We start from the raw sequence: 140782 nt of genomic DNA, 5'->3' as shown, positions 1-140782 counted from the left end.
CTGCTCGCTATGTCTACATTTCTTAAATTGCAAAGGTTCATTTTAACGCGCCATTCAAAGCGTTTGGCTTCTGCTACACTATCAATACTGGATCCTCACCGGGACTCCTCTCTGATGTCCTGTTGTTGCCCTGTGTCATGGAGATCCCGCAGCTTTGGATCTGCAGGGTTGGCCCCTTCACAAGCTCTAGCAGATCATAGATGGGGGTAGATGTTGGTGTGGGTCCACCCAAAGCCCTGAATCTGGGCCTGGGTTGTAGCTGAGCTGGTCAGCCTGCTCGCTCTCCAGCACCCACACCCAAGGGTGAGCTCACTAGCATTGCCCTGACTAGACCACCCAAAAGCTGAAGGTGACAAGGGGCAGGGCCAGCCCTCCTGCTCTCCGTGACCCCAGTACCGGCTCTTCCATGCGGCCCACACTAGGGGCGGGGCCAGCTCTTCTCTCTGTAACCCCAGTACCGGCCCTTCCCTGCAGCCCAGGCTAGGGGTGTGGCCATCTCTCCTGCCTGCCACAGGCATCATGGGGCTGAGGGGAAGGGGCATCTCTCCCTGAACCCTACACTACTCACATGACCACTGAGGAGCAGGCTCACTGAAACCCCCAACATGGCCCCAGGCAGCAACCCCGTATAGGAACACCCACATGGTCTTTGGTGGTATCACGTGGTAGCTCAGGCCAGGACCTCACCATGGCCTCAGATGGCATCGCATTACACTCACATCCCGCTGTCCCCCACTACCCACGTCTCCAGCTTCATCTCTCTTCGTTTGTGCACACACCACTCTGCTTCTTGTTCTTTCCCATCTCTCCACCACACACTTGCTCATCTTAGGGGTGCCGAGGTCTCTGGGTGTATGGAGTCCTTTCAGGCAAGCTCTGCCCACCCACGCTGTGTGGGTCATTTCAGGAATGCTCTGGGCCATGTAGCACTAGGAGATGATTTCTATTTATTTATTTATTTATTTTTAATTTTTTTTTTGTTTTTGTTTTTGTTTTTGTTTTTCGAGACAGAGTTTCTCTGTATAGCCCTGGCTGTCCTGGAACTCACTTTGTAGACCAGGCTGGCCTCGAACTCAGAAATCTGCCTGCCTCAGCCTCCCAAGTGCTGGGATTAAAGGCGTGTGCCACCACTGCCCAACAAATATATATTTTTTTTAATATTTAGAAGAGATTCTGCGACACGGAGATTAAGGTGGGAAGGCACAGAGTTCTATCTTATTGTAAGTTCCAGGGCTGGGACTGTAGTGCAGCTGGCTGGCTGCTTACTGGGTGTGGTGACTGATAATGTTGCCTTCCCAGGATCTAGCATCAGCGACGAAAAAACAAACAAACAAACAAAAAACCCTCTAGTTATGCCTGTGAGGGACTTTCTGGGTTGGGTTAACTGAAATGGGCAGACTTGTCCCAACTGTGTGCACCATTCTATGGGCTGGGTCAGGGGACTGGATGGAAAGGAGAACATGAGCCAGGCACCAGTGTTCATCTCTGCTTGCTGACGACTGATGCACTGTGACCAGCCACCTCCTGTTCCTGCTGCTGTGCCTCCCCCTCCCTGGCAGACTGTACTCCCAACTGTGAGCCACAATAGATCCTTCCATCCTTAAGTTGCCTTTATTGGGTATTTTGACACCAGAAGAGCCCCTGGGGATGACAAACTGTCATGGTGGTGCACACCTGTGGTCCCAGTACTCATGAGGTAGGGGCAGGAGGATCAGGTTTAAGGACATCCTTGGCTACATAGCAAACATGAAACTAGCCTGGGCTACCTACATGATACCTTGTCTCTAGCAGAGGAGAAAAAAGATGGCATTACAGAAAAATGGGAGGGTGGAGATATAGAAGTATAATTCTTGTTTATGTGTGTTTGTGTTCCTCTGTGTGTGTGCCCGTGTGTGTATGCATGTGTGTGGTGTTCCTGTGTATGGTGCCTGTGTATATGTGTGTATGTGGGTTATGCATGTATGTGTGCTTATGTGCATGTAGTATGTGTGTGTCTGAGTGGGTGCACATGTGTGCATGGTGTGTGCCCATGTGTGTGTGGTATGTGAGAGATGTGTGGTGTTTTCAGTATGTGTCTGTGTGTATGTATGTAAGAGAGAGATGTGTGATGTGGTATGGTATGCACAGTGTGTGTGTGTGTGTGTGTGGTGTATGTGCATGTGTGTGGTGCCGGTGTGTGGTATGTGGGTGGGGTATGCATGTATGTGTGTTCATGTGCATGTGGAGGTGTGTGTGCATGTGGTGTGTTTCTGAATGTGTGCACATGTGTGCATGGTGTGTGTATGTAATGAGTGTGTGTGTGTTGTGTGTGAGAGATGTGGTGTGTGTGTGTGTGAGTATGGACATGTGTGAGAATGGACCTAGCGTTCAGTGAATGCTAGGCTGCTAGGCAAGCCCTTTACCATCTCAAGCTACATCCCTACCCTGGGGTGAGAGTTTTTGATAGAAGAAACCCTCTAGAGAGAGACCATGCAATAGAAAAGACAGCCACAGAAACACCTAGAAAGAACAAGTCTGCCCCTACAGCTCAGTTGCTGACTGGAGCCTCCCCTGCAGCCCAAACCTCAGAGGGCAACAATGTTAACTTTAAAGAACCAAGAGAGCCCAGCTGTGGTGGTGCACTCCTTTAATCCCAGCACTTGAGAGGCAGAGGCAGGCAGATTTCTGAGTTCGAGGCCAGCCTGGTCTACAGAGTGAGTTCCAGGACAGCCAGGACTACACAGAGAAACCCTGTCTCGAAAAACCAAAAAAAAAAAAAAAAAAAAAAAAAGAACCGAGGGTAAACTGCTGCCAACAGCGTCCTGTGTTAACTAAGCTACTACTTTATTTTTTTCAGTTATTTTATTTTATTAAGTGTGTGGCTGTTTTGTCTGCATATACACTTCATATGTATTTGGTGCCCATGGAGGCCAGAAGAGTGTGTTGGATCCTCAGAAACTGGAATTACAGATAGCTGAGAGCTGCCATGTAGGTGCTGGAAATCAAACCCAAGTGCTGGGGGGGGGGGGGGAGTCAGTGTTCTTTACTGTTAAGCCTTCTCTCAGCCCTGAAAAGTCACTTCAAATGAAGCCTGAGGCAGGTCCACACACTCAGACCTGCATTAATTACTAATAGAGACTCCAGTACTTCAGGATGGAGAGGTGGCTCAGAGGGGAGGAGAGACTGGGAGCAGCCATGGTAAGGACCAGCCCAGCATGGAGGTTCATGCTGATAATTCCAGAACTGAGGAAGCTGAGGCAGGAGAATTGCCAAAAGTTCATGGCCAGCATAAAATTAATAGTGAGTTCAAGACCAACCTGGAATACATGGTAAACCCTGTCTCAAGAATAATAAATATACGAACAAACAAAAACAATGAGACCCATTTGCTTATTGAGGTTTTTTTTTCCAGTCCCCGCTCTGGCTCGCTCACCCCGGCCTATTTATTTATTATATATAAATACACTGTAGCTATCTTCAGACACTCAGAAGAGAGCATCAGATTCACTATAGATGGTTGCGAGCCACCATGTGGTTGCTGGGATTTGAACTCATGACCTCTGGAAGAGCAGTCAATGCTCTTAACCACTGAGCCATCTCTCCAGTCCTGAGTTATTGTTTAATACTTAATGTGCCAAACACTATTCTAAGGACCTTGCTTGAAAGAAAGAAAGAAAGAAAGAAAGAAAGAAAGAAAGAAAGAAAGAGAGAAGGAAGGGGGTGGAGAGAGAGAGAGAGAGAGAGAGAGAGAGAGAGAGAGAGAGAGAGAGAGAAACCAGCCAGGCAGTGGTGGTGCAAGCCTTTAATCCTAGCACTTTTTAGGCAGAGACAGGCAGATCTCTGTGAAAAGGCCAGTCTTTTCTATAAAGCAGGTTCCAGGATAGCCATGGCTACACAGAGTAACTCTGTCTTGAGAAACAGAAAGAAAGAAAGAAAGAAAGAAAGAAAGAAAGAAAGAAAGAAAGAAAGAAAGAAAGAAAGAAAGAAAGAAAGAAAGAAAGAAAGAGGGGTAAGGGGGACAGGGGAGGGGAGGGAGAGGGAGAGGGACAGGGACAGGGAGAGGGAGAGGGGGGACAGGGAGAGGGAGAGGGAGAAAGGAAAGGAAAGGAAAGGAAAGGAAAGGAAAGGAAAGGAAAGGAAAGGAAAGGAAAGGAAAGGAAAGGAAAGGAAAGGAAAGGAAAGGAAGAGATGGGGGAGATGGGCCAGTGGGTTTGCTTGTTCTGCAAACATGAGAATTTCAGTTCAAATCTCCATCCCATACACAAAAGCCAGGCACGGCTTCACGTGCCTATAACCTAAGCATTGTAGGAAGGCAACAGGCCAACTAAGAGCCCTGCTGGCTGCCAGCCTCGTCAAAATGGCAAGCTTCCAGGCCAGTGAGTGTACTAACCGGTTTCATGTTGTTACCCTGACACAAGCTAGCGTCAGTTTGAACAAGAGAACCTCAGTTGATGCCCCCACCAGACTGGCCTGGGGGCAAGCCTGTAGTGCATTTTCTTCACTATAGACTCAGAAGAGAGAACCAAATTCACTATGAGCACTGCCACCCCTGGGCTTCATGGTCCTGAGTGCTATACAAAAGCAGGCTAAGCAAGCTATGAAGAGCAAGCTAGTGAGCAGCATTCCTCCATGGCCTCTACATCTGTTCCTTCCTCCAAGCTCCTGTCTCGACTCCCCTCAACAACACAGTGTGAACTGAGAGTTGTAAACTGAAATAAACCCTGTCCTTCCGAGTTGTTTATGCTCATGGTGTTTTATCACAGCAATAGAAACTGAAACTAAGACAGTGAGAGACCCTGTCTGTGATGGCTTGTGTATGCTTGGCCCAGGGTGTGGCATTATTATTAGGGAGTGTGGCCTTGTTGGAATAGGTGTGTCACCGTGGGTGTGGGCTTTAATACCTGTCCTAGCTGCCTGGAAGCCAGTGTTCTGATAGCAGCCTCCAGATGAAGACGTAGAACTCTCAGCTTCTCCAGCCCTATGTTTGCCTAGACGCTGCCATGCTTCCTGCCTTGATGATAATGGACTGAACCTCTGAATCTGTAAGCCAGCTCCAATTAAATGTTGTCCTTGTAAGAGTTGCCTTGGTCATGGTGTCTGTTCACAGCAGTAAACCCCTGACTAAGATACTGTCTCAAGGCCAGAAGACAGAAACAAAGGTGAGAAGGAGGTCTTACTCTGGACTCAGCATGTATACACATGGACATGAGCACACATGGACTCATACACTCTTGCATGCATCCAGCACACAAGGAGTCTAAGGACCTTTTCTTATGCATTTGCTCTTCCTGACAACACTCAGAATCGGGTGTGATTATGATTGCTAGAATATCTTGTAGCTGGTCTTTGCTACTTTGTGAGTTCTTCTTTTGGGTCTTCTTTTTCCTACCCTTTAACTCTATCTCCCTGGTTTTCGCCTCTAACACTAGATAGGAGAAAAAGAAGGATAGGATAGGAGAGAGGAGAGAGAGAGAGAGAGAGAGAGAGAGAGAGAGAGAGAGAGAGAGAGAGAGAGAGAGATTGAGAGATTGAGATTCTTTGAGCACAACTACTAACAAACTGCAACCAGCCCTTCCCCCACCAAAGCCAACAACCACTCACTCCATTTCTCTGGGCTCTAGCATTTATATATCCTCTGAAAAGTTCCCAGAATTCCAAATGTCACACAATCACAGAAACTCTCCACAGCTGGCAAAACCACACCTCTGCTCGAGCACAAGGCAAATCATAGTCAGCTGCTGCGCAATACCCCACTCCTGGGATTAAAACCAAAGCACATTCTTATAATATTTCTGTGTTTTTTAAAGAAACCAAAATTCCAAAACTGTCATTACAATACCCCTGTACAGACGTGAAAACAGAGGCACGAGGGAAATTCAAAACCTGCCCAACATCACAGATCTAAAAGTAGAAGTTTCCAAAGTGTAGCAGCAAGCCCACGGCCACTCTTTAAAATGGCAGCAGCACTGGAGGGAGTCAAGGTGCCTTTTGGTAGAGACCTTACCAGCTATGAAGCTTAGTGTCACCTTGCCAAAGAAGAATCACCCAGGAGGTGGCCCTCTGTCTAGTTAGGGCTTTACTGCTGTGAAGAAACACCAAGACCACAGCAACTCTTAGAAAACATTTAATCAGGCCTGGCTTGTTTCAGAGGTTCCGTCCATTATCATGCAGGAAGCATGGTGGCATGCAGGCAGGCATGGTGCTAGAGAACTAGCTGAGAGTTCTACAACTAGTTCCACAGGCAGCTGGGGTAAGACTGAGCCACACTAGGCCTAGCTTGATCAGATATGAGACCACAAAGCCGGTCACCCCCACAGTGACACACTTCCTCCAGCAAGCCACACCTACTATAACAAGGCCATACCCCCTGATAGTGCCCCTTCCTATAGGCCAAGCGTTCACACCCATGGGGGCCATTTCTCTTCACACCACCACAGCCTCTGAGCATGCCATGAGGAGTTAGCCTGTGAGGACGTCTAGGGGAGGTTACCTTGACTATGGTAACTGGCATTAGAAGACCCATCTTAAGAGTAGGTGGAACCACCCCCTGAGCAGGGGATCCTGAACTGTTCAGAGTGTAAAAGCCAGCTGCACAGTAGCAAGTGTTCTTCCCTCTGCTTCTCGACTGAGGATACAATGTGAGCCCCTGCTTCAAAGTTCCTGCTGCCCCTCCCTTCCCCACCGCCATGAAGTGTACTCATGAACTGTAAGCTAAACTAAATCTTCTTCCCCTGAAACTGCCTTTGTCAGAGTACTTTATCACAACAGCTGGAAAAAAAACTAAGGTGCAGCTGGGCGTGGTGGCGCTCGCCTTTAATCCCAGCACTCGGGAGGCAGAGGCAGGTGGATTTCTGAGTTCGAGGCCAGCCTGGTCTACAAAGTGAGTTCCAGGACAGCCAGGGCTACACAGAGAAACCCTGTCTCAAAACAAAACAAAAACAAAAACAAAAACAAAACTAAGGTGCTGGCATACTTTGGATCAATTCCCAATAACACACACATACACAAAACACACACAACAGTAGTGAGCTTTGCACATAACTCAGGTAAGAAATTCTGCCTCAAATAAGCAAGAGAGGCTGGATGGGGTGGTGGACACCTTCAATCCTAGCACTTGGCAGAGGCAGAGGCAGAGGCAGAGGCAGAGGCAGAGGCAGAGGCAGAGGCAGAGGCAGAGGCAGAGGCAGAGGCAGAGGCAGAGGCAGAGGCAGAGGCAGAGGCAGAGGCAGAGGCAGAGGCAGAGGCAGAGGCAGAGGCAGAGGCAGAGGCAGAGGCAGGTCTCCATGGTTTAAGGTCAGCCTCATCTACAGAGTAAGGTTCCAGAACAGTATAAAGAAACCTTATACTGAAAAACCAAAGAAGAAGAGAAGGAGGAGGAAGAGGGAGAGGGAGGAGGAGGAGGAAGAGGAGGAGGAAGAAGAGGAGGAGGAGGAGGAAGAGGAGGAGGAAGAGGAAGAGGAAGAGGGAGGCTCTTAAATTTCCAAAAATGTTAAACTTTGGATCCAGAGATTAAAAAGTTATTATAATTTCTAAACATTCTTAGAAATTTTCCAAATTATAATTTATTATTAAAATATTTGCATATTGGGGCTGGAGAGGTGGCTCAGTGGTTAAGAACACTGATTGCTCTTCTGGGGTCCCAGCAACCACATGGTAGCTTACAACCATCTGTAATGGGATCTAATGCCCTCTTCTGGTGTGTCTGAAGACAGTTTCAGTGTATTTACACATAATAAATAAAATCTTTTTTAAAAAATTCACATATTAACAAATGAGAAAAAATAAAATTGTTACAATCTCCTGGGCTGGAGATATGACATAGTGGCTAAGAACACTTGTTGTTCACTTATGAGAGCAGAAGTTCAGATCCCAGCACCTGCTGCAGTTTTCTCACTTCAGTTCCATGAGATGCCCTCTTCCGGCCAATAGAGGTACTACTTTGTCTCTCTCTCACACCACACACACACACACACACACACACACACACAATTAAATCTTTTTTTTTTCTTCTTCTTCTTCTTCTTTTAAAGAAGGCTCTCGCTATATAGCCCTGCCTGGCTATATAGACCAGGCCAACTTTGAACTCTTTCTGCCTCTATCTCCCAGGTGCTGGAATTAAAGATGTCTACCATCATACCTGATCCAAAATAGCAACTTAAAGATTTATTTTGCATTTAAAAATTATATTTGTTCTTGGCACACAACTGATAAGATATATATAAAGTGTACTGTGAAGATAGAGTAATTGGCAGCTATCCATGATGTAAGAACAACTCACGGTAACAGGAAAAGCCACGGTCACACACTGACAGTGTGGCCATGATGACATTTCCAGGATATTAACCCTTTAACTCCACACACTGGAGTTTTCTGCCCTATTATTTATTTATTTTATGTCTATGAGCGTTCTCTCTGCATGTACACCTCCATCCTAGAAGAGGGCATCAGATCTCATTACAGATGGTTGAGAGCCACCATGTGGTTGCTGGGATTTGAACTCAGGACCTCTGGAAGAGCAGTCAGTGCTCTTAACCACTGAGCCATCTCTCCAACCCAGGTGTTTTATTTTTTTGAATCTTTTATTTATTTACAATTTCATACACTGTACCTTATGTGTGTGTGTATGTGAATGTCTATGTACAGGAGCCTCTGGCAGCCAGAAAAGGACATGCAATTTCCTGGACAGATGCTTGTGAGCCACATGACATAGGTGCTGGGGACCAATGTCAGTCCTCTGAAAGAGCAGCAAGTGCTCTTAACTGCTGAGCTAGCCCTCTGATCTAGATGTATTTTGACCACAGTCACCTCTGCCAACTTTTCTCACTCCCCTACCCCGCCCCTAAGCACAGCTCCTGTCTACCATCATTTCCACAGCAATGTTTACCCATCTTTTAGTCTTGGGTCACTAACTAAAGGTGCAGGGAGCCTGTGAGTACTACAGCCATGTTGGGTCCAGAAGGCTGCATACCACAGCATCCATGGCTGGTTCTCGGACTCTTGCCTTCAGTCCAGACCCTCTTCTGTGATGCTGCGCCTCCTCAATGTTCTCTGAGCCCTGCTCTAGGTCTTTCTTTTTTATTTGTTTCTGTGGTACTGTTAACCGAACTCGGGCCTTTGAGCACCAACCCAGGGCAAGACAGAAGTCTTCTCATCAGGTCCGACACAACATCAGTGCGCTCCCTTGAGCGAGCTGTGTTTCCATGATGAATGTTAAACTTCAATTCTCACAGGGAAATTGCAATGGCTCTCCCCAGTTTCTCAATTCGACTTTTCCTGGACTTCAGGATTTGAAAAAAAGATTAAGTTTGATCTAGGGTTATAGCTCAGTGGCAGAGCGTGTGTTTAGCATACATGAGGCCCTGTTCAATCCCTAGCACCGTGAAAGAAAGGGAGGGAGGGAGAGGGTGGGAGGAAAAGAGAAGAAAAGATGCAGATTTAAGAAGGAATGTTGGGGAAGGTTCTGGAATAGAGTAGAGCTATTCCACGCAGGAGGCTGTGGCAAGAAGAGTGCTTCAGGTTCAAAGCCAACCTAGGATGGAGAGAGTCACAGCCAACCTAGGCCACAGAGTGAGACCCTGTCTCAAAACAAACAGCTAACCAACCAGACAGATGATCATACCAAACAAACAGGGCACTTGTTATAAAGCCAAGGGCACTGGGCTGGAGAGGTAAAGAGCCCAGAGTCACACACACCACACACACACACACACAAACACACACACACACCACATTCACAGACTCACTCTTACACACATACACCACACACACCCCACATACACTATACCACCACCCCAAACACACACACACATACACTCATTCACTTACACATACACCACACACACACACACACACATACACACTACATACACCATATAAATTACACACACATGCACACACACACCATACACCACACACACACACACACACACACACACACACACACAAAGCATTCACTCACAAAATGCATGGCCTACAGCTCACTATGTAACTATGTAGACCAGGCTCACACTTAGAGATCTGCCTGCCTTTGCCTCCCAGGTGCTGGGACTAAAGGCACTTACCATCTTACCCGGCACAAGACGACACTATTTAATCAGTGGCATGAGGACATTTTTCCTTCTTTCATTCCTCTCCTAGCCTTTAAGACAAGGTTTTATAGCCCGGCCCAGCCCAGCCTGAACTCTTCATCCTCCTGCCTCTACTTCTCAAATTCTGGCATGGCAGGTACATATTCATTACCACAGCCAAGGCTCTGCTTTGCTTCTTGATTGCAGTGGTGGCGCACACCTTTAATCCCAGCACTTGGGAGGCAGAGGCAGGCAGGTTTAAGGCCAGCCTTGTCTACAGAGTAAGTTCCAGGAGAGCCAGGGCTGTTATGAAGACACCCTGCCTCAAAAACAAACAAACAAACAGCTAGACAAACAGACAGACAATAAATTATTTAATTAATCTAATTTAATTTGAAAACTACTCTGACCAAAAGCAACTTCTCCAGCTCTTCCACCTCAGCACACACAGCTGCTCTCATAGGCTCAGGCCAGCTCCACTCCACAACTGCTGCTATCGCTGCCAGGCATCCCATAGTCCAGGCATCCCCGGTATGCTGGTTTCCACAGCAACTGAGGCTACATCATCACCAATGGCTTCTCTTGGTCTTTTCAGAGTCCTCCACTCTGCCACTCTGCCTCATGGCATCAAGATTAAAGCAGAGACCACAGAGGAACACTGCTGACTGGCTTGCTCAGCTCCCCTTCTTATACATCCTTTTCCTGCCTAGGGATGGCACCGCCCACAGTGGACTGAACAATCTGACATCAACTAGCTACTAATAAAATGCTTCACTGGTGTGGCCACAGACCAATATGATCTGGGCAGTTCCCCCTCCCGGGTAACACTGGGCTGTATTGGGCTGACAATAAATCTAACCAGCCAGCCTCGATTTCTTTTCTATATGGAGAAAAAATAAAATTGGATCTCTCGAAACAGGCATGAAAGCACATCTTTACTCCTAGTACTTAGGAAGCTGAAGAAGGAAGACCAACTGAGCTCCATAGCAAGCAGGACTACAGCGAGTTCAAGGCCAGCTCATATCACATAATGAGAGAAACTGTATATTAAAACTTTTAGGTCTGAGAAGATGGCTCAGTTGGTAAAGTGCTTGCCATACAGGCATGAGGACCTGAGTTCAGTTTCCTAAAACCCACAAAAATCCAGGCACGGTAGCTTGTTTGTCATCCTAATACTTGGGATGCTGAGACAGGTAGATTCCAGGCCAGTGGCCAGCCATTCCAGCTGAACTGTGAGCTCCAGATTCAGCGAGGGACCCATTCTCAAAAACTAAGGAGTGAAGGGGCAGAGGAAGGTGCTGTGTATCTCTAGCATCTGCACACTCACCAATGCCTTAACTCAAGCTCTAGGGATCCAGCGCCCTCTTGTGGCCTCTATGGGCACTGCACACACACAGTACACATGCAGATACACAGAAAATTAAAATATATACATCAATCTTTACCAAAAAAGGGAGGATGCTCACCACAGCATTTTGTGTCATCAGAGAAACCTGGACCTTAGCTAAATGTCCCTCAGTGGCAGAGAAGACAGATTTATATTTTATCTGTAAACAGACTAATATGGAACAGTAGATGCAAATAAACAGCAGCTACATAAATAAATTTGTGTACCTATATAAATAAATCTCAGAAACATAAGACAGCTTACAGGGTAATACTTCAAAATGATGACTTTACTTAAGGTGTGTAAAAAGAGGCAACACACATGGAATGTTCTGGAACACTTTAGTAACTGTTAGAAGTAAAGACAAAACTGGCATGGTGGCACATGCATTTTTAAACCCAGCCCTCAGGAAGCAGAAGCAGGTGGATCTCTGAGTTCGAGGCCAGCCTGGTCTACAGAACAAGTTCCAGGACAGCCTGGGCTACACAGGGAAACCCTGTCTCAAAACAAACAAGCAAAAAGATAAAGAGGATTATTATGCAGGATAATAGGAATGATTCATCAACAGGATATCATAAGTGTGGAATTCTATGCACATAAAAATCATGTCAAGAACTGTTACAGAAAAGAAAATGGGAAGACAGAGAAAATCAGAACACAGGGGGCTGGAGAGATGGCTCAGCGGGTAAGAGCGCTGGCTGTTCTTCCAGAGGTCCTGAGTTCAAATCCCAGCACACAAGTGTGCATGCAGCTAGAGCACCCATATACATAAAATAAATAAATAGTATTTTTAAAAAGAAAAAGACACGCAGGATAGTCAGAGTTAGAGAAAACAGAAACAGGAATCTTTTGCTTGTTTAGATTCTCTCACAATTTGAAGGTAAAATGTCCCCTGTGGGCTCCTGTACTGAGCACTTGGCCCCCAGCTGTTGGGACTTTAGGAGGTGAGGTCTTGTGGAGGAAGCAGCTGGAATTAGCTTCCTTTCTTTCTTTCTGTCAGCAGTGAGATGAATAGCCTTCTCAACCTGCCCTGGCTGACATGATGTTCTGCCTCTCTGTGAGCCAAGAACCACGGCCTGGGCCATGGGAGCTAAAATCCACAGCTCTTCCCTTTCAGTGTCTTGCTGAGCCAGCAGATTGGCCAGCGGGAAAAGGCTTCTCCTGCAAACTGGATGTCCTGAGCTCAATCCCTGGGACTCAAATGGTAGAAGGACAGAACTGACTGACTATCACAAGGTGTTCTCTGACCCCCCGTGAGATGGCACATATACATGCATGGGGGCACACACACACACACACATACACACATAAATGCATGCATGCTTGCACATACAAACACACAGGTGCATTCACATACATACACACATACAGCAAGCACACACATGCACACATAATGCACACACTTGCACATACAAACATACACTTGAGCACACATGCACATACATGCACACATATATACACACATGCACCATTTTTTTAGAATGCTGATTATATTGAGTATTTTGTCTCAGTGGTAGGAGGTATGACTAACATTCTGTGAGAGCAAATAGCACGTCATTGGGTACTCTGATACTGGAGAGGGCTCTAAGCGCAGAGGGAAGAGGGTGTGGGGGAGACCATGGGAGTCTTAGACTCATCTGTGAAAAGACATAGAAGGAAAGAGGAAGAAAAACAGATCGCAGACTCCAGCAAGGCTCTAAGAAGACTATGCCCAGGCCAAGCAACAACTGCCAGTGTACAGGAGTTGGGTGCCAGTCAGAAATGGCCGGACTCCAGGACTCCCTGGTGGAGTCACTGGCTGGGAGCCACCAGGGCAGGAAGAACAGGAATGTGGTTTTGACCTGAATGCCAAAGTGGCCTAAGGTACAACAGTCGGAGGGTGCCAGCCAACAGTGCCTCCCTCAGCAGGAGCCTTTGAAGACAAGCCTGAGTGACATGATGCCTGTGACTGTCACACAGAGGACACACTAACCACCCAGTACATGGTTATGAAGCAGCAATTCAAAGCAGAGACCGTGGGATCAGTGGACAGCAACAGACTGTGTCAGGAGTGGGAGGACACACCTTTCCAAGTGCTTGGGAAGACTCAAACAGTTGTGTATACAGCAGGTCACAGCAGGGCTCTGAACACAGCAAATGATACTTGGCCACAGAGCTGTGCTATTAGACATAGATCACAAAACTGTTTTAAACCCATGTTTTGACATTGAAGTTCGTGAAGGAGCTACTATATGAGTTTAGGATAAACCAGTGTGGCAGCACAGGTCTGTATCCCCAGAACTTGGGGAGGTGGAGCCAGGAGGATCAGAGCTGGGCTGGGAGGGGGCTAGCAAGTAAATACACTGGCCATACAAGTGTGCAAAGCTGAATGCGGTGCCCAGACACATGTAAACACAGGTACACAAGTGTGCCTGTGATCTCAGTGCTCCTACGGTGAGATGAAAGACAGGAGAATCCCTGGAACTGGTGGGTCAGCTAAGCCTGGAACGTACCACAAACATCCCTGTCCCAAAAAGATGACGGTAAAAACTGTTACCCAAGGCTATCCTCTGCCCTCCACATGTGTGCTGTGGCACACACAACCACATACACACAAATGTATGCATATACATACAGACATCACACACACACACACACACACACACACACACAAAAGAGTTCAAAGACAGCCATGGCCACATTGTCAATTTTAGGCTAGCTGGTACTACATAAGAGCCTGTCTTTTTAAAAAAAAAGTGTTTTTAAAGGTAAGGAAAAACCTCAGAAAAAAACCAAGAAACTTAAGAATGCCTTTAATTGGGGCTGGAGAGATGGCTCAATGATCAAGAGCACTGATTGCTCTATCGAAGGTCCTCAGTTCAATTCCTAGCAACCACATGGTGGCTCACAACCATCTGTAATGAGATCTGATGCCCTCTTCTGGGTGCGTCTGAAGACGCCTATAGTGTTCTAACATATAATAAATAAATAAATATTTTTAAAACAGAATGCCTTTAATCCCAACATGGGGGTGTGTGTGGAGTGGGGCAGAGGGATGTCTGAGTTTGGGGCCAGTCTGGTCTAGTCTACAGAATGAGTTCCAGAACAGCCAGGGCTACACAGAGAAACCTTGTCTCAAAACAAAACAAAACATAAAAGACATAAAAGAAAGAAAGAAAAGAAAAAGGAGACAAGAAACTACTCAGAACTAAGACAGTGAGGTCATCAGGAGACGAACCTAGAAGGACATTCTAAAGCAGGGCTCCGGGGAGGCATAACCTTCACTGCCCTCCGCAGAACAGAAAACCCAATGCTGATAACTGGTAGCTGATAACAAAATAGGAAGGAGGGAAATCACAGAGGAAACAGATTCGTCAAGGATAAAACCAAGAGCAAATCAGTGGAGCCACAGCTGGATCCTCGCAGAGATGGGTATTGACAAGTCTCTGGCAAGAGCATCCTATACCTGTGAGAAATGAACAAAGAAAAACCGCATAACGCAGCTAGAGCCGATTCAAAACCAACAATCGCTCACATTTCTGAGCTGGCATCATGCCGTGTTCGATTGCGCAAAGTGTTTACAGGTGAGATTGACTCCCACGTCCTCTGTACAGGCCCCTCCGCCTGTGCCACAGGACTTCCTGCCAGCCCCTCTGCCCGTTAGACATTCTCTTCCACACCTGTGGTCAGGCTGTTTCCTGAGCTGGAAATGGCCTCCCCCTCCTATGCAGACAGTAAGATCCACTGCAGCCTCCTTAGGCTCTTCCTAACAACACCGTGCCTCCATCCGTCCTGCCTTCCCCATCACTAGGAGGACCATGGATAGCGACATGCTCACTTGAAGACGTCCACAAGTGGGTGGGGCTGGGGATGCGGCTCAGCTGGTAAAGTGCTTGCCTGATAAACATGATGAACTGGCTAGGTGTGTACATTCAGAGAGTTTTCTCTGCTCCCACCAAACACCTTTGCTCCTGCCCTCTTCCTGGCAGAGCGTCTCCTGGTGATGTCTGCAGCCCCCTAAGTTTGAGCACATTATGTCAACAATGCTCCGCACTGGGCACCTCCATTCCTGTCTTGACTAAGGAATTGGTCAATTGACGGCTAAGGAGCCTCAAGGCCCACCTGTGCCAGGCAAACCTCTGAGCCCTTGGCTGGTTTAAGCCTCACAGCCAATGACAGTGTGCACAGCCATTTACAGACGACAAGACAGAGGCACAGGATGGACTGGGTGGGTGGAGTCGGGCCTTGAAGCTACACTGGGGAAGGCCATTCTGTTCCTTTAAAGTCAGATTTTGCAATGCCCGAAAGTTGCTATGGAGACCAAGCCAGTCTCTAACTTTCAGCAGTCCTTCCGCCTCTACCTCTGCCTCTCAAGTGCTGGTATTCCAGGGACATGCGCCATCACACTTGGCAAAATCGTTTTTATTTTATTCTGAGACAGGGTTTCTCTGTGTAGCCCTGGCTGTCTAGGAACTTACTCTGTAGACCAGGCTAGCCTCAAACTCAGAGATTTGCCTGCCTCTACTCCTGAGTGCCAGCATGCCTGCAGAGGCCAGGGAAGGTGTGGATCTGCTGCAACCGGAGTTACAACCAGTTGTTGGTGGCCATGGCTGGAAACAGAACACCTATCTTCAAAAAGGACAGCCAGTGCTCTTGACTGCTGAGCCATCTCTCCAGCCCCACAACACTAAATCTTAAAAAAAAAAGAATGGCACACAGCCCCGGGCATGGTGGCTTACGCCTGTGATCTGAGATAGGAATTTCATGAACAGCCTGGGCTACATAGTGATTTCCAGGCCAGCTCGGGCTGTAATGTCAGACCTTCTGCGTAAACAACAATGACAACTTAAGAGAATGTCACACAGACCAAGCGGACCAGCTGGCATGGCTAGATGGTCTAAGCGGGTTGTCGTTACATTTGCAAGTCTGCATCCACCGCCCACCCACCCCAGCTCTAGTAGTCTGTAACAACGAAGTAAGGACATGTCCTCAGGTGACCCTCACAGCCACAGTCCCCATAGACTGTTCGCAAGGTGAAGTGGAAACTTAAGGATTCTTCAGAAAGTCAGTTGTGTTGGATGGTGTCTTGCTGGGGCAAACACTTGAAGGAACATTTGGCTGAAGCAGACACAGGAGAAAGGATGTTCTGCTAAAGCAAGCATGTGAAAGGACATGTGATGAAGGATTCGTCCCTAAAGATGGGCATGTATTGGTCCGCAACTACATTGCATAGTTGTCCATTTGTCAGGACTCCTTAGAGGGAAACACCACACACACACAAACTTCTGATGGTGTGCTGAAGTTTTCTTGCTGCTCCAGAGGACTCGGGCTGATTGGCAGAGTGATGTCAGCTGAGTCAGCCGCACATGGAAAGACCCATGGAGGACATGTGATGTTTGGAGGGAGGACGCAACAAACTGAGAAGAGCTTGGCTTGCTAGTAGAGCTAGCTATCTAGCTGTTCAACGCTTGTTGGTCTTGTTTCTTGGCTGAGAGAACTTCTCCTGATGTCCCCCCTGGTCCCTCCTGCTGACTCCTGCCTTTTTGGCTGAGACCTGGCTGTTCCTGCTAGGTAGTGCCACTTGCTGCTGTATTCTGGCTCTACCGAGCTGGACTGCTGGTGTACCTGTGAAGTGTTTGGGAGTGGATCGAGCTGCTGACCTGTGAGCTGAACTGCTGGTTTCCTGACAACAAAGGGATTTGCTCCAAAGAACAATTTCTAAACAAGTCCACTTCCCCTGTATCCTTTCTTTTCTGTGACCTCTGGTGCGTGGTCGGCTAGAAGGGAAGTTAATGTGTTTAAGAACCATCATTAAAAGTAGGTTTTGAAAAGCCGGGCATGGTGGCGCACGCCTTTAGTCCCAGCACTTGGGAGGTAGAGGCAGGTGGATTTCTGAGTTCAAGGCCAGCCTGGTCTACAGAGTGAGTTCCAGGACAGCCAGGGCTACACAGAGAAACTCTGTCTCAAAAAAAAAAAAAAAAAAGAGTAGGTTTTGAAAAAATTAAAGTTATAACAAGGTCAAAAGCAGAGAAGCACAGTATTGTACCATCTCATTTCTTTGGAAACCAGAGTCAGACTTTTGGGTTTTGGTTTGTTTGTTTTTTGGTGGGGGTTGTTGTTTTTATTTGGGGTTTTGTTGTTGTTATTTTGTTTATTTGGTATTTTGTTTTGTTTTGTTTTTTGAGACAGTTTCTCTGTGTAGCCCTGGCTGTCCTGGAACTCACTCTGTAGACCAGGCTGGCCTCTGCCTCTGCCTCCTGAGTGCTGTGGTTAGAGGAATGTACTGCCATGCCCAGCTAGACATTTAAATTATAATCAAAATATTATGTGCTTGGCCATAGCTGATGTCTGTGAAGCCTGCCTTAGTTTCTTTTGGTCTGTGGGCCCAGCTGGAATTTCCCAGCATGCCCTTTCTTCCTGATTCACAGCAGCCCTACCCCACAGAGCCCTGTCTTTCCTGCTCAGTCCCCAGAGCCCCTCTTGCCTACTGATGCCTGAAGCCACTGCAGTTCAGTCTCTTATTGACAGGCCCATCCTAAGATGAGATAAAGCTCTTTGCTGTCCATCATCTCCCACCCCTGGCCTGAAGCATGTTGGCAATCTGCTCAGTTTTCTAACTTAGCGCAAAAACTGGCTGCGTGTGGGTGCTGTCCTTTGGCTAGTGAGAAAGCAAGACTCTTTATTCTGGTTATCACTAATTATTAATTTCTTGCTATAGCAAGAATGTCACCATTACTGCCTTTTTTTTTTTTTTCTATTTTTGTAGTGGGAATTGAACCCAAGGGCTCAAACATGCTAGGATAGGCAAGCACTCTATACTGAATGGCACTTTTTTTTTGGGGGGGGGACAGAGAAGAAGGGTTTTATTTTGGCTCGGAGATTTCCATCCATCATGGCTTGGAGGACATGATAAAACAGTTCATTGTCACGCGGCCAGGAAACAGACAGGAAGAGGCTGTCTGTGTTCATCACTTGCTTTTTGGTAGGGATGAAGGCAGGCGGAAGTGATGGAATGTTCTGGAGCAGGAGGAAGGGAAAACTTCAGGTGTAGCCAGGTCCAGTTGTTGGTGGCTAATGAGAAGGGGCCATCTTGCATGATTGGTTTGGGTAGGGGAGGCATATTTAGCTCACTTGGATTGTCTAGGGACAGCGGGGAAGCAGCCGGTCAAGTCCTGGCCACTGGGGTAGATGTTTACAGAAGTTACTGGTCAGTTTCTCGAGTTCTCCCTAGAGATAGCAATCTGTCTCCCTGCACACTCACAATACTCTCTCTCTCTCTCTCTCTCTCTCTCTCTCTCTCTCTCTCACACACACACACACACACACTCACACAAACAAAACAACAAAAACCCCAAACTTGGCTAGAGAGCTAGCTCGGTGGGTAGGAGCGTTCATTCCACAAGCAGAGGGTCCTGAGTTCAAATTCCCAGTAACTATGTAAAAAGTCAGGTGTGGCCATGCACAGGCTCATAACCCCAGAGCTGGGGAGGGGAGGGTGGAGACAGGAAGACTGCAGAGGCTTGCTGGCTGCCAGCCTAACTCTGGGTTCAGTGAGAGACCACAAAAGAACATGATAGAAATAGAGTAGAATGCCAGGTGTCGTCCTCTGACTTCTGCATGTGCGCCTACACCACGCATATGCACATACAAGAAAACAGAGAAACAATGAAATGGAAACATAAACTCGATTATATACATCATTCTGCTCACCCCCCCCCAAAAAAAAAAATGCCAGGCAAAGGGACACACGCCTTTAATCCTCACACTCAGGAGGCAGAGTCAGGTGGATCTGAGTTCAAGGCCAACCTGGTCTACAGAGTGAGTTCCAGGATAGCCAAGGCTATTCAGAGAAACCCTGTCTCAAAACAATTGGACAGACAGACAAAAACCCTCTGAGTAAAAGCCAGTGCTCTTGTGTCCAGGTCACCCCCAAACGTGTCCCCTTTAAGCCCCCAGCACTAGTGATTAGCCTAGGTCACCCCAAACCTACCCCCTTGCATCCTCCAGCACTAGTGATCAGCTTCTGGTCCTCATTTCTCAGGAACCTGCTGTCGAGGGTTCTGCCCTCTGCCCAGGTTCATGACTCCTAGGTGCTGTTGTCTACAGCAGCTCCGCGTTTCCTCCCGACTAATGAGGGACGGGGAGCTTTGAGTGCTTCTCCAGCAGAATGGCTTTTTCTATCTTTTTTTTTCCTTGGAGGCAGGTTTCACGCAGCCCAGGCTGGCCTCAGAGTACTACAAGGAGCTTGGTGGGTCTGAGAAAAGAAGAGAGTTCAGAGCTCAGAGCGACTACTTTGACCAAAAAAAGAGGGATGGTCCCCTGAGACTGGGAGGGAGGGAGGCTGGAGGATCAGGACAGCCGAGTTCCTCTCTTTGGGTGTGTGTTCCCCACGCTCAGCTCTGTGCGAGGCAGCATTCTAACACCGTGGTTCTTGTACATTTGTCCTTCAGAGATATTTGAAATCTGACGATAGAACGCAGGCGATAGCAATTCATAAATAAGGTCACCTTTAACTATGCTAAATGAGCCAGTCCTCCTGGATTTGTTTTCAAAATACTGCGGAGTCAGATCAACGAAACCATCAGACTTGAGAAGATCGTGGAGTATTCCTAACTGGGTCAGGATGAAACTCGCCAGCCACGGGATCAACACAAACTGTCCAGGAGCCTGTGGCCTGGTCTCCAGTGCGGCCTGTTTCTGGCACGGAGGCTTCTTGTCAGACACTGGCCACAGGCGCTATGTCCTCCCAACCTTCCCAGTGAGCAAGTCCAACAGTAGCAGAGGCCCTGGAAGGAGTCAGCTGCCACCAGGGAAAGCCCCCATCCCAGGTGGAAGAGAGAAAAGAAACTTCTGCGGTGGCCAGGGATGAGAGTCTGGGGCTTTTCTGTGACAGCCTCCATAACCGGTGAGCACGCACCAGGAGGCAAAGAGCAGAGGCTACCTGCCTGCAGCTGGGGGGCAGACGTCAGGGTGGCAAATCAAGGACAGCCTCTCCCTTCTGCTTCCAGCTCTGACAGTTCCCCACGACTGCAGACTGAATGGGTCTTCTCCAAAATCCACTTATTTATGGACTGCTGGGATCGATTAGTGGCCTAATGACCTGAGTTTGATCCATGGCGCCCAGCTGCTGGGAAGAGAGACGGAACTCTTGAAAGTTGCCCTCTGACCCTTCCCCCACAGAGAGGGGGGGAGGGGGCGGGAGAAAGAGAGAGTAATTAACAAATATAAAAATAATTAGCTGGGCGGTCGTTGCACATGCCTTTAATCCCAGCACTCGGGAGGCAGAGGCAGGGGGATTTCTGAGTCCAAGGCCAGCCGGGTCTACAGAGTGAGTTCTAGGACAGCCAGGGCTACACAGAGAAACCCTGTCTCAATAAATAAATAAATAAATAAATAAATAAACAAACAAATAAATACGTGCTTATTTGTAGTGTGTGTGTGTGTGTGTGTGTAGATGGTAAAGCATCTCTCACATGGTAAGCAAATACTTTACCACTGAGCTATGTCCCTAGCCCCCCACAAAATTCATGTTAGAGCCCTAGCCCCTCTCGCATGATGGGATAAGGAGTAGCAGGAACTATGGAGGACTGAACTCAGAAGAGGTCATAAGGAGGAAGCATCAGTGATCCAGTCCATGTCCTAATATGAAGAGAAATGGGAGACTCCCTCCTGCCCATCCTCCCAGCCCCTCTCCTCCACCGATGATGGTCCAAAAAGCCACTTAGGAGGCAAAGGCAGGAGGATCTCTGAGTTAAGGCCAGCCTGGTCTACAGAGTGAGTTCCAGGACAGCCAGGGCTACACAGAGAAGCCCTATCTCAGGAAAACAAACAAGCAGCCACCCTAACACCCTAATTTGTGTGTTCTTACCACACACAAACTTGCCAGCACTTGATCTTCAACTTTCCCAACTCTGAGACCAGGAGAGTTAACTGCCCTGCTCTGTCCACAATACACCATTGCAGCAGCTGGGCAGAGCAGACCCCTGTGGCCCTCAGCATTCCTTGGCTTGTGGCAGCATCACTGATCCCTGCCTTCCTCTTTCAGTGGCCTCTCGGCCACCATGTCTGTATCAAAAGCTCCCTCGTGTGACAGAGTCAGACTTGTGACAGAGTCAGACTTAAGGACCACCGGCCAATCCACTGCAACATTGTCTGAGCCTTGCTACAGTTGCAGAGATCCTATTATTTCTAAATCAGGTTGCACTCTCGAGACAGATGAGGCAAGGGATGCTGACCAGCCCAGTACCTTCATTTCCAGATGCATGCTCGTGGGCAAGATTTCCCCAGACTACCTGAGCCCCAACCCCTACCTCCTCATCTGCCCTTACCTCCTCATCCTCTACCACCTCAGCTACCCATAGCCCCTCACCCACTCCTACCACCTCAGCTACCCATACCTTCTCACTCACCCACCCCTACCCCCTCATCCACCTCTACACCTTCACCTACCCATCATCCATCCCTACCTCCTCTCTCACCCCTCCTCCTCACCCACTCCTACCTCCTCATCCACTCCTGCCTGTCACCTACCCCTATCTCCCTACCCATTCCTACCTCCTTACCCACCCCTACCCCTTCACCCACCCCTACCCCTTCACCCACCCCTACCTTCTCACCTACCCTTACACCGTCACCCATTCCTACCATCTCACCCACCCCTACCTTTTCACCCATCCTTACACCCTCACCCATTCCTACCATCTCACCCAGCCCTACCTTCTCATCCACCCCTATCTTCTCATTCACCCTTACACCCTCACCCATCCCTTCCTTCTCAACCACCCCTACCTTCTCACCCACCCCTATCCCTCCATCCACCCCTTGCTTCTGAGCTTCCCTAGCAAACAAAGCTACTTGCTCAGAACTGCTTCTCTTAGCTGTGGCTCTGCACATAGGCAGCCCCTCCCCCCAGACTTTGATAGCACTAAATTATTTTTATCAATTCATCCTGCAGCCCAAGTTTCAGAGATGATCAAATGCAGTTACCATCCCGCAGATACGCCTCTTCAGCCTGCTTCTCACGGCAAAGTACTTATCTTAAGAAAATCTAGGGAGAATCTGCATTTATCCGGAGAATAATTGAAATACTCTGCCAGGGTCTCTCTCCCAAATGTCTCTGCTTGTCCCAGGGGGGCCTGCCTGACTTTCATTGCAACACAATGAAACGAGGCTTGGGGCAGAGGAAGGACACTGGCTCTGTGTGCAGCTTGTGCTGCCTGAGGTTGGAGGCTGCCCCAGTGGACACTCAGTGCTGTAGCCATTCATGCAGGCGCTCTCAGATTCCCCAGGAGGCACCAACCTCCTCCACACCTGTAGTCCCAGGCAGAGCGGACTGATCTCTGAGAGTTTACAGCCAGCCTGGTCTATATAGAGAGTTCCAGGTTACCAAGGCTACACAGAGAGAGAGACAGAGAGAGAGACAGAGAGAGAGACAGAGATAGAGAGACAGAACAAGAGTACTCGCGCATGTGTGCACGCCCGCGCGCACACACACACACACACACACACACACACACACACGCGCGCACAAGCGCGCGCGAACATATACACACACTGGCTCTTACTTGAAACCACACTGGGGACATTCTCTGTTCCAGAAAGACAATGGAATACATTAGCAATGTCTTGTTTCCTTTTGCTCTGCCAAGCAAAAGCGTGGAAACCTCTGGGGAATTCACTTGACAAACTAAGAACAGGAGGTCTGGGTCTGCATCATTACCACAAGTGTGCTGTTCCAGTGGCTCCTGTGCCTGGGGAGGCGTGGCTGTGTGGAACTGTGCGAGTGCGGTTCTCACGGGTGAGGGTGGGAGTGGGCGGTGTGGGAGATGGCACAGTGGTTCCAGGCAGTGACTTCCTCCCCTCTCCGTACTGGGGATGTGTCTGTTAGTCCCTTTGAAGCAGACACCCTCAGGAGGATGGTAAGACTGCAAGGCATGATGAGCCTGTCCCTTCTCCTAGCTGGCCTTGAGTCTCTCCTGCTTTTTTGTCACACAGCTCAGGTGTCTTCACTAGTGTGGAGGACTAGTGCAGCTTCCAGCACGGTGACCCTGAGGGAGCACCTAGCTCTCGTGCAAGGCCAACGAGATGGCTCAGGGGGTAAAAGTGCTTGCTGTGCAAACGTGACAGTCTGAGTTCGAAACCTGTAGTGGAAGGAGAAGACTGACACCCAGAGGTTATCATCTATTTCCACATGTGTTCTCTCCCTCGCCCCCTCACACATGCCCTTCTTCTTTTTTTAAAGAGGGTTTTTTTGTTTTGTTTTGTTTTTTTATTTATTATACATAAGCACACTGTAGCTGTCTTCAGACACTCCAGAAGAGGGCGCCAGATCTCGTTACGGATGTGAGCCACCATGTGGTTGCTGGGATTTGAACTCTGGACCTTTGGAAGAGCAGTCGGGTGCTCTTACCCACTGAGCCATCTCACCAGCCCTAAAAAGGGTTTAAAAAAAAAAAAGATTTATTTATTTTATGTATATGAGTACACTGCAGCTGTCAGACACACCAGAAGAGGGCATCAGATCCCATTACAGATGGTTGTGAGCCACCATGTGGGTGCTGGGAATTGAACTGGAGCCCTTTACAAGAGCAATAGACACTCTTAATTGCTGAGCCATCTGTCCCCAGCAGCTTTATACTCTAGTGATTATTTTTGTTATTTTTAAATTGTGTGTGTGTGTGTGTGTGTGTCTGTGTCTGTGTTGGTTAATATGCACACGCATCCAGATGCTGGAGAGAGGCATCAGGTCTCCTGGAGTTGGAATTACAGAGATTCTGATCCACCGTGCGGGTCCTGGGAACTAAACCCAAGCAAGAACAGGGAGTGCTCTTAAACATCTAACCATCTCTCCACCTGCTAATTTTAGAAAAAAAAAAATTTAAAGGAGGACAAGGGGTTTGGTTCCATTGCTTAGGGGACAGAACTGTCTTTTACTGACACAGGGAACCTGAGAGGTTGGCAGGCCTGGGGACAAACAGGTCTGTGGACTGGGGTGTGTCAAGTCTGAGGAGTGGTGTCAGTGAGAGTGTTGGAAGAGTTGCTGGATACATGGATGGGTTCAGGCTGAAGCCAGCAATGAAGCCACAGGAGTTACTGGGCATTGGTGCTGATCAAAAGCTATAAGAAAGCACTTCTTCTAAAGAAAGGGCAACATTCTAAAGTTAGTTCCAGTTAACTTAGAAATGTTAATATCACTCCCAAAACAAGGTGGCAAAGATCTCCACTAGGAGTTTACAGAAAATCCAGCCTCTTTCCTCTGCCTGACGCTGCCGAGGTCACACTTGTGAGGTCTGTCCTCAGCAAGCAGCTAACAAGCACTATGTCACTTCTTAGCTGCTGCTTGCTTTTGCCAGCATCTCCTCTCCCAAAGCCAAAGACAAGAAGAAGATATTAAACAGGGTGGTCATCGAGGCGGGTGATGACAAGCTCACCAAGGTCGGCAAGAACTGAATGGAAAAAGACACCGAGAATATCATCTCCCAGGGTGCTGGCAAGCTCACCAGTGTGCCGGTAGGTGGGGCTGTAGCTGTTTCTACTGCCCCTGGCTCTGCAGCGCCTCCCGCTGGCTCTGCCTGCCCCGCCCCCATCCCACAGGCCCCACCCCCAACCACTGCAGCAGAGAATGATGGCATGGGATACAGCTTGCTTGATTAAATTCCTGCTCCTCTGCAAATAAAGCTTGCTTGCTTGGTTTGTTTGTTTGTTTGTTTGTTTGTTTTTAAAGACAAGGTTTCTCTGTGTAGCCCCGACTATCCTGGAACTCATTCTGTAGACCAGACTGACCTTGGATTCAGAGATCCGCCTGCCTCTGCCTCCTGAGTTCTGGGATTAAAGGTGTGAGCCACCCCACTCCCCTCCTTCCCCTTCCCCCTCACCTAAATCAAGTATTTTATGCTTAAAAAAACAAACAAACAAACAAACAAAAAACTCCAAAAAAACAAAAAAACAAAACAAAACAAAAAAACCAGCTTTTATGCTTGCTGCCTCGTACAGCTTAGGATGGAACCTGGGGCCTCGTGCCTGCTGAGCAGTGGTTCTCCCTCTGCACCCCAAACCAGCCCCAGCTATTCTGGAGGAAAATGCCGTGCACAAGCTGTTATGAGCAGAAAGCTCTTTCAGCTCTTGATCCAGTTTCTTGCTCTTGAACCTATTCTTATCAGCGTTTCCCAAGTGTGGAAGACAGAGGCAGACAGGTCCCAGCCGCCCAGGCTACAGAGAGACAAGAAGAGCCCCAGAACCAAAAGAGCAGTCAATGGTTTAGTTACTTCTATGTGATAAAAAGACCCTGAGAAAAGTGACTTCAAGGAGAGTTATTTTCGCTCACAGCTCCAGAGGGATGCTGTTTGGCAGAGCGGGTAAGGCAAGGGGACTACAAGAAGAGGCTATATGGTTACATTGTATCTACTCAGAAAATAGCGAATGTATCAGCTGCCTTTCTCCAGCTATACTATCCAGCATCCCAGCCAGAGACTACTGCCACCCACGCTGGGCAGAGCTTCCTACCTCAATTAAAGCAATCACGATAATCTCTCCCCGGAATGCCCAGAGACCTGTCCCCCAAGAAGCTCCATGTTCTGTCAGGTTGTCAACTGGCACTCACCATACACTGGGCAGCCCCGAAACACTGTTGGGAGCAGGTGTATCTGTGATATAGATTCCACACAGAAAAGGAAGTGGTGTCAGGTCTTCTTAGCTTCAGTCTGCTTTCTTGAAACATGGTCTTGGGGCTGGAGAGATGGCTCAGTGGTTAAGAGCACTGAGTACTCTTTCAAAGGTCCTGAGTTCAAGTCCCAACAACCACATGGTGGCTCACAACCATCAGTAAGGAGATCTGACTTCTGGAGTGTCTGAAGACAGCTACAGTATACTTATATATAATAATTTTTTTTTTAAAGGAAAGAGGGGCTGTGGTGGCGCATGCCTTTAATCCTAGCACTTGGGAGGCAGAGGCAGGTGGATTTCTGAGTTCGAGGCCAGCCTGGTCTACAGAGTGAGTTCCAAGACAGCCAGGGCTACACAGAGAAACCCTGTCTCAAAAAAAAAAAAAAGAAAAGAAAAGAAAGAAATAAAAAAGGAAAGAAACAAAGCCTTGGCTAGCCTGGAGGTGACTATGTAGACCAGGCTGGTCTTGAACTCATAGAGATCCGCCTGTTTCTAGCTCTCCTGGTATCAAAGGTGTACACCACCACACCAGTTTTTTTTTTTTCCCCTGTCCTTTTTGTTGTTGTTGTTTTCAAGACAGGGTTTCTCTGTGTATCTCTGGCCATCCTGGAACTCACTCTGTAGACCAGGCTGGCCTTGAACTCAGAAATCCGCCTGTCTCTGCCTCCCAAATGCTGGGATTAAAGGCATGTACCTTCACTACCAAGCATACTTCTTTTTTCTAAGACAGGGTCTAGCTCAGGCTGGAATAAACACACACACACACACACACACACACACATACATGAATAAGATGCTGAAGGTAGTAATAACGTGATATTGGTGCTTATTGGGGGAGGCTAGTTTTGGGGGTTTGCTTGTTGAAGGTGTGGTTGGCATGTCTGAGGTTTTCCCGCAGTGGTAACTGACTGTTGCTGGGCTCCTCCACCCAGGATAGACTTTGCTCCTGGTTCCACTTCCCTTGTGCAGCTCTATCCATTCTGTGGACTGCCAGCCAGAACCCCTCTCCCCAGAGCCTAAGAGGTGGGCTGTCACTCTGGGAGAGGGTAATGCGACATTCATGCTTCTCCAGCCTCCTTTGCCAGTGGCGTGGAGAGGAACTCCACTCTGGGGCAGAGAAGATAGAAATCATGGGAGGCCCTGGTGGTCTGGGTTACCACCATGTGTCCACCCTCGGAAGCTCCAACTGTCTTCACTAACACCAAATACCATTGATAGGTAATTTATAATAAATAGTTTCTTTCCTTGTTGTAGGAGCTGGGACCAGTGAGCTGAAGGGCAGCCTGTGGGGAGGACGTCTTCCTGAGTTACAGAGGAGGCCAGAGCAGATGTGCCCAAAGTCCTTTGATCAGTAGCCACTTTCTCCGTAACCAGTCCAAACTCCTCCCACAACACAGATCCAGCTGGGTGCAGTGGTACACACACCTTTGATCACAGTGTTGGAAAAGTAGAGGGGTAGGAGGTAGGTGGAACTCTTGACTTCAAGGCCAGCCTGGTCTACAGAGAGGGTTCCAGAGTTACACGGTGAGACTGTCTCAGTCTCAGAGAGAGAGAGAGAGAGAAAGGAAGGAAGGGAGGGAGGGAGAGAAAGAGAGAAAGAAAGAAACAGAGAGCGAAAAGACAGACAGGCTGGAGAGATGGCTCAGGGATTAAGAACAAGTATTGTTTTTTCCAGGGCACCCACATCAGTCCCTGGCACCCACTTGATTCAGTTCCTAGCACTCACTTGGCTGCTGAGAAACCAGTACCACAGGATCCTGGCTTCTGGCCTCCACAGGCGCTGACACTCCCATGCACACTGCCCCGCCCCGCCCCGCCCCGCCCCCCAGTATGCATAATTAATTTTTTTTAAGCACTAATCGGTTCATAAAGGCCTGCCTTACCACCTGTCTGGCTTCAACAGTTTGATTCTGCAGCCCACAGGTCCACACCAGATGCCAGAGCCAGGGCTTAAAAACAAAACCTGTTCCTTAGATTCTCTGACCCCAAGGGGTCCATAAACCGCGATCATCTGGAAAACCTCACCCATACTCTTTCCCGGTGTAATTTATTCATGTAGAGAAAGCAGAGGCCCTCACAGCCTTTCTCTCCAAATGAAGGCAAAACCACCAGGCTGGAAGACACTGGGTAAGCAAATAGCAGCTAAAAGGGACAGGCCCTCTCAGGGGACAGGCCCTGAGGTCTCTCCCGCAAGCAGTCGGATTGATAAACTTGAGGATACTGTGAAGCGACCCGCAGACGCCCCAGCCTCTCACCACTTGTCAAAGCCAGCAGGGGACCGCGCTCACTGGGAAGCGACGGACTCACCTCTGCCTTCTAAATGACAGCAGAGAGCCGGGGGATGCAATATGTTTCTGGGGCTCATCTGAGGACCTCTGAGCATCTGTGCCGCCTTCAGCCCGAGGCCTTTCCAGGCTCTACACGGGAGCTGGCTGTGCGCGCGCGCAAGGAAGCAGAAAGCCAGGTGACAGGTGGAGACACTTGAGCATCTGCTGTGTTAATGCCCGCAGGGATCGCTAACTGCGGATCTGAGCAACAGTCCCTCTCGGAGGGCCCCACAGATAGGTAGGGGTTCTCGCATTTCAGCCCCAGTACCACGGAGTACCACGGAGCTGGGGGCAGCCGGGGCAGCTTGACCTGTTCCGGTGTTTCTAAGCTGAAGGTCTTCCCTCAAGCTGCCTTTCTTTGGTAAAGGTTCATTTATCCAGGACCAAAAAGCGCACCATTCCTGGTGAAGTTAGACCTCCGGATTTTATTTCTTCGGCCCTCCCGGAGCAACTCTCTGCCTTAGGTCTGAGGTAGGTTCAGCTCTCTGCGTCTGTGAGATGGGCATGGGGAAGCCTTTTGGGCTCCTTGGAGGCAGAGGACGATGCAGATCTGGGTGCACACAGCCGGTGTTCTCCACCTTCACAGGCTGCAGGGAGCTTTGAAGCTAGAGTCACCCTTCTGTGTTGTCCTGGGCCAAGGGTAAGGGCTGGGTCTTTGTACCACTGTACCTGCTGGCCATTGCTGAGCCTTCCAGAGCATGACAGCTCCCTACAGTGATGGGCAATTCCCCGCGGAGGCTCCCTAAGCGGGGAGCCTTTCTTCAGCTGAAGGAACAGTCCATGGGTTCCCTGTGGGCCCTGAACCCAGCTGTTCCATGTTCTGCCCTCTGAACGTCACTCGACTTAGTTTCCCTTTGCCATGTAGCCTATAAAAGTAAGGGTCACCCCACAGCTTCTTTTTAAAGAGGGGGAGTGGGAGAGTTTTTTTTTTTTTTTTTCTTCAGACAGGCTAAGACTGGAATACAAAACTTAACTCTTCACTCCTGGGACAGAGACTTTGATCCAAAGGTCAGGTAGCCAACATTGGTGACTGGTGTGGTCTGGTGAGAGTCACAAAATATAAGTGTGGCTCTTTGGGACCCACTCTTGTGACTATGTGGATGGGAAGGGACAGTGTATACACACACACACACACACACACACGAGGAACTTCTGTGAGTTAAGCACACACATCGAAGGTGTGTATTCCATAGGTAACAACATCCAAAAAAAAGAAAGAAAAAAAAAAAACAGTTCAGCTTCCAGGCTGAAGAAATACCATATGCCCAGGCACAGGAGTGTGAAAGGGTCCAACGTGTTTGGAGCAGTCATACATTTTTATTCATTCAACAAATATTTACTGAGCACCTGTTACATTCCAGGCGTGATCTCAGGCTGGAGGCACAACTGTGAAGAAAACACAGCCCCTGCCCTGGGAGAGCTGACATTCAAAAGACAGGCAACTAGCGAACAGGTGGCAACCACATGGCCATAAGGAGCCCCTTAGATACCCAGAAAGCCTTGAGAAGAGAGGCGTCTATATGGCTGGTTAGGGCCAGCGTTGCCAAACCCACAAGGTCAGGGAAGTTGGTCTGAGGCAGGAGCATTTGAGCAAGGGACTGCGGAGGCCTGACAGGCTTCCACAGGTTCTTAACAGCAGGCCTTTCTATAGATGTAGGTGGTAAACAATTCTGGAGCCAGCTGGCAGCCTCCTTCTCTGGGATGAGACACAGATGTGGCGAGTCAGGGCCAGAATCACCTCACCCGTCTTATAATGTGCTCCAAGCTTCCAAAGGAAGGATGAAACCACACCCATCGCAGGCCACACCCATCGCAGGCCACACCCGCCGCAGGAACTGCGAAGTGGCAGGTAACAAGGAGTGTGGGACCAGGGAGTGAACTCCAGCAGCCATGCCTGAGTTGGGCCCTCGGGGAGGAAATTGCAGGGGTGTGGTCTAAGTGGCACTTTTTCCAAACAGGATTGGAAACGGTTTCTCAGTGTAGCCCTGGCTGTCCTGGAACTCACTCTGTGGACCAGGCTGGTCTCGAACTCAGAAGTCCGCCGGCCTCTGTCTCCCAAGTGCTGGGATTAAAGGCCTGCACCCACTGCCTGGCTCCTTTTTTTTTTTTTTTTTTTTTTTATGTGAGTAGTACATTGTCACTGTCTTCAGACACACTAGAAGATGGCATTGGATCCCATTATGGATGGTTGTAAGCCACCATGTGGGTGCTGGGAATTGAACTCAAGACCTCTGGAAGAGCAGTCAGTGCTCTTAACCACTGAGCCATCTCTCCAGCCCCCACATTGCATCTTTCTAACAATGTATAACAGCCAACTCTCTTACCTCTGTCAATATCTTATCTCTTTTATAAGACGACTAACCAGTCCCTGATGTACTCCAAAATACTGCTTGCTTTCATTGGACAATTGCGGATTTAATCTTTTCTCCTCCAGATCCTCAGATTTAACAATCTCATCCCAGGCTAGCCCTAAATTTAGGTAGACTAGGATGACCTTAAACTTCTGATGTTCTTGCCTTTACTTCCCAGTTGCTAGGATTAGATGTGCCACAATTCCTGTTGTGTGTGGTGTTGAGGACTAAACTCAAGACTTCATGAATACCTAGCAAGAAATCTCCTCATCTATACCCCAGATTCAAATTCCCCCTGCCTTTTACAAAATGTTTCTGATTTTCTGTTTGTTTCTAAATGGTTGGGGTCCAGGAATCACGGCACAAACCACTCAGACACCGGTCTCAGTCAAACAGGGCTGGTTTCTTGAACACACACCCCAAGACTGAGATACCAGGGATGCAGTCCAGACTTGAGAGCTGAACTTTGCCCAGCTAGAATCCTATAGAGGTTTTTAAAGCCTAAATCTACAAAGCATCTGTGCCAAGTTATTTCACCTATCAGGATTTAGGAATAGATTTCCTTAGGAGCAAGTCTCTGTTGTACATTTACCCTGCTCTCATTGGTTGGGATACTCAACCATGGGGATTTGCCTTGACTAATAGTCATAGTTGTTTTTTTTCCTTCCGAGACAGGGTTTCTCTGTGGAGCCCTGGCTGTCCTGGAACTCACTGTAGACCAGGCTGGCCTCGAACTCAGAAATCTGCCTGCCTCTGCCTCCTGAGTGCTGGGATTAAAGGTGTGCGGCCACCACGACCCAGCTTAACATTCATGTCTTAACTTGCCAATCAGGATTTACGCGTCTGTCAACTCGGATGTCCGTTCCCAGGGAGGTAGGTCTTGGGAACATAAACGTTCTTCAACCCCCTACTAGAAATGGAAGTTGTACTCCAAATGCCTTTTTCTCTTGGTGCATGTCTCTCTTATACTGAGATTTACCCCAGGGTCATCTTATAAAGGCAAGAAGCCCTAAAAGCTCATACATAGGTTCAGGAAGTACTGCTGGGTGGTTGGTTCAGGTCCAAGTTGATTGTGGCCAACTATACAAAGCAGTTCACTGACTTCTATTGTGATTGGTTTCCAGGAACACCAAAGCACAGAACGTAACAGAATATACAATCAGCACTGACATGAGAAAGTTTCCCTGTAATATTGGTAATAGTACAAAATGGCTGGCTAGACAGGCAACAGTCACCTGGGCCTTAACACTGAATGGTGGTCCATCAAACATCAGGTAACACCTGTAACTCTATCCAGAACAGCCAACCTCCCTCCTCAGACTTTCTTACCGTTAGGTCTGTGAGAGATGGGGCCGGTTTAATCTTATGAACTTTGCTTTTTAACAATAAAGGGCAGCCAGGCAGTGGTGGCATATGCTTTTAATCCCAGCACTTGGGAGGCAGAGGCAGAGGCAGAGGAAGAGGCAGGCGGATTTCTGAGTTCAAGGCCAGCCTGGTCTACAGAGTTCCAGGACAGCCAGGGCTATACAGAGAAACCCTGTCTGGGAGAGGGGGAAGAAGAGACCAATGTCACTGAGGTGAAATCTTCTGGGAAGTGTTTCCTGAAAGCACTGAGGAGCTGTGTTCCAAGAGGCAGACAAGGAGCCAAGGTTGTGTAACTCCTTCTGGCAGCCGGGCTTGGTAATGTGTAAGAGTCACCCAGGTGGGCTGGTTTTGAAGACATGAAGAGGTCACAGAGAGCAGCTGAGGCTTGGCACTGTGAGAGACCAGGGGAGCCATGGGTGAAGTTGCAGCCTCAGTGGCAGTTGAAGGCCCAGGACTAAAGGGGTCAGGCAAAGGAGTTAAGGCTTGGCATGCTGAAGAGAGCCTATGAGAGGCTATTGGTGAAAATGAAGCAAGAGATCCCCCCAGAAATTTTGGAGATGCTAGTATCACGGGATGGCCACCAAGAACAGCAGCAGCCGTGGAGTGGAGCCAGACAGAGCATTGAAGACAAGCTCTGTGTGCTGCAAAGGGCAGAGCTGGAAAGTGACCCAAGCCCTTTGGAAAAACCCAGTAGATCGTGTGTAGTTCTCAAACATTGGGCATTGAGTTATTTCTACTGTTAGAGTTTGGTTTTGCTTGGTTCAGATTGTGACTGTACCCTGGTTCCTCTCTCGTGTAGGAATTTAATTTTGATTTTTACAGGAGACCATAGCTGAGAGACCTTGAAAGCTTTAGGTCGGGTGGAGCCTTGCTGGAGGAAATGTGACATGGGGTTGGGCTTTGAGGGTTTAGCTTTGCCCTGCTTCCTCTCTTCTCTCCCCTTCTCCTCCCCCCTCTAGCTGCATCCCTCCTTCTATCTCTCTCTCTCCCGACATCTCTGCCCCTATCTCTCTCTCTCCCCCATCTCTTCCCATATCTCCCTCATCTCTCCCTCTCCCTCTCATTCCCCCCTTTTGCATCTTGATGTGTATAAATGAAAATGTGACCAGCCAGCTTCCTGCTGCTTTTCCCACCACACACTCTTTCCCCAGGATGAACTCTGTCCATCTGAAACCATAAGCCAAAAAAAAAAAAACCCTCACCCTCTTCCTTAAGGACTTAGGTCAGGGTATTTTATCACAGCAACAGAACGGGAACTAATACAGAAGTGACTGTGGGCTCAGTGTTAGAAGCAAAGAGTGCCAACTGCTGTGCTCAGCCAGCTGTGCCCTCTCTCTTCCTTGGCCCAGGGAACTGTGCTGTCCATAGCTAAGGTAGGGCTCCCCACCTCAATTAATTTAATCTAGAGAAAAAAAAAAAACCTCACAGACATGCTCAAATGTATAATTCCAACAGAACTCTAAATTCAATCAAGCCTGAATAATAAAGTAAATTTTAATAAATAATAATAATAATAAATAATAGAGTAAAAATTAACCACCCGAGAGCTCTAAGATAACCGACCAGGTAGAGAGAAACATACAGTTCTGTGTTTCTTCTCAACAAACAGTCCCTCAAAATATAACAAGCCTTTTCTGACTAAACCCTGTCTCGATAAACAAACATGAATAAAATTTTTAAAGTTCTCATTTGAATTTTTTTTGAGTTTTGGTTTTTGAGCTAGGATCTTACTCTGTAGCCCTGACTGGCCTGGAACTCACAGAGATCCTCCTGCCTCTGCTTCCTGAGTGCTGGGATTACAAGCATGTGCCTGGTTAAATTTGAGGTTGTTTTGAAACGGTTTTTGCTATGTAGCTCAGGCTGGTTTTGAACTTGAGATCTTCCTGGCTGGGCATCTCAACCTCTGTGGTGGTTTGTATATGCTTGGACCAGGGAGTGGCACTATTAGGAGGTGTGGTCTTATTGGAGTAGGTGTAGTCTTGTTGGAGGAAGTGTGTCACTGGGGGTGGGCTCTGAGACTTTCCTCCTAGCTGCCATGAAGACAGTCTTCTGTTTGCCCTCAGAACAAGATGTAGAACTCTCAGCTCCTCTAGTACCATGCCTGCCTGGATGCTGCCATGCTTCTCCCCACGATAGTGGACTGACTCTCAAAACCTGTAAGCCAGCCCTAGTGAAATGTTTGCTTTATAAGAGTCGCCTTGGTTATGCTGTCTCTTCACAGCAATGGAAACCCTAAGACAACCTCTGAGGTTGTAGACTTGAGCCACCGTACTCGAGGCTCTGGGCTTCATTTCTCTCTGTAAAAATAAACTTAAATTTTGGTATAATTTTAAATTTACAGGAAAAACTGCCAAGAGACTCCAGAATTTCCTTTATACGCTCCCACCCCACCCCCATTCCTGCGCTGTCAGCATCTTTCAAACCATGGGCAGCCAGAAATAAACACTGGTCCACTGCTGTTTGTTCGCTACACTCTGGGTTTATATAGACACCCCAGCTCCTCCTCCCGGGTTCTTTTTCTGCTCCAGAATCCAATCCGGGATCCCATGCTGGGTTTAGTGTCATTTCACAGATTTAGCTAGGAGCTTCCTCTTGCTGATAAAGGGGGGGGACTCCTGGGGAACTCTTGTCTCTCTCAGTTGGGGATGTGCGTGTTTAGTAATCCTTTCCCCTGGATGCTGCTGCTATTCCAATCTGAGGAAGCTTAAGCACAGGGTAGGAACCTAAGACCTTAAAAAACACTCACACATCCTCCCTGCCCTCTTGTTGCTATAGCTTGTGTGAGCCCCTAGGGAGCGAGCCTGGGGCAGCGATTCTCAGCCAATCCAATAGGCAGTCATCGATTGAGTCTCTCCTGTGCACAAGGCCCTCTGGTATGTTAGCGGGGAAACCGTTTTTTTTTTTTTTTTTTAAAGGGCCATATCCTACTTTTTAAGAAGCCAACATGCATTCAGAGAGAGAGAGAGAGACTCTAGAATGGCTAGAGCACGTGGGGGTGAGAGGCAGGTAGCCATGGTGTGAACAGAAACAAGGAGGTGCTTCCACCTGTGAGGGCCGAGAGGGTTTCTAGGGAAGCTGACTTTGAAACCAAACCTTAAAAAGAGGGTAGAATTGTCCAGGATAGAGGTGGAATGGGGGAAAAGGCTCAGAGATATAGACAGCAAGAGTCAGGTGTAGAGAACGGATAGCACAGGAGAGGGAAAAGGGGTCCCTAACACCATCTAATAGACTGGCAGGAGATCAACCCCCCACCCCAGCCCGCAGTGAGAGGCACCCAGATTTTCACACGGGTAAAATAAGAGGTGGGGAAGGGGTTGGTGGCAGCTTGTGGTCGCAGGATAAGCAGGGCAGAATGGAGTCACAGGGATGGAAAGGGAAGAGGTAGATGGAAACGATGGGACACAGATGGATGTGAACATGAGGATGAGGCTGAATGGAGGGACAGTGACTGTAGCCATGGACCAGCAGGACAGACAGGAGCCGGCTGAGGTCATGGCTGCTGAAGGGGCTGGTTGAATCAAGGGAATTTTGAGGTCAAAGGAATGCGAGATGCCAAGCGCAAGTATTGGTAACAACGTGTCACTGGGAAAGATTGGGAAAAGTCCCAGGCTTCCTGGCAGGTGTCTTGTTCCCAGTAGCTCTGAGTGTCTGTGCTCCAACAGAACTCAGTGAAGATCCTTATCTATGGAGAATCAAAGCCTGTTCTCCACAGATAGATACCATTGACCCCCAGCAGTGCGTAAACCAGGCGTGCAACCCCAGTGTTCTGGAGAGGGAGGGAGGCGGCTCAATTCAAGGTCACTCTCAGCTACAGAGTGAGTTTGAACCCTGTCTCCAAAAACCAAAGAATAGAACAAGAAAAGCGTGGTGTGTTCCCAGCTCCTAACCTCTGAGTGAAACCACTCAGAAAAGTCCTGTCACAACCTGGCGGCCTATTTTCCAGCCTCAAATTTCTCTCCACAGTGGCTCTGCCCAGCTTTCCCTCCCTCCCCTTACTACAGCCAGTGACCCTCAGGGTTTGTCCTGTCAGCCCTTTGGGGAACTCACCACACTGATTTCGCTCATTGCCCAGGTCTGTGGTTCACCAGCTACAACAATGATGGGGCATATCTCCCGCTGTTCCAGAGAGCCCACCTGGTAATTTTAAAAGCTCAAGAGGTTCAGATTTCTGCTTTTATTTTTAAAAGGTAGCGCTTGCATGTGTCCATTTTAGGAATGTTTGTGATTGGATTGTTAGGATTAGCTATAGGATGAGTTTTGGTCATTGGAGAGTCCTGCAGTGTATTCCAGGCTGGCCTCCAAAAACCCACAGGCCTTTCCCAGCCTCCTGAATGCACCCCGTGCCCACAGCCTGACTCTGAGTTCTCCGGACTGAAACTGTTTTGAGTCCTTCCTTGCCTGGGGATGGTTTCTGCCAGAGCCCTCACTTTATACATTCATTTATTCATTCAGGCTGTGCAATCAATTATCAAAGCTGGATAGCGCCAGGCACTGCTGAGGGACCGCAGCCACCGTGGGGACACGGTGGGGATGCATGAAACACTGTGAAACAGTCGTTCCACTTCTGTGGGAATCAGAGAGGATCCTCGAGGGAGCTTTCCTCACTGTGGGGCCACCGGGGCCTTGTCTAGCTCGTGGTAATCATGCGGGGCTGCCCAGTTATTGAGCCTGTCAAAGCTTGTCCTCCAGAGACTTCTCTGCTAGCTCTGACACCACCCCACCGTAGCAGCACAGCAATGTGCCAGGAGTTGAGCAGCCCTGAGATCCTCCTGAAAGTCCCCGCCGGCCGCGGGAAGGCGGGGCCTCGGTGGGCGGTGTCGCTTGTAGGGGCGGTGCTGGCGCTAAAACAGGGGCTAAGGAGACGGAAGCCGGTGGGGATGGGAAGGGCCTGGAGGGAAAGTCCTAAGCCGGACGCAAGAGGCGGGGCATCAGCTTCTGAGTCCTTCCAGTTCCTGTGACCTCCTCAGCGAGGAGTGACAGCCTCACGGACCAGAGCAATGGGTGAAAATGTCCCTCAGGGCCCCTTAGATTGGAGTGGGAAGGGGGAGGCCGACGAGTGCTCCCACACGCCCACTCACTCGAGCTGGTGGAGCGGACACTCATCGCCCTCTCCCAGGCTCAGTGGGCAGCACTGGGATCTAGCAGAGCCAGACTCGGGGCTCCCGATGGCCGCCGAGTCCTAGGCTGCTATTTGGGGTTGCACTTTGGGTCCAACAGCAGCAGAAGGTCAGCTCTGGAGCACATCTGACTTGAAGAGGCCCAGATGGAGCCCCGGAGTCAAGCTGACTCTCTTTCTCTCCCCCTCTCCTCCCTCCCCTTCTCCCTTTCCTGTGCCTCAGTTTCGTGATCTGTGCACTGAGAACAGCAGTGGCCCAACTCTCCAACTCACTGTGTGTGTGTGTGTGTGTGTGTGTGTGTGTGTGTGTAGAGTGTATAAAGTGTCTGGCATCTGCTCCGAAGGTTTAGGAAATGCTGGCCACGATGATCTCCTAGTTTCTATTTCCAAGGGTTCAGTTTCCTAAGGTCCAAAATGTGAGGGCACAGACCAGTTTTGAGCTGCATGGTACTCTGAATAGTGACTTTAAAACCCTCCGCCATTTTACCGTATGTAGCTTTAGCTGGCTTGGAACTCCCTAGACCAGCCTATCCTTAAGTGGCCGAAATTCTCCTGCCTCTGCCTCCTCAGGACTAGGCTAGGCTTATAGGTGTGATTAATACACTTGGTTCTCATAAAAATATTTTAGAGTCAGAGAGTGCTGCACAAATTGCAGTATATTTGTTTTATTTTGTTGATTTGAAGTTTTATGAGACAATGTTTTATCATCTACCTATGTCCACCTTTTAAGGACGGGGATAACAGGCGTGTATAATTACAGTGTATTGTTATAGGTAGCATTCAGTGTATGGGGTCTGTTACTTCTTGAAGTTTCAGGTATCTACAGGGGCTCTTGGAATGGGTCCCATATAGTTATGAGACATTAGACTCTATTTGCTCCTGTTTAACCGAAAGGGAAACTGAAGATGGAGAGGTTTTAGGCAAGCCAAGGTCATACAGCCCACAAGTGTCAGGGTTCCAGCAAGCAGCCCCCAACCCACTCCTTCCAGTTCTGCCCTAAAACCAATATCCTAAAAGCTATATCCTGAAAAGCCTATTCAGCTTTCTCATCCAGGGGACCCAAGCTGTCTTTCCCTGTTCAAGGTATCTGGCAATCAGTCTGTCTAAAGCTTAGACATAGGCCGGTAGCTCAGGTGCCTGTGCCTGTTGGTGCCACATAGGGGCTTAGGAAGTGCCGGATTCCTGGATGCAGGGGTTGACAGACCAGATCTGCCTTGCAGGTTTGCACTCAGAGTTGAAGTTGGCTGTGCCCTGGGGCCACATTGCTCTCAAAGTCTGGGGCTCCCAGAAGAACCCTCCAGTTCTCTGCTTACACGGCTGGCTGGACAACGCCAACTCCTTCGACAGGCTCATTCCTCTTCTTCCTCAAGGTAGGGCCGTGGGCTGAAGGGCCGTGGAGGGGTGACGGCCGCCATGCCGAACCCCTCTCTTCCTCTTCTCTGCTGCAGACTTCTGTTACATTGCTATGGATTTCGGAGGCCACGGGCTCTCCTCCCATTACAACCCAGGCCTCCCGTACTACCAGCAAAATTTTGTGAGTGAGGTCCGAAGGGTGGCAACAGGTGAGCCGGAGCCCCCATAATATCTCTCATTCTAGGAGTAGGATGCAATATCTGGGAGGCAGTACTGGCCTGGGAACGGATACCTGGGGTTTCTGCTTCCAGTTTCCAGGCCCCTGAAAAGAGCCCGCTCTTCCACTAGGAGCGTCTCACAGTGAAGCTAGTGGGTCCTGGTGGATCTCCTGCGGGGGTCATGTGGGGGTCAGGGTGGGGCTGCTGCAGGTCTTTGGAGAGAGTCCCAAGCCCCAGGCCACAGGGATAAAGGACAGAGTAAGGCTGGGCTGTGCAAACCTCCTTTCTGCCTTTGTGTTTTCAGCCTTTAAGTGGAATCAGTTCAACCTCCTGGGCCACAGTTTTGGTGAGTCAGCCTAAGGTGGGTGGAGCCTGAGCTCTGGGGAGGGCTGTAGGAAAGAGAGGACTTGACACTGCGGTACCTGGTGCCTTTCCCTGCCCCTCTGAGGAGAGGGGTAAGAGAATCTTCTAATGCTTACCTTACAGTTCTAGAGACCCAGTCTCAATTCCATGAAGGGAAAGGAACTAGGGGTGGGACACCCCCACACACACACAGGAAAGAGCTTGGGAGGAGGGTACTGGGATCTGGGGAGGGGGGCCACACAGAATGTCACGACTGCTCTTTTGTCTGGCAGGTGGCTGTGTGGGTGGCACGGTGAGTTACTGGCTGGGGACCTTGCGGGGACAAGCAGAAGGTAAGATAGGAAGAGTCCCACACCTCCTTAGCGAGAGTCACTTTCCACACACACTGTGTCCTAGTGAAGGTCCCATGGAGAGTTTCTGCTGTCCTGACTGTCATCCTCAGGACTCCCAAGACCAGGGTTACCGGGGTCTACAGCCAGGTCTGAGAGAAGCATGCTGGAGGGACAGAAGTCTCCTGTTCTGGTGAAATCTGTGCCTTCCCCACCCACTCACTTGTCCCTCTCTCTGTTGTCACTCTCTAGTTCGCCTGCATGTTCCCTGAGATGGTGGACAAACTGATCTTGCTGGACTCGACGCCATTTTTCCTGGACTCTAATGTAAGAGAGGCTCCTGGGAGGCTGTCATAGGGGACTGACCCCAGACTTTAGGGGGTGCCTCCAGCTCTGTGTCTCCTGTGGTGGACAGTAAGGAGGCATTAAGGAGACTGGGGCAGAAGGGTAGACAAGTTAGGCAGGGACCTCCCCAGAGAGAGCAGCATCCTGAAGCTTGTGACCCTAAGAAGGTGAGGGACCAAGGGTGTGAGAGCTGGTGGGAAGCTCTGTGTGTGGCCTGGATCCTGCAGAAAGCTGGTGGATCCCATGTAGACTGTGAAACAGCAGAAGGTGGAGACGTGGCTGGAAGAAATTCTGGGCCACAGCCAGCTCCCTGCACTGACACTTTTTTGTTTGTTTGTTTTTTTTTTTTTTTTTGGTTTTTTTGAGACAGGGTTTCTCTGTGTAGCCCTGGCTGTCCTAGAACTCACTTTGTAGACCAGGTTGGCCTCGAACTCAGAAATCCGCCTGCCTCTGCCTCCCGAGTGCTGGGATTAAAGGCGTGCACCAACATGCCCAGCCTGCACTGACACTTAGCCATCATTTTATACTGAGCACATGGAACACCAACCCTGAGTGTGGCTGATAGAAAATTACCAACACCTCCGACAACCACCACCATCAGTCACAACAGCACACCAGTGCTGTCCCTGAGTCTGAGCTGTTGCTCTGTCCTTTTCCTACTCTGTGACCCTAAGGAAGTTAGTTCGTTAATGTGTGGAATGTGCTGTGTCAATTTAAATCCTTCCATTTATAAAATGGCCACACATGCCCTGAGGACAAGAACTCTTTCTTTTCTTTTTTCTTTCCTCCTTTCTCCTCCTCCTCCTCTTCTTGAGGCAAGAATTCATTCTGTAATGAAAGCTGACCATGAATTCCTGGCAGTCCTCCTGCCCCAGCCTCCTCCTAAGGGTAGGAATTACAGGCATGAGCCATCATACCTGGCTCTGTGCGTTTGCCTTTCTATCCTCATGTCTCCCATTCCTGCACTCGTTAATTTTCTACTGCATGAACCAATAACTCATGGGTTAATGTGGAATCCAGTGCACAGACTATGACAGACTTCACCCTTTGGTCTTTGTAATGTCTCACTGATGACACAAGGATAGATAGACCCTTGGAGCTTCCTCCTGGGTGGGGCTGGGTGGCAGTAAGCTCCAAAAACCTGAACCTGTTGGTCTTCTTCCATTGGGAACACGGGGTGTGGCAGATGGAATCTCAGATCTACCTCCTTGGAAGACCTGGTTCCACTCCCTGCCATCAGTAATGACATCATTGATTGCTATCAGTGAAGTTGGCCACCCTCAGTGGAATCCTAGAGTCATGTCTCTTGGCAGTTAACAGAGATGCCCTTCTACCAAAATACCATCTAGCTCCTCTAGCTGTCCCAGGCTAAGGAGCTGATCCCTCTGAAGGGCACCTAGGATGGCGAGATGGCAGGCAGGACCAGGGAGGGGCTGAGACCCCTCATCTGGGGCTTCGCTGCTTACCAGCTGTGGCTGAATCCGTAGGAAATGGAGAATGTCCTGACCTACAGGCGGAGAAACATAGAGCACACACTTCAGGTGGAGGCCTCCCAGAAAAAGTCCCTGAGAGCCATCAGCCCAGAGGAGATGTTGCAGGGGTGAGTGCTGGGGGCAAGGGAAAAGCAGGGGGTGGGGCAGATGAGGAGGGGGACTGGAACGGCTGTGCCCTCCAAGTTGGGGAGAAGATGCCTCCTCTTTCCCCTTCCTCTTCCTCCTCCCCCTCCCCTCCTCCTCACAAGGTCATCCCCCTACCCCCACCCCAGGTTGCTTCCCTCTGGGGTGGCACCCAGCACCAGGCCTCCTGGACACATCTCAGGAGCCTCTTGTTACCAACCCTCCTTACTCATGCTGGGGGGCGGGGAGGGGAGGCTCTTCCTTGCCCCCCCTCAGTTCAGGTTTTATTTGCACACCCCTTCCCTCTGTCTACCAACCTTGGGCTCCTTAACAATTTTCCCAGAGTTCTCTCCCATTCTCCCGCTAGAGCTGTGTGGTGGCTTCTACCCCAGAGCGGCCGCACTACCTTTGTCCTTGATGGCCTCTAAAATCTGCAAGCATGGGACTGCACTGGTGATATTTGTGCATACTGCATCTGGCGGTGCACACAGTAGGTAGCACAGGCCTTTTTTGTTGGTGGTAGTGTTCCCTAGGCCCATCAGCCTTTTATTGACGAGCAAATGCTTTTATACAGAACACGATAACATTTCGTCTACATAAGTGGATATGGACACAAAGCGAACAGGCAGGCTGTTCTCCATCCTTCATGGGTCGCCTCCTGTCTCTTCTTCCTCCTTCCTGCTGTCCTTTCTGAAGATTGAACCTAAACCTTCATGGGTGCAGCGTGCTAGGCAAGCACTTTCCCACCGAGCCACATCCCTTCCCCTTTTTGTTGCTCGTTTGTTTTAGAGAGAGTTAGCTATAATTGAGGCTGGCCTTGAACCCACTACGTAGTCATGACCAGCATTGAGTTCCAGGTCCTCCTGCCTCAGTCTCCCTTAAGTGCTAGAATTTAAAGCACACTACCACCTCCAGCTGCCTGCGCCCCTTTCTGTCCGACTCCCAGCTTGATTAAGGTCTGGCTCCTTTAGTGTATTTCTGTCTTCTCCCGCCCCCCAGGTTCCTGAATAACAACAGTCACTTGGATAAAGACTGTGGGGAACTCATCCTGCAGAGAGGAACCACGAAGGTGGACTCAGGTAAGGACTCACTGTCTGTTATTACTGGGGGATGGCATGGGGCCTATGCCAGGCTGATGCTTGGCGTGTCCAGTGTCTCACAGACTCTTCCATTGCCTCACACGAGGTCCTGTGAGAGCAGGGGAGACTGAGCCTGCAAGTGGCCAAGTACCCACTGAAAGGTCACATAAGCAGTGGAGAAAGACGTTCTATGGGAAGGATGGCTAGGTATTTCTGAAAGTTGATGACTGTCATGGCCATGCCTGCTGGGCCAGCCTATGGAGAGGAGGTTTTCAGAACATGTGGAGAAGCTGTGGCTCCAGGAGCCCCTGGCATGAGCATCACCTGGATGACCTGTCCTGTGTCTTTGTCAAAAAACCTTGACTCAGGATCAGAGGTGCAATCAAGACGGCGAGTGTGCTGGTGAGCCACACTAGCTCAGGCCATGGGCCAGAACCTCTAGGTGGTACCACTCCAAGGGGTACCTTTGTAGAAATGACATTTCCTAGGCGTGGGCAAGGAGGAGGCCGAGCTGGGAAAAGTTGAATTTTTAGCAGGAGAAAGATGGTAAACAATTGGACATTTGTCTGTCGCTGCAGCAGGGGATCTGACAGCCCCAAGGAGGAAGGGTTTTTAGCTGACAGTCGCAGGAGTTAGTCCATCAGGATGGGGAGGGTATGGCGGTATGGCAGCAGGAACGGGAAGCAGCTGATCACATTGTGTGCACAGTGAGGAAGCAGGGAGAGATGGATGCTGGCCCTCAGCTCGCTCACTGTCTTCAGTCCTGGACCCCAGTGCATGAGATGGTGCTTCTCAGGGTGATGGAGGGTCTCCCCACCTCAATCTAATCTAGAAACTCCCTTGGAGACCTGTGCAGAGATTTGTTTCCATGGTGATTCTAAATCCTGTCAAGTTGACATTCCAGATTGACTATAGCAACAATGTTATAGAGAAGCTAAGAGAAAACAGGAGGGTCCTGGGGAGAACCAGGACCTTGCTCCAGAGGGAGTTTATGGGAGCCACTCTTAGGTGAGGAAAGAGCATCTGTGAGACAGGAAGTGCTGCAAACCTAGCATAAAATCCCGGTTGGGTGCCAGCTAGCTGATCATGGGACTTACCTGTATTGTGAGGAAACGGTCGTTAGTGGTAATTGCCACTCCCATTGGCTCATAGGTTCAGTTGAGGTTGTAAATATGACTTAATTTCTGAAGACCCGAAAGCCACCCCTCCCAGTGCCTGTGGAGCCGGGGGCAAGTTGTGAAGTCCTGCTGGCCAGAGAGGGAAGGGACACTGAGGAGTGCTAGGGACTGGAACCAACAGGCTGTAGCAGAGACAGGCTGTCACATGGGAACTCTTGTCCTGTCTGACTAGAATTCCAGCTGCTGAAAAGGAGTAACCAATAACACAGGGAGGGTCACAGGGAGCAGCCCCGGAGTTTGGGTGCAGGCCGCCATTCTGATCTGTTAGGGTTTTTTGTTAGTCTTGAGCCTCTGTCTCTCCTCCCTAAAAACCCATAGAAAGCTGAGGGCCCAGACCTCTGTGGCCGACCAAGATGACCAAACCAGGGGTTCCCTGTACAGAAATGGGCTAATCCAGTAGAGGCATGTTCCTGGCCAGCCCAGGGAACCCAGCTGGGCCCAGAGTTACCTGGAATTCGAGCACAGGTTCTGAATAGTCGCTGAGGAGACAGCTGGGCATGGCTGTCCTGGGGAGCACCGTGGCGGGAGCACTCCTCTATAGCAGCATTAGCTTAGGAGAAGGTAAATCCAGATCTTGCTGGCTCTCTGGATATGGACATCGTTAGGAAGCCATTGCTCTGCCCACCCCCACCCCCCACGGGTGTGATTTCTGAGTAATTCAGGTGACGAAGCAGTCGCAGGTTTCCTGACGCCCACTTTCAGCAATAGGGAGTCCCCAAGTAAGCCAGGACGTGAGGTGTTAAAGCTGATTTAATCAGGCAGATGTACCACGATTGGGACAGAGCCACGAGACACAGCCTTAGTAGGCATATTTCTCAAAACCCAAGTGTTCCGGCCCAGAGCTTGCTTCAAGCCAGGTGTGGCATGCAGGGCCTGAATCCCTAGCATTTGGGAAGTTAATGCTTGTGGATTACATAGCAAGACACCCCCCCCCCCAAACTCAAGCAGACAACAAAAGCAACACCTTCTGCCACACATCCTCCTGGTGGAGGTGTTCTTCAAAGAGGGAGAAGCCTGCTCCATTCAAGCCCCTTAAGGACAAAAGTCTCTGGCCAGGGAAACCCTATCCTTCCCTCCACGATGCTGAGATCCCTACGATAAACCCGGCTGCACAGGTCTGGCTTGAGCAGATTCACAGAAACACTTGGCGGAGACAGGGAGCCGGAAGATCACTGAATTTGCTGCTGCTGCTGCTCAGAGGGCCAGGCCTCCTAGGTGGGAAGGAGGCACCCATACTTAGGCAGAGCAGCGCCGAGGCTGCCAGTGAACACTCAAGGGTTGGGACCTCTTGGATTTTTGTTCTCAATTACATTTAAGGGTGTGTGCACATCTAGAGGTCAGAGGACAACTTGTGAGGGGTGTTGGATTGAACTCGGGTTTTCAGGCCTGGTGACAAGTGCCTTTGCTGACTGAGCCATCTTGATGGCCTCAGGGGACTTTTAGTTCCCCCTTTCTCTCCCTCCCCCCCCCCCCCCGCTTTTTTTAAACAAAGTCCAGAGAGAACGGACCAATGACCTACTTTCTGTCCCAGGTGGCTGTCACTTTTCTTCCACAGAGTTGGCTCATCTGTCAGACTTGAGGCCAGTCTCTCCCCTCCCAGCCTTCCCTACAAGTGGAGCTGTGCAGCCTTGCTCTGGGACAAAGGGATGGCTAAGGGAATATCCCTGGTACTCCAGTTGAATAGCCTGGACATTGGGAAGCAATGGACAGAGAAGATTTGCTAAAACAGAGACAGAGGCCCGTAGATACAGAGGCCACACTGGCAAGGACCTGCCAGGAAGCCGAGGGGAGGGGACAGTGAGATGCGTCTGAGCACAGGGCTGGAGGCTAAGACCAAGCAGGCCAAGTAAGTCTGCACTGTGGAGTCTATGGCGTTATGAGGGTTCAACTGGGCCCAAGCCGTTTTCCTGTCCAGGATACAGGCAAGATGACAGGGACCCAGCCTTACAGGCTGAAGATGAGTTAGGGGTCAGTGGGACTTAAGGCACATAGGCTCCTGCTGGGGATCCCTGGGAGCCACTTGCACTAGTAATATTCATTCATCTAATGGAATTGGCATCTCAGAGGCTTACCACTTCTGTCTGCTAGCCCAGGCCTAGTCCTGGAAGTTTCTGGCCTCCTTACAATCTCATCTAGGCCTAGAATGTTTTCTGCCTCTAAGACTTACTGCTGGATAGGTTCATTCTTTCTAGCTCTTTCTGAACTCTGGTCAACTCAGCTGTTCTGGCTCAAAGCCCCTCTCCATGGTGACTGACTCAATCTGGCTTCTCTCTCAGCCTCTCCTGAATTGCTCTGCTTGGCCTCTAACTACTGTGATCTGTTCTAACCTGCTGGCTTCTTTGTGGGACTCTGGGTGTAGGGGAAGAGGGGGGAGGGAGAGAGCCCACGTCCAGTCAGAGTTCCTATGCTCTGGGCAGGCTGACTCAGAAGGAGGACGCTTTCCACAGGGTCCCAGGTGGGCATCTGGCTGTGTGAAGCCACTGACCCCCACATGGCAGGGGGTGGAAAAGGGGCAGTCCCACCCCCCCAGGTTCTCAGTCTCTGGCATCCCAGAATGGACACAGCAGAGGAGCTGAGAACAGAATAGGGGTCCTGGGGATACGGTAAGAGGGCAGAGGGAGAGCGATTCCCATACAGGCAAGAGTAGTCTGGTCCGTGGCTGCAGCATAGGAAGGCTTTCTGTCGGGAGATTAGACATGGCTCATTAGGAGAAAGCCCATCCCATCATTCAAGCATGGCAGGCCTTGATGGTCAGAGACAGTCTATGGTTTTAGTAGAAAGGCAGGAGGAAAGAAAGTAAAAGAGAGAGAGACTGGCCATGGCCATGTGGAAAGAGGGAGAAAGGGAAAGAGAGAAAAGAGCTAGAGAGTAAGAAAGGTGAAGGCTTAGAGAGAAAGGAAAGGAAAGTAAAAGCTTAAGAGAGCGAGGAGGCCGAGGCCAGCCTGGTCTACAGAGTGAGTTCCAGGACAGCCAGGGCTACACAGAGAAACCCTGTCTCGAAGGAAAAAGAGAGAGAGAGACAGCCTGGTCTACAGAGTGAGTTCCAGGACAGCCAGGGCTACACAGAGAAACCCTGTCTCGAAGGAAAAAGAGAGAGAGAGAGAGAGAGAGAGAGCGAGCGAGCGAGCGAGGAGGGGCCAAGCAGCCCCTCTTATAGTGGGCTGTGTTATCTTGCTGTTGCTAGGTAACTGGGAGGCGTTCTAGCCTGAAGGTCAGAAGCTTGGGACATTGTGTATGTGACAGCTAGCCACATGCTTCTCGGGGGGGGGGGGGGGGGGGGGCTGTGAGGGCTGTAACTTTGACAAGAGCCAGGGGTCCAGGAGACATGAGGGAACGCCTTCCGTCCCATGTGGGTGAAAATTATCACCACCCATCAGGTTCTACCGGGGTTCAGACCTCCACTCGACTGGAGACCAGACTGTCTGCGCATAGCCCATTGCCCCACACTCCTCATTCTCTGGCTCCTTGTGTCTTCAACCACGTGTAGCTTGTTCTCTCTCTGCAACCTGTCTCTGTACAACTGCCCCAGTAAACCTGCTTCCCTCCTCTCTCCCTCTGTGCAGCTCCCTCCTGCACTGCCTCCCTCTCCTCATGAGAGCTGGGCATATCCTAGTCTGTCAAATCTTTCTCTGATTTGTCATTTTTTTCTGCCAGTCAATTAGACATCGCTTTCAAACATGAGTGCTTCCTCCTCCGAACTAACTTTACCCTCGTTTTTTGGGGAATTAAAGGTGTGTACTAAGAGCATGTCTGGATTCCAGCCAGAGGGATTAAATGTGTGTGCTAAGGGCTGAGTCACACCACAACTACAAACAGTTTTGGCTTTTTGTTTGTTTGTTTTGTTTCAGTAAATAACACAGTCTGGAAGTTCACAGTGTGATCAAATATCCCTCAACAGCCTCTGACCTCGGGGAACCTCCCAAGCCTATCTTGAGAAGGAATACCCCACTGATAGGGAGAGGAGACCATCTGGCCATGGCTTGCTGTGTCCTTGAGAGGCATCTTCATCTCATGTTCAGGTTCTCCAGTTTCATAAAGGGAGGAGTGCCCAGCTCCTGGACAGTGAGAGGTCAGAAGTAATGTCCACTTGCAGTCACTTTCGTCTGTCCCCAGAACAAAGGTGTCCTTGCCTAGGGAGGTACACAGGGATGTGGGGTTCACAGGACAGGGGAGGGGTGATAGCGAGGGGGCAGTGGGCAGAGCTCTGGCACTCTGAGGTATAGGAGAGAAGAGTAAAGCATAGAAGCTTAAATTATAGTCTGTGTCTTAGTCAGTGTACTGGCTATTTTTGTGTCAACTTGACACAGCTGGAGTTATCACAGAGAAAGGAGCTTCAGTTGAGGAGATGCCTCCATGAGATCTAGCTGTAAGGCATTTTCTCAATTAGTGATCAAGGGGGAAAGGCCCCTTGTGGGTGGGACCATCCCTGGGCTGGTAGTCTCGGTTCTATAAGCGAGTAGGCTGAGCAAGCCAGAGGAGGCAAGCCAGTAAAGAACATCCCTCCATGGCCTCTGTATCAGCTCCTGCTCCCTGACCTGTCTGAGTTCCAGTCCTGACTTCCTTTGGTGATGAACAGCAGCATGGAAGTGTAAGCTGAATAAACCCTTTCCTCCCCAACTTGCTTCTTGGTCATGATGTTTGTGCAGGAATAGAAACCCTGACTAAGACAAATTGGTACCAGCAGAGTAGGGTATTCCTGTTGTGGGGAGGACTGTGGAAGGACTTTGGAACTTTGGGCTTGAAGATCCATTCGTTGTTAAGAGCTCTGTCAGATGTTGTGTAGAAGCTTGGAAGATAATGCTGAGAACAGTGCAGAAGATGGAGGCCTGGTTTGTGAAATTTCAGAGGGAAAATTAAAGACTCTTTTCAGGGCCATTGCTGTTTTTATTGTGAAGATTTTGTAGTTCTGGTTAGCTGGGGCTGAAGAATCAGCTGTGATTAACAAGATACCAGAACTACTAAAGCAAAAACTTTGCATTACTGGGACTATTGATGCTGGTTAGCTGGAGCTAAGAAATTAGCGGTGATTAAGAAGAGACCAGCATCATTGAGGTGACATCTTTTGGGAAGTGTTTTCTGAAAGCACAAAGAGGCTGTGTTCCAGAGATAGGCAAGGTTGTACTCCTTCTGCAGCGGGACTTGGTAATGTGTAAGGGTCACCCAGGTGGTACTGGTTTTGAAGGCATGAAGGGGTCACGCAGAGTAGCTGAGGCTCGGCACTGTGAGAGGCCATGGAAGGCCATTGGTGAAGGTGCAGCCCCAGTTGTAATTGAAGGCCCAGGACTGAAGGGGTCACGCAGTGTTTTGGAGATGCCAGTACCATGAGATGACCACCAAGAGCAGCAGCAGCAGTGGAGTACAGGCATCTGGAGCCCAGAGGACGACGTGTGTGCTACAAAGGGCATGGCTGGAGAAGTGACCCCAAGCCCTTGGAGGAGCCCAGAAGATCGTGAGTTGGATCCCAGACGTTGGACAGTTGGAGATTGATTTTTGCTTTGATTGTGACTGTGCCCTGATATTTTCCCTCTTTAAGGAAGAAACTGTTTTAGTGGAGCCCACAGTTAAGAGACTTTTAATTGTAAAAAGACTTTGGATTTTAAAAGAGATGGATATTTTAAAGAGATTGAAATTTTTAAGAATATGTAAAGACTGTGGGACTTTTAAAGTTATTTAGATCTTGGGGATGAATAAGAATGTAAGGGTTGAGGCTTACTAGTGATGTGTTTGTGTGTCAAGTTGACAAGGGGTCAGTTGTACTGGCTATTTTTGTGTCAACTTGACACAGCTGGAGTTATCACAGAGAAAGGAGCTTCAGTTGAGGAAATGCCTCCATGAGATCTAGCTGTAAGGCATTTTCTCAATTAGTGATCAAGGGGGAAAGGCCCCTTGTGGGTGGGACCATCCCTGGGCTGGTAGTCTCGGTTCTATAAGCGAGTAGGCTGAGCAAGCCAGAGGAGGCAAGCCAGTAAAGAACATCCCTCCATGGCCTCTGTATCAGCTCCTGCTCCCTGACCTGTCTGAGTTCCAGTCCTGACTTCCTTTGGTGATGAACAGCAGTGTGGAAAGTGTAAGCTGAATAAAACTGTCTTAGTCAGGGTTTCTATTCCTGCACAAACATCATGACCAAGAAGCAAGTTGGGGAGGAAAGGGTTTTATTCAGCTTACACTTTGCACATTGCTGTTCATCACCAAAGGAAGTCAGGACTGGAACTCAAGCAGGTCAGGAACTTGGAGGCAGGAGCTGATGCAGAAGCCATGGAGGGATGTTTCTTATTGGCTTGCTTCCCCTGGCTTGTTCAGCTTGCTTTCTTATAGAACCCAGGACTACCAGCCCAGGGATGGCACCACCCACAAGGGGCCCTCCCCACTTGATCACTAATTGAGAAAATGCCTTACAGCTGGATCTCATGGAGACATTTCCTCAAGGGAGGCTCCTTTTTCTGTGATAACTCCGGCTTGTGACAAGTTGACACACACAGCCAGCCAGTACAGTTTGTAGTCTGGAACCTGTGGGGAAGGCTGCAGGAGGCAAGGTGGGGTTGGACTCAAGAACTGGATTGGGGACTGAAATGACTTGTACTGATTCCTGGCTGTGACCAACAGCTAGACGTCTGACACTCCCTTGAGATCTTCACCAAAAGTGACTTTGCTTTCTAGAAAACACGTGCTGCTTGAACCTTCTCAAGAATCCCACAGGGCCGGTGAAGTATTTTCCCATTCTCTGAGCAGAGACCCCAGACCTGGAGGAAATCACAAGCTAGAACAGGCCCCACCCTGCAAGAGCAGAGAGGACCCTTCATCTATCTAGTAGCGAGATTGGGTTGATGGCGCAGGGTGGCACAGAGTCCTTAGGCTGAGGTGATCTGAGAGAGCAGTAGCCAATCTCTCCTCCACATGGTCCTCTGGGCGTCCAGAGCCGCAGTTCTGGGTGCCTAGAACTCTGTCAACAATTAGACGTGGCAATTGCCAACTACCAGTTTTATAATCTCTAATTAGAAGGGAAAACCTAATAATTACAGAAAATAGCATTTTTTTTTTGGTCTTTTCAAGACAGGGTTTCTATGTGTAGCCTTGGCTGTCCTGGAACTCACTTTGTAGACCAGGCTGGCCTTGAACTCAGAAATCCACCTGCCTCTGCCTCCCAAGTGCTGGGATCAAAGGCGTGCGCCACCACTACCTGGCTTGTGGTGGGTTTTCTTAAGTTTGTTTTTTCAGTTTTCTGTTTGTTTATTGGTTTGGTTTGGTTTTTTTTTTGTTTGGTTTGGTTTTTTTGAGACTTCTCTGTGTAGTCCTGGAACTCTGTAGACCAGGCTGGCCTGAAACTCAGAAACCTGCCTACCTCTGCCTCCTGCAGGCTGGGATTAAAGGCGTGCACCACCATACCTCTTTCTTTTCTTTTTTTTAAAAAAGTACTTGAATTCCTTTTGTTTTCCATGTATGTGCATCAGACATCAAAGGTCTGAGGAGTGCATTGGAGCCTTTGGAACTGGAGTTAGAGATGACTGTGAGCTGCAATGTGGGTGCTAGGAACTGAACCTGGCTCCTTTAGAACAGCCAGTGATCTTAACCACAGAACCATCTCTCCCATGCCCTTTTAAACTTTGTCACCTGTCTTAGTCTTCTCCTTGTTGTCACTATTAAAACTACCTGAGTCCAGGCATGGTGGAGCACACCTTTAATCCTCACTGTGGTAGAAGCAGGTGGATCTCTGTGAGGTTGAGGCCTTGTCTACATAACAAATTCAGGCCAGGAAAGGTTACATAGTGAAACCTGTCTCAAAAATAAATATATAAATCCTTAAAAAAATGAGGAGGGGGGCTGCTGGTGGTGGTGGTGGGGGCACACACCTTTAATCCCAGCGCTCAGGAGGCAGAGGCAGATGGATCTCTGGATTTGAGACCAGCTTGCTCCAGGACAGCCAGAGATGCCCAGAGAAACCTTGTCTCAAAACAAAACAAAAGCACATAAAAACTAGATAATTTACAGAGAATAAGCATGTAAGGTTTGGTGTGTAGCTCTGTGGTAGAGTGCTTACCTATCATGCAGGAGGTCCTGGGTTCCACTCTAGCACTGTAGAAAAGGAAAGGAGATTTATTTAGTTGAAGGCTCTGGGCAGTGGTGGCGCACACGTTTAAGCCCTGCACTCAGAAGGTGGAGGCAGACCGGTTTTCGTGAGTTTGAAGCCAGCCCTGTCTAACAAACAAACAAGAACAAAAACCAAAGAACCCCCATGTGACTTTGCACCAGAACCAAAAAATGAACATTAAATTAAAGAAGGTGTGGGGCTGGAGAGATGGTTCAGTGGTTAAGAGCACTGACTGCCTCATCTCTACTCAGTCCTTGGTCTCTACCCAGTCCCCTCGTCTCTACTCAGTCCTTGGTCTCTACCCAGTCCTTGGCTTTATCTCAATTTTAACAATGTACCCATGTTGGGGACACAGAATGGTAAACTCCTGTCCTGTGTTTGTCACTTCTGTCTTGACTTCTCTTAGACTGGTTTCTTTCTTCTTGAATGTAGAATTGTGGTATTCCCACTGGACACAGTCTGTCTGACGGCTTCCGGCATTTGAATCATTTGTCCTTTGATGCTAATCGGGGAAGATTGACATTTGCATTTAGCTGTTTGTCTTGTTGGGCACTCAGCCCACTTGCAGAAGGTGCTCAGATCTGACTTCCCCTTTGCTTTGGTGGCTGTGCCCAAGGCAGGCTTTCTTGTACGCTGACACCTGCAGCCCTCCCTGTTCCCCTCCAGGAGCCGGTCCCAGAGTTGACTTCCCACCCCCTGCCAGCGCTTGGAAACTCCCAAGGCTTCTGTGTTCCTGCAGGGCAGTGGAGGCTGCTCAGCCCCACCCCCAAGACCCCTGGACACAGTTCTCCAGGAATCACAGATGTGGCCCAGGAGGGGGCGTGGCTAAGCCTTCCTGGATGAGAGGAATTGTCCATCATCCATGGCAGGGACCTTGTCAGCCCACCGTAAAATGATGACATTTAGGCATTTCTACTCCTCTGACAAGGAAGGCCACACTTCTCATTACTCACTATTTCTTGGTGTTAAAGGTCCAAGCAGTTTCTTTCTCTGAGAAGTGGAGCCCAGAGTGGTGGTGTGCATCTTTAATCCCAGCACTCGGAGGCAACAAATCTTTGGGAATTGAGGCTAGCCTGGTCTACATAGTGAGTTCCAGGCCATCAAGGGCCACACAGTGAGATCCTATCTAATAAAAGCAAAAAGAGAAGGAGGGAAGGAGGGAGGGAGAGAGGGAGGGAGGGAGGGAGGGAGGAAGGAAGGAAGGAAGGAAGGAAGGAAGGAAGGAAGGAGAGAGAGAGCTTTATTGTCTCTATCATCCTATGCTGTCCCTCAGGGGAGACAGATGTGTGCAGACAGCCTTGGCCAAGCTCTCTCTGGAAGAATCCCAGGGATGGGGGAGTCCAGGGCTGCCTGACATCAGGGTGGCTCTCACCAGCCCAGATGAGTCCTGTGTGAAGGCTGGGACTTCTCTGGGCAGCCAGATGACACCTTCCCGTGACACCGAGCCCACTGTGCTTTGTGCTTTTCTCCAGGTCTGGTGCTGAACAGGGACCGGAGAATCTCTTGGGTAAGCATCACTGTCTTTCTCCTTCCTTTGGTCTGTGGTCTCTTCTTAAAAGACGTTTCGAAATTATATATGCATAACATAGGATAGGCACAAGATACAATCCCCGGGGCTGGAGAGATGGCTCAGAGACCTCTTCCAGAGGTCCTGAGTTCAATTCCCAGGAACCACATGGTGGCTCACAGCCATCTGCCTTCTGGTGTGTCTGTAGACAGAGACAGTGTACTCATATACATAAAAAAGGTACAATCCCCATTTAAGCTGCCTGTAAGTAGACTGCTGGTCCATAGTAAATATATTGTTTTGTATAACTGTCACCAAGTTATACCCCAACCTTTGTCACCCTCAGTAATACTGAGTCCTCATGCCGTGACTCTCCAGTAACCTCAAATTTACTTTCCTGTCCCAACACCGTGTCCTATGCAAAAGGTCTCAGAGCAGCAGTTCAATTTGACTTTGTTTTCTGTTTTTTATTACTTTAAAAAACAAAAACAGTAGGCTAGGAAATGAAACTGGAAGAAGCTAAGAGATGTTGAGGGAGAGAGGCAGCTGACAAAAGGGGACAAGGTCCCCAGTATGGCCAGCCCACAGTGGCTTTCATGGAGGAACAAGCTGCCACAGAAACTCCAAAGAGCTTCACGTCTGCAGACATGAGTGGAGGTAATGGCCCTTAATCCCTGCCTTGGGACCAACTTCAAATGAAGTTTGAGCCTGATTGTACCCTTGAGCCAGATAACCCCAGTTCCTGAGGAAAAGCGGGGGAAGCTGGAGGACAAGGCCCAAGCGCCAGCCTGCTCAACACTGCCACCTCCTGTTCCCTGTTGGCTGTGGCCGTGATTCAGAGCCTCTCCACCCCTGCTGCACCCCCACTCCATCCCCAACACCAATGAAGCTGCTGTGTAGCCTGCGCCTACGCTCTCTGGGAGGCAGCCCCAGGGCCTTGTCACAGCTGAGTGAGATGTGGGGCCTCGTAGGTGATGTGGGACTCTAATTTTGAGAATGTACCCATGGTTTTAATCTGAGGAGCAGGACAAGGAGTGACTTTGTCGTGTGTCTGTGTGCACATGTATGAAGTACTTGTGTCAGTGGAGGTCAGAGGTTGACCTTCAGCAGACGACCTTCTCAGCTACAATCCTCAAATACATTTATTATCTTTTTTTTTTTTTTTTTTTTTTTTTGTGGAACATTTCCAAATGGGCGAAGCCAGCTGGCCAGCAAACTCCCAAGACCCACCTAATCTTGTCTCTTGACGACAGCTGAGATTATACGAATGTCACACAGATGCCCAGTTGTATGTTTTGTTTTTTGTTTTTGTTTTTATCCTGAAGTCTGAGGATCAGACTCAGGTTTTGTCACAAGCACTCTACTGACTGTGCCATCTCTCTAGCCCAGGAGTGAATTTTTTATATGAGACTGGGTATCAGATACTCACTAGGACCCAGTGCTATCTACCACTGACCTACATCCTCAGCCCACTGTACTCCATCTTATACTTTATTAACTCCATAATTTCTCCTACAAAGTCTCCTAGCATGCATATCACACCCTGCAGTGCGTGTGACCTACAGTACCCATCAGTAGGTGTACGGGCACTACAGCAGGCCTATTAAACAGCAAGAACAGAGCAGGCAGGGCTAGGTGGAGACACAGGCTGTGGTCCAAAACAGAGTTTCATGTGGAAGCAGTCTCAAGGAGGGTATGAGCGAGCCCTGCTTGGCAGAGCCCAGAGCTTGCAGCTGGACTGTGCTCTGGGGAGGGTCTGCAGGGGGCTCCTCAGCCCTGAGGGTCCCAAAGTAACCTCCATTGCCTCTCTGCCTCCAACAGCCACACCCAGCTATAAAGGGTTCTGAGTGGATTCTGGCTGAGCAGCTATGATCCCAACAAGAAGGAAGAATGGCTGGAGAGGGGCGGGGGTGGGGAACAGGGTAGGACTTTGATGAATGGAAGCCAGGAAGCTTTGATGAATAAGGACTTGGTGGACATTGGCCAGCCGGCCTCACTGGGACCCAGCTGCCCTAATTACCCTGCCTGCAGGAGCACATGGGGCTTCGTGGCAAGGGCTCACCCTTCACCCTGGTTTTGTCTCTGCAGCCAGAGAACAGCTTTGACTTCGTAAGCAAGGAGATGTTCGTGCACTCTGTGAAGAGCCTGCAGGCCAGCGTGCTAATGATCAAGTGAGTCTAGACTCCAGGGCCCCTGACAGACCCAGAGAGACCAGGAACCTCTAGGAAGGAGCTGGCACAAGGTGTCCAGTTCTCCCAGTGTGACATTCCGCTGCTCAATCAGCCTTTCTCAGGAGACATCTTTGTCAGCAGGTGCTGGGAGGGATAAGACAAAGCGAGAGGTGGTCTGGTAGCAGGGGACAGGGAAAGGATGGCACGGTGGCTCAGCTGGTCTCTGGGGGAGCCTGTCTTGTGATGACCGACTCCATGTCCTCGTGCTGAGAGAGCAGTGTGCTTTATAGGAACTGCACAGGCAGTCTTGGGAGCTCGTGAAGAAGGCCCGCTTGGTTAGGAAAGATGGCCCTCTTGATGCGCAGCTTCAGGAGCCATGAGGAAGGGGCTACACCACTAGCCGGACTGGACAGATTAACTCCGATGATCAGTGGGGTCACAGCAGGATTGTCTACACATCCAAGAATTCTGAACTAGGAACTTCTCCTGGACTAGCAACCCAGTTGGTCTAACTAGTCCTTTCCATGATGCGTGGTGGCCACCAGCGGGAAATCTGAGCAAAGTCTGCTGTTCTGCAGTGGCTGTGCTAGGATGCTTAGCGGATACCGTTTTTTAACTTAAATTTGGAGTTGGGGGAGGGGGTGCTGTTAACACCTTCATACATCAAGGCAAACCTCAACTTAAAACCATGGAAGTGGTTGGGCACGGTGGCTCACACCTCTAACTCAGGACTAGGGAGAACACGGCTGGGCTGGGGCAAATCTGAGCCTAGGCTATAGCTGGCCTCAAACAGGGAGGGGGATGGTTGCATATATCGGTTCCACTTCAAGAACCTTAAGTTAAAGAAAAGCCTGGCCTTGAGACTCGGGTCAGATCCCAGCCCAGCGGACAATGGCTCTCCCTCTCCACACTGCTGCGAGCCACTCACAGCAGCCATTTGGCCTGTGCCACTGGCTCTGAGAGCAAGCTGGTACCAGATGATTGAACCACAGGGCTAACCTAGTCTCAAAAGGATACAGCTGAAGGAAACCTGGGGGGCAACCTAGGCTTGGCCTCTTCAGGGCCTGAAACCAGGCAGGGCAGAGGGGCTATCAAGATGCAGAGCTAGGGGCACCCCAACTTCTCACTGCCCAGAGCGCTGCAGGGGTTCTACGATGTGAGGCGGGTGAATGATGCAGACAAGGCGCCTATGCACTTCATGGTGGACACACTAAGATCCACCCTAAAGGAGGTAAGGTGTGCAGCCCGGGAGGTTGACGGGTTGGGTACATGTCAGCTCTTAGTCCCACTTAAATTCCTTTGGATTTCCTGGGTTGGCACCACTCCAGATCCAAAGAGCAGATAGGCCTCCTCCCTCTATGGCTGGTCTCCAGACATCTGGAATATCTAGTCAAGAGCTCCGGAGAGACAGCATTTGGTGGAAGAATTTTATTACCCTCCCCTAACCCCTGGCCAGGCCTAATTCTGAGGTGCAGCCCTGTACTTGCCTCTGTTGCTCCCAGGACCAGTAAACTGACAAGTTTTACTGCTAGGGATCTCTACACAGGGCCTGATGCTATCACAAAGCGGGAGTGGGGCTCTCTATTTGGCAAGCTCCTGCAGTACCCTGCCTGCCTTTGTGGGCTTTGAACAGAACCAGCAGTGACCCTGACTGTAGCTGCCCCGGTGTAATATATACACAGCTCAGATACCTACGTTCCCGTGACAGCCTCCAAGTCCCCAGGCTACTGTGAATAGACAAGGTTGCCTCTGGCCACAGGAGTCTCCTGAGTGGGCACTATCTCACCACCCACCCCTTTTCTCTAGCGGTTCCAGTTTGTGGAAGTCCCAGGCAATCACTACATCCACATGAACAAGCCCCAGGTGGTGGCCGGAATCATCAGTCCCTTCCTACAGGGTCTACGGAGGACGACCTCTGCCAGGCTGTAGCTCTGGGATCCTACTGTGTACTTTCTAGCTTCTACTGGATCTCTAGCACTCTCGTCCCACAAAACAGGTAGAGTGGGCGGGAGCCTTGCAGTCCAAGAGAGGCAGCAGAGACTCCTTCAGCAGAGCTAGGGGCAGGGGAAAGAAGAGTCTGGTCTTATCTGACAAGGGGCCTGGGGTGTTTAGTGAGCTTTGGTGATGCTAAAGAAGCAGGACTGGAGCCGACCCTCTGAGCTCTGAGGCTTCTGCAGTCTGTGGCCTTGCCACCAGCGGTGGAAATAAAATCTCCCGTCTTCACTGCGTTCCAAGTGGCTGTTGTCAGGAGGGGCTGCATGGAGGGCAAGCTTGCCAGATGGTGAGTCAGGTATCCTGGGAGTGTCTTTACAGGCAGGAGAGGGCAGAGGCAGCTCTGTGAAGGCCAAATCCTCCTCCAAGGCAGCCTTGCGTGGGTGCAGAGATGGAACTGTGGGAACAGCTGCTTCCTGGCCTGGTATCTGCTTGTCAGAACAGCTCAGTAGGGTCGGAATTTACGCTGGGCCCGCATCAGTTCAATCCTCTGCTTGTCCTCCTCAAACTTCTTTCGCAGCTGTGCCAGGTCTGGGGGTGAGGGAACACACAGTGGGTCACATGGCATACATATGTAGGAGATGCCAGCTGTCCCACTAAAGGGCCCCCCTTGACGTCCCCTAGTCCTGCTGCACCCTGGGTCAAAGTCAGGATCTTGCATGGAAACAGAACTGGACATTACAGCCACCCCAGAGGGCTAGGCTGAGGTGGGAGATGAGACGCCAAGAGAAGTGGGCCCAGGGGCACCTTCCCCTAGCCGTGGCCTTGGAGTAGGGGGCTCTAGAATTCGGTGGACTAACCAAGTGACTCAAGAGGTGGCACCTAGAGCTCTAAGGAGGGAGGACAGTGGCTGCTCAGATGACATGCAGCCTGGGACCTAGACCCGGGCAGGAGCAGGGATGTATGGGGGAGTCAGTGACAACCAAGGCTGGGGTCTGCAGGCAGCTGCTGAGTGCAGCCCACGCTTAGAGCATCAGACCAACAGGGAAAATGTCCTGAGAGCAGGATGCTGTCGGCAGCACGGAGACTGTTCTCCCTTGTGGGGTGTGCAAGCAGCCTCGGGTCCCTCAGCACTCTGGGACTCTGACCCTGAATTCGAGGAAGATGTGACTGGGGGCACCCTGCTCCCTGCCCCCGGATGCGGGGGTGCCCTCAAGTGTGTCTTACGCTCCATCTTGGTCTCTCGATGCTGCCAGGCATAGAAGTTGAGCAGCTCCTTGCGGGCGCGCTTCCGTTTCTCCTTCTCGAGAACACGCAAGCTGGCTGCTTCCGTCCGAGGGAGCACAGGCCTGCGGCCCCGGCGGGTGACCTTCACCCAGCCCTCCTCATCAGGGACTCCCTCCTCCTCCTTGGCCTTAGCCTCCTCCTGCATGGAAGACGCTGTTGATGGGCAGGGCTCTGCAGCAGGAGGATGTCCCTGACCTGCTAGAGGCCCACTGCCGCCTCCTTTGGGCACACAGTGTCTGCTGGCCAGAGCGGCCCTCACAGCTAGAGTTGGAAAGCAGTCATATCAAGGGTGCTTTCTTCACCCAGAGACCATTAGTAGTCCACACCACCCAGCCAGGTAGCTCGAGTTTCAGCAAGCAAAACTGGGAGCCTGCACTCCTCATGGTGACGGCACCACCGTTCCCTCACAGGCAACACTACGATACAGAGCACAAGGGACACCCGGGAGCCCTGCTGCAGCCCTACCTCAGCTATCTTCTTGTCATAGGCCTCCATGAATGCGTCTACTTCCATTCTCAGGGCCTCAGGATCCAGCACGGAGTCTTCATAGTCGCTGATCCACTCTGAGGGAGAGGGGGACAGGGCATAATGAAGGTTATGCTGGGAGAGCATCATGTGCTGTTTAAGCCTGTTGCTCAGCTGACATGGGCTCTTGTTGCAGTTGTAAAGGACCCGGATTTTAGTTCCAGGCTTCCGCATGGTGGCTTCATCTACAGCTCCAGTTCCAGGGGTACTCCAGTTCCAGGGGTACTCCAGTTCCAGGGGTACTCCAGTTCCAGGGGTGCTCCCTTTCTGACTTCCTTGGACACCAGACACACATATGGTGCTCATACAAGCATGCAGGCCAAACACACACACACACAAAATAAACTCTTTAAAATTAAAAAAAGAGTGAGAGTCCCCCTCCCGCCTCCCCAACCCTGTCTCCTCAAAACCCTCCTGTGCCAAACCCGCCTGGCTCCCTGGCTCTGTGCCAGGGAGCGGGGAAAACAGCAAGCAGACTAACGGCTTCCAGCAGATGGCACTGCTTTTTATGCCGTGGTATGAAAGTCAGGAGGAGCTCACGGATGGAGGGATCAACCAGTCGCTCCTACAGGCTGCCTTATTAACCTCCCCAGCGTTCTGTCTGGCAGCCTCAGCCCTCACTTGATGCTGTTACCTTGGCCTGCTCTCAGCCAGGCTGCCCCAGCCACCTCTGCTGGGCGCCGTAAGCATCAATCTGATGCTGTCTGCCTGCCCCTGTCCTCCTCTGCTGGCCAGACGCTCAGCAAACACTCATTCAAAAGCCAAACTACAGCGATCATAGAACCATTTTCTAGCAAGTGATAGCTAAGAGTGGACATTCAGGCTCCACTCAGATATGGCCAGCACGCTGGGATCCCCTTGCAGAGGCCCCTAATGTCCTGGGATTTAGGGCCCAGGTTCATGTGCTAGGCAGATCCTAGTGGCAGCAGCATGCTAGGCTAATGCCTCCTTGACTGGTGCTGATGGCTCAGGCTATTCTGATGTGGCTCAGAAACAGCCCCGCCAGCCCAGGCCTTTAGGAAGAGGGGGGCACAGCTTGTGGCATTCATAGATGCTGCCTCCAGAAAGTGTCTGACCAACCCAAGGCCCGGGGAAGAAGCACTGGACAGAGCCAGCAGTACTGACTGTGAATTCCGCTCTTCACGAGGTGGCTCTCTGTAGAAACCAGCAATGGGCCCTTCAGGTTCAAGGCGGCCGACACTCCACTTGGCTTCTGGAACACCACATAAGCTACCTGAAAGCCCTGGAGGGAGAGAGACTGTGTAGAGCCTTCCCACTTGTGACACAAGGTCCCCACACCTGCCTGGGACCAGGGGATGTGGTACTAGGTGGTCATCTATCATCCCAGAGTGAGAGGGAGGGACAGCCATGCTCCTAGCTAGTCAACTGTTCCTGGGACACCTGTCCTAGCTCTTCCCCAGAGGAGGCACTCTTGAGGACTCAGTGGAAAGCAGGCTCACCCCAAGCTAGGGCAGGTCACAAACAGACAAGGCACAAACTCAGGGTCAGACTCCCTTGTATGTCACGTACACGTGGAGCACCTGGGGAGAGGGGGGGAACAGGAACAGGGCTCCTAGAGCCAGGACACTTGTCCCAAGGAGGACTCTGCTGAAGTGGGAAGTGGCCTTTGGGAAACCGCAGGGCAGAGAGGGAAAGAGGAAGCCAAAGAATGTGGCACGTCTGAGAGAATCAGAAGCCATCACTCTTACAAGCTCCTAAGTCACACGGTACAGAGACTGCTATAGGGAATGGTCTCTCTGAAAGCCTACTGCTGAGCCCACCCAGGCCCCAGCCCCTTCCCCCGACTCCAGTGGAACCTGGTGTTACTGGGCAGCCTACCGGCACCGGCTTGGGATGGAAAAACTGTGACTTTGGCTCCTTGGGGCTCTCGGCAATGTCAGGCTTCTCTTGCAGCTCCACTGTCTTGATGGTGCCGCAGGAGGAGAGGCACCGAGACAGGCTCTCCTACCAGGGTCAGAGGGAGGCAAGGTGTGAACACATAAGCTCCTTAGAGCATCCTGGCACCTGTAACAACCCAAAGGACTCAGAGTCCAAACCTACGATGCCCAGGGGGCCCAGGTGCCCTAACAGTGACCAGCTCCCACAACAGCATGGAGACAGGTGTCCCGAAGGTAAGAATTCTCATATGACAAGTAATTTAGCCTTACCACCCGCACAGCTGTTAATCACTGCAGTATCACTATGGAAGAGTAGGAGGGGATTTCTCAGGTCTGCTCATTACACAGACGTGCTCAGCCTTTGATAGGTACCAAGTAGACGGCTCAACCTGCCAATCTGCTGCCCAGGCTGGCACTGAATTCAGTTTGTACCCAAAATGGGCCCTGGACCACCACCACCACCACCCACTTTTCTTCTTCTTCTTCTTCTTCTTTTTTTTTTTTTTTTTTGGCAACAAGTGACATACCATCAATTTTTAAAAAACGATTTATTTATTTTATGTATAGGAGTGCTCTATCTGCATGTACACCTACATGCCAGAAAAGGGCATCAGATCCCATTACAGATGGTTGTGAGCCACCATGTGGTTGCTGAGAATTGAACTTAGGACCTCTGGGAGAGTAGCCAGTGCCCTTAACTGCAGAGCCATCTCTCGAGCCCCAGTCTTGAATTTCTGATCTTCCTGTCCTCAAAATCTGATTTATGTGGTCCTGGGGACTGAACCCAGGGCTTCATAATATTAGGCCAGCACTCTGCCACTGAACTACACTCCAATAATGATAATGATAATAATAATAATAATAATACATCCCACCAGGCACAGTGACACATAGCTGAAATCCCAGAACTCATGGGATGTGTTGTGTCTATGTACGTGGGGTAGATATCGAGAAGCCAGCCTTGACTACACAATGACTTCCAGGATAGCCAGGGCTACTACATTAGGAGACCAAGAAATAAAGAAAAAAAGGGGGTGGATTGGGGCAAATCATCTCAAACTTAGCAAATCATTTCTCCGGTCATTTACATAATAATGTAAGCCTGAGATGTAGAGAGCTGGCCTCTTTTGGAAATGCCCTGGGCTCTATCTCCAATACAACAAGTAAGTAAACCTTTAAAAAAATTTTTTTGGCCGGGCGTGGTGGCGCATGCCTTTAATCCCAGCACTCGGGAGGCAGAGGCAGGCGGATTTCTGAGTTCGAGGCTAGCCTGGTCTACAGAGTGAGCTCCAGGACAGCCAGGGCTACACAGAGAAACCCTGTCTCGAAAAACCAAAAAAAAAAAAAAAAAAAATTTTTTTTTTGAGCCTTTTCTGGTTTCTCTGGGTAGCCCTCACTGTCCTGGAACCTGCTCTGTAGACCACCAGGCTGGCCTCAAACTCTGAGATCCAAACTTGCCTCTGCTTCTGAGTGCTGGGATTAAAGCCGTGTGGTGGCACAGGCATGCAATCCCAGAATTCCAGAGGTAAAGGCAGAGGATCATGAGTTCAAGGCCAGCCTCACCTACAGAGTGAGTAGGAAGCCGGCTCATGCTGCAAGGGACCCTGTCTGAAAGAGAACTACAAATGCCATGCTTTCTGTAAAAAATTATTAAGTATGTCTAGATAGAACTGCAGTGATTACTGCTAAGACTTGTCTTTTAAAAATGAAAAACTAGCAGACAAATAAAATAATGGTTGGAATGATAATTTCCAAACCAGGTGTGACCACTCATAACTGTAATGAATAGAGACGGGGAGGGTGGAAAAATACAGCAAGTTCGAGGCCAGCCTGAGCCTCAGGAAGTTCCTGAACAGCCCAGGGAGAGAGAGACCCTGCCTAGACAGCGGCAGGGAGAAAAAAAAAAAACCACCAACAACATATTTTTATTCTGAAACTCCCAGTCTTTCAACATCCTCCACTGTGGGTTTTGTAGGCATTTCCATCTGACCACCAGGATTCTGTAGGGACCGTGGTAAGCCCCCATTCACAACCCACTGGTCTCCTACCAGACTCTTACCTGTGTGCAGTATGGGGGCACATTGAGGATAAAAAGGGTCCGATTGGGAGGCCACGTAGACTGGGTGCCTTGTCGAACTCGGTGTTCTCTCATGTAGAGGTAATGCGGAGCCTGCTGCTTTGCCGAGAACTTGACTGGAACAGCTAACAGGGGAAACGAGCGCAGGAGAGTTTGGAGTACCCTGAGAGGAGGTCTGTGCCTATGCCACCCAAGTTCCAATTCACTATGTCTCTTTCTAGCTCCATCGGCCCGCCTGTTCGTCCACCCATACACCGGAAGCTGGAGGGAAAAGTACTCAGATAATCACCGCAGGAGGCTGAGGGGGCGGGCACAGTGAGCTAGCGGCCCGGTTCGAGTGTTGCGTTCTCGGAGCATCCGTTGTCTGACATCATCAGGCCCCCATAGCATGGGTTGCTCTGCTTGGCACACCAACTCTCTTCCCTCCACCCATTCTTCGTTTAGGGCTAACGTACCCCCCCCCCGAACCCTCCTGCCGACTTAGCCCCATCTTCCCAGTTAAGTCTACACCAGTGAGATGCGAATCTCGGGGCTGGGAGGGAGACAGCTGCGGAAGCGCTTGTTAAAGAACGAGACACGAGCAGATCAGCGGATAACTAGCTTCTGAGGACGACGAAGCTGCAACGCTGGGCCTAAGACGCCAGGCGCCGCCTGGAGGAACCGCGCCCGAGCCCAAGGCCTTTCGGAGGAACAGCCACGGAATCAGCACCCAGAGCCGGGGCGGCGGGGTCCTGCACCCCAACACCTGACGAGTTGCCAGGGCCTCTGCCACCTGCAAGCCACCTTCCCGCAAAATGGTGGGTCCCTGGCCCTCAGCTACTCACCTGAATACCCTGGTGGGCTCGGTATGCTCTCCTCGTGGCCGCCAGCCTTGTGTTTCTTCCTGCGAGACACCATCTTGGCCAACTGGGAGCGCAGAGACGGCTGGGAGTTCCGTCTTCCGGCGCCGCTGCGTTTCCACGACGACGGCGTCACGCGGGGCCCCGCCCTCTCAGCCCTAGGCCCGCCTCCCGGATCTTGCCTGGCCGTAAGATTTAGCCTTCCCTGTCCTATTGGGAAGTAGAGGGAGGCTGGAGCAATAGATGGAAAGAGCACTGGCTGCTCTTCCAGAGGATGCAGGTTCGTTTCCGATCACTCACAATTATCTGGAACCCCCAGTTCCAGGACACGTGGTGCACAGGCACACTCAACACATAATTTTTGTTTGTTTTTCGAGACAGGGTTTCTCTGTGTAGTTCTGACTGTCCTCACTCTAGACCAGGCTGGCCTCGAACTCAGAAATCCGCCTGCCTCTATCTCCCAAGTGCTGGGATTAAAGGCGTGTGCTACCACTGCCCGGCTATAAATTTTTAAAAAATAAATAGCATTCCGTATAAATCGTGGTGCAACTGGGATTTTGTGCAGAGAGATGCCATGAACAGTCAGTCTAGTTGAGAGAGCAAGGGGCTGAGAGGCCTGGGGTTGAAACTGTAAACAAAGAGTACTTGCTGGCAAGCCTGACATCCTGAATTACATCCATGGAAGACGAGAATTGTCTTCAGCAAGTTATCCTTTGACCTCCACACCCACTCCATGGCTTATGCCTCATGACATGAGCTCTCTCCCTCAAGAAAACACTGTGTATGCTGAGACAGGATCTCACCATGTAGCCTAGGCTGACCTGAGGCTAGCTATGTAGACTAGGCTGGGTTCAGTTTCACATGAGATCTGTCTGCCTCTGTTTCCTCCAGTGCTGGGATTGACTGTGGACACTACCACACATTACCCATGCTTGGCAGATTTAAAAATTTTTTTTTGTTTTTTTAAAGATTTATTTATTTATTTTTATGTATATGAGTACACCATTGCTTTCTTCAGACACACCAGAAGAGGGCATCAGATCTCATTACAGATGGTTGTGAGCCACCATGTGGTTGCTGGGAATTGAACTCAGGACCTCTGGTAGAGAAGTCTGTGCTCTTAACCGCTGAGCCATCTCTCCAGCCCCAGATTTTTAAATTTTTACAAACTGAAGTGAGCCCAAATAAACTTTTATCCAGCTGGGCATGGCTTTAATCCTGGCTGAAGCAGGAGGATACTTGTGTATTCATTAGGGTTACCGGTTGCTGTGATGACACTCGACTAAGAAGTAACGTGGGAGCAGGAAAGGCTGTATTTCCAGTTTCATGAAACAGTTCATCAGAAGCAGCGAGAGCAAGAACTCCAGCAGGTCAGGAACCTGGAGGCAGGAGCTGATGCAACTTACTGACTTGCTTCTCATAGTTTGCTCTGTTGGATTTCTTAAGAGACCCCAGGACCACCAGCCCAGGGATGGCCCCACCCACAATGAGCAGGGCCTTCCCCCAGCTAATCACTTATTAAGAAGATGCTGGCTCCCTACAGCTGGAACTCAGAGACATTTTTCCAGTTGTGGTTCCCTCCTTTCAGGTGACCTGCTAGTGTCAAGTTGGCCTATAAGTAGGTGTGAGGCCTGGTTTGCAGGAACAAGGGAGCTGGTGTCTCGCTCTGGAGAACTTAAACTCCCAGGAATACTTTACAGTGTACAGGTGATCTGTGGCATCAGGAAAGTAGCTACTTGCCGACGGGGATAGAATAGTACTTGGAAAGGGACAGCCTGAGAACCCTTCCGCTGCAGCCCAGCCATGTGCTGCTCAGAGGCTGTCATTGTGAGGTGGAAAGAGACACCTTCAGCTCTGCACCCCAAGAGCACTCCCAGCCAGCTCCCAGACAACTGCTAGACGTTTACCTTCCATACAGAAGCTGCTGCTACTGTGCTGGGAGGGACCAGGACCCCATCAAGCTGGCCAGACCTGGCATTCACGTAGTACTGGTGTATGTGACAAAGCTGGAACGAGGCAAGGCTCGTTCCACAGCATAACTTTTACGGTAAAGCCTGGGCTGCATTAGAGACTCCAAGATGGTAGAGACGGCAGAGGCATGGATATCTGATAGAAAGCTGCATGTGAGAAGTGGAACCAGCTAGGGAGTTGTTGCAGAAAGCAAATCTGGAGGGGCAGAAAGCAAATCCCAGCAACCACATGGTGGCTCACAACCATCCATAATGAGATCTGACTCCCTTTTCTGGAGTGTCTGAAGACAGCTCTTGGACTCTGAAGTCTCTTGGAACTGAAAACTCTTGGAACCTGAAGTCTCCTTCACTGCACATGGAGCCACAGGGTTTAGTGTTTGTACTGCAGGGTTTTGGTCTTACTTTTGGCCCATGGGAATGTGCACTCTTGAGTGTCCATTGGTATATATAATCTCTGATCTTGAGAATTTACCTTAAGAATTTACTTTGAGGCTGGAGAGATGATTCAGGGGTAAGACCACTGGCTGTTCTTCCAAAGGACCAGGGTTTGTTCCCAGCACCTACAAGGCAGCTTACAACTGTAACTCCAGTTCTCCAGGCACTATCTAGTTCTCTTCAAGCATGAAGTATGCCCATACACTTGTGCACTTGCACATGTATGCGTGCACACACACACACACACACGGATAGAAATGTGTATGTGTGGGAACAGCCCAGAGCCAACAAGACAGCTCAATAGGTAAAGGTGTTTACCCTTAAGCCTGATAAAACTGAGTTTCAATCACAGAACCCATGTGGTGGAAGGAGAGAACGGACTCATTCAGGTTGGCCCCTGACCACCACACATGGGTCATGAAATGTACAGACATCTAATACATATAATATATGAAAAACGACATTATAGATCAAAGTTAGGAATAACAAACATTTATTGAGAAGTGGAAAGTAACAAGGCCCTCCGTCCCACAATGTCTTTTCTCCTGAACAAGACACAAAGAAGTAATGCAAGGGAGTGGGGGACAAGAGGGTTGGCCCACCTTCTTTTCTGTTTCCCAAGATGACATTATGAAATGCAGGAGGGGCAATCACCCAAGTCCCCAAAGCACCATCTGGCCAGGAGGGTGAGGCTGACTGGGTTCCAGTGTGCCCCAGCACGCCTAACTCACAAAGAGCAGGGGAACCAGGAAGGGTCTCAGCCACCCTACTCTACACAAAGCAAAAGGCATGCCAGCTGTTCCCAGAGGCAGAGAGCTAGGCCCTAATGTCTAGGGGTGTTCTCTTGGGCCAGGAAGGGGCAAACACAGAGGAATGTCTTCCAGTTTCTGAGAAGAATTAAGTTTGTACCCATTTAGAAGGGTGGAAGAGAAGGAGGTATTTAGGAGTGGACACCGCAGTTGTCATTCCTAGATTCCTTTGCTGGGCAACCTTAGAGCTGAAGGACTAATTTTGACCCAAAAAAAAAAAAAGACCCTTCCAGCTGGGCATGGGCAGGGATCTAACTCAGGAAAATAAGAATTAGCTGAAGTTCTCTTAACTGGGCTAGCCTTGAACGGGTCACAGTCCTGCAGCTTCCTCTACTTCCTCAGTTTGTCCCTTTACAGCACGCACAACTGATATTGTGCGTCCTTAGGATCCTGCTCCACCTATGACAGCTTAGCATCTTGTTTCCATTGTCAGGGGTCTACTGACCAGCTCTGGACCGCTGCTACCTGACACTCAGCACCTGCCCAATTCCTACAGTTCCACACTAAACAATGCAGGAGCACACTGGATAAAGTAACCCACCAGCTGCTCAGACCACTCATCAATGTGGGTCACTGACACTAGCAGAGACAATGCCCTGGTGGAGGCTGCACTTCAGGCAAACCTGACTGCTGTTCTGTAGAAAACTGAAGGCAGAAAAGCAGAGCCAGAGCCAGCCAATGACTCTGATCCAATCAATCTCCCCGAAGTCCTCTGTGCTGTAGAACACACAGAGGTGCCCAGGTAGAACCTGGAAAAAGGCTCAACCAACTTGGAGCTGGCACCCGCACCCACACCAAGCTTTGATGTTGCCCTATCAGGTGAGAATCAAGAGGGCTAATAGGCACAGGTCCCTTCCTCACTTCCATATGGAAGCTGAGAGAACTGACCCAAGGCCTTTGGCACAACACTAACAAGGGACCATGAATGCTGGGATGCCTTGCACACTGCCCAAACCTGCACAGGCAGCCAAGAGCTGCCTGCCCATCATAGAGCACTGCATACTTGCAGTCAGGGCTAGAGGGGACAGTGGTGAGAACACAGGAAGCCAGTGGCCTGATGCAGCCCCCAGCTGTCCTAGTGCCCACTGAATAGCAGGAGGTCCCATTCATTCCCTGTTTTGTGTGAAAACTTCAACAGAACAAGAAAACTCTTAAAAACAAAACATAAAAAAAATTAAAAAAAAAAAAAAAAAAAAAAAAAAAAGCAGTCTTTCCAATACGTTCCTGCACCCTGTGGTCCATGGGGCCACAAGAAGGCCACCCAGGGAAACAGTGCACCATATCTAGGGGAGAAATCGGCTAGGGGCCGAGGGTAGGGGGCACACCGACAAACACAGCCTACCTTGGTGATGAATGGAGGAAAGGGAAACATACTACAGAAATGGAGCGCACAGAAGGGCAAGGCGTAAATAACACAGAAAGGTGGGTCCCGTCCAGCGAGGAAGCTCTCCCTGGTACCTCATCCCTTGTTCAGGGGGCTTCAGTCCGACAGCCCATTGGTCTCAACTTTGCCTTGGGAAACAGAGCCACCCTCCTCTGCCCTGTTTCTGGCTGCCTTGCTCCCCTCCTCAAAGTTTGATTTTGAATTCTGTGGGCTGTGTGGTCACAGAGGCCCCCGAGGACTTGAAGAGTGCTCTGAGAATGGTGTCAGGGTCCACTTCGGCAGGAGGGTTGGAAGAGGCAGGGTTGCCCCTCCGTGGCAGCTCACTTTCCTTTTTCACTGAGGGGCTGTCACTCAACCGCCTGTGAGAGCAGAGAACGTGAATCCCTGTCAGTTTTTCCCTAGGTGGTAAGGTCCCCTGAGCATCTTTGGGAGCTAGGCATGGATGGGCTCTCCACATCCCTCTATCTGACTCCATCTGATTGGAAACTGGTATTTCCCTTATTTACTGTTAAAACAAAACAAAACAAAACCAAACCTAGCTACAGCCTGCTGAGTGCTCAAGTTTCACATCTGGAAACTCTGCATGTTCTTCTGGGTGGTCAAACAAGGCCACATATTACACAAATCTTTCAAGTCTAACAAACAAGGCCACATATTACACAAATCTTTCAAGTCTAACCTAAGTCAATTACATTAATTTTGGTTAGCCCAATGATTGGGCCATAAAAAAACTTCAGCATTTTTATTTTTAAAATTTTAAATTATGTATATATATGTATCTGTGCATGTTTGTACAGATACTCACAGATGGTTTTGAGCTGCCCAACATGGGTGCTGGGAGCCATCCCTGGGTCCTCTTGTAATAGCAGTATGCACTCTTAATGCTCAACTATCTCTCCAGTCCCTTTCCAAACATTTGTAAAGCACGGCTTCTTTCTGGGACAGTTTTACAGATTTGTCCAATCATCATCCATCTATCATCTAGAATCTAATCCTGTCTTTGTATGTCCAAGTCTACTCTAGTCTAGGCCTACCTGGCACAATTCCACCCACCTTGGTGTGACTCAGCTTCTCCTTGGCTGTATTTACTTTTTCAAGAAAAATTCTATTCTGTCGGCCTCAATATTCTATACACCTCAGGCTCAAAAGTCTCAACAGTGAGCCAGGGACATATGCCAGGTGCCGTCCAACATCACTCAACACAGGCAACGCCAGGGAAGTGCAGTTGCTTGTTTACCATGGAGATGGCAGTCATACAAAGCACGTGTGAGAGCTTGCTCTCCACTTCCTTCAGAGGTGCTGGACACTGTCATATTAATCAATATGACACTGTAATCAAACCCTGGAGACAGTTTGAGAAAAACCCCTTGGTTCTAATTCAAGCATCCTGATCGACCACTGAGCATCAGAAAAGAGGTGAATGCAGAATAAACCAGCAGGTACTGTCCCAGCCTGCGCCCCCAGCACTTAGAGCAGAGACTCTGTCCCAGCCTGCGCCCCCAGCACTTACAGCAGGATGGGTTGGTCTGAGGTGATGACATTTCCATTCATGTGAAGATTGCACTTCATAGGTTGCCCTGAAAATCAAAAATGAAAAGGCTCCATCAAGAGACCTGTTCCTCATCAGAGGAGGACCACCAACTCCATGACCAAGGGTCAAATTCTACCACTGAAGCCAGGCACGACGACACAGCTCAGAAATGTAAATACTGAGACTCTGGCAGAAGGATTCCAAGTTTACAACCAGCCTGGGATACCTAGTGCAGGACATAGAGAAGAAACTATCTAGCAGGTCTGGGGGTCAGCTAACTGGTTGTTTTCTGAGTGTGTATCCTACAGAGCTGTGAAGTCTGATTTACACCTTAGATCACACCAAGTCTTCACCTATTACACCCTGGGAAGGTGACTGAGGAGTCTCTCTCTCCCCACACCAACGTTTCATTCTTTGTAAAACACATGATCACCAAGTATGGCACGTGTGTGATGAGAACAACAAGCTTTGTTAGGAAGTCCTCATCTAAGCCAAACCAATGCTACTGCTGCCTCTGAAAACCCCACCTAAGCTTCAATTCTGTAAAAGGAATACAGCCTCAAGTATTTCATCAGAGCAACAGAAAGCACACCAATACATGTGGGGTTATTTATTAGTTGATTTAATTTTAGAGTTGTTTCAGGGCAATGTTGCAGTCTGCATCAACAAAGTGCCTTCAGGCTGTAATCCCTTTCTCTCCAGACGGAAGGCTCCCAGCACCCCAAGGGAAAGAGGTTAGCAGTGCTCCTTTGCGCAGGAGCAGTGTTCACTCTAAGTCTCGGTCATGTTTTGGTGAGTCTGCTCTGCCTGGAGCTGCCTCAGGGTTATGACATCTGTCAGTGATACAGTCAGGAAGAAGCGTCAGAAGTGTGTGTTCTGGCTGCCCCACCAACCAGCCACACCTATCTCTCTCTGGTGTGCCTATTGCCCTGAAACACAACACTAAAATCAGATCAACTAATAAGCCTATACTGAGTTTGTTTAAAACAAGTTCTGATTTTATAGCCTAGGCTGTCTTGAAACTACGCAGCCCAGGCTAGACTGTCCCTGACATGGTGCTCAGGTATGAGCACCATGCTTAGCTATGATGATATAGAAAGGGTCACATGAATTAAGTTTAGTTAGTCAACACTGCTGGTTAAAGGTCCAGAGTCAGAGCTGTAGCTCAGTGGGAGGGTGTTTGCCTCCCATATGTGAGGCCCTTGGTTTGATCCCTAGCACCAGGAAAAAAAAAGCACCACAAAATTAAGTTGCTCCATTGGTGTATGCTTGTAATCTCAGCCCTTGGGAGAGAGAGGCTGGAGTACTGCTTTGATTTTGACAACAGGCTAAGCTACAGAGGGAGCCCTGTTGTGTGCAAATACACCCACTCCCATAAAAAAAAAAAGGAGGGGAGGCCCACAAAGGGGATCCGTTTGCTACCGCACCAACAGTTATGGCACCACGGCAGCATGTGGCCTCCAACACGGTAGAGGGGCCTCATCCTGGGTCCTTATGCTTGGACTTAACCTATGTGCTGTCCCCCCCTTCTCAAGCCTTGCGAGTATATGAAGAACCTTTACAACTCAGGATTTAAAAGAAGAAAAAAAACTATCCAGCTGGACAGTGCACATGCCTTTAGTCCCAGAAACTGGACGACAGAGGCCTGAATTTGAGGCCAGCCTAGCCTATATATATATATATACACATTATATATAGCCTATATATATATATGTGTGTGTGTGTGTATATATATATACACACATATATACATATATGTATATATATGTGTGTGTGTATATATATATATATATATATATATAGAGAGAGAGAGAGAGAGAGAGCGCACGCCAGGGCTACACAGAAAAACCATGTCTCAAAACTCAGAGACAAACAAAAGAGAATCCAACGGTAGAGCGAGCAAAGAATAGACATTTCTCTAGCAGACGCATTCGGCAGGTAAGCACATAAAACACGTCAACACCACCAGCCAACAGGGGAATGCAAACCATCTTTGCTTTTCTCTCCTTCCTTGCTTCTAGTACAGAGCCCTGGTCCTCAGCAGGCCCACAGCACACTCATAATGAGCAAGCAAAAAAGGAGCATGGCCCAGAGCTCCCAACTGTGGAGCTTGAGATTAAATAAGAAGCTGTGTATTCACTGGTAGATGTTCCCCAGACTCCCGGCCTCTGAGACCGCAAGCCCGCCCGCACGTGAAGGAGAGCTATGGCACTCAGCTTTCCCAACCAGACACAGCACTGCCTCTTCCTGGTACCCAGAAGCCCTAGTAAGGTGAGTTCCCCAAGATGTCTTTGTACCAATGTTGGAGGATAGTTTACCCCAAAAGCTCACTGCTTTAAAACAGAGGGGAGCGTGATGGCAGCCTCCCCTAACTTACCATCCAGACATCGGTTGTTGTACTTCTTATAAGCAGTAATGGCGTCATCCTTCTTCACGAAGACAACTTCTGCTACCCCAGGATGGACCAGTCGAGCCCGCTTGAGAGCTCCACACACACAGAAAAGCTCCTGCAAAGGACACGTGAGGTTGGGAGGGACATGCAGACCACTTGCCGCTCACACTCTCCGCTCACACTCTCCAAAGACTGCACTGCATCCGCACACCCAGGGTTTCAGGGTGGGTCCTTGGCTGCAGGTCTTCTTCACCTGCAGTACAAGGGACCGCTCACAAAGTGCCCTGCCCCAAGTTCTCCCGGTGCAGTTCCACAGTGATAATACTTATGGACTGTCAGAGCTCTGTGCTAGAACCAGGTCCAGGCTATCAAAAGGTTTTCAGAGATCTCTGAGATAGACCCACAGAATGACGGATAAAGGCAGTGGCTAGTGCATCATGGAAAGGGAGACCTGCAACTATGGATGCTGGTGTCCTACTCTGGATGACTGACAGTCAAGGTTGCCTGATGAAGGGGTTCCCAGGACATGAGACGTGGAGAATCCTAGCAAATAAGAGACAGGTGGCCAATGGGTGTTGCCTTCTGCTCTCAGGTTGTATCCCCTCCTAGCTGGCTTCCTGCCACAGCCTTTGGGACGCAATGTGGCATTAAGTACAAGTGTGAACTACACACCCGTCTTCAACTGAACTCATCTTTGAAGGAGTGCTCTGTACATGTGGTCTTCATATGTAGTCACCGCATCTTAGTGACAGGGGAGGCAGAGGCCACAGAGGGCATACCATGTGAAAATGGATGAGAGTAGCAAATCAGAACTTAAACCTGAGCTGGGAGTAATGAGGCAGGCGGAGCTCTGTGAGTTCAGGGCCAGCCAGATCTACAAAGTGAGTCCAGGGTAGCCAGGGTTCTGTTACACAGAGAAACAGTATCTAGAAAAACCAAACCAAAACCAAACCAAACCAAAAGCCCTGCCCTGAACATGAGTATACTTTGAGTTCCAGCAAATCATTACCTGCCATGGTCCTAGGAACTTATCCCACAGAAGCAGCCTGTGACTAAAAGGTCAGGTGCCCATGACGGTACTTACAACTATGTCCTCCTCTGTGACTCGGGGGTGCAGATTATTCACAGTCATCTTGGTGCCTTCCAAGGGGCTAAGCACAGGCTGCCAGAGACAAGCATGAACACAGTCAGAAAGTAGCACACGCCCCCCACAAAACTCACTGCAGACAACTGGCCAGGAAGGCACAGCAGAAACCCATTCAGCGTGCGTCCATCATACCCTAGACAGCACAGGCCAGGAGACTCTTGCTCCGTTCTTAGGGGATCCAGACCCTTCACCCCAAGCTTCCGAAGAGAACGCTTTCCTTGCTTCTAGACCCAGTCAGAACAAATGGTGTAGGCTTAAATTCCTGAGAGGCCCAAGACACCATCTCCTCCTGGTTCACAGTACTCTCTCCTGGGACCCTCATGCCATGTACTGTGCTCTCTCTACCAGGGTCCTCACTGCCCAGCAAGCTCACCGAAGACCAGCAAGCTCGCTGGTTTATTCATTGCAGAAAGGGGAGGTAACATCCACGTCATAGAGTGTTCTGAAGACCCTCTAGGGTACACTGACACCCAACACAGGCCGACATGTAGCTGTAGCTTTCCCCTTACCTCAGCAGGCGGCAGCTCTTTGGGAGGATCCTCCTTGTTCACCAGCGTCCGGGACATGCTGGTCAAGGCTTTGGTTCGAACAGAGGAGGGGAGAACAGGAGCGGTGTAGGCATCATTCTGGACCACTTTTGTGAGAGGGAGGGCCTTGGACATGGACAGCTTGGAACTGCTCAGTCCAGTCTGCACAAACAGGGAGAAGAGTCTGAGAGACCAGTGATACAGGCCACTGTGTGACGAGCTAAAAACAAGCAAAGCCTCAGGCCAAGCACAAAGGGTAAGGCGGCCAGTACACTAGCCAGCAATGCACGCTACTAGGGAGGAGCAAGAGAATTTCATACAGACCAGGAAACTCAGTCATGAGCCAGGAAAGGACTGAGGTAACTCCACCCTTCCCTCCTCCATTCGCCCCTGCCTTACTTAGTGGACAAGTAAACAACTGGTCCCAGACCCCACCCACCCACCCTTCCCAGATAAACCTGGGGTTAGCTAGGACCAATCAGTTACTTGCTGAGATAGATACAGCCAATCACCATAAAGGTCAAGTGGTCCCTTGTCCTGCTTCAGTTTTATGCTTTAAAAGGCCTGTGTGCTATGTGCTGAGGGTCTGGCCACGTCTCTAATTGATCAGCCTGCGGCAAATAAACTGTTCCTGCTTGACTTGTCATCATGGATGTGACCTGAGACTCAACAGCCACAGGCTCATTTACAGCTGCTCAGAAGACCAAAAGCCTGAGGTCAAGCTTACTGCTCCACAAGTGTCTAACGCCATGGAAGGGCTATCAGCTGGCAGATGGCTGAACACAGAACTCTTTGCATTTTCTTTTTTAATGATTAATTTTTCTTTTCTGTGCATTGGTGTTTTGTTTGTAGCTATATCTGCCAGATCTCCTGGAACTGGGGTCACAGATGGATGTGAGCTGCCATATGGTTGCTGAGAACTGAACCTAGGTCCTCTCGAAGAGCAGTCAGTGGTCTTAACCTTTGACCTATCAATCTCTCCAGACCCTCGGAAGTCTTAGGAAGACACAGAACTCCTAGCTTTTGGTCTCTGACCTGGCAAGGCAGGGGCACCATGGACAGTGAGCCTCTGTAGCTCCCAGCTTCCTAGCATACACAGACCATCAGAATCAGCCCCTCCAGAACTGAGGGTTTGATCCCTTGGAAACAAACTCCTCATATTGACTTGTCTAGAAAGATGCAGGAACTAAAGCAGCAGGTGGCTTTGCTGAGTTAAGCTTTGCTGTCAACTGAACAGGAAGAAAGGAGGGAAGCCATAGCCAGAGAAGTAGAGAGTACGCAGCAGGGTCACTTCACCAGACTTTTGCTAGTCTGGCTGAAGCATCTTCCCCATGGCAAACTCCACTCTCTCAAGCCACTTTCTGTGTCTCAAGAGCCAGGACAATGTCCTGGGAGCCATGCTGATCTAGCTCAACAACTCCATGTACTACTTGGGTACAACTCCACGTACAAGCTGGGTAATGCTGAACAGGTTCATCTACCCTCTATGTGCTGCCTCCTTATCATAAAAACAAACCCGTGCCATTGAGAAGGAGCAGAGATCGTAAATGAATTACTTTAAGCACTGTTTTTCCACCTGGAATAAGCAATGGACTAAGCCAGCAGATAGACAGGCAGACCCAAATCGTCTCCTTACTGTAAGTAAATGAGCTGGCATCATTCAATCTCACAACCACTGTCAGACCTTATTTAGTACCCAGGAGAATGCATTACAGTTGGGATCCTGGCCAGAGCTGTGTCTGTAGCAGGAGCTTCCTCAGGCTTCCAGACCCAGCTTTCTCACTTCTCTGCATGATATCTGACAAGACCCTTAACTGATGCAGCCCAACTTTCTTGACTTCCTGGTAAACTTACACTGCTTACAGTTTACCTAACTGCTGTACTGTTACAGTAGCAGAAAATGGACTAAGACAGAATTTCCTTCAAGTGATTCAAACCAGCCCCTGGGACTGCAGCTCTTCATTGTCACTGCATAGGACCTTGACACCCCAGTATTAGCAATGTTAAAATCAAGGAGCTGGCTAGTTACAGCTCTAAAAAGCTTATAGCCCAAATTAATGAGAGGCCTGTCCACAACCTCACCATTCCGTCCACTTAATCTGATGCACAGAGTGCAGCAAGAGAAAGAAAAAAATCGCCATACCATGTGGTGAACAAGGCTGCCCGTGGATGCAAACTTCATCTGCTTGGGAGGGACAGGCGCCACAATGTCATCGTCTTCATCCAGGTCATACAAGTTCTGAGAGGAAACAAACAGTAGCTGGGCTAGGGAATATTGCTCAGTGATCCCTAGCACCCGGAAATAAACAAATCAATCAGTTGGATAAACGCTAAGACAGCATGCAGGCCCTCAACACATATCTCAACCAAGAGCAGAGCAATGGCTGCTCAATGAACAAGGACGTAGGAAGGAGTGCGACACACGAGTACAGGGGTCGAGAGACGTGTGACTGAAGGCTTCACCGGGACTCCTACCACAGAGCCCAACTACTTCTATGTACAGGAGCTCAGAAATTCCTTTTTGGTAAAACATCCGTGTAGCCCAGCTGGCCTGAAACTAAATCCTCCTGTCCCCAGCCTCCCAAGCATATGGCCAGAAACACCTTTTTATAAGTAGCAAATGTATCTCCAGAATCTCTACAACATTTTATATTCAGTCAGTGACATAGTCTGAGGAAGGAAGTCATTGTGAATAGATAACAAAGTATACTTATACTACGCACACAAACCTAGATGAGAAGATAATAGAGCTTACAGCATAGCTAGTCTGGTATATGCCTCTGTAGGCAGTCTATCACTGAGCACAATGTCACTGAAGTACAAGACTGTATCAATTGGCTTGGAAAGTCATCCCACAGTCTGGTCTGTCAGAGTAAACCTAAACCCTACAAAGAGTTTTATCCCAAAGATGTTCACAGGATAGTATTTCTGGAAGGAAAAATGTCAACTCAGCAGATTAGCCAGTTGCTAAACATATTACTATAAATTTGAAACAAATTCTGAAGAAGAAGAAGAAGAAAAAAGGAACATTAAAAATTGGGTGAGAACATACTCTCAATCCTACCCAGGTATTAAACAAAGAGTAGCAACAACAAATGAAAAACCAGGAAGACTGGAGGAGTGGGTCAGTGGTCCAGTACTCGTCCAGCACCGGAAGGCCCATCACATTCCCAGCACAGGAAGCTCCAGCAGATTTTCAGTAGTGCCTGCTTGGTGGACAGGCACATGAGGGTGTTTTTCCCCATTTGACACATGCAGTGTTTATAAATCATTATTTGATTTTCCTGTCTTCTACTGCCCTTTATGCCGCTCCTCTCTCAACAACATGTTTCCACTCAGAGGCTGGAGTAGCTGCTTAGACGGTAAAACACAAAGCCCTGGCTTCATCAGCAACACAACGTACCAGGAAGGTGGAGGCAGGAATATCGAGTGATGTTCATAATGAACTAGAAACCAGCCCAACTACATGAGAGATGGCTCAGCGGTTAAAAGCACTGACTGCTCTTCCAGAGGTTCTGAGTTCAAGTCCCAGCAAGCACATGGTGGTTCACAACCATCTGTAACGGGATCTGTGACAGTGTACTCACATATATAAAGTAAATAAATCATTTTTTAAAAAGTTTCTTTTTGGAGACTAGGTCTCCCTATGTAGCTGAGGCTGTTGTAGACATTGTGACCCTCCTGGCTCTGCCTCCCTGATTATACATACATCATGCCTGGATTAAGAAGTTTCTTTTTTTTGAAAACAAGATCTCTTTCTGTAGCCCAGGCTGTCCTGAAATCACTATATGGCCCAGGTAGGTCTCAAATGAATGAGCTGAGCCAACTTCCAAGTACTGAGCTCAGGTATGAACCATCATGTCTTCTAGGGGGCTTCTGCTTCTTTTTCTGCACAGCATCTCACTATGTAGATCAGGCTGCATAGCATCTCACTATGTGGATCAGGCTGGTCTCAAACTCATAGAGCATCACCTGCCTCTGCTCCCCAAGCTCTAGGATTAAATGTGTGTGTCATCACACCTAGCACAAATTTCTTCTTCTTCTTTTTTTTTTTCCGAGACAGGATTTCTCTGTGTAGCCCTGGCTGTCCTGGAACTCACTCTGTAGACCAGGCTGGCCTCGAACTCAGAAATCCGTCTGCCTCTGCCTCCCTAGTGCTGGGATTAAAGGCGTGTGCCATCACGCCCGGCACAAATTTCTTAAAGCTCACAAATTCCAAGGTGAAAACCTTCTGGTACTTTGAAATAGGAGCCTCAGGCCAGTCCTCGGCCGATCTACCCTAACAGACCTCGTCAAGCAAAATGCATGCATACAGACCCCCACGTGGGTACCAGACACACTCATTCTACCTGTTTAGCCTGGTGGTTATTGACAACATTGATCCTCATTCCAGCAGGATGGGCATGAAGTGGCACCATGGCCTTTTGCTGTGGAACCTAGGAACATTCAGTAGTCACAATCCATCCCAGAGGGTTCATGTGCACGCTAAGTAGGTCAACGAATTTAAAATAGTTTGGTGTAAACAGCTATCAGCAAAGGTCATGCAGCAACGAACCTGAAGAGCTCAATGAATTTGGCTCAGTGAACAAAACTTATACAGTTAGCTTTGCAGTTTCCTTTCCTCCTGAGTGGTGGTTGTCTGGGGTGGCCAGGGCACTGTACAAGCAGTCAGATCTCCCGGGCTCCGACCCTGGTCGTCCGACTGACTGGCTGACTTGAGTAATGTCAAATGCATTACTTCCCATTTCTTACTCTCTTTTATAAAACTGAAGTAGTAACGCTACATTTTTCTCTACTTTGGTCTCACTTTGCAAAGTCAGTTCATTCTTTTGGACCTCTTCTTTGAAAGACAACACCCTGTGCTCCACAGACTGTCCGAAATGCCTTTCTGAAGTCGGAATGTGCTGGACCAACATCTGGAACAACTGCAATTTGCCATTCCCCAATTTTCCCTGCATACTTCTAGCCTTCTTCCCAGGTTTCTGAAGACGCTGGATGGAGGGGAGCCACAACCTACCTGGATAGTTTTGGTGAGTTTCAGAGCAGGGGTCACAGTCCCAATGGGCGGGCTTGTGAACGTAGCAGGGGATCGCCTCTTCAAGCTGATCTTCTCCCGGGCATCAGCCACCTGCCGGGGCTTCTGGGACACAGTGCCCTGCTGCTTTCGTGAGTTCAGCATCTCCCTGGCATCCTGTACTTTTCCTTTGATCCGAAACCGGGCGTCTTTCTGCAAAAGCTTTTCCCGGGCATCTTTGACACCCAGCTTGAGCCGAGCATCTGAGAGGCCAATCTTCTGTCGGGCGTCAAATCTCTGCTGGAAGGTGGCTGTGCGAGCTGGCTGGTTAACAAGACTATGCTGGATTCCAACTCGAGACCGGACACCTCCTATTCCTGGCCTGACACTGAGCCTGCAAACACATAATGAAACAGGAAATGGATCAGGGGCTTAAGAGCAGCCCATGGAGGAGAGTTGGAGACACTGACCAAAAAGCTTGTCCCGGAATTTCCACAACCCTGCTGGCACCCAAATACACAGAAACATAAATATTTCTTTCTCGCCCCAGGCTTTTAACTTGGCATCATAAACAAAACCATGGAGAACCCATTACCAGTTCAAACTGTTTGCTCTCTTGATCATTCTTTTAGTCAACATTTTATATACCTGCTTTCTGTGTGGAAGGCAGGCAGACTTGGTAAAGCTGCCCCTTAAAACAAATGGTGCCTCTATGCAGGCAGGTACCTCTTAGCAGGACTAAGGAAGCCGACCTGTAGGTCTCAGCACTCAAAAGTCTAACAGAATGAAAATAAAGGATGGATCAGCAGCCATGCATGGCAATGCTTCAATCAGAGCATTTGGGAGATTAAGGCAAGAAGACTGTTGAGTCAAAGCTGGTCTGAGTGAGACTGCAAGACACAGCTTGATCGATCGATAGATATCAAAAGCAGAATTCAGCTCAGTGGTTAAGACTGGACATAAGCAGAGAACATAAGTTCAGCTCCCAGGACTGGCACTATTAGACGGTGTGGCCTGTTGGAGGAAATTCATCCCTTTGGAGCTGGGGTTTGAGACACTCCTCCTAACTGCCTGTAAGACAGACTTCTAGATGCATTCTGATCAAGATGTAGAACTCTCAGCTCCTTCAGTTCCATGCCTGCCTTAATGATAATGGGCTGAATCTCTGAACCTTAAGTCAGCCCCAATTAAATGTTGTCCTTTATAAGAGTTGCCTTGGGCCGGGCGTGGTGGCGCACGCCTTTAATCCCAGCACTTGGGAGGCAGAGGCAGGTGGATTTCTGAGTTCGAGGCCAGCCTGGTCTACAGAGTGAGTTCCAGGACAGCCAGGACTACACAGAGAAACCCTGTCTCGAAAAACCAAAAAAAAAAAAAAAAAAAAAAAAAAAAAAAAAAGAGTTGCCTTGGTCATGGTGTCTCTTCACAGCAAATGAAAACGTCAGTGGTCTAAAACCATCTGTAATTTCAATTTCAGGAGATCCAATGCCCTATTCTGACACACATATGTTACACATACATACATTTATACAAAATACTCATATACATGAAACAAGTTAATCTTTTTTTTTAAAAAAAAAAAGCTGTTCAGTAACAAAAAATGTACAATTTCAAGCCGGGTGTGGTGGCGCACGCCTTTAATCCCAGCACTTGGGAGGCAGAGGCAGGCGGATTTCTGAGTTTGAGGCCAGCCTGGTCTACAAAGTGAGTTCCAGGACAGCCAGGGCTACACAGAGAAACCCTGTCTCGGAAAAAAAAAAAAAAAGTACAATTTCACTTTTTTTTCTTCTGCCTCCCAAGTGCTGGGATCAAAGGTGTGCGTCACCACTGGCCGGCCAAATGTACAATTTCAGAATCTCCTAAAATTGGAAAGGAAGACTTGAGAGAAGTCTTTGCTGTGAAGAGACACCATTGCTATTTCCTGCCCCAAGTTTGGTTCCCAGCACCCACACAAGGTGGCCCACAACCAACTCCCTGCAACTCCAGCCACAGAAACTATGATGTCGCTTTCTAGTCTCTTCAGGCACCACACGCAGAGGCATATACACACATGCATACACATAAATTAAGTAAAAAAATAAAACCAAAAATATCATTTTTAAAAATTAGAAATGAGCTGGGTGGGGGTGGTGAATGTCTTTAATCCCTGCACTTGGGAGGCAGAGGCAAGCAATTTGAAGCCAGCCTGGTCTATACAATGAAAGCCAGAGCTACACAGAGAAACCCCATGTCCAAAAAACAAATAAACAAGAACAACAAAAAAACAAAACCACAGAGAGAGAGAGAGAGAGAGAGAGAGAAAGAGAGAGAGAGAAGAAGAAGAAGAAGGAGGAGGAGGAGGAGGAGGAGGAGGAGGAGGAGGAGGAGAAAGGGAAGGAGGGAGGGAGGGATGACTGAGTGAAACTCCACTGATCAGGCCCCACTCCTGTGGCCTCCTCCAGTGGCTGGAGAGGTCACCCCCGGCCATGCTGAGTAAAGCACAGGAGTCTGCAGTTTCTCTTGCCTGGCTTACCTGCCTACTCAACCAGCAGGCCAGGTCTCTTTCCATTCCAGCCAGGACAACCACGTCTACGGTACTTTCTCAATGTCATCTCCTTTCTCAGAAACCCTCCTTGATTCCCCAAGACAACTGTCCTTTGTGCCTGTTACACCTGCTAACTTCCTTCTTTTCTCTCCCCAACCCTGAGCTGGAAGAGGAGAAAGAGAGTCATCTCTTTTTCCAGGACCTAGAACTTTAGAAGTAGTACTGGGAGCTGGTTAAGCCGCAGAAACTCTTGTGGTACATCTTGACTACGGAGCTGTCAGATCCCACCCCAGCTGTTGAAGCCAAACTCTGGGGACTCCTGGGCTGCATTTTTAACTTGCACACCAAACCCACAAGAGCTATGCTGCACGAACAAGGTTGCCCTACTGTTTCCAATCCACTGCCTGAGCCTCCCAGGAAGCGCTTCCCACTGGGCAAGTCACCAGTCACAAGGACCCTCCTCTTACCTGACTCCTCCTCAAGTCGCTGGAGAGCAGAACTGCCCACCTTCTCCTCTGCTAAGGACTGCACCCCAGTAATCCCAGCACCCAACAAGGGGCATGGGGGCAAGGTGGGAGGATTATAAATTTGATGGGGGGGGCTAGAAAAAAACCCAATCTCACCAAACCCCACAAAGCACCTGGTGGTAGGGGGAAGAGGTCCACTTCCTTAGCTCATGCAAGAACTGGATGGGCTTACAGAAGAATTGGAGTGACTTACAGAATCAAGCAGAGTAACTTTAAATTGGAAGGTGGTACTTGTCTGATGTGGCTTTATTTTCTTACCCAAAGACTCAAGGAGATGAGGCTGAGAACACAGTTCAGTGGTAGAGGGCTTGTCTAGCATGCAATGTACCCTGGCTGAATCCCCAGCACAGTAGTGGGAAAGAAGGATTCAAGGAAATGGAGCCATTGGAGAAGCCAGTCAAAAGGAATGAGGTCTGAGGTACGGAGGAGGGCAGCACCCATGATTAGGGAGAATAAAACAGCTATGAAGCAGACAACATATACCTCGTTCAATTGGGCTACCCCTGACTTAGGGGCTTGGAAGCCACAGGCAATAGTGGGGTTACTTAAGAGAACCTAACACCACACTGAAGGAGCCCTGATGAGAATTGAGACTACTATTACTCAGGGTGCCCTACAGGCTTTCTCATAGTCTCTTACATCTGTTCATGATGTCCATTAAAGCTAAAAATAAAAACTGGCTATGGATTCAGACAGAGTTGCTACTCAAGTCGTACTAATAAACTGAGGAGAACATTGACCTCCTAAATCACAGACAATCAGATTACCCAAAGCAGGAAAGGATAAGCCTCCAGGTGCTTCAAGCTGAAGAATGGCCTGCAGCCAATCAAACCCTCAACACTGTCCTACTGGCAAGGAAGACACAGGCACTAACAAGTGGAAGCTTACACACGATCCCGCAGACTGGGACAAGCAGTGGTCAAGGGTATTCTAGACAAGCAGTGTGTGGAAAAGCCAACTGTAGCCCAGGGCTTGCAACCATCAGTACAGCTACAGTGTACTCTCATACATAAAATAAACAAAATTTAAAAAGTTATGTTATCTGCTTCATCAATCACTTAAGCAATGAAACATTACTGCCAAGAAAGAGGGAGGGGCTAGAGAGACTGGCCGAGAGCATTTATTTGCTGCTCTCTGGAGAGCACCAAGGGTTTAGTTCCTAGCACCCACTTCTGGCAGCTCACAAGTATCTAGAATCCCAGTCCCAGAGGCTCTGATCCCCCCTTCTGATAACCAAAAACATAAAGTAAAATTTTTTATATAGTCTCTTGGTGTAGCTCTGCCTGTCCTGGAACTCACAGAGATCAATCTGCCCCTGCCTCCTAGTGCTGGGACTAAAGGTGTGGGATACTACACTGGGTAGGTAAATCTTTACAACCAAACAAGCCACCAAACTCTCCATCACAAGCTTATAAATAGGGCTACTGTAATATTCAGGAGATTACCCTAATCCTAGGGCCTACTGGTGAAGAAGAGATCTGAGTGCCCTTCTGTCTATTTAAAACGCCAACAATAGCATTAGTAACATTTTCCAAGTGAAGATGACTACTGTCCCTAGGTGGAGCAACTGCTCAGGGTTCTCGTCTTACTCAGGGACAGAGCACACTCTCCTACTGATCAGGATGAGACTGCACATGAAGAACACTGGGAAAGTGCTCAGCTGGTCACACACACACACACACACGTCACCAAGACGACCTGGACTGACATTTGAATCTATAGTAATGCCTTGCTTGGTGACAGGGACATACTGAGAAGTACAGGACAGTAATGAAAACAGCTTAGCACGGCCATGTCACATAACCCCAGAGGCCACCTTCATGCATGCTACTGGTCAACTGTACCTAGGGTGCATTTGTGGAGGAGAGGATCTGGCAGGGATGTGGGCGCTGCTCCTGCTGGGAGTAGCTACTTTGCAATTTGATGTGTTCATTCCCTGGTTACAGGCATTCTTTCAACTCCTTTCACAGCTCTGGGAGTTTCTGTGTTCCAGCTTTCTATAATCACATCTCCTCTTTCTGCATGAAAAGACAGCTATTCATCCCAGCAGGCAGCAGCACGGGTTACAAGACAGGCATTAGTCATTGGAATTCTTCAAATAAACACTCCAGCTAGGGGCAGGCCTCCTCAAACAGTCAATTATGTTACCTGCGCCAGAACTGCTGAAGACTAGCAAAGTCCTCCCCTATGCCGGGGTCGGGAATGGTGGTGGGAGGGTGGGGGTAGGGGGTGGTCTTAGTCTCACCCCATCTCTAAGCCTGCAGCCTCACATCCCATTTTAGGGACTACTGAATTTCCTAAATACATTCTGTTTTTGTTTTTTGGGTTTTGTGTCTGTGGGAAGGTAAGGGAGGGTACCTTTGAGCAGGACTCCTTTTTTCTTTTTTATGTATACAGTGTTCTGCCTATAAGTATGTTTGCAGGCCAGAAGAGGCCTCTGATCTCATTATAGAGGGTTAAGTGGTTGCTGGGAATTGAACTCAGGACCTCTGAGAGAGCAGACAGTGCTAATGGCTGAGCCATCTCTCTCTTGCCCTGAGCAGGACTCTTACTGCACCACCTAGGTCAAGATCAGCAGTGCAACTCTGCAACAGCTTTCAAGAGCCCCCAACTACTCCTTGAGCTCCTGGGAAGGGACACTGTAGACCAAATGAAAGGCTTCCCACTCCGGTTCTCCAAGTAGAGCCTGGCGTACACTGAGGGTATGTAAGGAATAGGAATGACTTGCCTGCCAGGCGTGGTGGCGCACACCTTTAATCCCAGCACTTGGGAGGCAGAGGCAGGCGGATTTTTGAGTTCCAGGCCAGCCTGGTCTACAAAGTGAGTTCCAGGACAGCCAGGGCTGTACAGAGAAACCCTGCCTCTTTTCTTTTCTTTCTTTTTTTTTTTTTCCTAGACAGGGCTTCTCTGTGTAGCCCTGGCTGTCCTAGAACTCACTCTGTAGACCAGGCTGGCCTCAAATTCAGAAATCCACCTGCCTCTGTTTTCCAAGTGTTGGGATTAAAGGCATGTGCCACCACTGCCAGGTAGGTGCCAGTCTCTTAACCACTGACCAGCACTGAGATAATATTTATACAGAGAAAACAAAACAGTTTAATACAAATTAGTAATAAAGACAAGATAGTAGGACGCATTTCTTTACTGAAAACTTTTCTTCCCCCTTGCCTTTTGTGTTTGCAGCCACATTTCCTCTAGCCCATATCAACAAGGAATAATCCCAGCACTCGGGAGGCAGAGGCAGGCAGATTTCTGAGTTCCGAGGCCAGCCTGGTCTAGAGTGAGTTCCAGGACAGTTAGGGCTACACACAGAAACCCTGTCTCGAAAAACCAAAAACAACAACAACAAGGAATAACAGTGGGGCCAGGATTAGATGGTAGGTCTGAACCTAAATTCACTTTCCTCCACCCACTTCGGCTCCAAAGACTCTTCAAAATATGGGACATGAAGCTCAGCTGATCAACTCTAGCACACTCTAACTAGACCAGCAGTGATCCCAAGAACTAGACCAATCAAATTAAAGAGAAGGGCTGCCTCAACTAATTTAATCAGAGACTCTCACATCTAAGGCAGAAGTCAACAGGGGGCACAGCTTGTACCTGCACAACAGCTGATGCCCAGCACAGACTTAGCAGGTCCTTCGCACCTCAAATCACAAGAAGCAAGTGTGGGTGGGACAGCAGGGTCTCATCAAGAGGCAGATCAAGTGTTACTCAAACCACTCTTTCCATTCTACAAATACCCATTCATCAAGGCGTCTGTCCATGATTAACAGGGGGCCAGGTAATACTGACCTTTCTGCTCTGGAAGACATTAACTCCACTGATGCAGTCCGTGCTGGGCGCTCCAACCTGGCTAAACTACCCAGGCTTTTGCTCCCAGATTGGTGCTCTCAGACTGCACCCCCTCCCCAGGTCCTGACTGTACATGGCATGCCTTGAGTGTGCAGACTCTGTGGTAAGCAGTGAGGAGGGCTTAATATAAATAGGCAGGTAAGCCTACGAAGGCTGTTGTCCCCAGCAGACACTCTGGCTTCTGTCATATCTATCAGGAGGAGAGTGCCTGCCCCAGGAGCCACTAAATCACTAAACACAAAACCGAAACTGCCAGAACCGTGAGTGATTCCTCGAGAAAGCACTAACCAAAGCATTTACTGTGGGAAATGACATCTCCTTACTGAGACCGTTCAGACTTTCTTCACAGAACTTGACATGGGGCCCCAATCTAGTGTTTGCTGACTGTGTAAGTGAAATGGCATTTCAGGAAGTCTTAATTAACCCTTGCACTGCCTTCAACTCTTCCAGAATAATCCAGTCCCAATCCAATTTCACATAAAAGCAAAATTTTCACACTGAAAAAAAAAAATCATCATATTTTTTTAAGCCCTCTAAGTGACAGCAAAGAACGCCACTACCTAGTGAGCACCTCCTGGTGAGACAGGCGGTGTTCTGTACGCGTGGAAGGTGAGGCAGAGCTAAACCATGGCCGTCTGAATACAGAGCCTCCTTACCTAGCCGTTCCCCACGCAGTCCCTGCTTCTCCCCCTGTAAGGAAAGCTCCACGACACCCCCCCCCCCCATTTTCTCTCAACACTTACTACAAGGTACATCCTTTGCTTTCTGAGGCAGGGTCTATGCAGCTCCTGGTGGCCAACAGGCCTCCTACCTCAGCCTCCCCAGGGCTGAGGTCACAGGCATCCTCTACCTAGCATCCTCAGTTCTAACATGGCACTTTTAAAAAAAAGGTGCCAGGCAGTGGTGGCGCACGCCTTTAATCCCAGCACTCGGGAGGCAGAGGCAGGCAGATTTCTGAGCTCGAGGCCAGCCTGGTCTACAGAGTGAGTTCCAGCACAGCCAGGGCTATACAGAGAAACCCTGTCTTGGAAAAAAAAAAAAGTTATGGGTATGATCTAGAATGAAGGGTTGGTTTCTAGATGGTTCTATTTTAGGTTGGCGTTGAGGGATTGGGGTTGGGGGATGGGGCTGGGTTGTCTGTGTAGCTCTAGTTGTCCTGGAACTTTCTATGTAGACCAAGCAGGTCTTGAACTCAGAGAGATCCAACTGCTTCTGTCTCCAAGTGCTGACACTAATGGCATGTGCCACCATGCCTGGCCTGACGGTGCCACCATGCCTGGCCTGACGGTTCTGTTAAGAGGTGACTGAATCATGAAGGGTTAACCCTACCGACCGGCTGCTCCACTGATGAGTTCACGAGCTAAACAGGCTACTGGGGCTGAGGCCTACAAGCAGGAAGTAGAGCACCTCCTTTGTAAGGCTGCATGCCGTCCTTTCACTTCTCCACTCAGTACCTCAAACCATGAGCTCAAGTACTGTCATAGCAACGTCACAGCTAACAAACAGGGCCTCTTATGCACAAGCAGTTCTCTGAACAAAATGCTAAGAACACCATTGCAAGAACACTATGTGGCAGGAGAACGTGTGTGTGTGTGTGTGAGAGAGAGAGAGAGAGAGAGAGAGAGAGAGTGTGTGTGTGTGTGTTGTAATATCCAAAATGAATTCAAGACCACCCAGTACCTTCCCCCTTCAAAAAGGGCTTTCCAAACTATACTAGCAGGTCAAGTACAGAGACAAATAAGGAAGCTGGCTGACTAAACAAATGTAAAAACATAGTTTTAGCAGTCAAAATGATTAAGTCTACAGCTGCCAAAATAATATTAGCTGTTCTCAGAGAAATAACCTTAACAAGATTAGAAATCACCCTACCACACCCCACACTGAATTCTGAGAAAGACCACAGACCACCCTGACCTTGCTAGGATTCCCTGTGATGTTAATAGCTGTGACGTTAATAGCTGATCCATAAGTTCAAAATGTACTATTGCTTTTCTGACCAAATCATAATAACCCAACACGGGGCAAGCAAAGTGAGTCACCAGGCCAGAGGTAGTCGCTATGCATACCAACCAATGCCTGAAAGGGCTACCTGCTACACCAATTAGAATAAGCCAGTTACCCTGTTTCTCAAATCTGTCCCTTACAAAGGTATAAAAAGTGTGTTCTTTCTTTGTTCTGGGTCTCTCCTCTGGCCTGCGTGCTGGAGTCCCCAACATGTTGGATCAATAAAAATCCTCATGCGGTTTGCAGCGATGGTGGTCTCTGTGGACTTTGTGAATGAGGGTCTTTTGACAAACTCCACAGTGTGTGGCAGGTTCATAATCTGTTCTCCATGAAGATGCACACTTCTCCTCCCTCAAGCTGTCCCCACTGCTTCACATAAGACCGCACATCCAAATAGGTTTTATAGACGGCAGGCATCAGGAACTGAGGGGAAACATCTAACAGCAAAACCTAGTAACAGTTAGCAACCTGTAGGCCTGAGCAGGTTCAGCAATGCTGGACAACCCAGAACCAACTCCACCCCAGCTACCTGAGGGAAGATCTCTGAGAGTTGAGAAAACAGCAGAGTGGGGTTAATAAAATGAATGAGTCCCATATTTTGTGTCCACCTAGACTAGCAATTCTCAACCCATCGGTAGAAAGAGACCGCTTTGGAGTTGAACCACACTTTCACAGGAATCACCTAAGACCAGGAAAACTGATTCGTTACGACCTGTAACAGTATGAAAATTAGTTATGAAGTAGCAAAGAAAATAATTCATGCGGCTGGAGAGATGGCTCAGTGGTTAAGAGCACTGACTCCTTCCTCTTCGGGAGGACCTGAGTTCAATTCCCAGCACCCACATGGTGGCTGGCTCACAACCATCTGTAATGGAATCCAACACCCTCTTCTGGTGTGTCTGAAGACAGCAACAGTGCACTCACATAAAGTAAATACATAAATAAATAAATCTAAAAAAGAAAAGAATTCATGGATGGGGTCACAGCATTAGGAAGGCTGAGAACCACTGGCCTAAACAGTTCTCAGCCTTCCACCATCAACAGCCACATCCGCCTTGGAATTGCTTTTGGGAATGTCCATGACCCTCCCTTGGTGCAGACATATGAACCAATATAACTGATGTCTGTGCAAGTTTAACATGAAACTAAAATAACCATGAAGAAGTACAAATAAAATAATGTCATGGGAGTGTCTGAAACACACTGCTGACCTCTGCAAGAAAACACATATTACTAGGCCACCCCAAACTCTTCACTAGTGTGACCTCCTCCCCAGCATCCATATAATTGGTTTTGGCTTTAAAAACAATGTATCCCCAAGCATGGTCACTAAGTGACTGACTCATGGCCTAGCTATCAATAAAAGGTCTCAAAACTTTGTTTTGTTTTTTGTTTTTTTGAGACAGGGTTTCTCTGTGTAGCCCTGGCTGTCCTGGAACTCACTCTGTAGACCAGGCTGGCCTCGAGCTCAGAAATCCGCCTGTCTCTGCCTCCCAAGTGCTGGGATTAAAGGCGTGTACCGCCATTGCCCCGCTCAAAACTTTTAAATGGCTTAATCATTGTGGCCGTCAATCTCTCTTGCGACCCAGAAGACATGTGACAATAAGAGCTGGTGAGCTGGGAGCTGGGTGGCACTGAGACTGGAGGGAGTTCGTCTCCTTTCAGTATAGGAGACAACAGTGTTTACTAGACACAGGCTTAGGGAAGGATTGGCATAGCTGAGCAGGATCAGTGTCTGGGAAAACAGTTCCTTAAAAAATAAAAATAAAAAGGTTTATTTATTTTATGTATGTGAGTACACTGTTACTGTCTTCAAACACACCAGAAGAGAGTACATCAGATCTTATTACAGATGGTTGTGAGCCACCATGTGGTTGCTGGGAATTGAACTCAGAACCTCTGGAAGAGCAGTTGGAGTCTTAACTGCTGAGCCATCTCTCCTGCCCCAGGAAAACAGTTCCTGACACCTACAGCAGTGTATCTATATGCCTGCTGACCATGGGCCGACTTAATCACTTTTTCACCTGCACATTTATAAAAGCTAGAAATGGCTATCGATGTTTAAGAAGTCTGTTGAGTCTGACTGTCTCACTTAAGACACCAGGGCATACATCCCTGAATGCCAATGCCACCCTCTTGGAACTGTTTTGTCTGTCTTTGCCTGAGGCCAACTCAGTTGGGGCACTCGGTGGCCTTGGGAAAGTCTTTCTCTCTGGCTCCTGCTTTCCCGTTTGTGAAACGCGGAATAAAATAATTAAACAACAGTGGGGCGCCTAGAGCACCAGCTATTCAAACGACTGAGGCAGGAGGATGGATTTGAGATCAGGAGTTCGAAGCCAGCCTGGATAACATGGAGGACGCCGGCTCTCAAAACGGAAACAAACTGGCCTGTCATCTCAGCCCTTGAGAAACGGGAAGAGGAGGGAGGCTCCTGGCGTTTTAAGGCCAGCCTCAGAGACGCAGCGAGTTCGAGGCCCGCTCCGGCTATGTGAGAGCCGGCCTCAAGAGAAAACAAAACGATCAGACAACCATTACAGACATCACAGTGAAAGGAACAAGGCGTCTCGCCTATGAAAGAGCTCTCTGCTTAAAACGGGTCGGGCTAAGGACCGTGGCATAGAGGAGAACCAGCAGAACTGGCCATAAACAGCTCTGGGCTGGCGGCTCCTCCGCTCAACTTCCGCCCTCTTAACTCCCAGGACCTAAAGGCCGAGCGGAGACGGCGCCACCGTGGTCCCCCGGACCCGATCCTCCGGGGAGCAAGGCCCGGGCCCGCCCAGCCCTCGGCTCGCCTGCGATCGGGCCTCCCGGGCCCAGCAGCCAGTGGACCGACCAGCGGCTGGGCCCGCGCGGCCGGGCCAATAAGGAGCGCGGCGAACGCAGGGGGCGGGCGCAAGCGGCGTCGCCCCCCGGAGCTGCTCCCTCCTCCGCCCCCGAACCCCAAGAAGCAGCGAGGCCACTACGAGCCTCGAGGAAAAGGGAAAGGGCCGCTCACCGTCCCTTGGCCGCCGTCCCGCGCTTCCGGATGAGCTCGTCCAGTGAGAGATCGGCCATCTTGCGGCACGCAGCTAGCGGAGAACCGAGGAGAAGCCGACTGCGGCGAGCCCGCCCCACGGCCGGAGTCAGGAGCGGCTTCCGGCAACCCGGAGGGCCAACTCTCGCGACAGTTCAAACGAAAAGCTCGAGACGGAAGGGGTGGAGCCTTTCTCCCCGTGAGCCTTTGCGGTGCTCGCTTCTAATTTGCATGGAAGAGTCCTTATGGGCTCCCTCTCCCCCCTCCTCCTTTGCTAATGAGGAATTAGAATGATATCGATCATAAACCATTAAAAAGCACTATCAAGAGAACAAGTCTTTTAGTCATACAGCCGATCGGACACTCACCATACTTGTAATGAGAATATAATTTCTTACCCCTGAGGAACGTAGAGCAGCTCCTCATGCCTTAAACTTATGAGTAAGGAAAATAACGATTCGGGGTGACGCCCGAGTCCTCACTGCTTATGTGAGAAGAATTTTTGAGCGGGTATAGGTTGCAATCTGAGGCGACCCGCCTACTTTGCGGGATGCCTGGGTAACGCGATCTGCCCGACCCCTAGTACGATAAAAGAATAGAAAGCTTAGCCGCTACCTTGAATGGTTGCTCTCAGTCGTTAGTGGCTGTGGATTCATATGTTTATCCCTGCTTTTGCACTACCTGGCAGTGAGGCATTCTGGTCCTAGTGGTAGAACTGCGAGTGGGTCTAGACTTGTTTTCTTTAAGTAGAGAACACCAGCATACAACACACGCATACCTCTATGTGCACACGAGGAAGAGAATCTCAGGGTGGGTAATGGTTTAACCTCACTGCTGGGGCCACTTGAGCTACACAGCTCTCCTGTGAACAGGCCAGAAGGGTCTTGCCCATAAGGTCCTGACTCCTCTTAACAGTGAAGTTGTTAAAATGTTCTCCTTCAGTACATGGGACTATAAGGAAATCATCTGTAATGGCTAGTCCTGGTTGTCAACTTGACTTTATCTGGAATCAACTACAATCCAGAATTGGAGGGCTCACCTGTGATCCAGATCTTGACGCTGAGAGATACAAGTTTCTGACTTGGATCTTGGCATGGAGATCTTGAGGCATAGTGGCTATGAATCCCAGGAGACTAAGGCAAGGAGATCTCTGAGTTCAATGTCAGACTGGGACAAAACAAGTCCCAGTTCCAGGGATGGTGGTACACACCGTTAATCTGGGTCACACCTTCTGCTGGAGGTCTACATAAGGACATTGGAAGAAGGAAGATTCGCTCTTCTTTGCCTGCTTGCAATTACTTGCCAGCACATCTTTTGGAATCTACTAGCCTTGTGTGACCGAGCAACTACTAGATCCTTGGACTTCACAGCTGACCACTGTTGGGGAGTTGGACTACAGACTCTAAGTCGTCATAACAAATCCCCTTACTATGTAGAGACTATCCATAAATTCGGTGACTCTTTCTGGAGTTGGGACTAGGGTGAGGCTTTTTGGGGGGCAGTCCCACTGACTTCCATGACAATGGGGTTCCGTGATCAGGCTATCCATGTTTGTGCAGCAGACACTTCCTAGTGAGCCCCCCAGCTTCTCCAGCCACTGCTTTCCCCGGTTTTTAGAAGCAGCTTTTTCCAACCACACAGCTCTCAGCTCACATTCACCACCTGAACATCTGCCCCAGCAGGACCAGGTCTTCACAGCCCAACCATCTCAGCAGAGGTGGCATGCTGGCTGGTTCTGTGTCACCTCAGCACAAGCTAAGAGTCATCAGAGAGGAAGGAGCCTCAGCTGAGGAAACGCTGATGCTGTGAGATCCAGCTGAAGGCATTTTCTCAATTAGTGACCAATTGCATAGGGCCCAGGCCATTGTGGGTGGTGCCATCGCTGGGCTGGTGGTCCTGGGTTCTATAAGAAGGCAGACTGACTGAGCAAGCCATGGAAGCCAGCAAGCAACACCCATTCATGGCCTGTGCAGCAGCTCCTGCCTCCAGGATTCTGCCCTGTTTGAGTTCCTGTCCTGACTTCCTTCAATAATGAACAGTGAACATTGTTATGGAAAGTGTAAGCTAAACAAACCCTTTTCTCCCCAACTTGCTTTTTTTTGGTCATGGTGTTTTGTAGAAGCAGTAGAAACCCTTAGATGGGTGGCTTTCCTGCAGCCGTCTTAAGGACAGCCCGCACTTCCACCTGATCTGTCTTTAAGTGACCATCTTACAAATGTAATCAGTTTAGCATCTTTCCCAGCAAAATCCAGAGCTGAGGGTGAGGGAAGGGAGGGCGACAGCAGAGGCATCCCAGGGAAGCACTGGCGAGTGACCTGGGAAGAGCCCGAACCAGCCTCCCTGCTCCACCTTCCACAGGGCTGTCCCAAGGATGTGAGAACCAGGACGGTGACAGACAGGATGAGGCTGAGCTCCCACTACTTTCTCCACTGCCCAAACTCTGAACGGGCAATGCAAATGCATATCTGAAACAAAATACATGCCCATCCCACACCCCACACACATGCACACACACACACACACACACCGTGATCACCAGAGAAACGCTGGAAGGGTCAGGATTTGCAAATCCTTTTTTTTTACTTTAACTCTTTTTGCCCATAAATGACTAAAAAGCCAGTGTGCAGGAGGCGGCCTGCGGCCTGCTGCCTGCTGAAGGCAGCGCCAGGCACCAGGTCTGTCTCCAAGACAAGAGGCACTGCTCAGAACCCCCCCAGGCTGGGGACCAGACAGGAAGGAGGTTTGGGATGGAGAGATAAGCCAGGGACCCCCCCAAGGTCTACCAAACTCTGTTGGGCTGACAACTTAGGGCACTCAAGACTGCATGGAGTCAGGGGCAGTGTGTGTGGTTTTGGAAGGGTCCACGTGCTGCCCCAAGGGACCCCTGGCCAGCAAGTGGGGGCTGGCCTGTCTCTGCCAGACGTACTCCTAAGAAAACCTCTGGGTGTCACTGTCTAATGTAGTGTTTAGGGGCACAGGCCAGGCTATGGCCTAAGGCAGGTAGGTGGTTAGGGGGCAGGCATGGTTCCTAGGACCGTAGATGTCTATTTACCTTTCACTTCCTTTCTATAGACCACAGTTCATGGCAATGGGTAGACATGGTACTGACAGCCCGCGCTCTTGCTCTCCCTTCCTCCCTCTCCCTTCCTCTCTCTCTCTCTCTCTCTCTCTCTCTCTCTCTCTCTTTCTCTGTATGTGTGTGTGTGCGTGTGTATAAGGGGGTGGTCACGGGACGTCTCTGGTAATGGCCAGTTAGTACCAGACAGAAGCCTATTCAGAGAGTGGTCAACAGAAGCCACCTGATACACAGGCCTGCTCCCAAAGGGGCCCCCCAGGGGCCAGTACAGCTGGATGACCAGGGCTGGGCAGGCCAGGCTGAACCCAGGCCCCAGCATGGATGTGGGCATATGTCAGGGTAAGCGACAGTGGTGGGGAAGGAAGGGGTGGACAGGTGGTTGTGGTGAGTGCGTGAGCAGCAGGCACAGGCGTGGCCAGTGTCCAGCCATCAGAAGGTGAAGCATCGCTCCTTGGGGTGGCCCACACGCTCCAGGTTTGGCAAGCAGGCAAACTGGATCATCGGTGGGGGTCCACACATCAGTATCAGCGGCTCCTCCCCAGGAGTTGGAAGGTGGTCCCTGATCATCTCCTCATTCACGAAGCCCTGGCTATAGTCCCAGGCTGTAGAACAAGAAACCAGATAAGTCAAAGTGAGACCTGGTGCCCACCTGACCCTGTGCCCACCTGACCCCTGTCCCCCTGCCCATCTGACCCCTGACCACTTGACCTGCTGCCCACCTGACCCACAGTCCTCCTGTCTGTCCTGCCCTCTCCCAGATGCTCTACTTCCCTTTCAGTAAACCTATCCTGCTGTGGTCCCTAAACCCACTACCTCCTGACAGCCTACAACTGGAACACAAGGCCTTCGTGGCTCCCCTCGCCCACCTTACAGTTTGAAAACCTGCCCCGTAGCCCCCTCCCCCACCCCCACAACTACCATAGGATTATTTGGTGTTGCAGTGCTAGGAATGGAACTCAGCCCATGAATGCTGAACAAGTGTCCCCCCGGCCCACTGTGTGGCATTCGGATTTCACTGTATAGAAACCAAGGTTCAGCGGACCCAGAACTGTTCAAGCTCATACCAGCTAGTCTCCCTAAGGAGGTACCCAGCCCAGGCTGGTCAGAGTGACATTTGCTACACCTTGAGCCCCAGCTACAGCTCACTGCCTGATTCTTCTGCCACCACACAGTCAGCCAATAGGTCTTGCTCACAGTCACAGCTGCATCCTGGTCCCTGGTGTGAAATTGTCACTCAGAAGTGAAACTGTTACTCGGTAAGCAATGAGCAAGCCAGGCAAGATTACAGGCTCATGAGTGTAATCCCAGCACTTGAGAGAGACAGGGGAAGTGAGTTCAAGGACAGCTGTAGGTCCCTCCTCTGGAAGTAGCCGCATGCAAGGACAGTCCAGGATCTGATCCCAGTCACAGACTCAAACTCTAGGCGTGGGCCGAGGCAACAGCTGCCCCGTCCAGGTCCAGCCACCCCCTCTCTCCCGCTTGAGCCTGGGAGCACAGCATTTCCTGTTCCTCATAACAGGCACTGTGTCGTGGAAAAGGCGCCCACAGAGGCTAGGGAGGGCTCAGGTCCAATGTTGACTTTTAAGGACTGGCTCACTGGTTCTGGCTACCCAGAGAAACAATCCTGCCACCTCCCAGTCCAGCTGAGAGCACCTGGTTCCAGGCCAGCCCCTGAGCTGTGCCCAGTGAGCCCCTGCTCTAGCTTGGGTTCAGAGGTAAACAGGAAGAGGCAGGAGCAGAGCAGAGGGCCACTGGGCCACTGATACCTGCCACTGAGGCTGCTCCCTAGGCCTAGGGCTCCTCCAGGCCTGGCACAGGCCCTCAATCCTTCCAGTCCCCCTCATTCAGGGTCATCTCTGCCTTGTGTCTGCCCTTTGAAACCCAGAGCATCCTTGAAGCCCTAAACACCAACAGAAACAACACAGAAGCTCAAGGTAAAAAAAGGCACGGGGGGTGGGGGGCTGTAGAGATGGCTCAGTGGTTAAGAGCACTGACTGCTCCTCCAGAGGTCCTGAGTTCAATTCCCAGCAACCACATGGTGGCTCACAACCATCTGTAATGGGATCTGATACACTCTTCTGGTGTGTCTGAAGACAGCTCCATATACTCATATAAATAAATAAATAAATAAATAAATAAATAAATAAATAAATCTTTAAAAAAAAAAAAAGGCACAAGGCCAAGGAGACAGCTCAGTGGGTAAAGGCACTTGCTGTCATAAGCCAAGTCTACTGACCCAAATTCGACTGCACAAACTTGTCCTCTACCCCCTACACATGTGCTGTGGAATGCAGTCCCTAACACACACACACAGTAATAACTTTAACAATTTCTTGAAAAGGTGTTGGCTGACGGGGAGGTGCTGCCTATCTGATGTGTCCTCTGTGGGTTCCTGGGTACAGGAGGAACTAATACAGTCCCAAGAGACCCCAGGACTGGAAGAATCCACTGTGTGTGATCAATAATGTCCTCCAGGTCATAGATACCATGAGCTAAGTAACGGGACATATTTCCCTTTGTACACTGACTGCCAGGAATGTCAGAGTGACACACAAGGCCCACATGTATTGGACAGGCATCACAGCCATGGTTTTGTGTGAGCCTGACTCCACTTTAGGCCAGCCCTTGTTTTTCTTCCATTCCTAAATTGCATTTGCACCCCCCTGACTCAGCTCATGAGTCACTGCAAGCTTCCTAGGATTGCTCTGGAGCAAGGCGTGGTGCAGCCACAGCCTAGGGATAAGCATTCTGACAGTGCACACAAGTACACAGGCCAGGCTCACAGGGCCTTTTTGTATGGTGTTTCGTTATTCAGGTCCCAAAAGTGACCCTGGGAGACCTAGCATTCGGCGTATGTGTGGGCCTTGTGTCTGGATCTTAAGGGCCTGTTGCTGCTTCGAGTGGGGCCAGGCGACTACCCAGGTCTTGTCCTAGCCCTGGGAAACCAGCCCTGGGACAGCCCAGTCTGCATTTTCACAGACCACCACAAAGGGGCAGCACTGGCCCTGACCCTGCAGGAGGGCAGTCATTCTCCAGATAGCTGCTCCCTGGCAAGCCCACCTCCCACTCCTTTCTTTCCTAGATGAAAAGCAGCCCTTCAGACACCACACCCAGTGTCCTGCTGACTCACACACACTTGGCTTGGCCATGTTGAATAGCTGCTCCTTCCCACTGAAACTCCTTCTTGGGGGGTGGGGGTGGGGCAGGGCTCAGAAAGCTCCAGAAATCTGGGACTTGCCAGGGCCTCCCTGGGGTTACAGAGCAGTGAAGTGTGTGGGGAGAGTAGACTCTTCAGTGGAGCTGCCTGCAAGGTGCACAGTCATGAGTGGGCCCATGCAGGGTGGCTTCTTGCCGATGCGGCTACTTTTGAGTCACCAGGTCCCAGTAAGAGACGCCCCCTCAGGCACGCTCCTCCGAAACCTCACTAAACTCCTTGGGCACCAAATGGACTTGGATGGAATCATTGCCTCTCTACCCAAGGTAGATGCAAAGAGTTGATCTTTCCGCTCTTTACCCAAGATAAATACAAACAGTCTATCTTTTGGCCTCTCTATGTGGGGTTACTAGAAACAGTCTATCATTGCCCTCTCTGCCTGGGGCTACTAGAAACAGTCTATCTTTGCCTTCTCTACCTGGGGTGACTAGAAACAGTCTCCGAGTATGCAGGGAAGGAAGGCATGGGGGCTGTTTTCTTTACAGTGTTGGGGTTTGTTGCTTTAAGAGGACAGGGTCTCGTGCAGCCCAGGCTGGCCTTGAACTTGCTATGTGGTTGAGAATGAATGACCTTAACTTCTGATTCTCCTGCTCCCACTTTCCCTCACCGCTGAGACTTCGAGTATACGCCACCATGTCCCGTGTGCCTGTGCTGTAGGTCAGACCGGGGCTGCCTTCAGGCAGAGTGAGCCTTCCATCGACTGAGCCCCAACACTCGGGTGACCTCTCTATCCCCTGATTTTTACACAAAGCAGGAAAAGGAAGAGCACTCTCCCAGGGTCTCACTCCCTCCTTCTAGCACAGCTCCTCCACAGCACTGTGAACTCAGCCCACAGCTTATGCAGGTGCATGGCAGAGTCAGGGCAACCAGAACAGCCCAGCCCCTCCCCTGGAGTGACCAGGAAACACACATACAAAGGCTGGTATAGGTTACCAACCACACAGAAGCAGCCACCCAACCCTCAGCACTGTCCCAAAGTGAGCCAGGCCCAAGGAGATAAGAGGACTTCTCTGCCAGCCTGGGGCAGTGTGGGAGACCAGGAAGCAAGGTCTGGGGTCCCCACCCTGGCTCTGCTGCTCCCTAGCTGTGGGCTGTGGGCACTTCCCCTCTGAGGTTTGATTCCTCCACAGCCATGAGCAGGCCACGAGAACTGAATGGGCCTGATGAAGGCTCAGGGCTGAGGGCTGCCTCCTACTCCACCAGGGGTTCCCCATGCTCACCATCAGGGGCTTTGTCCACTGTGTACCAGAGCTTGAAGCGAGCGGAATGTTCGTTCCTCAGTTCCTCCAGCTCAGGCCGCAACAGGATATCTTTCTCGGACTGCAGGAGACAGGCCACCCAGTCAAGACAGCTGACTCAGGGACTGCCCTTGGGGACCTCACCAGGGACAGACCCCAAGGTGAGTCATCACCCCCCTGTGGGCTATACTCAGCAGCTTAGAATCAGATGCTGACGCTCACTGGAATCCTAGTGACACAGTGGCTCTCTCCAGCCACCGTGCCTACAGAGCTCCTTAAAGCCACCGGCCAGCAGGCTCCTATAAACAGACCTGTGAGCCGGCATGGTGACACAGGCCTATGAGCCCAGCATTCAGAGGCTGAGGCAGGACAATCTTGAGTTCAGGACCAGCCTCCACTATAGTAAGTTTACTGCCAGCTTAAGCTCCTCCCTCAGGACTGGAGAGATGGCTCAGAGGTTAAGAGCACTGACTGCTCTTCCAGAGGTCCTGAGTTCAATTCCCAGCAATTACATGATGGTTGACAACCATCTGTAATGGGATCTGATGCCCTCTTCTGGTGTGTCTGAAGACAGCTGCAGTGTACTCACAGACATAAAATAAATAAATCTTATATTTTTACACAAAGCTTCTCTCTCTCTTTCTGTCTCTGTCTCTCTCTCTCTCTGTCTCTGCCTCTCTCTCTCTCTCTGCCAGACAGACCCTGGGGACAAGACCTGAATCATATCTGAGAAGCACAAAGTACCAGGGTTTGGCCTCTATACTGCAGGACACGTGGGACTTGGCTTGGTCTCCTCAGACATCACAGGCATCCCATTACTGCATATTCGAACCTAACACATGGGACTGGGGAAGGCTCTCGAGACAGCCTTGCTTCCCCAGCCTATTCTCCCTGTGAGAAGTGCAGAGGTGAAGGGCCAAGCCACTCAGCCTAGGCCTCACAGCAGCTCACAAAAGCCAGGCTTCAGCCATGTCCAGGGCACTGTGAGGGCTTGAGTCCTGGGCACCTCACTTCCGCCTCTGCCCTGGCCAGTGTACCAAAGTCCCCAATCTGCGGGAGGTGAAAGCTGCCCCAAGTGTGGAGCACCAAGTGTGGAGGGAGGAGTGGCCCGGTGCTCTCTCTGCAGCAGCCACCCACACCCAATGCTGCCAGGATATCTGCACTGCCTCTCATTCCACACATCCTTGGCATCTCTGCGGAGCCATTCAGACTCTTGCCCAGGGCCTGGCCAAGCCCCAAGCCTGCACATTCTGGGGACTGTCCACCGACCTGGTTGGCAAAGAGCAGATAGCACACAGTATGGTCGTTTGGGTCCTTCATGACGGCTCGGATCACCTGCAGCATTGGGGTGATGCCTGTAGAAGAAGACCCACATACCCTGAGTGAGTGCTTGCCGGAGACATGTGGGATACCCAGGCCTGGCCTCAGACCTCCCTCCTACCATAGGCCCCCTCCCGCTCCCACACACACCCACCACGGCTCCGTCAGGGTTCCAACCCATACCTGTCCCTCCTGCAATCATGCCCACAGACTTCACCGTCCTGACAACAGGGTTGGACTTCTTGTCTGCACGGATGGCGAACTTCCCTGGGAAATGGAGGAAGGGGCAGCTGAGCCCTGTGGGGTCCTGGGCAGGGAAAGCCTGGCACAGCCCTAGCCGGCTGGAGTGAAGAGAGGAACCTGCTCGAATAAGTCCTCTTACGGAAAAGAGGTAGCGCAGGTGGGCAGACTGGAGGGTTCCCACTTAGGCGTTGGCTGGCTTGTTTGGGGGCACTGAGTAAGCAAAGCAAGGTGATCTGCAGATGACCCTGGTCCCCAAGCACAGCCAGGGACAGCCCGTGCACTGGCCACTTTCTAAACAGCCAACAACCAATGTAGGGGAGAACACCACTGTTGCCCCTAGCCCCCACCCTGGACACAGCACCCCCAGCTTTCCAGTTCCCAGAGTCTTGCCCAGTCCCCAGGGATGCCTGCTCCAGTTACCTTTGCCCTGGTAGACCAGTAGCCCATTGGGACCCCGGAATTCAATGGTGTCTCCAATCTTCATGTTTTCCAGGTACTGAGACATTTTTCCTCCAGCTGGAAACTTGGGATGGGTGTCCTTGAAGTAAACCTGCAAGCCAGGCGGAGGCGTCTCAGTCCCCACCCAGCCTCACAGGAAGCCAGCACCTCCCCTAAGATCCCATTCACCCAAACTTAAGCCTTCCATCCCACACCTCAAAAAAGCAAAGCTTCCACCTGCCACACAGGGCTACTAGATGGTTGTGGCAGTGCCTCCGAGAGGCCGAGATTCTGCATCCACATCTGCCTGCACAGGGGGCCTCAGCTCAGCCCTGCCCTCCTGGTGCAGGCTGCAGCAGTCACACAAACTTCTGTCTTCCTTCCGGGCCCCTGTGGGATCACTGTCTTGGGAGAGGGGAGGCCTACAGGGACATGGCCTAAGAACATGGGGACAGAGGAGCAGCAGTGTCCCCAGTCAGGGCTGGGCCATTTCCCTAAGGGCCTAGACCTCGGAGACAAGCAAGAGTCTGAGGGATAGGGAAGGGGAGAGGTGGGCAGAAGGCCGGCACAGGTTCCAGGGCAGGTCTTCATCTCTTTATCCAGGGCCAGCAGGAGATAATGGAGACTCTGCTCAGAACCCTAGCATCTGTGGCTTCCCACCCCCACACTCCCCACCTCTTTGTACTCTTCTGTCTCTGAGCAGTAATTCTAACTGGAACAGATGCTCGGCTCCTGACCATTTCCTTTGTCCCGGGCTGACTGGGGCATACAAGGCCCTGTGTGGCCCTGTAGATGTCTCCGCCCCATCCCCATCCCCACAAGGCCCTGCTCTGCACATCTGACCCTCAGTTCTCAAGCCCTCCTGGAAGACTTTTCCCCTCCCTCATCACACCCACATCCACACCCACTCGGCTCCAGGTCTCCCTTTCTCTGTCACGCGAGTAGGAAGCAGGTTCTCACATACACACCCCTCCCAACCCTACCCCCTGTAGCCACGCCACGGAGACCCCACCTTGACCACCAAGTCCACAAAGCCCTTGTCATCATCACTCGACACAGGGGTGTAGGGCCGAATGACCAAGTTGCCGTCGATCCTAGTTGAGAGGTAGATGTGTTGGCCTGTAAGACAGGGAATGGTCACTTGAGGTCAGACACTATCCCCCTGGGAGCTTATCTTCCCAGGGTCTACACCTGGCTCACCTTCAAACTCTGGTCTAGCCTTGGCTCCCACTGTTCCCTTCTATATCATGAGGGACTCCCAGTGCACCTCGGCATGAGTATCTACACCCATGCCAGTACCACTGTCCAGGACACAGGCCCATGCTGCAAGGCCAGGTACTGCCCTCCTCCTCCCACTCTTGACACTAGAGAGGAGAGGGGCTGGGCAGACTCACCGATAGGAAGGCCCAGGATATGCTGGGGCGAAGGGAGGGCAAATCGGAAGCGCCGAGTGTCGGGACTGATGACCTGCAGAGAGGCAGAGCTGCTGGACCACAGAGCCCCCCACCTCATAGTGACATTGATGTCACCAGCACACACAAATGGGGTGGGGGAGGGAGGTCAGGTGCATGATCAGTGGGCCTCTGCTCTTGTTGGCCCAGAGAGGGTCACGTAGCAGGGTGGTCAAAGTGAACACAAGGTCCCAAAAGGAGAATACCAGTTAACACAGAAAATCCATATTGACCCTCTGCTGTAACTGGAGTCTAGGGTGACAGGAGTGACTCATGATAGGACTAGAAAAGGAGCAGAGCTGAGGCAGAGCTGCAACTGCCAAGCCTGGCAGGAGAAAATTCTAGAAGTCATGCAGCTGAAAACCCACAAGAAATGAGTGGCTGTGGCTGTGTAGGGCCAGGGACCATAGCAACTTCCACTGCCTGGGAGGTCCTGGGGTTGGCCACAGTCAAGAGCCCAAGGCCATGCCACCACCCTCCATAGCCTGGGCACCAGGGTAAAGCCAAAGCTGGATTGTGGTGGCTACAACCCTTCAAGGATGGCCAGGGGCTACTTAAGAGTCTGAGAAAGAGTCCCGAGACCGCCATAGGAGGGTAGAGAAGTCTTTGTTGAGTGTGTCAGAGCTGATGCTGGACCCTACTTCTGACACCCAGCCTGGCTGTGGGAAGAGACAGCAGCTGGAGGGCCATACTCATGGGAGCCGGTGTCCACTGACGGACACAGCACTGACAGCCGGGGACGCAAGGCACGCTTCCCCACCTTAGCCCAGTCTGAGGAAGTTAGCACAAGGAGGCCGTCTGGTAGGGAAAACCCCATCCCTGCACATTTGAGCAGAGGAAACGTTTGCAGAAGCCCAACTGGGTACTACACAGGGCAAACTGTGGCCACCCTGCCTCCCAGAACCTTTGGACTGGGCCAAATACAGCCTCATCCAACTAGGAACAGAGTCCAGCTCTATTGACTGGGCCAAAGAGCCAAGGACAGACACCACCCTTCGGGGGGGGAAGGGGGTCGGAGGAAGTAGTGATAACTAACTACTAAGACAACCTCTTGCAAAGCAGCTTGGCAGGGCCACAAAGCAAGTCCTACTGCTGACTGGGAGGGGCAGCACCAGGTGGGGTGGCGGGGTGGGGGGATTGAACTCCAGAAATGCCAAGTGCTCATTCAATGGGGACAGGAGGGTCCTCCAGTGTGTGGCCCCAGGTCCTTTTAAAAGACACTGGACAGCCGGGCATGGTGGCACATGCCTTTAATCCCAGCACTCGGGAGGCAGAGGCAGGTGGATTTCTGAGTTCGAGGCCAGTCTGGTCTACAAAGTGAGTTCCAGGACAGCCAAGGCTATACAGAGAAACCTTGTCTTAAAAAAAAAAAAAAAAGACACTGTACAATCACAAAAACAAAACAAAAAACCAACCAACCAAAACAAGGGCACTTTGGGTTCATGAAAATCCATCTGCATTGTGTAAGTAAACCGGAAGCTGGCTTCAAATTTCCAAAACAACACACTGCAGGGCTGGGCCACACACACGCGCACACACACACACACACACACACACACACACACGGGTGGGGAAGGGAATTCTCCACCGCACAAGCAGAACCTTTACAGCGACACACAAGTCATGCCACTTTAAGAATGAAGTGGCAGTACAGAGAAGGGAGAAAATAGAAAAATTAAAAACAAAACCTGGTGATGACCATGAGGGGCGTGGCCTGAGCCTCTTGCTCAAGGCCCTAGGTCCCATCCTCCATAACACAAGCCAGAAACCTGACAAACAATAAGATTTAAAAACATGCTGGTGGCTCGAGCCCCTAATCCCAGCACTGAGAATCTCTGAGTTCAAGGCCAGCCTGGTCTACAAGAGTGAGTTCCACAACAGCCAGGGAGAAAGAGAAGAGAAGAGAAGAGAAGAGAAGAGAAGAGAAGAGAAGAGAAGAGAAGAGAAGAGAAGAGAAGAGAAGAGAAGAAGAGAAGAGACAAAAAAAAAAAAAAACCTCAAAAAAACACAAAAAACAAAAACACGAGAACTCCATTTTGGTAAGAAAAAACCACACGTATGTCTACATATGTGTAAGGTTTACTGAGAAGCTATAGGGCTCTCCTTAGGAGAGGGCTTATTGTTTTATTTTGAATTTCCCACTCTGTCTCCTCTATGGCTCTGAGAACATCACAGACACACACATGAGTCTCATCAGCTCCCAATGAGAAGGATAATCCATGGCCACACATGCAGAGTGGATGGAGACCTGGGGCCTGGGGCCTGAAGCCAAGGCTCCTCCACTCCTCTGGGCTCTGACTCTCTGCTCCCTGACTCCCTTTTCCTGCCACACCCCTCTGGAAGCAATGAGGGGAAGCCAGGAATAGAGCAGGGAGGGCCCCGAGGAAAGGGAGGGAGGGCAGCTGAGCCTGAGGGAAGACGGATGGAAGACATTTAGCCCCGGTTCTGGCCAGAACTGGCCTGGTGCAGACATACTTGACAGAGGCAAACAGAGGCAGACATCCAGGCTAACAAAGGCATGGCTGTGTCTACCACAGTTGGCAGGGGAAGGGATAAACTCTTATCTCCAAGTGGCAGGGTGCACAGCCTCTTACTCTGCTCCTTAGGCTAAGTAGGGGGTATGTTACCCCAAAGTCCCAAAGGGCCTCTCCCATTCTGATATCCCAGGGAACAGAGAGCACTGTGGGAGATTGTCATAGGGTATTATGTTACACTCTGGTATACCATATCATTTTCATCAAGCAGCTGTGACTACTTGAAAGACACGCCCTACCCCCCAGACTGGGCCTGTAGTTGCTTTCTCTCATAGAAGGTCTGGGGAGGGTCACCTGAGGTTCTAGCCACTCCCTCCTGTACCTCCCAGACAGTATGTGATTCTGCCCTAATTGACCTGACCTCGGGGAGTGGGGGTATCTCTGAAGGTACTACAGTGTACAAACAAGAGAGGGTTAACTGAGGGGGCACGCCAACCTATGCCATGTGGGGAAGTCCATCCTCCATGTCAGGGTGAGGCTTTTGGGTGGCATGGCAGCTTTGGGGTCACCCATAGTTGTCCATGCTTTCTAAGTAAGCTCAATAAAACCACTGGGTCCCCAGTGTGGCTTTTGGTGGAATGGTACTTTGGCCTGTCATTGTGCCGTATCTGAGGGAGCCGTATCTGTTTCTATGTCCCCAGGGAGAGTTCCCACCACAGAGAGCAGGGTCTGAATCCCTGTCACTTCTCTATGGCCTTGCTCTCTCCATCTGCAACGTGGGTAGGTTGCAACATGGGGGGAGGAGGGGCATGGAGGGGCAGCAGAGGTACCTGGGAGCCATGGGGATGCTAGGGGTGGAGCAGGGCACTCACCTCTTTGTCGATGAGCCGCAGAGGGTACTTGATGTCAGGGTTCTCGAGGGTGATGGCCGGTGTGGAGCGCTGAAACAACTTCATGAGGAGACTGTAGACGAACCAGAAGGGCGAGAGCACCACGTGGCTCAACTGTAACGACAGAACGGAGCCCAGGGTCAGCACGGGGTGGTCCTGCCCCTTCCTTATGGGTACCACTTCACCAGCATCCCTGGGCCTTTCCTCCTGTGACCTTTCCCCTCCAGCCTTGACCAGAGAACTCCACTGAGCAGCCCACTAGGAGAAACTACCAAAACCAGATTCACGACATGTGTCACCCCATTCAGTCCTCTGTGCCCAGCACCATGAGGAGAGTTTGGACAAACCTTAAACTTCTGATCCTCCTGCTCTGAAGTGTGGACATTACAGGCGTGTGTGCCATGCACGCCAAGCAAGGACTCTATGGATGGAGTCAAATCCCAGGCCCAAGTTCTAGTTCTCAGCCCTGCTCAGAATCTACCTAGGAGCCCTTCACTGACCCCAGAGCTCCAAGAGTCTAATGCGCCAGCTTCCTCTGGGCCACTGCCCTGGGCACAGGGCCCCAGCGTGTATGCACCAGTTCTTAGGGCTTCCATACTTTTTCCTCCCTGTTTCTACCCAGAGCCATGGCAACAAGCCAGTGAGGTTGGATAAGTTGAGTCACTTCCCATAATGAGCCTGAGTCTCTCCCTGGGTGCCGGGCGGCCTTCAGCACTGGCTGGGCACTGCTCCTCACTGGCTGAGTAGCCCTGGGCAACTGCTTTGGGAAGCTGTGCTGAGCTGAAAGAAGTGAGTCACTGGATCTGGCCCCTGCCCTTTCACTGCTCCCTGGTTAGCAGGGATGTGAACAGCCTCAGCAACAGGCTCCTCCTTCCTCTGCCATGACAGACTGACATCACAAGCAATGATCTTTCCTTTCTGGTTACTTCTGTCAGGAGACAAGAGTGAAGACGTGCTCTCACTCACTGAGCCGACTGCTTGGCCCGGCCCCACTGTCCCCCTCTCTCAAAGCCCTGCCAGGACTCCCCACCTTCCAGTAGCTTCCGAGGGTACTCTGTCTGAGCCTCTTGTCCCATCTGCAAAAAGGAATGTGAGGCTCATCATGAGGAACTCTTCCCAGGGAGCAGTAGGCTAAGCTGGGAGCCCCGCCCCCACGGTCCCCAGAGGGGTGTGCAACCGGAGAAGTGGAGGGGACCATCAACCATCCAGACACACTCCTCAGCCCCAAACCGGCCCTGCAGGTTCAAGCAGCCCCAGCAGCCAAGGGCCCTTTGTTGGGCCCAGAACAAACTGCCTCTCTCCCAGCCAAGGCCTCACCACATAGGCCCCTGGTATGTAACCTATGAGTTTAAAAAGAGTCACTTCCTGGGTCCATGATACTTCCATCAGGACAATGCCCATTCAATGCACACCACTGTACCCAGCACCTTGTTAGCACTGTTCTGAGGCTCACGGACAGACCAAGCTGACACCAGGGAGTATAAGCTCAAAGACACCCAAGTTGGAGGCCCAGCCCAGAACTCAGAAAGGGTTCCCTAGGGCTCTGGAGCCAGAAGTGATGGGGCTTCCAACGGCCATGCACAGGGCAAACACCAGTCATAATCCCTGAGCTGGTACCGCTCCAAGGACAGGGCCTTACATCCCTGGGACCACCCCATTTCAGCTCTTGACTGAGAGTGTAGCGTCTACCCCAAGCCACAGAGGGGAAACAGGCTTGAGATAATTGCCCTGTCCCAAGTCATACCACAGTCCCAGGACCACATTCATACCACCAGTTTCTCATGTGCCATCTCAGGGTAAACAAGTGGCTGGCCAAGGTGACAAAAACCAAACACGAATGTGACTGCGATTTGAATTTAGGACTCCTCAGTCCCATCTTGCTGTTTCTGAGCCACTTCTGGGGACAGGTCCCACTGTGTCCCCATCAGAGTCTGTAGCCAGATACTATTCCCCCTTGGAAGGCATATTCCCGAGTCCAGCATCCCAAACCAATGAGCTGTTCTACCACCTCCAACACACACAAGGAACCCACCCACCATCCTTCAACGCACCCAATGTGTGGCTCCAACACAGACTCCTCTCCCTGCTCCCTCCACAACAGCTTACCCTGCTTTGGCCTTTGCACGCTTTTCTTTCTGCCCGCCACGCCCTGCCTCGAGATGCATCTAGCCAGCAGACGCATCTAGCCAGCAGATGTCTGTGAATCCTTCAGAACCCAACCCAAATGTTAACTCTCCCCTGCGGAGCCATGCCTAGCTAACCAGGTCCTTGGCGACTTTCACAGCCTGGGACTCTCTGTAAGCTTTCTGGGCCTGATGGCCATTCTGGCGATTTTTTTGCTACAGAAAATTCCATGGCAGGGAGCAAAACCACATCCAGAAACCACCACCGTTGGGAGACCTAGGAATGGGCATCAATGACTCCAACCAAGTGGGCCCATGCTCGGTGAGCTCTGGTTTATTGCTTCCAGCAGGACTGTTTGAGTACACTGTCAGGCTCACTAGCTGGAGTCCCCTGAGCCTGCAGCTTGAACATCAGCTAAGGTCCCCATACCAGCCCTGGACTCAGAGTAGGCCCCCTCTCCTATCTCTGGGTAACTTTTGGGGGGGGGTCAAGACAGGGTTTCTCTGTGTGTTCCCTGGCTGTCCTGGAACTCACTCTGTAGACCAGGCTGGCCTTGAACTCAGAAATCTGCCTGCCTCTGCCTCCCAAGGACTGAGATCAAAGGCATGTGCCACCAGTGCCCGGCATCTCTGGGTAACTTAGGGTTGCCCAGTCACCACTATGCCAGCATTTGGTGCAGAAGGTACTCTGTAAATATTTGTGGACTTGCCACAAGGACAACAACATCTTTCTCTTCTGATCCCTCACGACCCTCTGACTTCTTACGTTGTGTGCAAGTTTCCAAAAACAGGACAAAAGCCAAGACTGCTCCCCAATGAGGGAAGGGTTCAGCCCATCCTATTTTCCTGAGGCACAGCACAGGCTGCAGAGGGTGTCATGCCACCTGTCCCTGGCACAGGAGCATGTTCAGAAGGGACAGGCTTAATGAGCCAAGAACTGGCTCGTGGCCTAACCTCAACCCTCAGGCTGCATCTGGGAGGTGCTGTTGTCACTCCCAATGCAGGTAAGAAAACAGAGGCTTTGGGGACAAGCCTGAGCCCAGGGACATGTCTGGACACCGTGAGGGGAGAGACAAACCTTTTCTAAATAAAAATTCCTATCTAGAAAGGAATGACAGCTGTGACAAGCCATCCTAACTGTCATTCAGTCAGTCAACAACCTTAGCAGGAGCTCCTGTGTCCAAAGTAGGTGTGTGTGTGTGGCCCAGGCCTAAACCCTATGTCCAAGGAGCTCAAACTAGAGGGGGGACAGACCCAGTCTCAGGGGAGCTGCACCAAGGCCAGGATCAGCAGGGCAAAGCTTGGGTCTCCAAAAGTTAGAGGCCCAACTAGACTTACTCACCAGGGGACTGGATGTATTCTGTCCTCACTGGCATGGGGTAAACATCCCCATCTTTCCATGGCACCTCCCTAGTCCCAGCAACAGGGTCAAGTAAACAGGAGGCAGATGGCTGAGGCCAAGTCCCTGCATCCCTGCCCCAGCTCCTCCTCAGCTGTGTAAATACACACACACACACACACACACACACACACACACACCCTTACCCCAACCAGTTTTAAGTCCTTGAGAGCAGCTGCTTCCCATACCTTGACCCTGCGGGCCACATTCCAATGTATCAAGGAACCTGCCCCCTTCTTCTCCTTGCTCTGACAGCAAAAAGAGGTAGAGAAACTGGGTCCCAAGGTCCCAGGAGGGAGCCCTGAGCTCACTCACTGCAGCTAAGGGATGCATAGCCTGTTCCTCACCCATGGGACACCCTGCCTGGGCTTCTCACTCTGTCATTTCCCCCTCTAAAACCCTGGAATCCACTCTGCCCAGGCTGGATAGGGAAGGTGGATAGAGAGTTCAGTCCCCGCCTCCCTCCAAGTGCCAGCTCCCTGACCCGGGGCTTAGACAAGCGCCAGTCATAGACTCGCTTACCTGCCCACCACCCACTCTCCTGCTGTCCTGCCAGGATCAAGTGACCACAGCCCTCCCAATCTTGTCCTAAGTGGGAGGAAGTGGGAGGATATGGAGGAAGTCCTGAAACAGGGGGAGCTCTGGGCTGGGCTCCAGACAATGGGGGAAGGGAACTTAGGAGGAGAAACAGGTGAATAACTGAGCCACCCTCTGTGGAGTCTAAGCCACCAACCAGGCCAGAGTTACCCGAAGCTATTGGAAAGGCCTTATATATACTCCACAAAGGGAACGGGTCTGCCAAGGGCTTTCTGGAACTCACAAACAGGCAGAGAGGCAGTCCAGAGCAGCGGGCCGAGCCTGCAATGTTCTCCTGGTGGACAGCAAACTCAAGTGCCATCCTCTGGGTTGGGGCCCCCAATATATGCAAGAGGCCTCCCACAGGGCCTGCATGGCCCAGATAAGACATCTGGTACACCCAATACCCAGCAGCCACACACAGAGCACACAGGCCTCCAGGCCTAACGTATACCGTGGGCACTGAGGTGTAAGACCCCAGTCAGCCCCTTAAGTCAGAGACAATACCAAGCAATCCTTGGACAGATGAGGCCATGGTGGGGCCTTCTGATAATTAAACAGAGCTCTGCTGCCTGGAAGGAACTACTGTTGACTTAACATGAATTGATGGAAAAGCCAGGTGCTGAGGTACCACCAACATGGTCCAAAAGGTAAGGAGAACCTGGGAAGCAGGGGGAAGATAAGGGATTATGGGCAGTCTTTGGGAAAACTGGTCAGAATGTCATTATGGGGTGTTGTCACTCTGGGTTGGTTTTTTTTTTTCTTGCCTTGGGCCAGGCTGCTCCTTAGATGGTCTATACTGGACTGGTCACTCTCGCAAGAGCAAATGCCATGGCAAGGAGACTGTCTTCACCAGGAGCCCTGAATCTTGCAGAGAGGAGGGAGGGCACCCTCCAAGACAGGGGCTGGCCTAATCTTGTCATACCCAAAGAGCTGGGCACCTCAAGGGTATGTTTGTGTAACTGGGACTGGGCACAGTTCACACGGATGCTCTTAAGAAATCAGGGAAGAGCTGGGCGGTGGTGGCCCACACCTTTAATCTGGCACTGGAGAGGCAGAGGCAGGTGGATCTCTGTGAGTTTGAGGGCAGCCTGGTCTACAGAGAGCATTCCAGGGCTACGTTGAGAAACCGTGTCTCAAAAAAACAAAACAAAACAAAACAAAAGAAAAAAAAAAAAAAAAAAAAAAGGAAATGAGGAGAGTGAGCTCTAGGATTGTGGAAGGGGCCTTGGTCGATCCAGAGTAACAGTGAGAGAGCAGATTTATAGATGTTAGACGGTCCCAGCATCCTCAGTGCCCTGGGCTGATGGCCAAGTCTAAGTGACACTTCGTCAGTGACAGTGCAGCTCTGTGAGTAACAAGAATGGCCAGGGCTTTTCTGGGTGACAGCTGGAAAGATCCTGGCCAACTATTGCCTTGTTTATAGCAAGAAGATGCACCCAACCCCTGTAGGGACACCCTACACACTTCTCCCATACACACACGCACCCCACAGTACTCTTCCTGCCAGCTCACACGTGTCCACTATTCAGGCCTGCGTGTCTTCACACTCACAACTCTCATCTCTCACACACGCCGCTGTCGGTTCCTCCACGCACACACCGGTGCACCTACGGTTCACACTTCACGTTCCCATTTACAAAAACCCTCACACCTTTCACATCCCCCACGGGTGCAGGCACTTCCAACTTTCTCACACTCACAAGTCACGCCCACTCAGGCGGGCGCGCACGTCACTCATTCCCTATTCACATTCGCGCACACCCAACAGGGTCCTCAATGTCCACCCCACGCTCGGGCCCCTAACTTGGCCTGGGGCCCGGCCAGAGTGGCGCGGCCACTAGCCAGGGCGTTAGTCACGGTCTGCAAGGGGCCGGGTGGGGCGCGGGGCTCGTGAACCGGTGCTGGGCGCCCCGGATCGTACGGTGTCCCCACGGTGCAAGCCTGGGGACCCCAGACCCATGCTGCCTACCGTGCTCAGCTGGGCCCCCATGGTGGCGAAGAAGAGACAGTGGCCGCACGGTTCTACACCCGCTACTCAGCCGGCCGCTCCCCCAACTACCCGCCCCGGTCGCAACACCTCGGAGGCGGGGACGCCCTGCGGAGCCAGTCAGGAGCGCGGAGGTGGGCGGATAGGGGGGCGGGGACTCCCAGTGTCCCCGCCCACTTCCGCTTGTGAAGACGGGAGTGCGCGCTGAGTGGCTGACGGCGCTGCACGGAAGAGGCTCGGCGAGAGACTGGCTACTGTGGCACCTCTGTGTGGCTTCGGGAGATAGCTTGTGGCTTCTGGGCCTGTTTTGTCCCCGTGAAGAGAGCAAGATGTCGCCCCCATGATGGGCTCTCAAATCCTGAGCCTTCGGTCCTGGGAGCCTGGGGGAGCTGATTGTGCTGGCCAGGGCTCTAACCGCTCACGGGGCGTGTTGCCAACACCGCTGACCACAGAGTTCAGGCCACAGCCCTGCCCTGCCCTGCCCCATTTTCAAGCCTGCGAACCAGTCTCCTTCCTGAACAAATCTACAAACGTACTGAGGCTAGTTCCGGATTAAAGTTCAGGTGTCACCTCTTCAGCTAGGCCAGCTCTGGCCCTGTGCTCCCTCCAAGGGACGCCACTGGTGCAGAACGGTCTTTGTAGCGCTTCAGTTATCCTGCCTGTTTATTCACGATGCTCTGCGCCCACGTACCCATTCCACTAGATGGTGGGGCTTCCCCAAGTCAGGAGTCTGCAGTCAGTTCTCTGTGTACCCAGACCTCAGAACAGAGCCTATCACATACTCTATAAACACTCGCTGAATGTGTGATCTTGTGAGAAGGAGAGTATGTCCCTGGCTTTCCGGAGTATTCTTCAACCTGGTCCTGGCCAGATAGGGAATGGAAGACCGCTCTGAGAGCACCCGGAGGTGCAGGGCCTGGAGGTGGGAACACAGTGGGTAGAAACAGGAGGTGGGCAAGGCCAGAGAGGCTGCGATGGGTGTGGCTACTGCCCTCAGTGATGTGAGACCCGGATGAGCATAGAGCTCGGAAGGTTGAGCGGCAGAGGGAGGAAGAGACTTGCTGCCTAAAAATAGAGAAGTATTAACCAAACTGTTCAATACCGGAACACTTGGTGACCCAAGCGTTCAATACCAGAAGAGGCAGGTGGGTCTGTGAGAGTTCCAGGCTACACGGTGAGACTGCTAGTTACTTTTCTGTTGCTGTGGTAAAACACCATGACCGAAGGCAACTTTGGGGAAGATGGAGTTTATTGTGCCTCACAGTTCCAGGAGGATAAGAGCCCATTATCGCTGGAAGGCATGGCCGGCCACAAGCAGCAGGAAAACCTGGCTGGGGGAGAAGGCTGCTGAGAGAGAACCCTGGACCTTAAATAGGAACCTGAGAGAGAGCTGGAAGTGGGGCCAGGCTCTAGGCTCTCAAAGCCCACCCCCAGGCGCATTTCTTCATCCAGCAAGACCACACACCTCCGTACCTCCCCACAAACCATCACAAATTGGGGCCTAAACGTTCAAATACATGCCTATGAGGGCCATTTATTATTCAAACCATCACAGAGACCCTGTCTCAAATAAATAAGGAACAATGGTCAACACATCTGTGATTCCAGAATTTGGATAGTGGAAGCAAGGGTTCAAGGTTATCTGTCCCTGGCTACAGATTGAGTTGAGGTCAACCTATGCTACATGAGTCTCCGTCTCAAAGAAACAAACAAGTGAAAAAAAAAAAAATCAGGAGCTAGGATGTGGAAGGGCACCTACTACCCTGGGATATGAGGCTGGATCTAGTATCAGTTAAGTATTATTCTGCTTTTAATCTCAGCACTTGGGAGGCTGAGGCAGGAGGATCACAGACACAAGCCAGTCTGTTCTACAGAGTAAGATCTTGTCTCAAAAGGGGTGAGGGTGGATATGGGGGCTCCTCTTGTGCCTAGAAGTAAGGAACCTATGCAATGTGTACCAGAGATCTGAACTGTGGTCTTCACGCTTGCCCAGCGAGCACAGCTTCTGTTACCATCGGAGCCATCTTCCCAGCCTTCCCTGTTGCCTTCCTTACGGTCCTTACTGACTGTCCATCTCCTTTCTCTCTGGCTGAACCTCCTCACAGTTGCTTCTCTCCCTGAAAATAGCATGGGTCAGAGGTCACAGGCCTCACTGAGGCACCTCCCTGCTATTTCAGATCCTGTCTGCACTCATACTTCAAGCGACCGGCAAGATGTCAAACGTAAAGCCAGAGAGGAGACTTCACTTTTGAGATTTTGACGGACACTTCCATAGAAAGGAGACTGGCTGTCACAGCAGGCGTCACACTAGCATGGCCCCCTGACTGGTCATATATGACCTCCAGGCCATGCTGACTCACGACCTGGGAAGACAGAACTGATATCAAAGTGGAAAACAGTTGAAGCTCATTCCAAAATCCAGGCAGATCTTGTCATCTTAGGGAAGAGTCACGGGGTCAGGAGAGTTGCCATGACTACTGAACTGTCCAGAGGAAGAGTCACAGGTTGGAGAGATGATTCAGAGGTTAAGAGCACTTGCTACTCTTTCAGAGGACTAGAGTTTAGATCCCAGCACTTCCAACCATGTCAACTCCAGCCCTAGGACAGCCATTCTCAACCTGTGTACCGCAACCCCAAAAAGACCATCGGAAAACACAGATTATTTACGTTATGATTCATAACCGTAGCAGAATTACACAAACAACTTTACGGTTGGGAGACACCATTACATGAAGAACTGTATTAAAGATTGCAGCATCAGGAAGCGGGAGAACCGCTGGTCTAGGGGAACCAACGCCCTTGCCTGCCCTCCATGAATACCTTGTACAAATATGCTCTTACACAGCCATAAATAAAATAAATCTAAAAAACCACAAGCCACCTGAGACTCTGCTGGTCCCACTCTCCAGCCCTTGGAGCCAGAGCACCCGGTGCTTGGCTGCCTCCAGCCCTGGTGAGGACTGAACTCGAGCAAAATGTGTTGCCAAAGTTGTCTGATTGTGGTGTCTGTTTGAAGACAGTGTCTCTCTCACTATGTAGGCCAAGCTAGCTTCCAACTCCCAGTGATCCTCCTGCCTCTGCCTCCTGAGTTCTGGCTCACAAGCTTCTCTCACTATGCCTGCCTTGTTCTGTTTGATTACTGAACTGGGTCTCAACTCTCCACAAACTCTCTTCCCAGATCTCTGATCTATACGGTGGTTGAGTGCTACCCACAAGTCCTTGCTATCCAGGGGACACTGTCTCTCTTCCTGTCACTCTCTCCCCCCAACCCCTGACAATCCTGGCCTCCTCCCCACCCTGGCTGATCCAGACTTTAGCTCAGATAGGGATGTGGCTTTGAGGATGGCAGACAAAGCAAGCTGAGGGAGCCTATGGTCCATTTCCTCTGAGTGAAGGAAATAGATTTCTTCCCAGGCTCCTCCAAGAGCTGACACTAGGCCTTACCAGGGCATCAGGAAAAGGGAGTGGGTGACATTGGGAGCAGTTAGCAGTAAAGCTGTTGTTTTTCTTTCTACACACATCTCTCTCCTCTCTCTCCCAGACGTTCATCCCCTGATGACCACCAGTATCCTTGTTCTTTGGTGTGTTTTGATTGTTACAAATTTTAATTCCTTTTTTAAAAAGAATTATATATTTATTTTATGTACTTGAGTACACTGTAGCTGTCTTCAGACACACCAGAAGAGGGCATCAGATCCCATTACAGATGGTTGTGAGCCACCATGTGGTTGCTGGGAATTGAACTCAGGACCTTCGGAAGAGCAGTCAGTGCTCTTAACCGCTAAGCCATCTCTCTGGCCCTTTTCGTTTTTTCTTTCTTTCTTTTTTTTTTTTTTAAGATTTATTTATTTATTATATGTAGTACACTGTAGCTGTCTTCTGACACTCCAGAAGAGGGAGTCAGATCTCATTACAGATGGTTGTGAGCCACCATGTGGGTGCTGGAATTTGAACTCAGGACCTTCGGAAGAGCAGTCAGTGCTCTTAACCACTGAGCCATCTCTCCAGCCCCCACCCTTTTCTTTTTTTCTCTCTTCTCTTCTCTTCTCTTCTCTTCTCTTCTCTTCTCTTCTCTTCTCTTCTCTTCTCTTTCCCCTCCCCTCCCCTCCCCTCCCCTCCTCTCCTCTCCTCTCCTCTCCTCTCCTCCTCTTCTCCTCCCCTCCCCTCCCCTCCCCTCCCCTCCCCTCCCCTCCTCTCCCCTCTTCCTTCCTTCCCCCCCCCCCCCCGCCTTTTTAGGGTCTCACTGGATAACTGCCAGCTGGCCTGGAACTCACTTATAGCCCAAGCTGGCTCTGAACGCTCACCTTGGCACTCCTCCAGGCTCAGCCTCCTGAGTGCATGGATGGCAAACTTGCTTCTGCATCCAGAGCCAGGTATTCCTGCCCACTCTCCTTCCAGGCACTTACCAGGCAGGTCTCCTTTCATCTGGTGACAGATAAAATCAGGAGGTATTCGATGTCAGCTTGCTCCATTCCTCATGGCACCCGGCACTGGGCAGATCTTGGGCAGATCTTCCTGGGGAAAGGCAGTCCTTTGCTTTGAATCCCATGAGTATCCCAATCCCCAGTGACTCCATGCTGGGTTTCACAGTCCTCAGTGATCCTGGCCTGGAATGATGGTCACTGAAGTGGTTTAGGAATCGCATAAGTGGAAGAAAAAAGACATATGACCTAATCCCTCAAGGCCCTGCTATGACCTAAGACCAGAATTTCCTTATCACTCCCTTTCCTTCAGGCATTGGCAGAGAATCCCCGGCCAGGCCCAGACCCTTGATCCTCAGAAAAGGCCGAAGGTCCTTCAGTTTTTGGTATAGGAATGAGTCATGGCCCAGAAAGAACAAAGAATTGATATTTTGTATTTGTTTGTTTGTTTATTTACATGGGGGCGGGTGACCACGAGCCACCAGACATGTGGAGGTCAGAAGACAAGCCATGAGAACCTGTCTTCCATCTTGTGGGACCCAGGGAGCAAACTCAGGGCATCAGACTTGCAGGGGAGTGGCTTTCCCTGCTGAGTCACCTGACTAGCCAAGGTGAGGAGCAGAATCCACAGTGAAGCACCACTTTCCGGGGGCCTCTGGCTCTAGTCCTTCCAGGCATTGCTGAGGGTTTGGATAAAGGCTCCCAGGTAGACTTCAAGGGCAGATCTGGGGGCCTGAGCTGGAGTTACCTGAACCCTGGCCGTATCCCAGGTACTGCTTAGAGGCTCAGGAGTTACATTATCAGATTGTCAATAAATAGAGAACAGATGTTTAAACTCTAACCTCACATTTTTTTTTCCTTTTTTGTTTGTTTGTTTGTTTGTTTTGATTTGTTTTTGGTTTTTTGAAAACAGTTTGTCTGTGTGGTCCTGGCTGTCCTACAACTCATTTTGTAGACCAGGCTGGCCTTGAACTCAGAGATTCACCTGCCTCTGCCTCCCAAACTCTGGGATTAAAGGTATGCACCACCACCGCCCAGCCTTGCTTCACATTTTAGTATAAGAATGTATAAGTATGTCTCACATATTGTTTCATACCTCCTGGGTGCTGAGTTCTAAAGTGTGCACCCCATGGCTGAACCCCTAGGCCTTCAGATGTCTCAGTTGTTTGCCTGGTACCAGGTAAAATTAAATTAAATAGAAATTTCAGGCAAGCAATGAATAACTTCCTACTCAAATGTGCTGAGTTAAATATATGGGTACTGTTGGATGTAGGACGTGGGGCAAGGGTTGCCAGGACAATGAGACAGGCAAGAGATGCTGGAGGTTAGTGGGGCCTTGAACCCCAAGGAGTTCTAAGAGTAGCTACTAGCCTTGGGCAGGGGGGACTTGAACTTGGAGAGTCACTGACAGACCATACAATAAAGCACTCTGTGAACCAGGCATAGGGTGCACACCTTAGAACTTGGCACCCAGGGTATAGATAATGGAGAATCAAGAGTTCAAGATCATCTTTGGCTACATAATAAGTCCAAGACCAGCCTGAAATACATAAGACCCTATCTCTCTCAGGCACACACACACACACACACACACACACACACACACACCCTCCCAAATCCATTCCACAAGAAAGCATAAGAATTCCTGTGACTCCAGGGAAAGCTAAGTAAGGGGGGAAGGGGCCAGGGACCAATGAGAGAGCACCTTCAGTGACTAGCTAGACACAAGGGCTCAGACCCTTGATCAGAGAATAAGAGAACATCTGAACACTTAGGCTTGGGGCTTAACAGCTAAGAAGACTAGGCCCAGAGGCACTGGATTGAGCAAGGTGCTGGAAGATAGCCTGGTGTGAGAGACAGTCAGGATCAGAGGGGTTGTAAGAGAGGCTGCAGAAAGCCCAAAAAACACTTGAGTCTAGCTGTGGAATGAAAAGATCAGGTGGGGCTGGAGAGATGGCTCAGAGGTTAAGAGCACTGACTGCTCTTCCACAGGTCCTGAGTTCAAAGCCCAGCAACCACATGGTGGCTCACAACCATCTGTAATAGGATCTGATGCCCTCTTCTGGTGTGTCTGAAGACAGCGACAGTATACTTGTATAAAATGAATAAATACATTAAAAAAAAAAAAAGATCCGGTGGGCCCAAAGAGGGAAGGTGAGGCTAGCCCTGGAGAGGCTGTAGTGGGTTAGGGTGCTGAGCTGTAAGGAACCCTTACTAGGGAGGTGGTGCTGGGATGATGGGCACACAATCTAGAGCCATCCTTGAGCAATCTCTAAGCAAGCAGGGCTGGTCCTGTTGAAACAAGCATTGGCGCCCATGCATGGTGTGGTAATCCTCTCGGGATGTTGCTGAAGTCTACAGAATACCTCCCAGCCAGGAGGATTCATTACCTAGGGGGCAAGAAGAACCTGGCCCAGTCTCCCAGAGAGCAACTAAACCCCTCACCCAGAGCTTTCTCTCTCTCATCTTACAGAGGCAAGGCCAAGCTTCAGAGATATAGAATTTGGCCCAAGGCCATACAGCCAGACAAGAGTGAAGCTAGAGTCCTTACCTATGATCTACTTCCTTAGGGGACTAGCTCCCCCCACCACCTCTTGCCTTTAGGATGAGGTGTCTGTCTTCCCTCCGGAATGTCAGTGATGTGAGGGATACTCTATCACTCCACCCATAATGCCAGAAACATCCATAGCTTGGTTGTTGACTATGACCAAAATCTTGACCTTGAAAAAATCATTCCTCTCTCCCAGCCTCAGTTTCTTCAGCAGTAAATGAGGGGTTATCTTTAGCTGGGTCTGCTGGTACATGTACTTGGGAGGTAGAGGCAAGAATATCAGTTCAAGGTGGCTGGAGAAATGGCTCAGTGGTTAAGAGCACTGACTGTTCTTCCAGAGGTCCTGAGTTCAAACCCCAGCAACCACATGGTGGCTCATAACCATCTGTAATGGGATCTGATGCCCTCTTCTATAAATAAATTTTTAAAATTAAAAAAAAGAGAGAGAGAGAATATCAGTTCAAAAAAAAGCAAGTTTGAGGGGCTGGAGAGATGGTTCAGTGGTTAAGTAATGGCTGCTCAGCCAAGCATGGTGGCACACGCCTTTAATCCCAGCACTTGGGAGGCAGAAACAGGCAGATTTCTGAGTTCAAGGCCAGCCTGGTCTACAAAGTGAGTTCCAAGACAGCCAGTGCTACACAGAGAAACCCTGTCTCCAAAAACAAACAAACAAAAAAAAGTAATGGCTGCTCTTCCAGAGGTCACAGGTTCAATTCCCAGCAACCACATGGAAGTTCACAGCCATCTTTAACTCCAGTTCCAGAGGTCAGACACCTTCTTCTGGCCTCTGAGGGCACCGAAAACATGGAGGACACGGACATACATACAACATCATCTTTGGCAAGGGGTCGGGGGAAGCTTTGTGCCAAGAATCGTTCATTAACCCCAAAAGACCACCAAGGAGCTGACTAGGATGCAATCGAACGAGGGTCTTTATTTAAGCTCGAGCTTGGACGACACTGCCATGTCTGTTGCAGCAGAACGGGGGGGTTACCCTCCCCCAAGCTCTCAGTGGGACACGGCTTTATAGGAAAAGGCCAGCAGGTAAGGGGGCTTCAGCCTGGCAAGCATCTAGCTGCATGACTACTCTAAGCCAACAGGTGGGTGCTCTGAAGCAAAACCATAAGCAATCACAAATGGTCTGCAAGTACATCAGAAACAATCAGACCGATCTTGGACTGATTTGTTAGGAAGTAGCTAGGGGTATGGGCCAAGGACAAGCCATGGGGTCCTTCCCAGTACTAAGGTGTAGCTTGGGTTCAGCTATAGGTCAAGTTTCTCTTAAGATGGAGGCCGGTCCCAAGACGGAGTAGGTTTGGTCTCTCAAAGGGAAGCAAGTTGGAGCCCAGCCCTGAACTATATGCCACCCACTCTGAGTTGAAGGGGAAGGAAGAATGGGGAGGGGCCATGTGAGGGCGGGACCGGGAAGAGAAGGAGGCTTAGTGAATAATAAATTAATTAATGGGGGAAAAAAAAACAAGAAAGAAGACAAGAAGATGAAGGAAGGAGAAGGAAGGCACGGCGACTGAGGTCAGATGGAAGAGGGAAGGAAGGGTGGGGCTAGGGGCTAGGGTAAGCAGGAGGGCTTTCTAAGGTGTGTATTGAAACAGAGGCCCGATGGAGGTGTGGGATCAAGTCTTGCAGATAGCTGGGGAAGAGCATTCCTGGCCATAAGGAGAGATCATTTGGAGCTGGAGAGATGGCTCGGTGGGTAAGAGCACTGACTGCTATTCCAGAGGTCCTGAGTTCAATTCCCAGCAACAACATGGTGGCTTATAACCATCTGTAATGGGATCCAATGCCCTCTTCTGGTGTGTCTGAAGACAGCTACAGTGTACTCATATAAATAAATAAATCTTAAAACAAAACAAAACAAAACAAAACAAAAACAAAAACAGGCAGTAGTGGCATAGGACTTTAATACCAGCACTTGGGAGGCAGAGGCAGGCAGATTTCTGAGTTCGAGGCCAGCCTGGTCTACAGAGTGAGTTCCAGGACAGAGAAACCCTGTCTTGAAAAACAAAACAAAACAAAAAACCAATCTGGGATGTTTGCACCTTGAAATTTTATATTTGAAAAGTTCTTATGCTCCCAGAAAGCACTCTTACTCTTAGGGGAAGATGCTGAAAGACCCACAACGTGAGGACTCCCCCACGTTCTGACTCAGGAGAGGCGACACCCCAAAATCACCCACAAGAAACGATCTTGCTGCAAATTGCAAGAGGATTTTTATTCGAGAGCGCTCTAGGGCCCATGGTCATACACCATGCAGGGGTAGAGGACCATGGCACTCCGAGTAGCTAAGTAAGGGGGTATTTAAAGGAAGAAACCACAACTCAAGGAGGTGGGGAGGGCGTTGTTGGAAAATACCAAAAATACCAGTTAAGAGTCACAAGGAAGTATAAAGTCACAAGTGTCAGGTTATCTCTCAAGACAGTTTCTAAGAACCCCTAACAATCTAAGAGCTCCTAAAGATAGCACATTTGCATTGTAGGTTCCAGTAATGGTCAGGGTGCCATTCTTTGAATTGAACCCAGGAAGCGGGTAGGTGGAGGAATGTCGCTATCTGTTTTATGACCAGCACCTGGAGCACTAAGCCACAAAGGCTAAACTCCCAAGCCTGGGCCCCAAAGCCTCGAATTTTGTTTTTACTTTGCTATATTTCTTCAATGCCAAAGTTCACCAAAGGTATAGCAAGGCAGTGGTGGCGCATGCCTTTAATCCCAGCACTTGGTAGGCAGATGCAGGCAGATCTCTGAGTTCGAGGCCAGCCTGGTCTACAGAGTGAGTTCCAGGACAACTCCATAAAGAAACCCTGTCTTGAAAAGTTAAAAAAAAAAAAAAAAAAAAAAAAGGCTCTCAGAAGACATTAAGCTCAGTCTCTCTCTCTGTCTGTCTCTGTCTCTCTGTCTCTCTGTCTCTGTCTCTCTCTCTCTCTCTTTCTCTCTCTCTCTCTCTCTCTCTCTCTCTCTCTCGTGGTTGTTGTTGTTGTCTTGTTTTTTGAGACAGGGTTAAAGCCTGAAGTCTGGTACCAGCCAGAGGAGGAACTCATCTCCCAGGAAGAAATTCTGCAGTTCTGACAGTCCGACCACCTCCCAGGAGAGTCTGTTGGACAGGGCCACACCTCTACCTGCTTGTTTGGGCCAAATCTCACATGAGGACAAGAAGATGGGCTAAGTGATGGTGTGGTGGGCATGGAAGGTGTATTGCTGGGAAAACCAAAGTCCTTTTTTGGGGGTATGAGGGGGCTCTTAGTCTCATTGCTAAAACAATTTAGCAACAGGAAGCTCAAGGACGATTTTCAAGGCAGGCATGTAAGCCTCAGCAGGCACCGGAAGGGGAATGGACAACACCCATGCCGATTTTGATGGAGATTGACAAGCAGTCTCAAAGCAAAAGGGAAAGGAGGCCTCAGAGAAAGGGCGGAAGAGTCCAGAGCACCTTGGAAAGAAAACACACTCCGGCCAGCATCCAGAAGAAAGAGAAGTAAATAAAAAGAAGAAAAAAGGAAAGTTTCTGATTTTCTGGTAACTCAGAAAGTGGGAAAGAAACAGGCAGAAATCCCACCCATGGCTGGAAGCAGCTGCCTAAGAGAAGGGGGTAGGGTGGAGTGGGGGAGTGCATTATCTCCTTGAAGGGAATTGTTAGCCCTACCAGCTCCACTTGGGTGGCTTAGAATGCCAGGTATCCACCAGAGATAGAGATGGAACTTAGAACAAAGTGCAGATCCTTCCACCGTTGTGTAAGCCTCACACAAAGCCTTATACTACAAGGCAATGTAAATGTCAAGGGACTGCAAAGCTGATGTTTACATTTCTGGTGTTACCAGGGAAACAGGAGGTTCTGGAGCTACTGTAGCAACTGGACCTCTTTGTCAGTTCCTCCTCTCAGAGTGACCACATCTATGCTTTCCACTATTCTTTGCCACTTTAATTGGGGACATATGACTCAGCCTAGTTTGTTACAGCTCCCAGGACAAATGACCCTAAAACCCCAGCTTCTGTGTCTTTCTCCGTCTCTGTCTTTCCCTCCCTCCCTCCTCCCCTCTTTCTGAGACAGGGTCTTCCTATATAGTCAGGCTATCCTGGAACTCTCAGAGATCTCCTGCCTCTGCTTCCCAAGTGCTGGGACTAAAGGCGTGCTCAACCATGCTGGGCTCCTAGCCACATTCTTAACAGGGTGTGGCTCTGGTAGACAGAACCCTAATTCAAACTAGCTGTGTAGGAAGGTCCTGGGATGGCTCATTAACTGGAATCCTTGGGAGAGGGCCAGGATTCCTTTCACCTTTCCCTCTCTGAGTAGGAAGCGCCAGCTCTCCCACCAACATGGGCATCTTCCTGGCTCCTACCTTATTTTGGTCCAGAGAAGCAGATAAGGGAAAAAAATATCTGCAGGAAAAACTCTGATTGGTTTGTTTTGTCACGTGCCCACCTTGAGCCCCATCAATGGTGCCAAGAAGTTGGCATCCTTAACTGGCTCAGTTTAGGTCAAGTGATCATTCTTTACCCAGTCATAACTAATCGGTGTGGAGTTAAGTGGGAAATCGAGAAACTCTCCCTAGAACCAAGGTAGTGGGGCCTGGAATGTCCTCAGAAGGCTCTGCATACCCATGGCCTCGCGGGAGGGTAAAAGGCTGGAAAAAGATTCCTGTGAATGCGAATTGCTTCTGGGTTCTGGAGCTGGGAAAAGGTTCTCCGTTAGCTTGCCGCGTGACTTTGAGTCATGGAGAGATGGGCAGGGGCTCAGGAGCCTGAGAAAGAGAAAGAGGGAGAGGGCGGAAGGGACGGAGGGAGAGAAAGAGAGACACAGAGACACGGGGGGGGGGGCGAGGGGGGAAGGGAGCTTTGATTTTCTGCGAATAGAGAGAGACCTGGAAAGAGCTGCCCTGTGCGGGCTGTGGCGGCTTTGGCTCAGGTGCACAGCCATGATCTCAGATGCTGATCTTCAGTCTGTGGTCTGAGCTTGCCCTGATTTTCTCCCGCCCTTTTTTCTCTGCTTGCACTGGCAAACTTCTGAACAGCTGAGCCGGGAACAGACCCCTTGCGCACACTCGAAAGGGCTCTTAGCGCTCGGCACCGCCTTCACCCAGGAAAGGCTTGCCGGTCTGGGAGACCCCTCACCCACATAGGAGGCCTTTGGGCAGCTAGAGAAGAGGACACTAGGAGTGGACACAGTCCTCGGTTTATTGACTGCACAGGGCTCAGCAGCAGGGTAAGGGGACACATTGCCTGAGAGAGACTTTCCAGTTAAACCCCATGACTAGGACCCACACAAAGGATGGTTGGGAATTGCTTAATTTTAAGCATTCTCCTCTCTAATTTGCATACATGTTTCTGAAGATGTGAGTCCCCACAGAAACTGTAGAGGATGGGTGAGCCATTGCCAGAGCTACCCGCTCCTCACGTCGAAACTCCTCACACAGAACTGAACCCCACTGCGATTGGCCTGACACTGGAGGCTGCCACTTAGAAAACAGGGGCTGTCTCTTCGTGTAAAATCCATGTCCAGCCGGGCGGTGGTGGCACACGCCTTTAATCCCAGCACTTGGGAGGCAGAGGCAGGTGGATTTCTGAGTTCGAGGCCAGCCTGGTCTACAAAGTGAGTTCCAGGCCAGCCAGGGCTACACAAAGAAACACTGTCTTGAAAAAAACCAACCAACCAACCAAACAAACAAACAACCAAACAAACAAACAACATGTCCAGCACACACATAAAACCTCCTGCAGCTCTCACAACAACTCTAGGAGGTCATGGGAAAGCCTAGAGTGGAGCCATCTCTGCCTTATAGGGTTAGGGTGAGAGGACTTGGGGGGTGGGGAGGGTCTAGGAACCTGCTCAGTTTACACAGCTTCACAGAAGCAGCACTGACACCCCATTCATTCATTCATTCATTCATTCCCTCCCACCCTTCCTCGATCCCTCCTCCTCCTCCTCTTCCTTCTTGGTTTTTCGAGACAGGTTTCGCTATCCTGGACTCACTCTGTAGACCAGGCCTCAACTCAGAGCTCCACCTGCCTCTGCTCCAAAGTGCTGGGATTAAAGGTGTGCTCCACCATACTACCTATTTCATAGTTTTAGTTGTAGCTACACATTCTAGCTTCTTCCACAGCACACCAAACTAGAGCCTATGGAGTCACAAACTCACATAATCATTCCCATTTACAGGCAGGAAAACTGAGTCTAGGAGAGGTCAGGTGCTACGATGACACCCCATTTCTTCCTTTTAAAAAATATTTATTTATTTTATGTACACGATTACACTGAACCGGGCGTGGTGGCGCACGCCTTTAATCCCAGCACTCGGGAGGCAGAGGCAGGCGGATTTCTGAGTTCGAGGCCAGCCTGGTCTACAAAGTGAGTTCCAGGACAGCCAGGACTATACAGAGAAACCCTGTCTCGAAAAAACAAAAAAAAAAAAACAAAAAAAAAAAACAAAAAAAAAAAATAAAGGCGTGTGCCACCACCGCCCGGATCTCTCACTCTTTTTTAAAACTTAATTTAATCTAACATGTACAAATGCTCTGCCTGAATGCAGGTCTGTGCATCATGGACATGCCTGATGTCTGCCAGAAACTAGAAGAGGCCAATGGATTCCCCGAAACTAGAGTTATATAGAAACTTGTGAGCCAACATGTAGGTGCTGGGAATCAAACCCAAAGCCTGTGGGAAGAGCAGTCAGTGCTCTTAACCTTAGCACCACCTTCCTGGCCTCCCCCTCCCCGTTTCTCCCATGTTACTGAGTGCCTGATACACTCCTCACAGCCCAGTGAGCGTCTAAGACAGACTCACAGCAGCTTACTGGCCAGACACAACAGGACAGGACTAACTTGGAAAAGTACCTTTTGCTAACTGTGTGTCCTGGAGCATCTGGCCTCTCTGTAATTCAGTTTTCCCATCTGTAAAATGGGAATGATGATAGTGAGTTCTTGACTCCATAGGGTCCAGTTTGGTGTGCTGTGGAAGAAGCTAGTGGGTGCAGCCACACCTAAGAACATGAACTAGGCATTGTTTGGACTTTTTATTGTTTTGAGATAGGATCTCTTCTTTGAATTAAAAAAAATGTATATATATATATATATATATATATATATATATATATATATATATATGTGTGTGTGTGTGTGTGTGTGTGTGTATGTGTGTGTGTGTGTGTGTGTGTGTGTTTGATTTTTTTTCTTAACAACATAGCTTTGTCTGTCCTGGAACTCACTCTGTATACCAGGCTGGCTTTCTTTTTTTTTTTTTTTTTTTTTTGTTTTTTTGAGACAGGGTTTCTCTGTGTAGCCTTGGCTGTCCTGGAACTCACTTTGTAGACCAGGCTGGCCTCGAACTCAGAAATCCGCCTGCCTCTGCCTCCGGAGTGCTGGGATTAAAGGCGTGCGCCACCACGCCCGGCTCCAGGCTGGCTTTCATAGAGATCTGCCTGCTTTTCAACTACTGGGATCGAAGATGTACACCATTATACCCGGCATAAAAAAAAATCATTAATTTTAAAGAGTTTTTAAAATATTGACTATTATTTTGCACATGAAGGTCAGAGGGGAACTGTGGAGCTGGACCGGTCCTTTCACCTCTGTGTCAGCTCCAGGGATCAGACTCGTAATTGCAGCTAGCAAAGCAAACACTTCACCTGACTTCACCTGCTGAGCCACCCAGCAGGCCTACAGCAGGCCAGGAAGGCCTTGAACTCACTATGCATCAGAGGATGACCTTGAATTTCTGAGCCTCCCACCTCCATCTTCTCAGTGCTGTAGTCCAGGTATGCAGCACCCTGCGTGGCTTGCACAGGGCTAGTAATCCAACCTAGGGGTTTCTGTCACTTCCCATGGGCTAAGCATATTCAAACCATCACACTGCCCCTCCCAATTTAAACCCAACTCCACTGAAAACCGCCCATCTATGGCATACGCAACAAAGCTCAAGACACCCCAGAAATGGGAACTACACCAGCTAGCCAGCCTTAACCTCACTCCATGCCTCTTCTATAGTAAAGGGCTGTGCTGGGTCTGTGTGTCTAATGACTAAATATGTGTCACTGGTAATTGGGAAGCATCGGGTTAAGTGAGAATTTACTTCTAACACTCGGGGAATAAGGAGAAAGTGCATCAATAGCACACATCTCATTCTGGCCAATGCCCAAAGACAAACCTTACCACAGATCTTGGCAGCTTAGACAATGAGCTATAGCATTTCACATAAGCTGCCATTGTAAATGTCTTTTCGGTTCCAACCTCAGGTTACATGGTCAGCAACTAAGCAAGTTTTGTGTCAACTTGGCATGAGCTAGGGTCACTTGAGAGGAGGGAGCCTCAGCTGGTAAAATGAGGCATACAATGAGGCTGTAGCAAACATGTAGGGCATTTTTAAAATTATGATTGACAGGGGAAAGCATACCACATTGTGGGTGATGCCAACACTGAGCAAAATGGTCCTGAGTTCTATAAGAAAGCAGACTGAGGGCTGGAGAGATGGTTCAGTGGTTAAGAGCACTGACTGCTCTTCTAGAGGTCCTGAGTTCAATTCCTAGCAACCACATGGTGGCTCACAACCGTCTGTAATGAGATCTGATGCCCTTTTCTGGTGTATCTGAAGACAGCGACAGTGTACTCATATACATAAAATAAATAAATCCTTAAGAAAAAGAGAGAGAGAGAGAGAGAGAGAGAGAGAGAGAGAGAGAGAGAGAGAGAGAGAGAAGACTGAGCAGGTCATAAGGAGCAAGGCAGAAAGCAGCACCCTTCCATGGCCTCGGCATCAGCTCCTACAACAGACCTCCAGATCTTAGTAGGCCCCGCCAGACCTTAGTACAACTGACTGCACGATGGAAATACCATTCAGGCTGTAAAACCCAGCACATAGAAAGCATCACTGGCCAAAGCTAAAACAAAGGCTTAATCCGTCAATGTCCATAGTTCTGGAAAGGTTTCTAAATGAACTAACCTTGATTTTTTTTCACTTCTGTAGTTCAGCTTCTGGGTAACTGTTCTTGTTAACTGAACTATGTCAACCCAGAACATAGTTTTTGTGTTTAAAAGCTCTCCCTGAGAATGTACTACACTGGGATCCCAAACACCCAGTATTGTCACCTGTTGGCTAATAGAGACTTTCTCTGGCTTAATCTCATGTCTGAGCAGCCTTCTCTGGTAGCTGCTCCACAACACTCCTCCTCCAGGTTGCTGCCCTGTAGGCTTAGGTTTTTCAAAACCTACTTCAATTAGGGTTCTTAAAAGCTTCAACCTCCTTTCTAGTCCACCACCACCGGAGGTGGTGGAAATGGGGGTTTGTAGGCCTGTTGAGAAATAGTTCTTTGGGGTGATTCCAGTCTGCATTGTCAGGAGTCCAGTCAACTAGCAAAATACCAAATACAAACAGTACTGGCAGTCCAGTCCAAAAGCAAACATCAAACAGGGACTAGTTATCGTGGCTAGAGCCAGCAGAAAACACAAGGTTCCTCCAAATTAGCACCAATCTGCAGAAGCAGCAAGACGCAGCTGGAATACCACCAGAAGTTCTTTGGTGCCTTTCTCTCTCTGAAGCCAAGACAAGAAGATCAACAAAGACCAGCCAAGCGTTGCAAGGCGAACCAATGCAAGAGTATCCTCTCACTGTCTGTGGGGTTATATTTATTTTCTTTCTAAATATCCCACACCATCTCAAGAGTCCATTCCAGCAAAATTTCCCATGTCCTTTTTCACAAGAGAGCTTCCAGAAAAACACCACATGCTTGCTCTCAGCAAAACATCCTCTCATGTGTCTGCTTCAGCAAAATGAAGTGGAAATGTAAGGGTTCTTTGGAAAGTCAGTTGTGTTTCCTGGGGGAAACCCCTGAGGGAGTGTTTTTCTGATGTGAACACAGGTGAAAGACTAAGGCAGACTTCGTGAAGGAACGTTTCACTGAAGCAGACACAGGAGAGAGGATGTTCTGCTAAAGCAAACACGTGAAAGGACACGTGATGAAAGATTCTTTGCTAACATCATGCATGTATTGGCCTTGCATTGAGCTGTATTTGTCAGGACTCCGAAGTCAGGCTCATTGGATGCACGTGCTGAGGCAAGACATGTGGAGGATTCGTGATGTTTGGAGGGTATAAATAGGACTCCATGGAGTGACAGAGAAGGGAGCTTGGCTTGCTGGTTCAGCTAGCTGTGCAACACTTGTGGGTCTCCAATCTTGGCTGATCTTCCTTTTCTGAGAGAGGCAGAGCTGAGAACTTCTCCTGGGGTCCCTCTGGGTCCCTCCAGCTGACTCAAGCCAAGGCTGAGGCCTGGCTGTCTCTGCTAGGTCCTGTCATCACTGTTGCTAACCCGAGTCTACCAAACTGGACTACTGCTGTATCTATGAAGTGTTTGCTAGTGGATCAAGCTGCTATGACCTGAACTGCTGATTTCCAGACAACACAGATGGGAGTTCCTCCAAAGAATCTTTCTAGACAGTCCACTACCCCCATCTTCTTTCTTTTCCACTACCTCTGATAAGCTATAAGGGAAGTTAAAGCATTAAAGAACCCATCATTAAAAATACGGTTTGAAAAAACTAAAATTACAGCAAAACATCCTCTCATAAGACAGCTTCCAGAAAGACATCACTGGATACAAGTGACTCTTCAGAGAAACCAGCCATTTCCACTTCACTGCCCTGTTTGAGTTTCTGCCCTATCTTCCTTCCATGATGAAAATAAAGTGGAAGCATAGACTAAATAAAGTTGCTTTCATCATAATGTTTTATTGCATCAACAGTGATTCTAACTGGTACCAGGATGATGGGAAATTACCAGGTCAACCTAATGGTATGTTTTGGGAATGATTATGGGAAAACGTTGGGACTTTTTGGTGAGAAAAACCATTGAGTGTTGTAAGGTAGGTGAGCAAGCAGAACCCTCCTGGACCTCTGCTTCGGTTCCTGTCTCCGGGTTCCTGCTCTGCTTGAGTTCCTGTCCTGACTTCTATGATGAGCAGTGATATGGATGTGTGAGCCAAGTAAACCCTTCTTTCTCAATTTGCTTGTGGTCATGGCGTTTCATCATAGCAATAGGAACTCTAATGAAGAGACTGGATTCGCTTCCCAATCAAGGCATTTATCAGAAAGCCTCAAAGAAATTTCAGATTAGTTCAAGACAATTCAAGATCAGCTTGGTACTCCAAAATCCAAGAGGTCTAGACCTCCTGACTTTGGCCCCTGGAGGTACCTATACCCTCCTCCAGGACCAGTGCTGAGCAAGTCCTACCTCAGCATGGACTATTGGACCCTCCCTCATGGCTCCTCCCCTTACTCAGCCCATTTCTCTTTATTATCCTCACCCCACCTACTCTCTCCTCAGAATTTCCCACTGACAAACTAAGTTCAAGGCCACCAGGGTTCACCCTGAGGAAACAAGCTCACGAGGCTCACTTATAGATTTTGGGTGCCCTCAAAGCATAGATGAAAGCTTCCCCATAGCTCCATAGAACAGCAGAGTTCTGCTTCAAATAACACACACAAAATCACGTGTGTGTATGATTGTGTGTGTGTGTGTGTGTGTGTGTGTGTGTGTGATAGTATGTGTGTCTTAGGGTTTCCATTGCTGTGAAGAGACACCATGACCAAGGCAATTCTTATAAAAGAAAGCATTTCATGGGGTCTGGCTTACAGTTTCAGAGGTTCAGTGCTACATCCACTCCAGCAGTGACTCTCATTACAGGTTTGGAAACCTGGAAGCAGTCCTGAGGCAAAGAGTTTCAAGGAAACTCAGCCTCCTGGAACCTTAGCACTCCCATAGCTAGAATGGCCCAGATTTGTCCCTGCAATATTGTGGAGGGTCTTGTATGCTTTCTTACAGTATTTTACTGGATAAGAGTTAGAAATCTCAGGGCAAGCTTAACAAAGTATACCTAGAATCTTCATTACAGTCAGGTATAGCAGACTACATGGCATAATAGAAGCAAGTTGGTGAATTCTTCTGACAAATGGAGATTCCCTATAGATACTTAAAAGAATAGCCAAGCTGCCGGGCAGTGGTGGCGCGCGCCTTTAATCCCAGCACTCGGGAGGCAGAGGCAGGCGGATTTCTGAGTTCGAGGCCAGCCTGGTCTACAAAGTGAGTTCCAGGACAGCCAGGGCTACACAGAGAAACTCTGTCTCGAAAAACCAAAAAAAAAAAAAAAAAAAGAATAGCCAAGTTACCTTCATATGCAGGAATTTACCAAGGCCTAGGAAATAGGGGGTTTGTGGTATTGCATTATTCATGAGAAGGTCTGCTAGAGCAGAACCCCCTGGTGCTAGCTTTCACAAGGCTCAGAGGAGTAGCACAAATTGTGACTAGGGTATGAAATCCTTACCTGTCATTAGCTGACTCTAGGCAGGGCTGTTCTATCTTTACTGTAAATATTACCTGGTTCCTGTAAGTTCCTTTGAAGTCATTCTTTTTTTTTTTTAATATTTTTTTATTACGTATTTTCCTCAATTACATTTCCAATGCTATCCCAAAAGTCCCCCATACCCTCCCCCCCACTTCCCTACCCACCCATTCCCACTTTTTGGCCCTGGTGTTCCCCTGTACTGGGGCATATAAAGTTTGCGTGTCCAATGGGCCTCTCTTTCCAGTGATGGCCGACTAGGCCATCTTTTGATACATATGCAGCTAGAGTCACTTTGAAGTCATTCTTTTGTTTTGTGTCAGGTAACTTCAATATACTTTGCCTGCTGTGACATCCTACCCCTTTGTTTTCTGTATTATATAAGACTGGTATTCACTTTGTGACAATACACTCAGATTCAACACACTCTCTCGTGTCACATCTGTTTGTCACCCACTTTCACCGACTCTTTTGCCCACCTGCAACCAGAAGCCTGTTCTGCGCAGATAGGAGACCCAAAAAAGGGGTTAGTGTGCAGCTGGAGGAACAGAGAGCTCTACATCTTGATCCAAAGGCAGCCAGGAAGAGACTCTCTTCTGCAGGTAGCCAGGAGGAGGCTCTCTTTCTATACTGGGCATATCCCTGAGTATAGGAGGAGACCTTAAAGTCTACCTACACAGAGACACACTTCTTCCAATAAGGCCACACCCCCTAGTAGAGTCACTTCCCATGAGCCAAGCATATTCAAACCACCACCATATACATATAAATATACACCATATACACATACACTACATATACATATATGTGTGTATAAAATATATATGTATATATAATATTATGTATATGTAATATAATATATGCAATATATGTCATATATATTATATAATATATTTTACAACCTCCCAACTCCCAAGACTCTGAAACCATGTGCATTCAGGGTACAACTGTATACAGATGGCTGGGAGGTGGGGGTGGCTGAGTCACAGGTGAAGGTCCAGTAACCCTCCCCCACCACTCCTTTATAAGAGAATGCCAACAGCCAACAAGCCCTATGACCATGGATGCTCACAAACAAGCACAGTTGGTCTGATAAACACGGTGGCTGCTTTGCTCAAAGGGTCATCATGTTCTACAGCAATCTGGGGATAGAAGTGCCCTGGAGTAAAGAAAGAGGGGCAGAGAGCACGCTGCCATGCAAGTGCCAATAGTGGGGCCACCAGGGACTCCTGGTTTTACTTAAGCTTTGGAGAAGCTAGGAAGGTACCATACCATTTCCAGCCCTGTGGGTATTGCCACCTGCAGGAGACAGAAGCTGATCATGTCTGTTCTGGGTCTGGTGCCTTGCTCTGTGCCCAGAGGGAACCTGGATCCCTGTCCTTCTCCAGACCATCCCTCCTCTCCTCTGCCTCACAGTAGCAAGGGCTTTTGTTCCCAAGCCAGTTGGTGCTTGTCAAATCCTCTCTTACAACTGAAACATCAAGCATTCTCCAAGCTGGGAAACAGAACATAAGGAAAACTTGTAACTGAATGGAGGGATTTGAGTCCTGTAGGAAAACCTTCCCGTAGGCAAGTTGGGCTGCAGAGAGAGAGCTGTGTGGTTAAGATCACTTGCTGCCGTTCTAGAAGGCCTGAGTTCTGTTCCAAACTTCCGAGACAGGTATCTGGCTGCTTCTTCTTCTTCAGCTGGCCTCCACAGGCACAAGCTCATACATGTAAATAAATAAATAAATAAACAAACTTACAAGGCCAGGTGTGGTGGTGCACAACCTTTAATCTTGGCACTGGGAAGGCAGAGGCAGGATGTTCTCTGTGGCCAGCCTGGCTTATATAGTGAATTCCAGGATAAGCAGAGCTTCATAGTTAGACCCTGCCTCAAAACAATAACAAGGAAAGACACTCACAAGTTGGAACTGGAGAGATGATTGAGCAGTTAAAACCGTAGTTCTAGCCAGGTGTGGTGGTGCATGCTTTTAATCTCAGCACTCGGGAGGCAGAGGTACTCGGATTCAGTTTCTAGCAACTACGTACTGTCTTACAACCATCTTCTGGCCTCTGCAGGCAAAATGTTCACACACCTAAGTTGCAGAACATTTGGTCACACTGTGAACCCCAAGACTGTATACCAGAAAAATCCCGTCTCTAGTTGTGTGGCACAGCCCTAGTACACACCCTTAAGAGTGCTACAGGTGAGCTGGGCATGGTGGCACACGCCTTTAATCCTAGCACTCAGGAGGCAGAGGCAGGCGAACTTCTGGGTTCAAGGCCAGCCTGGTCTACAAAGTGAGTTCCAGGACAGCAAGAGCTACAGAGAGAAACCCTGTCTCGAAAAACAAAACAAACAGAGAAAAGAGTGCTGCACGATATTTGATCACACTGTGTGGTGATGAGATCTGGAAGAACTGGTTTCTAGTTGTGGTGTGGCTCACACCTTCAATTCAAGAGCCTTCTGCTCATTGTAAACAAAATTAAAGTCCACCATAGGTCAAGAGGCCGAGCAAGCAACCAGTTGACAAAGAGTGAACATAGGGAAATGGCCACAAGTCGCATCTTGTAGAGGTTAAACGGGAAAACATAAGGCCACCATACTTCCCATCAGGTCCAATCAGGGGCCAGCATGTAACCTGAGGTATTTTCTACCTTCGTTACCTCCCGCCTACAACCAGTCAAGCACATCTGGGAGTCTGGGGGAGTGAAATATAAATGCCCTCTGGCACTTAACGGACATTGTGGATGACTTGGGCAGCTGAGGAGAATGGTCAGCTGGGTGCTTTCTCTGCCTCTCTGAGCTAGCAGGTTTTCACCCCAGAATCTGGCTCCCAAGTCTTCATTGGTAAAATCGAATGTTTGAGGTTAACAACACACAGCAAATAAAATAAATCTCAAAACAAAATTTTGAAGATCAAATGATCGAAATGATTGGTTAAGAGTTGCTACTCAAGGGGGCTGGTGAGATGGCTCAGCGGGTAAGAGCACCCGACTGCTCTTCCGAAGGTCCAGAGTTCAAATCCCAGCAACCACATGGTGGCTCACAACCATCCGTAACGAGATCTGGGGCCCTCTTCTGGAGTGTCTGAAGACAGCTACAGTGTACTTACATATAATAAATAAATAAATCTTTAAAAAAAAAAAAAAAAGAGTTGCTACTCAAAGTCTCTGTGTTTGGGGTCTTCTTAAAGCATGAATTTGAGCTCCTATTTGGGGAGCCAAGGCAGAAAGCTACAGACACTACTGTTAAGTCTGAGTTCTACAAAGACCAGTTCTACAATTTTTAAGTCAGTTTGAAGCAAGCTTGAATTAAATACTGGCCAGGATGAAGGACTCGGGCCAGGTCCATTCCGGGGGTTCCCAGAAAAAGGCAACAAGTCACCCTTTCCAGAGGTTAAACAGGAGAGCCCTCCCCCCCACCCCCAGCAGGTCCTATCCCCACCCCCACCCCCAGCCGGTCCCATCCCCACCCCCCACCCCCAACAGGTCCCTTTGTTAGTCCTTTGTTAGATAAGCTTGTCCAACCAAGACTCCGAGAGGAGCCCCTCGCTCAGGCCTCAGGACAATAGCGGACACCCAAGAACTCAGATAGACCGAGCTTGCTGCAAACCACATGAAGCTTTATTCGGGGAAAGCCAGAGCTCTGGGGACGACTCATATCCCACACAGGGGTAGAGGAGTTGACCTTGAGAGGAAAGAGGTCCCAGTTTTTATAGGCCCTCAGGGGAGAAAGGAGAAGCGGGGGAGTAGGGGATTTCTAGATCTGAACAGTGTCTATTCTCAAGAAATGGGTATGGGAGGGGTACAAGGAAAGAGTCTGGTGCAGGTGCAGCAACTCCGGATTGGCCTGGCTGTGGTTGCTGGGGAGATTTTCTGACTCTTTCTCAGCAACCAATATCACAAACACCTGGCAATGGGCTTCATCAGTGGGCACACACCTGGATTCATGGAATGGTCAAAACATTGGCAGACACACGGGTTCAAGGAGTGGCCAGAGCATTGTGCACCTCTATTTTTCTAAATCAGTGAAGCTAGTTCTGCTAACAATGAAATCTATCTTGCCAATTTCAGGGCTTCTGTGTCCTTTTACATTCTGTTAGGATCTTTCAAAATCAGCTTCTTGGAATTCCTGAAATGGTTAAACAGCTGACATTGTTAAAATTGCCTTTTTCTGTTCTCTCTCGTCTGGATTTCTAAATTAGCCAATTGGACATAGACTGTAACACTGAACCTCAGTGAGGAACAGCCCAGCTTCCCCTTGAGTTAGGGATAATTATCAAAGGTCACTGGCACAGTGGCACACACCTTTAATTTCAACACTTGGGAGGCACATTCCAGTCAGGACTACATAGTGAGACACTGTCAAACAAAACAAACCAAACACCCCCAGAAGACACATCTGTACCATGTGTGCTGCTTCTCCATTGGCCGCGCTTCGGGTGTGGCATGCCACTTTTACGGAAAGAAATTGCACATTTGAGCTTCTTTCACTTTGTTATGCCTTCCTTAGTGCAGCTGACATTAGTCTTTTCCCACCACACGATGAGGCAACTGAGGGGACTAGGCATCCTTGAGACCCTGGGGTCCTCCCCAACAGTCATGAAGAGCATTTGTTCATTTCCACAAGTTAAAGCAAGCTAAGACATGCTCAGACCTGGTTGGCATAGGGTCACAATCCAAGCTACAAAGGAGGCCGAGGGCAGGAGGGTCTCAAGTTCAAGGCCAGCCCAGGCAACTTTAGTGAGACCTTATCCCAAATTACACCTTGGTGGTGTTGGGATTCAGATCCGGGACAAAGGGCTTTGGTGCATATTTAGCATATCAAAGAGTACCCGGCTTCCAGGTTCTCCCAGCATCCCTCAGTCCCTAGCTGTTACAGGGCCTGGCTGGCATACCTCACACTCTGCCCTGAACTTTCCAGCCCAGGGGCCAGGCTTCCTCCTTCAGAAGAGCTCTTCCCTCCTCCCCTTCTCCCCCTTCCTCCCCTCCCTCCCTCTACCTCTCCCTATCTCTCTCTCTCCTTTCCTCCCTCCTCGCTGCTTCTTTATCTCTTCTCTCTCTGTTCACATGCTTTCTCTCTCTTTCTCTTATTTGGTGTATACTTTCATATCCCAGATTACCACTGAAGATAGTCAGGGAAGATAGACTGTAACTCCTCTTCCAGGGGAGGTACAAACCTCTACCTGCCTCTAAAGGCACCAGGCACGCATGTGGTGGGTAGACGTACATACGGGCAAATGCTTATAAAATCAAAACACATTTTTTTTTCTCTTTGAGACAGGGTAGTCTCTCAAGGAGACAGAACTCAGAGTTCAAGGCCAGCCAGGATTAAATAGAGATTAAATAGATTAAATAGATCTCACTATGCAGTCTTGGCTGGCCTGAAACTTGCTCTGTAGACCAGGCTGGTCTCAAGCTCAGAGACCTACTTGCTTCTAGCTCCTGAGTGCCTAGACCAAAATAAAATGAATCTTAAAAAAATAAAAAATAAGCCGGGCGTGGTGGCACACGCCTTTAATCCCAGCACTCGGGAGGCAGAGGCAGGCGGATTTCAGAGTTCTCGGCCAGCCTGATCTACAAAGTGAGTTCCAGGACAGACAGGGCTATACAGAGAAACCCTGTCTCGAAAAACCAAAAATAAATAAATAAATAAACAAAAAGAAAAGATCCTAAATAGCTGTTGCCTTTGGATTACTGTGGCCAAAGGCTTTCTTCTTTTTCATCCTCTTCAGATTACAGAGGCTTCCTGGGGACCTGTGACTCTCTGGGGGAGTCCACATAACACCATATCGAGATAGCACCAAAGCCCCCAAGGACAGTCCCACATAGACTGAGTGGGAAAATGCTTTCTCTGTGAACCCTGATAGCCCAGCCGCAGCCTTGGGGTTCCACCTTCTCTTCAATGTGCTCAAATTCATCAATCCTGTAAACTGGCACCTTGCTCATTTCTTGCAGTCTGGCTAGAGGAAAGCCAGTTCTGTGGCAACCTCTGGCTCTGGCCCCATCAGGACCTGTTCCCCTCCTGCCGCTGGTCCTGTCTATCTAGAAACAGCCCCACCCCCTTCCTACCACGGTTCCTTCTGTCCTGGGGCTTGCCCTGGCTGTCATGGGTCGGGAAAGTGCAGGACTGTGAGTTTCTAGAGTTCCAGACAGAGGAGAGTGAGCAGTCCTGTGGGGGTCACAAGCCAACTGCAGACTGCAGCCAAAACACAAGGAGATATTTAGGAGGTGGAAGAAGTGAGAGGGTCTGGACCGAAAGTCGGGCTGTCTCTGGAGGGCAATAAATTTGAGGTGCAGACTGCTCAGCCACGCTCTGGGTCACAGAGGTGTGAGGGCTCTCCACTAACCCAAGCATGGCTACACTTCTGCTCTCGGGCCAATCCTGGATAACACAAGGCTGACAAGGCTGGTCATGGGTGAGGGTGGAGCTGACACTAACCTCTGGAGGTACCTGCAGTCTGCATGGCTCCTGCCTTGGTGGGTGAACTATCTCCCAACGCCCAGTGGATTATGTGTGTAAATTTCGCTCTGGGAAGCTGGAGGGGTTGTGGATTCCTGAAGGAAGACATTTGGATTGGCTGGGTCAGAGATTTCTCTACAAAGCTTTCCCTCCCCCTCCCCCACCCCCGCGACAGGATTTCTCTGTGTAGCCCTAGCAGGCCTGAAATTCACTCTCTAGACCATGATGGCCTTGAAATCAGAGATCTGCTTGCCTCTGCCTTATGAGTGCGGGGGTGGGGGAGGGTGTGTGTGTGGGGGATTAAAGGTATGTGACGCCGCCGCCACCACCTCTTCATTATCTCAGCTTCATTAAAGCAGCCTCGCTAAGAACAGCCTGAAGACAACAGTGCCCCCATGTGGAGAATTGAAAAATAGGTTACAATTTGGCCAACCAATTGTAACACAATGATAGGCAAGAGCAACCGCTGCCATCCTATCCCAGTGCCCCTCCCCTACTCTGGCGCCCCAGCTAGCTCATGCAACTCTCAGTTTTATTATATTGAAAGGTGAGATCCAAGGGGCCAGTGATGTAGCTCAGTCGTGCTGTGCAACAGGCACCAGCTCCTAGGTTTGATCCTGAAGCATCGCCTAGAATGTGGTGGGTGGTGCACACCTGTAATCCCAGCACTGGGTAGGGGAGGACAGAGGATCAGAAATTCAAACTCTGGCCTGTGAACTGAGAGAGCAGATAAAGACCACCAAGCCTGAGAACCAGAGTTCCATCTCTCCAATCCACTGAGTGGAATTATCCTCTGACCTCCACATGGGCACCACGACAAATGGACCCCCCATCTCCCCACCCTCCAACAAGAACTTTTAAGTGGATTCTTTATTTTAGATTTGTTTTATCTTTAGTGTTTGAGTGTTTTGCCTGCATGTACGTATGTGCACCACATGCATGCCTGGTGCCCACCAGAGGTGAGAAGAGGGTTCAGATCCCTCTAATTGGAGTTAAGAATGGTTGTGAGCCATCGTGTGGGTGTTGGGAATTTCTTCTGCAAGAGCAGGAAGGTGCTCTTCATCACCAAGCCATTTCTCCAACCTTAAAATTAGAAAAAAAAATTAAATGAAGTTTAAGGTGATTCTTAGCTACTTTTAGTGTGTATTGAAGCCAACCTGGGCTACATAAGAGCCTGTCTCAAAAAATTAAGAACAACAGGGCAGTGGTGGTGCATGCCTTTAATCCCAGCACTTGGGAGGTAGAGGCAGGTGGATTTCTGAGTTCGAGGCCAGCCTGGTCTACAGAGTGAGTTCTAGGACAGCCAGGGCTACACAGAGAAACCCTGTCTCAAAAAGGCAAACAAACAAACAAAACAAAAAACAAAAAATTAGTAACAGGATAGAATAGAATGAGATTGGTCCCAAAATTATTGGGGTTGCTTCTGGTGTCCACTGTCTTAGTCAGTGGATTTCTTTGTTGTTGTTGTTTGGTTGGTTGGTTTTTTTCGAGACAGGGTTTCTCTGTATAGCCCTGGCTGTTGGAACTCAGTTTGTAGACCAGGCTGGCCTCGAACTCAGAAATTCACCTGCCTCTGCCTCCCGAGTGCTGGGATTAAAGGCCTGCGCCACCACAACTGGCAGTCAGTGGATTTCTATTGCTGCGCTGAGACACCAGTGACCAAAAAGCAAGTTGGGGAGGAAAGGATTTGGCTTACCCTTCCATATTGCTGTTCGTTATTGAAGGAAGTCAGGATAGGAATTCACACAGGACAGGATCCTGGTGACAGGAGCTGATGCAGAGGCCATGGAGGGTGCTGCTTACTGGCTTGCTTCCTGTGGCTTGATCAGCCTGCTTTCTTATAGAACTCTTATAGAACTTCTTATAGAACTCTACTGGTTTAGGGATGGCCCCGCCCACTATGGGCGGGGCCCTCCCGCATTGATCACTAATTGAGAAAATGCCTCACAGCTGGATCTCATGGAGGCATTTCCTCAAGGGAGGCTCCTTTTGCTGATGACTCCAGCTTGTGTCCAGTTGACACACAAACCAGTACACTCACCTATCCCCACATCCCCACCCCCACTCCATTGCTGGCCAAACTGTGTATCCAGGGCAGCCAGATTTACCACCTAGATGCTAAGGGCACTGCTCTGGTCCCACCGCTTGAAACACACTTACACAGGTAGTCAGAACTTCCTGGAAGCAATGATATTTCCAAAATGAAGAGATCCCAACAGCCCAGAAGGCTGCTCATGAAAGGAGCTAGATGAGCCACTTCAGCATATTCTGAGCTGATGCACTGGGGACTCAAGCTGGAGCACTTCAGAAAACACCCGTGGTTCTGTTCTTTTCTCTTCTCTTCTTTTCTTTTCTTTTCTTTCTTTATATATTTATTGGTTTATTTCGAGACAGGGTTTCTCTGTATAGCCCTGGCTGTCCTGGAACTCACTCTGTAGACCAGGCTGGCCTCAAACTCAGAAATCCACCTGCCTCTGCCTCCCAAGTGCGCCACCACTGCCCAGTGAGCATTCTTCCAAGAAGCCTGTCCTTTGTGCATTGGGCTGGACAAGAGCCTTGGCTGTAGTGGTTGTTCAAGGCTTAAATAAGGAGCTCCTGGGAGTCCATATCTGCCCCCAGCTTCCAACCCTGCCCTCCTGTGAGTCCTCCTCCTGATAATTCCCTACTCCAGCCCAGATGTCCACTCCTTCACGAAAGAGTTGCTCTGTCTGAAAAATTGTTATCATCTTTGTGGGTTTCATCCCCAAGACACAGAAAGTTATTTTATTTTTTTCAGACAGGGTTTCTCTGTGTAGTCTGTCCTGGAATTTACTTTGTAGACCAGGCTGGCCTAGAACTCAGAGACCCACCTGAATCTGTCTTCCCAGTGCTAGGATTTTTAAAAGGCATGAGTCACCAACCCCCAGAAAACTTTTTTTTTAAAAAGGTTTATTTATTTATTATATCTAAGTACACTGTAACTGTCTTCAGACACACCAGAAGAGGGCATCAGATCCCCATTACAGATGGTTGTGAGCCACCATGTGGTTGCTGGGAATTGGACTCAGGACCTCTGGAAGAGCAGTCAGTGCTCTTAACCCCTGAGCCATCATCTCTCCAGCCCAGGAGTCCTTCATTTTGTGCTGAGCTCAGGAAAGCTGTCTGGACACTGTAGACTACAACCCTAGTAGTGAGGTGCAACATCAGGACCACTTCTGCAATGGGTTATCACATCCAGAATGGTAGGAGAAGGGGTGTCTGTGTCACAGGTATCTCAGATTACAGTCTGCAGCTGTTCTCCCTGTCTTTCCTCCCATCCCTCCCTTACTACTTCCCTGCCTTCTATTCCTTTCTTTACTTTCCACCATTCCGTCTTTGCATCATTGTGTCTTTGCTATGTAGCTCTGGCAGCTGTGTGCTGCCTGCTAGGATGCTTTGAAGACACAGCATGGGCTCT

The 140782-nt window shown here is 49.7% G+C and overlaps 4 protein-coding genes and 1 non-coding gene across 9 annotated transcripts; 2 read left to right on the top strand and 3 right to left on the bottom strand.

The window, feature by feature from the left end:
• Nucleotides 1-28001: 28001 nt before the first annotated feature.
• Nucleotides 28002-57705, top strand: Serhl2 (serine hydrolase like 2). Of its 3 annotated transcripts, XM_085831987.1 has the most exons (13): nucleotides 28013-28871; nucleotides 30052-30249; nucleotides 38453-38602; nucleotides 38681-38794; nucleotides 39108-39149; nucleotides 39439-39458; nucleotides 39748-39822; nucleotides 41328-41440; nucleotides 42456-42535; nucleotides 53272-53306; nucleotides 55395-55477; nucleotides 56612-56708; nucleotides 57284-57705. In XM_085831987.1, exons 2-13 carry the CDS (start codon nucleotides 30102-30104, stop codon nucleotides 57404-57406), a joined length of 1080 nt encoding a protein of 359 aa, XP_085688113.1. In that variant the 5' UTR covers nucleotides 28013-28871; nucleotides 30052-30101; the 3' UTR covers nucleotides 57407-57705. The 3 variants fall into 3 exon arrangements, with proteins under 3 accessions (XP_085688114.1, XP_085688113.1, XP_021038870.1); XM_085831988.1 differs by lacking the exon at nucleotides 56612-56708 and having other exon boundaries at nucleotides 28002-28871; XM_021183211.2 differs by lacking the exons at nucleotides 28013-28871; nucleotides 30052-30249 and adding an exon at nucleotides 36968-37117.
• Nucleotides 56891-64135, bottom strand: Rrp7a (ribosomal RNA processing 7 homolog A). The gene is made up of 7 exons (XM_021183212.2): nucleotides 64021-64135; nucleotides 63179-63321; nucleotides 61061-61186; nucleotides 60347-60464; nucleotides 59162-59259; nucleotides 58637-58835; nucleotides 56891-58000 (listed from the first exon to the last, which is right to left on the bottom strand). The coding sequence occupies exons 1-7, from the start codon at nucleotides 64091-64093 to the stop codon at nucleotides 57915-57917; spliced, it is 843 nt and encodes a 280-aa protein (XP_021038871.1). The 5' UTR covers nucleotides 64094-64135; the 3' UTR covers nucleotides 56891-57914.
• A 2781-nt stretch (nucleotides 64136-66916) lies between these two features.
• Nucleotides 66917-91282, bottom strand: Poldip3 (DNA polymerase delta interacting protein 3). 2 transcript variants are annotated; one of them, XM_021183423.3, is made up of 9 exons: nucleotides 91144-91282; nucleotides 79248-79638; nucleotides 78580-78666; nucleotides 76374-76469; nucleotides 74213-74392; nucleotides 73641-73718; nucleotides 72542-72671; nucleotides 70144-70210; nucleotides 66917-68992 (listed from the first exon to the last, which is right to left on the bottom strand). In XM_021183423.3, the coding sequence occupies exons 1-9, from the start codon at nucleotides 91200-91202 to the stop codon at nucleotides 68818-68820; spliced, it is 1263 nt and encodes a 420-aa protein (XP_021039082.1). In that variant the 5' UTR covers nucleotides 91203-91282; the 3' UTR covers nucleotides 66917-68817. The 2 variants fall into 2 exon arrangements, with proteins under 2 accessions (XP_021039082.1, XP_021039081.1); XM_021183422.3 differs by lacking the exon at nucleotides 78580-78666.
• Nucleotides 91283-91585: 303 nt separating this feature from the next.
• Nucleotides 91586-91736, top strand: LOC115029509 (U12 minor spliceosomal RNA). Its single transcript, XR_003835073.1, has one exon. It is a non-coding gene; the product is annotated as a U12 minor spliceosomal RNA (small nuclear RNA).
• A 1986-nt stretch (nucleotides 91737-93722) lies between these two features.
• Nucleotides 93723-111744, bottom strand: Cyb5r3 (cytochrome b5 reductase 3). Of its 2 annotated transcripts, none has more exons than XM_021183273.3 (9): nucleotides 111576-111744; nucleotides 105488-105619; nucleotides 102085-102157; nucleotides 101703-101809; nucleotides 100673-100802; nucleotides 100193-100276; nucleotides 99959-100044; nucleotides 98672-98771; nucleotides 93723-94839 (listed from the first exon to the last, which is right to left on the bottom strand). In XM_021183273.3, exons 1-9 carry the CDS (start codon nucleotides 111594-111596, stop codon nucleotides 94667-94669), a joined length of 906 nt encoding a protein of 301 aa, XP_021038932.1. In that variant the 5' UTR covers nucleotides 111597-111744; the 3' UTR covers nucleotides 93723-94666. The 2 variants fall into 2 exon arrangements, with proteins under 2 accessions (XP_021038932.1, XP_021038934.1); XM_021183275.3 differs by lacking the exon at nucleotides 111576-111744 and adding an exon at nucleotides 109550-109597.
• Between the last annotated feature and the right edge of the window lie 29038 nt (nucleotides 111745-140782).

This window comes from Mus caroli, unplaced genomic scaffold (genome assembly GCF_978045245.1).
Source record: "Mus caroli unplaced genomic scaffold, Mus_caroli_1 scaffold_16, whole genome shotgun sequence".
Taxonomy (NCBI): Eukaryota; Metazoa; Chordata; class Mammalia; order Rodentia; family Muridae; genus Mus; species Mus caroli.
The sequence above is the reverse complement of the archived record's forward strand: the minus strand, read 5'-3'. Positions and strand labels throughout refer to the sequence as shown.

Excerpts from the sequence above, each read along its gene's own strand:
- Serhl2 (XM_085831987.1), top strand. The coding sequence starts at position 30,102 with ATGAGACACAGATGTGGCGAGTCAGGGCCAGAATCACCTCACCCGTCT. Across the intron at positions 42,536-53,271 it reads AACCACGAAGGTGGACTCAG|GTCTGGTGCTGAACAGGGAC; the intron begins GTAAGGACTCAC and ends GCTTTTCTCCAG. Across the intron at positions 56,709-57,283 it reads TAAGATCCACCCTAAAGGAG|CGGTTCCAGTTTGTGGAAGT; the intron begins GTAAGGTGTGCA and ends CCTTTTCTCTAG.
- Rrp7a (XM_021183212.2), bottom strand. The coding sequence starts at position 64,093 with ATGGTGTCTCGCAGGAAGAAACACAAGGCTGGCGGCCACGAGGAGAGC. Across the intron at positions 58,836-59,161 it reads ATGACAAGAAGATAGCTGAG|GAGGAGGCTAAGGCCAAGGA; the intron begins GTAGGGCTGCAG and ends TCTTCCATGCAG. Across the intron at positions 58,001-58,636 it reads TCGAGAGACCAAGATGGAGC|ACCTGGCACAGCTGCGAAAG; the intron begins GTAAGACACACT and ends CCTCACCCCCAG.
- Poldip3 (XM_021183423.3), bottom strand. The coding sequence starts at position 91,202 with ATGGCCGATCTCTCACTGGACGAGCTCATCCGGAAGCGCGGGACGGCG. Across the intron at positions 74,393-76,373 it reads GCAGCCTTGTTCACCACATG|ACTGGACTGAGCAGTTCCAA; the intron begins GTATGGCGATTT and ends CTGTTTGTGCAG. Across the intron at positions 73,719-74,212 it reads AAGAGCTGCCGCCTGCTGAG|CCTGTGCTTAGCCCCTTGGA; the intron begins GTAAGGGGAAAG and ends TGTCTCTGGCAG.
- Cyb5r3 (XM_021183273.3), bottom strand. The coding sequence starts at position 111,596 with ATGGGGGCCCAGCTGAGCACG. Across the intron at positions 101,810-102,084 it reads TATCCTGGGCCTTCCTATCG|GCCAACACATCTACCTCTCA; the intron begins GTGAGTCTGCCC and ends CCTGTCTTACAG. Across the intron at positions 100,277-100,672 it reads ACTGGTCTACCAGGGCAAAG|GGAAGTTCGCCATCCGTGCA; the intron begins GTAACTGGAGCA and ends TCCATTTCCCAG.